A 137,147-nucleotide genomic window follows, 5' to 3' on the forward strand; every position below is an offset into this window, starting at 1 on the left:
TTTTAGTGGTGCTCAGCGTCAGGACAAAAGGCAATGGGCACAAATTGGAACCATCTCAATATCAGGAAACGTTATTCACTGTGTGGGTAACGGAGCACTGGCACACATTGCCCAGAGGCTGTAGACTCTCCTCCTTGGAGGCTTGCCTTCAAATCACTATGCGCAGACAAATGGACACAGGCCTCTCCCTCGGTCTTGCCCAGAGCAGGCGATGCTCTGCAAGGTGCTGCTAGCATCACCACCCAGCAATTGCCACAGTAACCACAATTATACAAAGATTTTGGGGCTCTTTGGGTAACAAACAGCTGCCGTGTGCCTCATTGTGCTCTTGTCCTCACTGCACAGCAGGATAGGATCGTGCAGTTTTCCAAAGGTGAAGAAAGAAACGTTTTCCATAGAGCACCAAAACAAGCTTCCATCCACCCCATCCTCCCATGTGTTTCCATGGCTTCGTTCTTCACAGACTTGTTCTCTGTGGCAACTGTGTGATTTCGTTAGCCACCAAGAAATGAATCTACCCAGGCAGAAAGCCATCACTTATCTCAGTTTCAATAGCAGATGTGATCTCCAAAGACCCCTCAGCACCAGAGGACTTAGCTCAAGGCGAATGGAAATCTGCAGGGCTTAGATGGAGAACTCACCATCCATCAGGGACAGTGGGAAGGCACCTGTTTTCTAATAAGATCTACCCATGCTCACTTTCATGATGCACAGGAGTAATAGTAGCAGAGGGAAGCCAAAGAAAACCAGTCCAGCAGGTCTGATGGATCCCTATGTTGCTGATCTTGGCCTCACTCAGGGCAAGAACAGTCCAGTGGCTAAAGACAGTGCTTGCCTTGGGTGGCTCTCGATTAAGCAAGCAGATCTAGCAAGGCACATTAGATCTTGGGCCTTGCTTTACTTGTGGATACAAGTGTGGATCAGGAGCTTGCCAAGTACCATTCCTCTGGTCGTGTAATTGAAGATGGGAGACACAACAGAGAAACACATACAAAAGGCTCCAATTAAGATGCACGGAAGCTTCAGAGAACTCTTTGGATGTCCTTGTATTTTTTGGAGTTTTTCCTCCCCCCTACGTTATCTGAGGTGAGGAAGAAGGACACCAAGGACAAAGAATTGTCCTAGTAAGTTGCATCTAGTTCTGCTGCATGAGCAGTAATTCACTTATAAGTGAGATCTTCCATACCCTCATCAGATGAGACCTTCAAGGGCTCAGAGATGGCCAAGCCGTTCTCATCTTGATAGGAATGCAGGAGAAGACAGGAGGTCATTTCCAGCCTACGCTCACACTTTATTATATCCAGAAACACGGTGAGTGTAAGAACATCAATATAGGACACAGACAGTAAGGGAGGCCCAAAGAATCTGCCTCCTGTCCCCTTGGTTCAAACAGTAAGCATTATTTATACAAATAATACAATATTTGAACAATAAATAATTTAGTATAATAAATAAATTAAAAAAAAAAAAAACATAGACGAAGCAGCAAGGAATGGTTTTGAGGGCTGCAACATTCACAGCAGTAACAATAGCAACATCATACCCACACCTCAGCAGCCAGAGCACAGACCCCCATCAGCCCTTTTCTCTCACCACACCATGGCAAAATCCACTGAGGAGGGGAAGTAGGGGAGAGTTGTAAAGTTCACTCCTGCTGTGCTTCTGTGGTCTAGGAGCCCTCTCTCACAAGCCCCTTCAGCAGGGGTACTTGAAAACAAGGAACAACCACAGACCGACTGAGTCTGAGTTGTTTGGCACAAAAAAAGGGACAAGGACAGCCTTTTTTCCCTTTCTGCAGTCATTTCTGACAAATACTGGCATAGCTTTTAGGCAAGTCAGGTCAGGGAGTGATAGGGAAACACCTCTAAGGAACAGCAGAGAGAAGACAATAGATGAGATGATGCTCTCATTCGCTTATTCACCTGTGGGAGGCAGAGATGCTCTCATTCACTGCTCCAGAATGCTTCTTCAACACACCCTGGCACCGATGGAGATGGGTGGGTGGCAGTGGGTGATACCCCCAGCCATTCCCCTCCCATGGAGGGGATTACCATAAGGACTGCAGGGCTGCAGCTCAGACACAAAGAGTTTCAGAGCAAAGGGACAGCAGTAAAAGGCCGCCACTGGTTATCTAAGAGAAAACCGTTAAGATAGCTGTTCCCTAAACCCTGCAGCAGGAGAGGCCACACACTAAAACACTGTTCAGACCCCCATGTCAACCTCAAGGCCTCCAGCTCTCTCCCAGAGATGCTCGTACTGGCACATGAGGGAGAAAAGGACTCTGTCTGTCACGGGTGGCTCTCAGCAGAAAGGAAACAACTTTAACCCTGCCCCCCTCTTCTCCTGTCTCCAGAAAAGGGTACCGGAACGTGAAGAAACCAGGAAGTGAGGGAAATGGGTGGTGAGAGAGAAAATGGAACAGATAGAGATCTGGGATGGGGAACCCGACTCCTCTGCTCTCGCACATAAAGACCACTACTCATCCAAGCCTGGTATCAACTCTGCAATGCTGTTTACATAGTAATTGGGCACCATATCCTTGGCAGCAGTGCTGTCGCTGGCCATGTAAGCCAGTGCCTCTTCCAGGCGGGAGACACCCGTCAGTGTGAGGATGGTAGAGAGGCCGCAGTTCTTGCCAAAGAGGATATCTGTCTCCAGACGGTCTCCCACCATGAGGGTACGGGATGGGTCAATACCAAAACGCTCCACGATGCAATCAAACATGTAGGTGTTGGGCTTCCCCACCACCAGTGCCTTGCGGCCTGAAGCTGTTTCCACTGCAGCTGTGAGACTGCCAGTCCCTGGGGGGAAAGGAGAAGAAAAAGATATAGGTGCAGGTAGCTCAAGTCCTGTCATCAAATTACTAAGGCTCCAAAATAGCTCTAAGATCCCCTCGTCCAACCTCCAGCCCATCCCCTCCATGCCCACTGACCACGTCCCTCAGTGCCACATCCACACGGCTCTGGAACACCTCCAGGGACGGTGACCCCACCACCTCCCTGGGCAGCCTGTGCCACCACAGCACTGCTCTTTCGGAGAAGAAATTTTCCCCAGTACCCAATCTGAGCCTCCCTTGGTGCATTTTTCTCGGCCCATCATTGTTACTTTGGAGAAAAAGCTGACCCCCAACTCCAACTTCTTGCAACCTCCTTTCTGGTCTTTGTAGAGGGTGATGAGATCTCCTCTTATCCTCTCTTCAGACTGAACTGAACCCCAGTTCCCCCAGCCACCCTCTATCAGTCTTGTGCTCCAGACCCTTCACCACCTTTGTTGTCCTTCTCTGGACACACTCCAGAGCCTTAGTGTCCTTCTTGTAGTGCGGGGCCCAAAACTGAACACAGCACTCAAGGTGCAGCCTCACAGTGTTGAGTACAGAGTGATGGTCACCTCCCTGTTTCTGCTGGCTGTGCTATTACTGATACAAATCAGGATGCTATTGCTCTTCTTGGCTACCTTCTTGGCACACTGCTGGCTTATGTTCAGTTGGCTGCCAACTAATAAGCCAAGAAAGGCATGACAGCAATTCCAGCAGCCCTGTTGCTTAGGGAATCTTGTGCACCTTTCTGATGGCCAATACAATAGCTAATCCCATCACCATGACATGGCCGTGAGCTGGGGAGCTCAGCCCCAGTCATAGAATCATTTCAGTTGGAAAGGACCACTAGGATCACCTGAACCAACCACCAGCCCATCCCCACCATGCCCACTGACCACGTCCCTCAGTGCCACATCCACACAGTTCTGGAATACCTCCAGGGATGGTGACTGCACCACCTCCCTGGGCAGCCTGTGCCACTGCAGCACCGCTCTTTTGGAGAAGAAATTTTTCCCAAGATCCAACCTGAACCTGCCCCGATACAACTAGATGCCATTCCCTCTTGCTCTATTCTGTTACCTGGGAGATAAGGCCGACCCCCACCTCACCACGACCCCCTTCCAGGTCACTGCAGAGAGCAATAACGTCCCTCCTGAGCTCCTCTTCTCTAGAGCTCACAGCCCCAGCCCCTCACAAGCCCCACACCACACAAGGGCGTTGCGGGGCTCACCGGGGGTGCGCTGCCCATCGCTCAACGGGTGCCATGGATCGGGGTCGGTGGCCACCAGCATGCAGCGCGGGTCTCGCAGGTAGGCGCAGGCCTGGGCCAGCTTGGCGAAGGTGAACTGGTCGTCGTAGCCCACCAGCACGGCGTGCACCTGCTCCGCTTCCTTCTCGCCCTCTCCCACCAGGTGCAGCCCGGCGTTCCGCACCTCGCCCCGCAGCCCCTCGCCGCCCAGCACGAAGACGCGGCTCACCGCGCTGCCGTCGCCCGCCCCTCCGCAGAGGAGGTGCTGACGGAGGAAGAGCGCGGAGCAGAGCGCGGAGCTGAAGACGTGCTCGCCGCGGACGCCGCGAAAGCCCAAGCGGCTGAAGCGCAGCTCCAGCTCGGCCACCGAGCGCCGGCTGTTGTTGCTGACGAAGAGCGCGGCCTTGCCACTGCGCTGCAGCCGCTCCAGCAGCTCGGGAGCGCCGGGCACGGCGGACTCGCCCGCCCACAGCACCCCGTCGCAATCGAAGAGCAACCCCTGCGCCGAGCCCAGCACCTCCCGCAGCGCCGCACCGCTCAGCCGCCGGCAGCTCGCCATGCCGCCGCCAACGGCCGCCGCCGCGCTGCGCCACGCCCCGACGCTGAGCGGCACCGCCCGCCGGCACGGCTCCGCCAATGGGAGACGGGAAGAGAGAAGAGTGACGGCGGCGCCAACCTATCGACTGCAGGGAGAGGGGCGTGGTCGAGCGGAGGGAGAAGCGACAGCCTCGCCGTCCTATCGGCTGCCCAGAAAGGCGGCGGGGAGGCGGGACGGAACTAGGGCGCGCTGGCTGATTGGCCAAGGGCACCCCGCGGCTCGCTGGGGCAGCCGCAGCCGCCGTGACAGAGAGGGTCGGGCTGCCATACTGCTCCGGCCCGTGGCAGCGCTCGCATCCCAGCGTTTATTGAAATCGTGTAGTCGCGATACGTACAGATATATACATGTCCACATGGGTGCGCAGGCATATATATCTTCTTAAAAAATAGAATCTTTTCACAGGCAAACCAACCGTACCTGTTCGTGGGCTCGAGGTGACGCGCTCTGAGGCAACGTGAGGCAAAACGGCGGCTGCGCGCTCACCTGAGCCGCGCCAGGCCCTGGTGCAGGGCTCTGCACGATGAGGCATTTCTCACCCCCAGCCGAAATACCGCAGGGCCTTCCCTTCTCTCTCTGAGGGAGGATGAGGGCCTGTGGGCTGAGGGGGGGGACCAGCAGGGGTCTGGGCCCTGCTGCCCAGCCTGATGGGGCAAGGTGGAAGGCTCATGGCAGCAGATGAAGAAGGGGAGGCTAGTGGGAGCTGATGGCAGCCCCGTGCCTTGCTCAGTCGTTCTCCACTGTTGTTGATCCAGCCAAGGGGCTCTGTCCTTCTGCCGTCCCCTCATCTGTGGTGCAGTTTGGAGTACTGATGGTGGGAAGCCCTGGGGACGTGAGGGATTCACGGCTATGGCGCGGTGCCGGCTGTGGGGGCAGTGGTGGAGGGATAGAGGGAGCACCCAACCGTCGTGGCCGGGCCTTGGGGCTGGCGGTGTTCTCGGGGGTCATGCTTCGGGCTTGGGCTAAAGGCGGTGGCCCTGTGGGTCGAGATGGAGCCGGGCGCTTGGCTGGAAAGAGAGCAGAGGGGGGGGTCATGGTGAGGATCTCAGGTAGGGTGGGAGACAAGATGCTCCTTGCATAGCTAATGTAGCAGAACCCCACGTGGGTCAGACAGAGCACATCCCACTTTTTTGGGTCTTTTCCCACCCTCTTCAGTTCGCAGTGAGACATGAGCTTTGAACGGAGTGATGAGCTTTCCATCCCAGAGGCCCACCTTGGGGATGGAGAGCAGAAAACAAGGGGACAGATTAAGGCCCTTTTCCTCCCATGTGGTAGCCTGTGTACCCCATCTTGCAGGATGTGGTGAAATAAGGAGAAACTGGAGAAGGTGGAGATGTCGGCCCTGTAGGCATCTCCCAAGCACTGTGCCTCTGTTTCCTAACCTTTGCGGGCAGTGTCATTGGCTGGTGTCGGAGCTGGTGGCACTGTGGCTTCAGAGGACGGCTTGGTCACCACTGGGGAAGGAGGCTGGGAGCTCACTTCAGAGTCATTTGTGCTGGAGGAGAAGGGAACAGTTGGGTGTTCAGATGATGGTTGGAGCCAGCACCATGGGGCACAGTGGTCCTGGCCTTGCAGCATGCGAGGAGGGGGTGGAATAGAGGTCAGGAGCCCCCTGCTCTTGCCAGACTTACGCCTCTTCATCCAGGGGAGATGGAGAGCAGGCTGGAGGGGATTTGGATGGCAGCGTGTCTACTGGGGCAGCCTCATTAAGTCTGACATCCGCAGGCAGTGTGAACATCCCTGAGACATTGAAATCTATCTCTGCATGGGGAGAAAGGCCAAGAAGTGCTTACTGCATCCCTGCTAGACACTGAGCATGCCCCATGCCCCAGGAGCAGACTCTACAGCAGGGAACTGCAGCTGCCTGGGATGCCTGGGATCCATTCTGCTATTTGTGGTGATTTTTTTTATGTTCCCTTCACCCTCTGCTATGGTCCCCAAAGATGGAAAGACAGAGCGAAGGCCTACCTCCAGGGAAGAGTATGTCTGCATTCTGGATGAGGGCTTCCACGACTCCCACCACCTGAATGGAGGAGACCGAGGCCAAGTCCAGTTGCACAGGGTCTCTGAGAAGCAGAGGTGGGAGAGCCATCAGGGAAGGAGTTGTGGGAATTAACCCATTTTATGTTAATTCTGGAGGTGTAAAGCCCAAAAAGAAGGACTGCCTCTCTCCAGAAAACCCGTAACCCAGCCAGACCTCACCCTGTGCTCTGCTCTGGCCACAGCAGGTTGGGGCCTAGCACTATGGCGATGTTGCTGGGGGTCATTTTATTCACATGCTGGTGCTCTGCCAGCTTGGCTAAAAACTTGATCAGATACCTACAGGGTAAAAGGAGAACAAGGAAACAGTGAGTGCATGCTCAGGAAGGGAATAGCTGCCCCTGGTGAATGCGTGGGATCAAAGCAGCCCCATCCCACAGAAACACCTCAAATTGTTGTAGCTGTCCTGGGGCAGGTGGCTGCAAGTGTCTCTCAGGCTCTGTACCTGGTTGTCAACGTCCTTTAAGCTGCAGGAGAGAGAAAAAGAGAGCTCAGACCGCTTTGGAGGACAAAGATGGACTTGGTGTACAAGGTAGAAGGACTGATGATGCTGATGATGGGCACTGCTGTAACTTCTTAAGTACTCCTCCCACCCCCAAAGTGAGAGGCCAAACAGCTGCTGGGCTGTTGGGCTTGTGAGCCTTGACCCACCTGGCCACTTTGATCCATTCGTCGTAGAGCTTGAAGGTCATCAGAGGCTCGGGTAGCTCTCGCAGGTAGGATTTTAATGCACCTAGAGGGGGAGTGGGGAGGTGATGGAGGCTGGGGGCCAGCAGTGACCCCCTGCCCCATGTCACAACACCCACCGGCCACAGCATGGGGGTCTGAGTAAAACTCCTCTAGGGCATTAGAGCCACTGGCCAAGCTGCTCTTCAGCTTCCTCAGCACCGAAGCTCCTGCTGCCAGCCGGAAGAGTCCCTGGGGATGGAGCAGAGGGATGCAGAGTGCTGTGGAGTGTTTTTAGGGAGTGTAGGATGGTGAGGGCTGCCTACCTCCTCCTTCATGCCTGAGGCTAGCAGCATCATGACACAGGCCTCGATAGGCAGAGCAATCTCTCGGCCCAAGTTCTTGAGGTGTGTCTGCAGGGGCACGCCGTAGTACCCTAGCACTGGGGTTTCTGTGGTGAAGGAGGGCTCTGGGGGAGACAGGGAAATGTTCTTGGGGATTGGGGTCCTGGTGACAACCAACCGTGATAACCATCCCACTCCAAAGCTGGGGTTAGTTAGCAGTGCCCACTACCCCTTGGTAGGAGGCAGCAGCAGGCATGGGGAAAAAAAGTCACCTTTCCCAGCCTTCCTGGCTGTTCCACAGCCATCCCCATGCTACCTTGCAAGTGATTGGGTACCTTTCTGGCTCTCCTTCAGCTCTGTCAGAGCCGAGTCCAGAGATTCCAGAGACTGCCGGTGGTACTGGGCTTGGATTTCCAGGAGCTGCCAGACAGGAAACAGCCAGTGCTCAGCTTGGCACTGTCCTCTCCAGAGACCCCATCCCCAGGACACTGCACTCATAAGAAGAGAGCCCCAAGGAAAGCAAAGATACTGCAGGAAGAACTGCAAGGGAGATCCCCTGGATCTGTGGGATCATGTCTATAGTGGTAGATAGAAGACAAATTAGAGAGGGGGATGAATTGGGACAACTGCTCTATTTGGAGGCATCTTCTAGTGCATGCGGCACTCTGCTCTGGCTGGAGGGCTTGCTGCAAATGGAGACAAGGTTGGACATACCCCAGGAGACAATTCACATGCTAAGAGGAGAACTTACTCTGATGAAGTAGCTGGCATAGCTGTCTTCTTTGGTTGAGAAGTGGTAGAGGTCAGCCATGTACTCATCCTGGGAAGGGAGACACCAAGAAGAGCATCCTTCCCCCTCCTGCCTGGCACCCGAGGGAGAACAAATGCCTTCAAGAAGCCCCTCATTCAGGGAAGGTGATGGGAGGGCAGGCTGGGGCTGCATGGGGACCCTTCTTCACCCCTGTCACTGGTGTTCAGGTCATAGCAGTGACCAGTCTTACCATAAGGCCCTAGAACTTCACAAGAGGATCTCCCAGCTATGGTAGGTTCTGACAAACAAGGCAAAGAGCTCCCAAAAGGAAACAGCATGGACGTGTGGAAAGATGATGGGAATCAGTCCCCCTGTCATCCATCACAGAACCCAGATCAGCTGGGTCTCAGCCTGGGAGCATGCCATGTTCTCCCTGCTCCAGCCCCTGGAGCCTCCTCTCTGCAACAGCTTATGCTTCAAATCCTTTACTTTTGTTCTTCCCCAGGCTTGGGACATCTCCCTGTTTCCACACTGCTGGAAGGGAGATGGTTGCTTGTGCAGGGTGGACTGCGCTGACTAGCTTGCTCTTGTGTGGGAGTCACCTTGGATGGAGCTGCTGGAGGAAAGCAGATCTCCAGCCCTGGAGCTGCCCCAAGGAGGAGAGCCAGTGATGTTCTCACCTTGCACTGCTCCACCTTTCTCTTCACCTCCTCCTCCTCTTCCTTCAGGATCTCCAGTTTGTTGGCAGCAGAAGATGCCCCTGGCCCAGCTCCAGCTCCTGCACTGTTACTGGAACTCTTGGCAGCTTGGTTCAGCCTTTGAAGTGGGAGAGAAGAAGCAATGCTCACAGCTTCATCAGTGGGGACACAGGGTGAAATATTAGGAAAAAATAGTGAAATTAGGAAGAATTTATTCTTAGAGTGATGATGCACTGGAACAGGCTGCCCAGGGAACTGGTGAAGTCACTTTCCCTGCAAGTATTCAAGAATCATACAGATGTGGATCTTTTCCAACCTTAATGGTTCTATGATTCTGTGATTCTATGAACATGGAGAAGGGGTTTGGGGACAAGTTACTTCCTCTTTGGCTTCATTCCTGTCCCTTGGGAGATTTGCTCCCCATATTGGCAGAGGGCAGTTGTCTACTTCTCTCCTCCAACCCAGTTGGTCTCCCATGACCACACCGTGCTCCATACCGGCTCTTGATGGCATTCCAGTCAGAAATCAGCTTCTGGAGGGTCTTCTTGCGCTTCAGGATGATGGGAAGCTCCTCCTGGAAGAGAGGGACCAGGTTGAATGGCAAAGGTTTGGGGATGGAACACTGGAGCTGGGGGTTGGCCATGACTACCTCGCTGAGCTTGTTGAGTGGCTGCAGGATGTCACGCTCTACAGCAATCTCAAACTCGGCCAAGATCTTGGCCAGCAAACTCTGGATGCAGCAGCCCATCTCCAAGGCTCTCCTGAAAGGGAGAGGGGTGAAACAAGCACTGGCTGGAGCCATGCCAGCCTCCAATCCAACATCCCTTACCATACGTATACCCATGTGGGGACCCAGAGCCAGCCCCTGTCCCCATTCTGTGCTTGGAGGCTGTCCCCTCATCCCCCTTGATGCTGGTGTTTTCCATTTTCTCAGGACGGTTTGACAGCCTGGCTTGGAAGTGGAAGCCCCAGAACCCAGGTAGCAGCTCAGCTACATTTTGGCCATCTTTTCCCACTGGCACTTACCCAAGGCTGGACTCTGTGTCCAGTTCCTTGAAGCTCTCAGCCATCGTTGCAGACAGAGCCATCAAGGGTAGCTTCTTCTGCACAGAGCCATAGGTTTGGGAAAAGAGATGATGAGCTGATGTGTGGCAGCTCACTCGCCCTGATGCATACCACTGTGGGCAAGGGACAGACAGCCTCCTAAACTCACACTGGTTCCCCACATCTCCCTCTGGTCCAGCTTCCTCTTGGCCTTGGGGCCAGAGTAAGAGCCCTTTGGATGTCTCTTTGGCCAAAGCCAGGACACAGTTGGCTAAACAGCTGGTTAGAAATTCACTAGACTTCTCCAAAACAGTGGAGAACTGTGGGACTCATGGAGGACACTATTAGGCTCAGCCCTGCCATGGCTTCAAGTGTATGGTGGAATTTAATGTCGAGAATAATTTAGCCAAGCTAGGAGAAGAAAGGCTCTGCAGTATCATGGGGAGGGCTTGCTTTCCAGACAGGAACTGGTGAGCACCAGCTGGGAAGGAGGTGGCAGGTTCAAACCAAGGAAGAGGAAGCAGTGGTGTACCCATGCCCAGCTGCACCATGCTGCTCCTCGCCACAGGAGTTCAGGAAAGGGCATGGGCTTAGGGCTTTGCAAAGATGCTATCTAGGCCTCAGGGTTTGTGGTGGCTGAGGAGGTGTCCAGGGAACACTCACCACTCTCTTGTCCATTTCGGTGCCGCAGTGCCCCTGCAGACAAGCCTGGAGCCGCTTGGACACGCTGTGAGCTGCTCGCTTGGCTGGCTCGATCCTCTGCTCGATCTGGGGGTGGAAAGGTGGCACCGATGAGCCCTTCTTTGTGTCATGGGGGGCATGTCAGAGCAGTGCTCGCTGACACAGCCGTGCTGGATCTGCCAGTGCTGTGCTGAAGCCGCTGTGTTGGCCCTGGAGCTGCCCTCCAGCAGGCAGGAGTGTTTCAGCCCCATAACAAGGAGGTGCCAGTGGGGAGGATCGCAGGTAGGGATGGGGCATGTCCCCACGTGCAGGTGCAAGCTGGCACTCGCCTCACCTGCAGCAAATCTTCTGTCAGGAACTCAGTTGCTTCTTGGGCTCTGTGGAGGGAGAAGAACAAGAGAAGAAATAGGGGGACTTCCTCCCACATCTCACCCTCCTCTCCTTGAGGTCCTGATAGGAGGGGCTGGCAATGGCTCAGACCATCCTACCCAAGCCTACAAGTAGAGCAAGCCCAGGAGGAGAGCACCAGGACCAAGAGAAGCAGCTCCCCATCAAGCTGGACTTCAGGTGTCTCCCCATCAGGTGTCCCCTCATCAGATTGGGCTTCCAGCTCAGAGCACCTAGCTCGAAATACCCCAGTGGGACAGGGCCACTGTTCTGTTGATAAGTTTGGGGGTAAAACTTTCTCCCAACTGCCTCTTCTCTGAAGGCAAATCCAAGGCAGCTCCTGCTGGAGCCCTGTGGGCATCTGCCTTTGCTGGGCAGATTGCTGGAAGTTGAGGTGCCACCAGGGCTGGAGCAATAGTGACATTGTAGTAAGGCTGGAGAGGTAGACCAACACCAGCCCCCTGCAGGGCATAAAATGAAGGCAGCTTTCTGGTTGCTTTTGCAAGCATGTATGCAGAGTGAATCTTGCAAAGGAAGCTTCTGGTTTGCAGTAAATTCTGATCAAAACCCAATTCAAAACCCAACACCCAAGGCTGCCAAACCTCCATGACTCCTCCCATAGGGGAAACTTTGCTTAGTGGACCCGTGTCCTTTCAGCTCTCTGGGAACCTCCTCTGCTGCTGCTTTATCCCCCTGCCTGGCCACTTCACGTTTCTGTTTTCAGCTCCTGCAAGAACTGACATGGGACAAGCTGCAGGAAACGGGGGTGGTTGGCTTGAAGGCAGCCAAAGTCACGTGAGATCGCAGCCCCGTGGAGGAGAGGCTCTGCGGTGGGTGAATTGCTCTCTTTGGGGCTGCATGAGCTGCGTAGAGCCTTCTGCACACCCAGCCTCAAGCAAAATGGAGGCATGTGGAGATGGAAAAGCTCTCTTCTGGGGTAGAGAGGTGGGAGAAAACAGTTGGTTCCCATTGGGAAATGCAGGAAGGGCAATAGGCGACTGGGTTGCAGCTCTGCAGTGGTGGCTGAAGGCCCCTGGTAGATCTGGGGCTGGTCCCCATCAGCCTCCTAGGGCTCAGGAGTCTGTGTGCCTCTGTGCAGAGGTGGCTGCAGGAAACAGGGAGTGAGGGTGCTGGGGAGGGAAGGCCCAGCCCTGGGTTTTGCAAGGGGAGAGCTCTGGAAAGCCGAAAAGAAAAATAAGGAAGTGGTGGAAGTGAGACTGAGCTGTGGGAATACGTTTGAAGCTGGAAGTCCTCCACAGGTTCTGCTACAGGGTGTCCACACTGCTGGCCAAATGCGGGGCACCAGGCACCCATCTGAATGGAGGGAGCAAGTCCCAGATCCTCTTGGACACCGCACAGCCTAGGGCATGTGGCTGGTGTGACCCTGCCCATTGCCCTCATGTCTGGGGGAGGCCAACCTGTGTGGGCAGCCAGGTTGTGCAGCCCATCGCTGGTGAGTAGCACCAAGCCTCCATCCCACTGCCCTGCAGCACCAGGGAGCTGGTACCCACAGCCCCTCAGCTTATGCTGAAGATGCTTTAAGCCCATCTCCCACATTTTCCCTCTTCCCTGACCACCCGGGTGCCCAATCCAGCCTGGTGCCCACTCCCAGGCCCTATATCCTGCTCCCTCCCAGCTCAATGACCCTAGGAATAGAGAAGTCCTTACCGGCTGGTGGCATTGGGATGGGACAGCTGCTGCCGCATCCGATTGAACTGCCTCTTCATCATCTTGGGAGGTGAAGCTCAGCACCCCTTGGTGACACTTGGCATGGGACGCCCACAGCCCTTCTGCTGTGCAGAGCTGCCGCTCTCCGAGCACCTCTCCCTCCTTGCTCCTTCCTTCTTCCCTGGTTCCCTCTTTTTCTTTTTGCCGGTTTGTCCCCTCCCCAGCCCCTCCCCGGGGACTGCCTGCTTTTTCTTCCCCTCCCTTGGGCTCTCTCTCACAGTCCCTCTCTTTTTCTGAGCTTCCTTCCTGGCTGCGGATCAGGTAAGAGCGGTTCAGAGCTCTGCTCTGCTCTGTGTTCCTGTCACCACCCTACAAAGTATAAATAACTTAAGCCTAGCCTTAAAGGGGAAATATTATTGCAGCAAACACATAACAAGGCAGGACAGGCACACTCTGCTGCTGAGCTCGAGTAGGAGGCCCACGCTTTGTTTTTCACCCGCCTTACCGTGTTTACCACCAGCTGTGGTGTGGGAGGGCACTTGGGGAGGGTAACGCACACCCCACACTACCTGGTCATCCCAGCACCCCTCTGCAATGGCAAAGCCATTCCTTCCCCCTTCCCCTGCTGCCGTTGTAAGGTTGCACGGTGACCACAAGCTTCATGTTTCCATCCTTAGCGTCCCTCACTCTGCAGAGCTGCACTCAGCTCAAGCCACACAGTGCAACTTTTTTTTTTTTTTTTACTATAAGTATTCCCCCGCAGATTTTGCTCCCATTCTGCACGATGCAAAGCTTGCTTTATCTCCGGCTGGGACTTTCCTCCTCCTGCACTAAGAGCAGAGGCTAAGCTATGTGGAACCAGCAGGGTTGGGAAGTGGTCACTCCAGTTGTGCCCCGAAGTCTGGGGCTGCTGGGCTCTGCTCTCCCTTACCGGAGGGTGCAGCAGAAGCGATCCTCTGTTTCCAAGGGATATAGCTTAGTGGGCAGTATCAGCAGGTGGGTGGTTGGACTAGATGATCTAAAAGGTCTTTAATGATTCTAAGGGGAGGACCAAGCAAGGGAATGCTGCCTGAGCATCATTTTGCTCTAAAACCTTTAACCAAGTGGCCACCCACGCCTAACTCTCAGCAACCAACCTCCAGCTCTGCACCAAAACCGCCCTAATAGAGCTGCTTCTGATCAGCTACCTCGGGGAGGAGGAAGTTTTGCTGCAAAGCCACCAGCCCGCAAACAGCCCTGCAGCCTGGGAACAGCTCCCCATGAGCTGGGGGGCTCCTGCCCACTGCTTGCCCCAGAGAAAAGGAAGCAGAGCACAGCTCGTATCGTTGCCGGGGCCTGCCCTCAAACAGGAATTGAGAGCAGCAGGGGACTTCCACCATTCACTCTCCCTGCTCACGAGCCAGTGAGATTGGAGCAGTGAGGCCCAAGAGGAGCTGGCAGCGGCCCCATGCAGGGCCAACAGCTCCTCGGTGCAGTCAGGGGAGAATGCAGTCAGAAGGCACAGCACGAGGAAAGAATTCTTTATTTCCCATAAATACAGCAGATTTGTCGCGCCGGGCGTTTTTTATTTTTGTTTTCTTCCATTTACAGAATTTGCACTGAAAATATATACAAGTCTGTTCAAGAACCAAACAAGATCTGCAAAGAAAAAAAAAAACCCATACAAAACCCTGAAAAGAGACCAGAAAGGGAAGTAAGACACAGCAGAACCTCAGCATAAAGACCTTGCTTCCCCCTCTTCTCCAGCACATGCTGCACCCAGTTTCCACCTTCACTGTTCCAAGCAGAGAATACAAAGCACCTCGCTCATCTCCATCACGTGCAGACTGCCTTCTACCTCTGGCCAGCTAATGCAGAGCTCAATTTGCTCCTAAGAGCCAGCTCAAACTGCTTAGAGGTGGGAAGCAGCTCCTATGGCCACAAGCCCTATCAAGACACGGATTGCTTAAGACATTCCACCCCCTGGTCTCCTCCATGCCTGCAGATCCTCACTCTAGTGTCACAGTGATCAGGGGGCTGGAGCGAGTCCCCCTCTGGGCAAAGGGGCACAAGGCACAGCTGTACCCCAGTCCCTGCAGTGCAGAGCTTGATGGTGCCCCCTGGCAATGCTCAGAGCCCAACTCCCATCCTCTCCCCTCCCCAGCCTCAAGGAGAAAGGATTCAGCCCAGCGAAGGCCCCTTTTGAACTGTGTCAGCCCTGCGAGGGGCAAGGACAAACAGGCGATGTTCCAGCCGCAGTCCCAAATGCTCGCTGCAGTAAAGTGTAGCGAGAAGATGTGCACTTCCGCCCGGCAGGAGTTCAGTGCCCAGAAGCCAGAGCTGAAGCAGCTGGGGAGGCATAGAATGAGCCCTTTCCCGGGCCCACCTCCCACCAACAGCTCTGCCTGCTATTGGAAAGAGGGGGCTGGGGGAAGATTTCTCCCTGGCCCCCAAAAGCAAGGATCACTGCCTGCTCTCTGGAGCTAGGAAGACACCTAAGTCCTTGTTCAGTTCTAAGGTCATCCCATCAGACAGGAAACCACCAGGGCCCAGCTGCAAGGCTAGGGCAAGGGAAGATACCTCACAGCTCAGCATTTGCTAACATGAGAGAACAATGTAGAGCATGAAGCAGCTGAAGGGTTGGGGGAGATGGAGAAGGGAAAGATCTTCCTTTGCTAGGCCCTGCCTCAGGCTGAGGCTGTTAAAAGCTCCCCATCCTTGCTTCCCACTGCACCAAGAGGGGGAAAGCAGGGTTAGAAGAGATGCTGAACAAACTAGAGAGGGAGGGGTGCCTTTGGAAAAGCAGGGAAGGCAACTGTTCAGCCACAAGCAGCTTGACTGCACTCCTGCTCTTGTGGGATGAACATCTCCTGGTGTCTGCTCTCATCCTGGAGGCACACTCCCTCTGGCACTCACCCGGCTGATTGGAGAATTGAGCATGAGCAGCAGCCCCCCACCCGCCCCCCCATGTCCTCAGGCTGCTTCAGCCCCACAGGGCTGGCTTCCAAGTGTAGTGCCTACAACATGCAGCGCTAGAGGTTGCCCCAGGACTCTGGTGGGGGGAACTGGTCCACATCCCCCATTTCATTGTAAGTTTGCTCTCCCATGGTGAAGGTTAGCTTGTATCGTAGCCTCACTTTCTCCTGGAGGCAGGGGAGAAAAGATAAGCAGTCAGAAAGGAAGGAAAACATTAAGAACAAGTCATAAATACTTTAAGATTAAGAATACCCTGCACAGAGCACAGGGAATATGGATAGTTCATTCTGTTTCAGGCAGAGGGGAGCAGGGCTTCGCCTAGGCACCAGGGGATGGTGCTGTTACCTTCTGTGGGTTAGCAAGCAGCAGGACTTGTGTGATGGCACTGGGATGGACAATGGGGTTGAACGCTGGCAGCTCTGTGCCTGAGGGTGGCTGTAGTTTCACCTTCATCACCTAGGGAAAAAGAAAGGCATCCCACAGTGCTGAGGGACATTACAGCTAGAGGCCCTGGTCAGATATATAAGGAGCTTTCACTTTCTAAGAAAAAAGAAATATAGTTTTGGGTCCTGCTCCACAGAGCTTTCCACCCACCCTACCTCTCCTGCAAAGGGAGAATCTCATGGGAACTGTCTGTGGACCCAGGCCCCAGCAGTAGCCTTACCTTGGGGACAGCAGACTGAAAAACAATGTTACGGATGGGCTGCGGGGCCGTGCTAAGCATAGAAATCACCACCACCAGCACGTCGGGCCTCTCAGGAAGGGCATCCTTAGCAAAGTGGAAGAGGATGCGAAAGCCATGCTGATCATACACTGTCACAGGAAGGATGCTGCCTGTGGGAAAGGCAGGAACAGGTGGTAGTCAGCCAAGAAGGGACTGGCAATCCTTCCCATCAGCCATGCTCCACACAAGCAACAGAGATACAACCTCCCTGAGATCTGACAGGCAAGCTTTCTCACATTCTTCAGTTTATGCACTCTCCTCATACCTTGTCCATTCTCCCCTCCCACCCCCTTCAGTTTGTGTGGTGAGCTTCCAGACAGTTCATTTCCCCCCTTCCCAAGCTTTCATCCTAGCTCACTGGGTTTGATTGACTCCAGAGGCACAGTGATGTTGGCGAGTGAGATCTCTGGGGGCAGCGTGGAGGCAGGAGGCTGTGGTGGGACTGAAGTGCTTCCTGGTGGTGTGGTGGCAACTTTTGGAAGCGTAGCAGGCAGCTCTGAGTTCAGGGGCAGCGGGGGGTTAGGAGGAACACCCTGGAGCACAGGCAGAACACTGGAGTTTTGGGCTGTGGCGCCAGAGCTGCTCCGGTTCTGAAGATCCCTCAGAGTGAGCCGGGGAGGTGGCTGCTGCTTCTCCCTGTAGATTTAGAGAGAGAAAGCGAGGAGTGAAGCAGGGCACTGAAATGTCTATATCCATGAAAAAAGGTGGGAAGAGATGCAAGATTGCCCTGTTCCTACTTACCATCGCACTTGTTGGGACTCTGGAGGCAGAGACTGTTGCAGCAATGTCTTGCCCAGGAGGTCCAAGTCATCCAGGCCACTTGTGAACGTAGGTTTGGGGGAGGATGTACCTGCATCTGCTTTGACTGGCGCTGCTATCACAACAGGGGTGATGCTGAGCTCATTGCTATCTGATGACTGCAGAAAGAGTGCACAGAAGCCCCCCCATCAGCAGGGTTCCTTATCAACACCATCAATCATTTCCTTACCTACTCCTTTTGTTCCTTCCACCACCCGCCCCATCAGCTTCTCTGGCTCCCAGCATGTTACCTGGAAGCTGTTCCAGCCACTGCTGTCACCAGCCTGGGCAGGATGTGGTGCTGGATCATTCAGGCCTGCCAGGAATAAAAGCAAAAATGGACCCTATCTGCCATGTGGGTAAGGACACTTAAAGGGGCCTAAATGAGGCATCTGTAACAGATCCCTCTGGTCAGGCAGGACATGGAAGCAGTAGGGCAGAGTCACCAACATGGTCTCCCATCTCAGGCCTCCATCCTTGTATAGGAAGGAGCAGGGAGGGTGGTATTTTCTCTGCCCAAAGATCCCCACTCTAAGTCAAGTTCCCAGTGCAACAGATCCCATTTTCACATGCATCTGGGGGACCATAGTACTACTTCATGCTGTTGTACTTGAAGCACCTATCCTAGGAGAGTACACTTCATTGGGAAAAATAGAACTTTTTAGGAGTGGCACCACACAAGACTTGCAACTTGCATTTGAACAGCTCTAGAAGTCCCTGTGTGTATACTGTTAATATGTTTGCACTTTGCAGCTAATGTCACACGAAGAGCTGGATGTGATCCACCCGTCATGCCATCTGCTGATGGACAATGTATCAGTCTTGATTTGCCTGACAGGTCAGTTTATCCAGAGCAAATTAGAAGGTAAATCCCCTGTAAGTTCTCTGGGTGTCAAAAAAAACACTATGAGATTGAAGTTCAGAATCAAGCCAGAGTCTTTCCTGCCTTTTCCCTTGCTCTAAATGCTGGTGACATCTTGGTTTTTCATGAGTCACCTCTCCCAGAGCTCTCCTGCCACAAGAACCACCATCCACTCAGACTCTCGATGGTGAAGGACGTAACGGGAAGCTTTTGCTCTGGTCTTCTCACCTAAAGACATAAGTTCATCATCCAGCAAGGAAACAGAGCCAGCTTGGTCAGGCACAGGGACTGCTGAACCACCTGAAAGGGTGGGCAAGGCTGGGTAGGAAGGCCCTGTTGCTGGGAGCTCCAGTCCTGACAGATCCAGAAGCGCAGAGGTGCTGCCTGTAAAGAAAACACAAGGTGAGAAGGGTTGGGATAAGGTTTCTGTCTCAGAGTGCCGAGATGCAGTTCCCATCCTTCCTCATAGTTGGGAGAGGGAAATCCTCATCTGTTCTCTCTCACAGTTCCCTCCTTTCATGCAACAGTCATCTCCACAAGCCATTCCCTCATCTCTTTAGCCTATCTCTGACATCCTGCAGGTACCCCCTTCCACTTCTCTCAATCTTCTTATACACCAGAGGAAATCAGCAGTAGGATCTCCGTGCTTCATCTCCCTATTCCCCAGGTCTCCTCACCTCGAAGGGGACCAGCCACCATCTCCCCATTGACCTCTTCTCCCCATACGAGCTGCTTGTAGAGATTGATCACCTGTGTCAGGTTGTCATTGGCTTGCAGGATCTCCGCTGAAATGGAAGAGGTAGAAGATTTTAAAAAGTAGAGAAATGAGACGGTGACTTTTATACCCATCTCAGTCTATTTCTTCAAAGTAAGGCCCAAGGAGCTGATGGTATCCCACCACAGGCAGCACTTCTGCCTCTGCTGCTGCAAACTGCATCAAAATACATTGGCAACTCCAGCTTCAGCAGCATAAGCACAAAATTTTCTTTCTACAACAAAGGGAATGAACACTGCTGACTGGGATCATCTGCTCCCACCTAGCACCAAGCCATAGAATAGCCAGCCTACAGCAAGCAGCCACAACAAAAAGTGGCAGGCTTCTAAAAGAAATGCTATACCATAGACAGCCCAAGCATTGATTCCCTAATAGAAGATAGAGTGAGAAGCAGACAGAACAAGAAAGGTCAGGGTCAGGTCTGCTTACCCAAAGCTTCATCGTTGTCTTCGGTGTCGCTGGCAAGCCGGAAAAGCATGGGTCTCATGCGCTCACAGCGCTGATACAGCTCCTGGGGGAAAGAAGGGGCATTGAGATGAGCAGCAGGATGCTGATAGGGTACAAACTAAGCAGGAGGAACACAGGAGAAACAACTGTCTCTGCTAAACCCAGGGAGGACACTGGGATTGCCTTTCCTCACCTTCATCAGGTCCTCATTGCTCTCTGTTGTCTCCCCCTTGCTGTAGTTTGTCACCATCTCTGTCAGCAGCTTCACATTGTTGTTCACCTCCTCAATGGCATTCACTCTCTTGGAGATCTTTTCCATGCGCTTCTGGTCCTGGAGGGGAAACGCATGGGGAAGGATGTCCCTGCCTGCCAGCAGTGTGAGGAGGAAGAAAGGTTGGGCCAGCCAACACATCAGCTCCCTGACTTTAGTCACAGCAACACTGCCCCCCAGAATAGACTCCACTTCAGTGGGAAAACCCCAGGTTATTTCTGCACCAGCACTTGCCAGACAGGGCTGGAACCACCACAGACCTTGTGCTGCAGTAGCTCCACCTACAGTCATTTCTCCAAGTAGCCAAAGGATGGCACAAGTCATACAAGGACTCTTTGGCGCTGCTGCTGAACAACTGATCCATTGCCCTTTGGTACCAAGCAGTGCCATCCAGGCTGTGGCTCCCTGACCCCTTTTTCCTCAGCCATACCTCCTGAACCATCTCCTTGATGAGCTTGTTGGCTGCCCGAAGGTCCTCAGGATGGGAACTTTTCAGGAGACGTGCCAGTATCTGCAAGAGAGGAGGAATCTCTGAGCCCAGGCTGAGAGGTGGCAGCTGCCATTGCTCTTACAGCACCAGAGCTTGTGGTGATGCCCTGCCCAAAAGAGACCAAGTACAACTTGTCTTCCTTTCCCCATTGTGGTTCTGGTTGTGTAAGAAAGGTCTTTCTGTGAAAGTCTCCTGCATTCAAAGCCTGCCCCTCCCTGCCTGTTACTCACAGTAGAGACCCTGGAGCACAGCAGCACAAATCCTGCAACAGACAGAACTTGTTTTACACAGGGAGATGCCATAGGGTTGCGATGGGCTATTCTCTCTCCACACATGCTCCTTCTGTAGCTGTAATTGGCAAAGAGGGAGACCAACCATTTTCTCTCCTACTTCCTAGTCACTGAAGTCCTTCAAGATATCTACAATTCCCCATTCCCCATTTGTGGAAACAGATTATGTACCCTGCAGCAAATTGACATCACATCTCTACTGATGAAACAGACCCAGAAAAGCCTAACACTTAAACATATCAGAGGTTTGTCTGAATGGTGACCTGACTGACAGAAAGGTAATATAGGATGAATCCAGGAAGATACGAGCAGCTGAGCTATAAGCACACTGCAGTGGTTTGAGCGGGGAAAAGTTAACAACATCTGGGGCTGGGATTTATTTAAACCTTACGGCCAGATAACTTTGGAGCCTGGAGAGAGCAAAACAAACCTCTCAGAATCTGCTGGGCTAATGCCAGCATGTCATCCATTGCACCATCCCGCAGTTAAGAGCTCCAAAGGTCAAACAGACCCACATGCTTTACCTAAGGCTGTTTCCTTTGTCATAATTTTGCAGAAGGCCCTCAACATTCCTTTGATGCATGTCCTGAAGCATTCAGAGCAGGAGCCTTGACTCTTACTGGATCTTCTACTCCGGAGTACAGGAGACCTCAGAACAGAGGTGTTGCCCTCTGCTCTTTACCTGCACAGACCTCTTACCTTTGATTTCTCTTCATCATCAAAAATGATGTTTTTGGGCCTAGGAGGAGGTGGTGGAAAAGGAGCATCATCAGGCAGTTTTGGGTCAGATTTCACAATACCTGCAGTAGAGACCAACAGAGATATCAGGAGGCTTCACCCACTGGGAGGAGGCACACTACCACCTAGGTCAATTATTTCCTAACAGCTCATCAAGCCTAGCTGGAACACAGGGGATTAGGGTCAGCTTCTGCCATTCATAATCTTAAATTGTGTTGTTATGCAAATATTACCCCCCTTTAGCACTGTCCTGTCTTTGAAAAATCCAGCTCTCAGTACTACCAAAGCACTTGTATCCCTTCAGCACCAGTCCATTCCAGTGCGCCACCTCCTGTAGGGAACAAGCAATATTTTCTTCCAACCCATTAAGCACTTCAGACCCCCTGCAACTCTCTCTGCCCATCCAGGAGCTCCAAGGCACCCATTTCTTCAGCAGCCCTTTCTGTGGAACCTGGCAGACCTATAGATGTGCTTTGTCTGGGCAGAGGGTATGGAGAGCCTGTTTTAGATTCTCCCTGGACGAATAAGGAGAAAAACTTTCCAGATCACTGCCTCTTACCTTGTTTCTTTAGCATTTGGTAGGCCTCCAAGATCTTCACCTCATGAGGCAGCCCCAGCGTCCAGCTGTACATCAGCTCCAAGATCTTTGACTTCACTTTTTCTGGTGTCCGGCTGCCAAGATACTACAGAAACAGAGAAGAGGTGACTTGAAGCTCATGTGAGCTGTTGCAAGCCCAGCCTGTTTCCCTCCTCTCCTCCCCCAGAAGTGAGACAGTTCCCAACGGCACAAGGAAAAGAGGAAGCAAGCAGGAAAGCTCATGAGGCCCTTGCAACATGTCCTGTGCCACTACAGGAGGTGGGAGAAATGCTGGGCCAGCAGACCCTTAGTAACACCCATGGATGGGTGGAAATGCTCAGGAGGGTCTTTATCACCTTGTGAAGGAAAGCATGCTGCTATCAGAAGCTGCTGGGAAAGGCAACCCTCCTGACAGCAGGACTGGGAGGTGAGGTGAAGGGCTGTAGGTGACAGTCCCTAGGGCAAGGCCCAGCACACCCTCAGCTGCACCCTGCATCACAAAGTGCCTGACACTCTTTATAGCAAGCTGGCAAGCCACAAACACCTCACTGCTGGATGCAGCTTTCCCACTATTGTGCAGTCTCCCTTCACTCTTATTCCATGGGTCTGCTATGTGCTGGTAGTAAAAACAGCAAATGTGCTGCCAGTGGCTTAAGGCAGATGACATCCTCTAGATCACCCCAGCAAGACGACTGCAGAATGATACTGTTGCAGTCCCTGGATATTCAGATATTCATCCACACAGATCACAAGCTGTGACTGACAGCCTCCAGTTTTCCTTAGTTATATTTAGTCTGTTTTTCCTTAACTCCATCCTTGCTGGCATCATGAGCTGACTGCCCTGGCTGAATGGAACAGCATGCCCAGGATGCGTTGCTGCTGAAACAGCAGCATCAGCAGAGGAGCAGGTAAGGACCTGGTCCTTCAGATGGACTTGCTAGACCACAGCCAACAGGCCTGGGCTTGTCCTCAGTGTCTCAAGCAGATTGGGATACCCTGGAAAGGTAAGAGTCACAGTGTCAAAGCTGAGAGAGGTTCCCGAGCACAAAAAAGGCTTAGAAGAAATGCAGCGAAGGTGACTCCAGGCATGCTGATGGGCTCAGAAGTCTCACAAGTGCTGGCTGCATCAGATCTAGCTGGCCCTCAGCTTCCTGTGCTCCGAAAGACCTCTGGCCCCTCTGCTCTACCACTTCTTCCCAAAGCCCTCTTTCCACCATCATCACCTCCAGGAGGATCCCCAGGGACCCACCTTTGGTGACACCACCTTGATGAGCTCATTAAGGAAGCGGAACTTGCCCACCTCATCGTGGAAGCGCTTGCCGCAGCTCTTCATGCAGGACTCCAACACCTGGGAGAGGATGAGCCCATGAGCTAGGTCAACATTCGGCTTCTCGCCAGGCACAGAACCTGAGGCTTTCCTTACAGCATCTCCAGGGATAGGCCATCCATAGCTTCCTTGGACAACCTGTGCTGTTGCCTCACCACCCTCCGAATAAAGATCTTCCACCTCAGATCAACCTAAATATCTCGTTTTTTTACTTTAAAGCCATTCATTACTGTTCTATCACTATTGAAATCATGTAAAAAGTCAGTCCCCCTCCTGCTTATGAGCTCCCTTCAAGTACTGGAAGGCCACAGTGAGGCCTCCCTGGAACATTCTCTTCTTCAGGCTGAAGAAACCCAGCTCCCTCAGCCTGTCTTCATAGGAGAGGTGCTCCAGCCCTCTGATCATCATGGAAGAGGACACCCTTAGTGCAGCAGAGCCATCCTAAGGCAGAGAGCTCTCAAACCCCACGGTTCACCACGTGATAAGAGGAACAGAAAACTTCCCAATGACTCCCATGCTCCTCCCTAAGCACAAGGTCTCCCCCACCTGTCACCCTCCACTGGGTGCTGCCACTGCCACCTCTCTCCCACCCCACGCATCGGAGTTTTCCCAGAGCACCACAAGCTTTTGGTGGGACACCCCCACTGCCCTCCATCACGTCCTGCCTTACCGTGAGGGCTTGAATGGCCTCCCATTCCTGCGGGGACTGGATCTTGTGAGCAAGGAGCCGGGTGGCGAGCGGAGGGCTGGAGGGAGAGGAAAGCTGCATAGTGATTGAGGAAAGGCCCAGCTAGCCGTGCTGCTATCTGGGGCAGGAGAGCATGTCACAAGCCGAAGGCGCTGACAAGGCACCGGACGGCGAGGCCTGAGGCCCACTCACCCCTCCAGCTCCTTGTTGAGCTGCTCGCAGAACGCATTGATGCCATCCCAGTCCAGCTCCTTGTTCAGCGGGTTGGTGGCCTTGTCTACGGGCGGCAGAAGGGCAGTGCGAGTGAGGCGGGTCCCCTCAACCCCCGCCCTCCCCCCCATCTGCCCCTGCCAGCACTCACTGATGCGCGCCTCCAACGTCTCGGCCTCCATGGCGGGGCCGCCACCGCTCCTCAGCGGGGCCGCCACCGGCCCATCGAGAGAGCCCAGAAACCTCTAGAGCGCCGCCGGCTCCACCATAGAGTGCCGGAAGTCGGAAGTGCAGAGCGCCACTCCGCGCGCCCCCTGCCGTGACACCGCCCAAGTTACCATAGAGTTCATCGCGTGGTGGAGAAAGCGAGACGCGAGAAGAAGGCCTCCAAGAGTAGAGTATAGAGAATGAATAGAGCCGGAAACCAACCGTCGCACGGAGCCCAACCGGAAGAAGCCCTTCTGTTGTCAAGTGAAGCTACTTCTGGTGGGGCCGCAAACGACTTCCGCCTCGTGAGGGAGCTGCGTGTCCTTTAAAAGGACAAGAGCAGGCCAGCGCCAGCGCATGCGCCTTGAGTGCCCGTCCGCTCTGAGGGGAGCGGAGCTCAGGCTTTTAAAATGGCGGCGGCAGCTCTTGGTGTTTTAAAGGCGTTATAATGATATCAAGCCTGCTTCTGCGCTTCTCAAGCAGTTGTTTTTAAATAGTTGTTAATCTTATGCCTTTTTCCTGCTTGGAAAAAGCTTTCTCCAGGAATAGTAAACAGCTCTCTCCTTTCTCTTTGTGGCTCTTAATACAAACGATGGCACTTAATAAGGGCTGTTTTCTCTGCCTTCCTGTGGTCTTGGAGAGAGCACCGTGCCTTCCCTGTGCGTTGCTTTACATCACTTACAGAACAGATCCCACGAGGCTATGCCCCAGTGTCACCCTGATGGCTTTTCCGGATGGGCAGCCATTGTTTTCAGGGGAAACTTGGCCATTAAAAACTACCTTCTGGTGCCTGAATGCAGTTCTTCTTTTAACTCCTACCACCTTGCCTCACAAAGCTTTCTTCAGGGCCTTTCTTAGCAAATTGCCACATCCCTTGCTGTGTTCAGGCACGTTTTACGTGAGTTATTTCGGTCCTATGAGTCACTTCTGCCTATTACTGCTACCCCTTCCATTTTTCTGAGAATCTTGAAGTCATTTGCAGGAGTCCAGGACCTCACTACTGCTACTGTAGGTCACGTGTGATCTGAGCAGAAGGTGCGTGCCTCCACTCCCTGACCCAGAAAGAGACTGCAGCAGTGGTTTTTCAGTCTGCTGTTTCAGTCTTTGGCTCAGGTTTCACTCTTTGAATGTTTATTTTCCTCACTTTGGCATCAAGCAGTTTTAAGCAAGCATAAAGCGAATGGCAGGCTGCGCCTCTTTTCGGCTGGCTGCAAACAATGGCAAATGAACTCATCCATAGCGCTGACGTTAGCTGCAGCATTTCAGGCCTTTCTTTTATTGCTTAGAAACTTGGCAGGCTCCTCCCCCTTTGGTTGCATCTGCTTTCTGTGCAACTCAGATGACAGGCTGGGGGGAAGTTTTTTACTGAGAGGGCAGTGAGGCAGTGGCACAGGCTGCACAGAGAGCTGTGGGTGCCCCATCTCTGGAGGTTCAAGGACAGGTTGGATGGGGCTCTGGGCAGCCTGAGCTGGTGGGTGGCAGCCCTGCCCACAGCACGGGGTGGGACTGGATGATCTCTGAGGTCCCTTTCAATCCAAGCCATTCTGTGGTTCTATGAAAAAGATTTTCAAAATTATGCTCCCCATAACCAAGCTTGATGCATCCTGAGAAAAACCTTCCCCAACTCATTTTTACTGACAGCTGGAATCCCAAACAAGATTTAAAGCTTAATGGAGCGAGACGCTCCGTATTGTAATTAACGCTGATCCAGAAGGAAAATACTGGAACTATAATTAGCGTGTAGCCAGTTGCAGAGGAAAGTGATTACGCACAAGCCGGAGGCCCGGGTAGTTTGCGTGCCAGGGAAACAGCAGCTTGGGCTGGGAGCTGTGCTGTCCCACAGAGGGCAGCAGCAGGCAGGAGCTTGGCTGGTGCTGCTCAGCCGTGGCTTGAAGCCACATTCGTGGTGAATCATGGCACAAACAACGCCGGGGAGGGCTGCAGGAATGTCTGGGTGTGCTGTGCAAGGGTTTTTCCAGGCAGGTAGGCCTCCCCAGCTGGCTGGCTGCATCCAGACCGCTCTGTCACCTTCGCTGCACTCCCACATTTGTTTGGTTTCTCTCCAGTGTGTCTCTGTGAACCGTGCAATGTTTGCAGATGTGCTCGTGTGCAAGAGATAGAGGTATGATGTGTTTCCTGTTGGCTGTGGCCACTGGTGTTCCCTTTCCCCTGCCACATTCCTCTTTCTGTGGCAAAACTTTCTGCCAGAGACCTTTCACTTTCCTGACAATATTGTGGTCTTTTCTTCCCTTTTCTGATTTCCCTACTCCAGCTGATGCAGTGGGCAGTTCCTGTGTTTTTGGCTACTTGCCCTTGAAACAAGGCTCGCAGCTCCTCTGCTAACACCTCCTCAAACCATGAACCTCTTACATGATCCTCTGGATACGTAGCCCTGCTACACCTGACCTTTGCTCATCTTCCTTTTGCAATACTTCCAAACACCTTTCCCAGTGGAGTGTTGCAATTATAGAGCCAAGTAAAGGGCTGCATACTTCTCCAGAGGGAGAGCAGGTTTGTGCTCCTTTCATCTAGTAGGAAGTTTCTTCTTCCCTTGCATATGCAGCATTTTCTTGTGGTATGCAGTCATCACCAGGAGCATTCCCTTTCATTTCTTTCAGCGTTTCCCTTCTTGCTGCAGGAAGGCCTGTCTCCAGTGATCAAAGACAACTGCAGGAGGAGAATGAGGAAATAAAGTGTTGGAGAATGGAATAGAAAACCTGCTTGGAAGATCTCTGCTTGGAGTGAGACTCAAGGAAACACATATCCATGTTTGCTGCCTCTGATTCCCCTGTTGTTAGTGTGGGGGTAGCAGAAGGTAACCTCCTACTGTTGTTAGGAGTAGGGATAGAAGCCGAATTCCTGGCTGCGGCCTGGGGGCTGATGTATTATACATCTGGGTAAGCCAAAACTAACAGAGGGAGAGGAAGATCTGCCAAGTCACAGTCAGAAGAGTCTGGAAGTCCGTGAGGACCACCAGGGGGAGCATTGATGAACTCATTCTCTGCACTGCTTCTACCTGGAAAAGATACTCTACTGATAACACGCACTTGGGATTGAAGTGTTGAGAGAGGCACTCGAGCAGGTGAGCAGTTTAACCTGTTCTCACTCCAGCCCCGACTTGCTGTCTTATCTATAGTGGATTGAAGAGATGTAGTTACAAAACACAAGTATTGGAAAAAAAATGCCTTCAGAGGCTGGATTTTGCAGAAGGACAGTTTGGCTTTAAAGAACAGCAGGAGGGAAAAGAAGAAAAATCCTATTGCTGAGGCATTTTTCACAGGCAGCCAAGCATGGTTTGAGCAGAGACCAGTGACATGATACGAGGAATCCTGGAGTGGATCGGGGAGCCCAGATGCAGCAAATCCCTGAGCCCGACTGACAAACACATCCCTGCATTGCGGTGACGATGAAGTGTGTGACTTAGCAAAGCATTTACTGGGGATGTGTAGTTCTGCAGCAGCCTGGGGAGCTCAGAGATGCAGCCTTGCGCAGTCTCTCCTCCCGACACAGCATGGGGAGGAGGCATTCCCATTGCAGGGTGCCCCAGTGCCTTGTGCACGTGCTCTTAGCTTGTGCTTGGCAGCTGGGTAAGCTGAATAGACACTTTTTGGCCTGGAATTGAAAATCCCATGTTGCCAGCAGTCCTGGTTTGGCTGCAACTCCCTCAGGTTCCCTTGGAAACTTTAGTGCTGGCTCGAATCTGGGCTGCGAAATAGCAGGAGCAGTGGCTCTGCCTCCAGCCTGGCCATTCATCCTTCTCTGCTTGCTGTGGATCCAGTGCCAGGGCACAGCATGCATAGGGCTGGAAATAAAAAGGGAACTGAAACCCAGGTGGAGGTATAGAGTTGTGTGTGTATTTCTCAGGGATCATCCCAGCCTTTTGTGCACTCTAGCATGGTGTGGCAGATTTTGTCCCTAGGGACAACTTCGGGATAGTGTGGGCTGGGTACTGTTCGCAGAAGACTCAAAGAGTCATCGAGTGTTTAACTCTGTGGTTGAGAGCTGTGCCCTGCTCCTCGCTCTCAGTGCCAGGAGCAAAACAGCTCAGTCCTGTAAGCCTGGATCTCACTTTTGAAGTGCAGTCCCCTGCAGCAGCTGCTGGAGGCAGCCAGAGCCTTTGTTTACCTGCTAATCCTCCCATTTCCACTTTTCCTCTCTGAAGAGGGAAAATGTCACAAAACAGGTTGAAGGTGAGTGGGTAGGATGTGAGCGTGTGCTTGGCTGAAACTGGGAAAGGTTCTGTTTGCTGGGCAGGGCTGAGCATGCAGTGTGACTCAGTGTCCCAGGCTTCATGTTGTGGGCTGCTGGCCATGTTTGACCTCCTGCCTTGTGGGGTGGTAGAGGCAGTGTGGTGATGAGGCAGGGACCATAGAACGATGGAATACTCTGAGTTGGAAAGGACCCATAAGGATCATCAAGTCTAATTCCTGGTTCTACACAGGACCACTCAATCAAATCAGACCCTATGTCTGAGAGCCCCATCAAGGTGCTTCTATAGCTCTGGCAAGCTCAAGGCCATGACCACTGCCCTGGGGAGCCTGTTCCAACCCTGTGCTGAAGAACTTTTTCGTGATATCCAGCCTGAAACCCTGGAAAAACAGAAGGGAATCCAGTAAGTAACTGGTTCACAGCAGCCTGCATTTAGGCCATGCCTTGACTTTGGACTCATCTTTGGGCTCAGAGACCTCTTAGCTCCGGTGATCATCACCCATCCATTTGCTGGTGGGCACTGGGCTCTCTCCACCTCTCCCTGAGCTGGTTCCTTGGGGAGCTGTGTCTCCATCAGAGCCATTGAGGAAAGATTCACACCCCTTTCCTAATGAGACATAGTGAGTAATAGAGATGTTCCTCAGGGACAGTGTTGTAAGCGGTGCTACAAGCATGGTCAGGACCAGAGAGCAGGTTTCCACTAGCTTCTCCCTGCTGTTGTGCAGCAGCAGACACTGATGCATGTCCCATCTTGACAGCAGTGATAAGCTGTGTGGTGGTGGGAGCTTATGTCACAGCTGCAGCCACCATTCCTCTCATGGTTCTTATCAAATCTCCTGGCTTGCCAAGTCTGTTGCATGCCGGATGGCAGTGTGTTTGGTTCTCCATGTGATAAGATTTGTCTGGTGTGAGTCGTGTCCCAAGCATTTTGCTTGTAGTCCTCTCCCCCCTCTTGGGAGTGAGTGATCTCTGTCTAGGAATTGGACTGCAATTAGGGCAGTGTCTGCTTCGAGGCAGGATGGGCTACAGAGGGGAGCAGTGCAGAGCAGCCCAGAGAGCAACCAGTGCCTGGCCTGGCTCTGCTAGCAGTAATGGGGAAAACAGCAGCAGCAGAAGGAGACATGGGCTGGAGGGAAGGGAGCCAGAGAGAGCAAATGGCACAGCACGACCACTGAGAACGCAAAATAAACATCCTTTGTGGCCAAGCAAAGGCTTTATAAACTACTGACTGTCTTGGCGGCTGCATGAGAAGGGTCAGAAATGGGAATAAAGGCTCATGGGAGCATCAAGAGAAAGGACAGCATTCCATATGGGACTGATCAGCTGAACAGCATGTCCTCAAGTGCATGACATGTCGCTCCGTGCCTAGTATAGCCCTAGAAAGGGAGGTTCGGTGTCCCAGCTGCTGCTGATCACCCTGTGGTACTGTGCAAGTGCTCCCTGACCCTGCAGGTCAGCTGCTGGCTTTGAGAGCTTTGGGAGCTCCAAGCTAGGCTGTGGCTGTAGTTCTACTCATGCCTGCGTGAGTGGAGCCTCTGCACTGTTCCCTGGAGTTTCTGCAGTGCTTTCAGTCTGTCTCTTCTCCATGTGGCTTGCTCTGGAAGTCCATCTGTGCATTTCTGGTGCCCTTTGCTCTGGTAGCAGGGAGGGCAGGAGCAGGGAGCGTCAGTTCTGTGGGCTTTTCTTAGGTCTCCTTTAGATGCTTGCAGTTCTCTCTTTAGAAGCCCATTTCCCGCACTGAGTCACTCATTTTGGGATTTTGCTTCCCTTTTTTTAGAGCTTTTCTTTTCCATTTCCATCTGGTTTGGTTTTTACTGTTTCATTTTGCAGGACCATCAAAGGGAATGCATTCTAGCTAATTTCAGAGCAGCAGAAGCAGATAGTTTCAACTTGACAGCTCCTTTCCTCTGCAGACCTCAAGCACAGCCTTGGATCCAGAGCCCCTCCAGACCCTCTCAAAGCTGATGGGGTAAGGTGGTTCCTGGCACATATGAGAGGTGTAAGGATTTAGCAATGTGAGCATAGGAGAGAGACTTTTTTCTTTCCTTCTCTCCAGCCCATGAGCTGTTAATTCTTGTGGCTTTTCATAACTTGCTATTGCTCCATTAGCATTTCTTTCTCTCTTTCCTCTTTTTTTTTTTTTTTTTTTTTTTTTCCAGTGGATGAGCCACCCTTGGCATCGCTCCTCATGCGTGTGACTCAGACAGATTCTGCTTGTCTGAAGGATTCCTGCAAATCCTCAGAGTTGTCCAACCCGCCTCGGCGCAGTGCTGGAACCTGTGAGAAAGGCACTGGGAGTGAGCTGTGCAGCACCAGCAGCCTTGTTCCATGGCACTGAGCATGGAGGCTGTGCCTGCATTCTCACTGCATGCCCTGGCTGCGGTGTGGGGCTGGACCCCAGCATTGCTGCTCTGAGCTTGATGGAAGGAGGTCTCCGTGGACATTTTGTGTATAGCGCAATTCTGCTTTTCTCTTCTGCTTGTTCAAGTTCTAGTCAGCTGGCCTCATGCTGTCTCTGCTGTGGGAAGTGCTCTCCTTGAATTCAGGGAAGCTGGGCTTGGGGCGTCTTGGAAGTCCCCTTGTTTCCATTGTTGGAAGGAGACCATTCATTTTTAATGCCTCTGGTTTTTGGATTTAATTGGAACCACCCAATGGCTAATTTTTTTCAGAGGCACTCAATGCCTTAGTAACTTCACTAATAGTAGATGGTGCAATGAGAGATCAGCATCTCCAACATCTGAGCTACATTAGCCAGGTGAGCCCAGCTTCCTTTCAGCTTCTTTGCAAGGACAAGCTTGCAAAGCTGATTTTTAATTTTAGAAAATCTGCCCATGGGAGTGAGAATCCAAACAAGAAGAGTTGTTTCAGGCTGTAAGCTTGTGTGTCTATGCCTCAGTTTTCCCATGTGCAAGATGAGGAGCCTGCTGTCTTCCTTACTCAATGGTGAGAGAAAGCCGTTTGGGATCATAATCTTTTGGCATAAAATGCACGTGGAACACAAGACCTCATGAGGCTGATTCTTTGTAGGAAGCTCTGTGGAAGAGACTTTACCTGTTTAGCTTATATACAACAAAGCAGGGAGATCCCAAAAAATATGAGAGTGAAAAAAGCCATGAGCTTTCTACGCATCTTCTCCTTTGCCATTATTGAAGAAAGTTTTTAACACAGATGCATTTTTATCTCCAGGCGTGTTTTTCAAAGCCTTTCCCACAACCAACATTCCTGACATGCCCCATGAGGGAAAGAATTAGAGAAATGAAGGCTGGAAATGGAAATGGGTGGCAATGTAATCAGTCCTCTGACCTCTTTTCCATACATTCTGCCAGTTCTTCTGCCCCTCGGGCAAGCTGAGGACCCATAGCACATGACTCATCTGGTTGCTTGAGTTGGTGTCTGGTGTTATGAGCCAGCTTCCATGCATGCAAACTTCTTTGCTCCTCTCCCCTTCCATGTCTCATACTCCACAAAAATGCTGCCACAGACTTCATTGCTTCCCAAGGGGGATGTCCCCTTGAAAAGCAGAAGGCTGTAACTTGGTCCTGGGGATTGAAACCATCCATCAGAGCACATTTGAACTCTCCATGGAGATGAGAGATGTCAGTCACTGTGGCATCTTTCTGACACGACACGAGGGGAAGAGATGGAGGGCGAGGCTACAGCCCTTGCCTCTGCTCTTAATCTGCTCCACTGTCTTGGTTCTGGTTCCCCTTTTCCCTCCTATATTAGAATTGTTTAATCTGGAGAGGAAGCAGCTCAGGGGAAGCCTTATCACTCTCTACAACCAACCTGGAAGGAGGCTGTGGCAAGGTAGAGGTCAGTCTCTTTTTCCAAGGAACAGTAATAGAATGAGAGGTGATTGCCTCAGGTTGCTCCAGAGGAGGTTCAGGTTGGATATTGGAGAAAATTTCTTCTTGGAAAGAGCAGTACTGCAGTGGCACAGGCTGCCCAGGGAGGTGGTGCAGTCACCATCCCTGGGGGTGTTCCAGAGCCATATGGATGTGGCACTGAGGACATGGTCAGTGAGCATGGTGGGGGTGGGCTGGCAGTTGGACTGGGTGATCTTAGAGGTCTTTCTGACTATTAATGAATCTATAATTCTGTGATTCTGTGATTTCCTGCTGCCCTAGCTCTGTGGAAAAGTTGTTTCTGTTTTTTTGTTTTTTTGTTTTTTTTTTTGCCAAATTTTAGGTCTTCAGCTAGCTATGTCCCTCCTCCTCTGCATTTCCCACAACCCTAGGAAGAAAAATTGCATTGTACAGCTGAAGGGAGGTGATGCTGGTAGGGCTCCTTCCAAATGTTGGTGTTCTCTAATCCCAAATTTCCAGGTTCTGAGTGTGGATGCTACTTCCATACTGCCCAGAGGGGCTCAAGATGATGCACACCCAGGGAGCTGGGGTATGCGGGGTGGCTGGGCTTTACACCTTGTCTTCCAATCCTTTGTTCTTTCCCATTTTAGTGGAGAATTCGAGTCCTTCTGTAGAGGACCCATCCAGTTAGGAAGCAGGTTAGTACTCAGAAGCACTAGTTTCCTTGTGTTTATCATTGCCTTGGCTTCTGCATCTCCTGGACTATCCACTTCTGTACACACCTTCCAGATCCACAGACCTGCTTATCCAGTCTTCTGCTTACCTCACTGCTTGCTGAGGTAAGTACGTTTTGTTCTTGCTGTCTTCCTCCATTAGGAAGCTGGCTGGCTGACAGAGCCTAGGGATAGGTTGGGTGAAGGTTGTGGATTATCTGATGAGAGGCAAACCAAAGTCTCCCTGGTGCAGGATGGTCCTTTCAAAATTGTTTTTTTGTTTTTTTTTTTTGTGACTGGGGGAGATAGAGGCGAAATCACAGAATCACAGAATCACAAGGTTGGAAACGACCTGCAAGATCATCTAGTCCAACCACCCTCCCATTCCTATCAGTGCCACAAGCTACTAAACCATCTCTCGTAGCTCCTCATCCAGGCGCCTCTTGAACACTGCCAGGGATGGCGACTCCACCACCTCCCTGGGCAGCCATTCCAGTGCCTGACCACCCTCTGAGAGAAAAAGTTTCTCCTAATATCCAACCTAAACCTCCTCTGGTATAACTTCTTGCCATTTCCTCAGATCCTACCATTTGCCTGGGAGAAGAGGCCAGACCCTTTTGCACCACAACCTCCCTTCAGGAAGTTGTAGAGTGCAATGAGGTCTCCCCTGAGCCTCCTCTTCTCCAGACTAAACAATCCCAGCTCCTTCAGCTGCTCCTCATAAGACTTGTGCTCCAGACCCCTCACCAGTTTTGTTGCCCTTCTCTGGACATGCTCCAGGGCCTCTGTCTTTCTTGTAGTGAGGGGCCCAAAACTGAACACAGTACTCGAGGTGCGGCCTCACCAGTGCTGAGTAGTGGGGGATGATCACCTCCCTGCTCCTGCTGGCCACACAATTTCTAATGCAGGCCAGGATGCCGTTGGCCCTCTTGGCCACCTGGGCACACTGTCGGCTCATGTTCAGCCGAGCATCAACCAACACCCCCAGGTCCCTTTCCTCTTCACAGTCATCCAACCACTCATCCCCAAGCCTGTAGCGCTGCATGGGGTTGTTGTGGCCAAAGTGCAGAACCCGACACTTGGCCTTGTTAAACCTCATCCCATTCACCTCAGCCCAGCGATCCAGCTTACCTAGATCCCTCTGCAGGGCCTCCCTGCCCTCAGGCAGATCGACACCACCTCCCAACTTGGTGTCATCTGCAAACTTACTCAGGGTACACTCAATCCCTTCATCTAAGTCGTCAATGAAGATATTAAACAGGATGGGCCCCAGTACCGACCCCTGGGGGACACCACTTGTAACAGGTCTCAGGCTAGACTTCACTCCATTGACCACCACCTGTTGAGCACGGCCCTCCAGCCAGTTCCTTATCCAACGGAGGGTAAAACTGTCCAAGCCATGGGCAGCCAGTTTCCGCAGAAGGATACTGTGAGAGACCATGTCAAAGGCTTTGCTGATGTCTAGGTAGACTACATCAACAGCCTTTCCCTCATCTACCAGTCTGGTCACCCAGTTGTAGAAGGAGATGAGGTTGGTCAAACACGACCTGCCTTTCATGAACCCATGCTGGCTGGGCCTGATCCTGTGGACGTCGCGCACGAGCCGTGTGATCTCTCCCAGGAGGATTTGTTCCATGACCTTCCCTGGCACTGATGTCAGGCTGACAGGCCTGTAGTTCCCCAGATCCTCCTTACGGCCCTTCTTGTAGATGGGCGTCACATCAGCAAGCCTCCAATCCTCTGGAACCTCTCCAGTCAACCAGGAGTGCTGGTAGATAGCCGAGAGCGGATTAGCGATCACCCCCACCAACTCCCTCAGCACCCTAGGATGAAGCCCATCCGGTCCCATGGACTTGTGACTGTCCAGATGGAGGAGGAGCTCTCTAACTGTCTCCACCTCGATCTCCGGGGAGACATTCTGCGTGTCAGCCCAGATATCCAGATCAGGGCACAAAGTGCCCTGAAGATAGCTGGTCTGACTATTAAAGGCAGATGTAAAGAAGGCGTTGAGGACCTCAGCCTTCTCCTTGTCATCTGTGGTCACATTCCCTGCCGCATCAATTAAAGGATAGAGATTATCCTTGGTTTTTCTCTTGCCATTGATATATTTGTAAAAGGATTTCTTATTCTGCTTTACTGCAGCGGCCAATCTAAGTTCAAGATGGGCTTTTGCCTTCCGGACTTCCTCCCTGCATACCTTAGCAACTTCCTTGTAATCTCCCCTAGTAGCCTGTCCCTTCTTCCACAGGACATAGACTCTCTTTTTCTTCCTGAGTCTTGACAGTAATTCCCGGCTCATCCACAGCAGACTTCTCCCCCTACGGCTCGCCTTACAGTATTCAGGGACAGCCTGTTTTGGAGCCTTTAAGATTTCCACCTTGAGGAGCGTCCAGGCTTCCTGGACCCCTTTACCCTTAAGGAGTGACTCCCAAGGGACCTGTGCTACAAGCATCCTCAGCAGGTCAAAGTCCGCCCTCTTGAAGTTCAAGATAGCAGAAATCCTAGGCTTAGCTTCTTGAAATCCACCCCACAGCCCTCTAAGGCAGGAGGCTTCATAAAAAGGGGGAAACTGAGGCAGAAATGAGCCTTGATGAGGACTAGAGGGAGGAAATGTTACTGGAGCCTGAATGAGGTCAGAGTACATGGTTTAAATCAGGTCACTGCTTGATATTTATTGTGTAGGGTTTTTCTTTTTTCCTTACTCTCTCCCTGAAATCCTTCCCCAGAGGCTATTCAAGGAAATAAATAGCCAGTGGAAAGGGACAATAGCTTGCTGTGGAGTACAAATTATATGAAGTAGTAGGAAATAATAGCAGAGTGAGCAGCTGCTGCTCCGAGAAGGAATGCGTGCTCTCTCCAGCTCCTCTTTGCCTTGAACGTGTGCCGATCCTGGTCTGCAGCACAGACTCCTTGGTGCCTCGGACGCAGATCCTGGCAGCCCACTGAGGAGGGAAGTGTTGGTTCTGGCATACAGTGTGGCTGCTGGGTGGTAGTGGTGGTGGCAATAGGTGCTGCTGTCAGAGGTCACCCAAAGGACTCTGAGCCCCCCCGTGGGTGCTCCTGGTGGCCTGAGGCCAGAGGGATAGAGGGAAGGACAGGAAGGAGTGTTAACCCCAAACCCTACCTTTTGGGACCTTTTTTCTCTTCAGGAACATGGCAAAGCCTCTTCCAGCTCCAGCAGTGTCAAAGTGGCCATCCCACATCAGTGTAGGCAGCTGCCCTCCAGCCAGGGTTGGCATGGGATGGACCTTCAGGTCAGGGGGTTGTATCCCTATTGTAGGATGATCTCTTTAGGGGTGAAAGGTTCCTTGGTCCCTTGCACAGGTGACCACCAGCTTCCACACCCATTCTTTATGTTTTCCTCACTGCATAGCACCTTCACCTCCTTTGTAGATGCTCTGTAGCCAGATTTCCTCTCTTTTTGGGGTTTACATTTCCATCACATTGCCATTTCCCTACGCTTGCGATGTCTTTGGGGAAATAACCAACCTGTCTCCTTCCTCCTCCAGTCATCCCAGTCATCACCTCCTGTCGCACCGGAGCATTTCAGCCTTTCTAGGGTTCCCTTCCTACATGGGGAGCACACCCCATTGCATGAGCCAGACCATCTGCACAGAGCTGGCTCCTGACCATGCAGAGGTTACAGACGAAGGAAGTCGCCAGCACTGGCAGAACTGCTGCCGGGTTTCCCACTATTGTTCCCAGTGGCAAATGGCAAAGGGGTGAACGCCCCTGCTGAGCGTTTGCATGAGGGGGGTTACTGTTATCTCGAAGAAATCTCACAGCCCCTCTCCTCTTTCCTGCCTCTCTCCCTGCCTGTGTATATTCTCACATCCGCAGCTCTGCACACAACTCCCTGCGCAAGTGGTTTTCCCCATCCCTGGGACACGTGCTGCTCTCCCTCGTGGGCAGCCTCACCCCCTGCCAGGGGGATCAGTGGGCATGATGAAGGCAGTGTGAACATGTGTGTGTGCGTGGGACGCACCGCAGTGTGATGGCAAACAGACCTAATGCTGGAAACCACTGTCTGTATGCAACCACCCACATCACCTGCTCCTGCAGACCAAAGTTCAGCCCTGGGGAGTTTCACCAGCGACTTCAGTGACCTCAACAGTAAATAAATTGCCAGAGCCTGCTGGTCTTTATGGCCCACTGGTCACAGATAAATAGGAAGTACCTCCAGGGAAGGAGTGATTATCAGCCTTTATCTCTTGTCACATCTGGAGCCTTTGGGGGAGGGCAGGAACTGCCTCCCAGCTGCTCTCTGCAGGGATGGGGCTTGGGAGGGATTGAGGGGCTGCTGCTCTTCTGAGCTTCCCTCTTGCTTTTCTACTGATTTCTGGATTCTGGAAATACATCACCAACAACTTCTACCAAATCTGAGGAACTGTCTACTGACTTGTAGCCCATCTCTGGCAAGGATACCAGTGGAGTAACGTTCCCCATTTCTGTTTCTCAGGGTTATAGAGGATGGAGCTATCAAACCTGCTGTGCTTGGCTCCTGAATCTCAAAGATTTAGGATTCAGTACAACTTGAATGGGAGATTGCAGAAAGCTTCCACATATTGCTGGTGCGATCCATGAGCTGGAGATGAATCTAGAGCCACAAGAAAGAAAGGAGCTGGGAAGCTTTTTATTTGGCTGAGCTGTTACAGCAAGAATAGAAACGAACGCGGTGGTCAGACCTCCATAGCAAGCTAGGGAGCTGCTTGTCCTACATGGTGGCTGCAGTAGCACCACTAAGGGCCACGTGCACTGGTGCCTCCATAGGGAATTCAACAAAGAGGCTGGTCCCTAGGGGAAAGATATGTGCATGACTCAGTCTGCTTAATATGTTAATATATAATCCACAGGGAAGTGAAGGGATGTGAGGTCGTCTATATGAAGCATTTCTGAGCTAAACTGCTGGTGGTTCCCTGCCTGCTGACTGCCCTCCAAGGAAGATGGCTGTAAGGGCTTCTGCTCCTGCCTGCTGTTGCCCAGGGTGTTCAGGCTGGCATGCAGTCAGCAAGGCTGTGTGAGGGATGGGATAAGGCATGAAGACCTCCACTCTCACTCCTTGCATTTCTTGGGCTGTGAGCGGTGCTGTCCACCAAATGGGGGGTTGGACCACTCTGCTTGAATCCTCTTCATACCTCTGTTCTCAAGCTCTATCTTTCCTTGTGCTGAGGGCAAGCCTGTTACCATCTCCTCTCTTTTCTCATTCTTTGTCGTGTGCTGCCTACACTTAGCCCACTCTTCCCCTTATTGAGAAGCCTATGATTTTAGGCCATGAGAGGAACCTCTGCCGAGAACAGTAGATGTTCTACTGGCTGGGACACCTTCTCCAAGCAGTGTGGTGACAGGGGAGGAATGGCGGATGGAAATCCACAGACCCCTTTTTGTCTCTGCCTCAGGGAACGTTTGAAATGTTTAACCTGGATTGGAAGGTTGGAGGCACCATGAAGATCAAAGGCCATATATCTGAGGATGCTGATAGGTGAGTGCAAAGAAACTCACCGACGCTGAAGGTGAGTTCACGAGCAGGAGGTGTCAAACATTTTCACAGCTGATGGAGGCTTTGGGGGCAGAACTGTGTATTGGATCCTAGCTGTTCCAAGACCCTGTCCTGCTCATGCAGCTGACCTTCCTCCTACTCACCCACAGGTTTGCCATCAATCTCGGCTGCAAATCCTCGGATCTGGCACTTCACTTCAACCCCCGTTTCAAAGAGTCTGTCATCGTCTGCAACTCCTTGTGCTCTGACAACTGGCAGCAGGAGCAACGCAGTAAACATTTCTGTTTCCACAAGGGCTCCACTGTCAAGGTGAGGGCTCTGTGCTGGTGTGGGGTTGTGGGATGGTGAGAGAGATTCCTGTACCCCATATCCTCCTACTTGCCTGCCCAATGCTTCCCTTTCTCTTTACTGCTCCTTCATCATCTGGCTTTTTCGTCCTGATTGCTATTTCTTCTCCTTCAAATCAACAGTGGAACTCCGTGTGAGCCTTCTCTGTTTCAGGCTTTACAACTGCTTCCAGCCCAGGGATGTGTGAAAGCAAAGGAGGTTTCCAGGAAGCAGGATCTTGCTGCTCTGTATCTTATTTCTCTAATTGCCTCCTATGCAAACACAGGTTTTAAGCCAGACCTGGGCTGGAAGCAGTGTGGTTCCCTATCTTCTCTGGTCCCCAAATACTCTTCTGTCCTAACTACTTTTGAGTACACTGACAATCTGTCCTACCTCTCCTCCTGCCAGGGATGCTGCCTCACTCTGTCCTATGTCCCAAGATGCTACTAGGGCTGTGTTCAGGAGTAGACCACTTCATATGGCTGTGGAGAAGAGTCTTATTTCCTCAGTCATGGCTGAATGCTGGGGAAACAGTGGAGAAGTGACAGCTTTGAGAAGTCCCTTTTATTTGCAATGATCAGTGATGAGTCCCTGTTCTGTCTGTTTGAGCATGTTTATGGCTAACACTCCTTTTTCCTGGCTGTGATGAGGGCAATAAAACATCAGGTTCATTCTACTCTGTTCAAATCTAAGCCATGTGGTATATTTAGCAAAGGCAGCACTTAGGTTTATCTGCTCCAAGTTTACAACCTGAGTAGCTGAAACAGCCCCAGGAGAGATCCTGTCCCCGGGTCATAGTCCGATTGCCAGCTCAGATCCTCAATACCAATGGCTCATTTTCTGCAGCTCCCCCAGCACAGCCTCCAGACCAGGTCTGACCCTCATGTGTAGCATTATGCCTTTGGAGTGGATGCTTACCTTTCCTTTTCTCTCCAATTCCTGCCATCCCTTCCTCCCTCCCTCCCTTCCTCCTTTCCTCCTCGCAGATCATCATTGAATTCCTGGGAGACAAATTTGTGGTGAAACTACCAGATGGGCATGAAGTGGAGTTCCCCAACCGGCATGGCTATGACAAGATCAGCTACTTGAACATTCATGGAGGATTCAAGGTCACCTCTTTCAAGGTGGAGTGATGAGTTCCGTTTCCTAGTGCTAATAAAAACCCAGCTGGGACTGCTTGCTCCAGCTGCTCTGGCTTCTGTGAGGTCTCTGGCTCTATGGCTCTATGAGAGATGCTGGCAAAGACCGAGCTTTGTCCACTAACAGAAAAGGAAATAGCTGCTAGATAAGGCCAGGTGCTTTTCTGGTTCAGACCAGGATATGGGGTTGAGCAGCGCACAGGGCCAAACACACTGGAGGTGGAGTTCGGGTGAAGAAGAAAAAGGAAAAGGAAGACAGGATATGATTGCTCAGGGAATGCTTGCTGAGCCTTGTCACAATGCACCATTTCTTCTTGCACCCACATTTTTGGGAGAGGAGGGGGGAGGAGAGGGAACAAAAAGACTGATGTGAGAAATGTGGCATTTGGTGCCACAAAAGTACATAATTAAACATTAGGTTTGGGAACCTCAGGGCATGGCTTCACCATTTCCTCTTGGCTACTTGCTCTGATAGGTAGAAGGAAGAGCTGTGTGACCTCCTGCTAGTATAGTGCCAGGCTGTGTGGGGATGGGAACACAGCTGTGCCCCATACTGGCATTCCTACTGTGATAAGGGGTTGTCTCTAGCTTTCCCCATTATCTCACCTCACTTATCTGGTGCATTCCAGATAGGTTACCCATTACTCTGACATTACCACGCTGTAGCCTGCTTGAAGGGAAAGTGAGGCAGGGGAGAGCGGTGAGGAAGGAGTGTTTTTGGGTGGGTTAGGCAGCTCCTACTTGTGTCTCTCACATGGGACTGCAGGCTATTAGTGCTTGATTATCTGATGCCACTGATCTAATTAAGAAGCATCACGCCAGTTGCAGGGACTTGTAGGCAGGCCTGGAGTGTGCTGGGTCAGTCCTGTTCCCAATGTCCCTGGGGGGGGAGAATGAAATATGCAGAAAATGAGGAAGCAGAGAGATTGCAATGCTTCCAACAGCGCTGGGAGGAAGAGCAGGGGAGGGCTGAATGTGAGGACAAGCATCGCCTCCTTGCCCTCATTGGTCAACATGTGATGTTTATGTTGAATTGGAAGGGGCCTTAAAGATCATCCAGTTCCTCCCCACTGCCATGGGCAGGGCTGCCACCTACCACCAGCTCAGGCTGCCTAAGGATCCAACCTGGCCTCAAACCTTCAGGGATGGGGCACCCACAACTTCTCTGAGCATTCTGTGTCAGCAGCTCACCACTCTCTGAGTAATGAATTTTCCTCCTATCATCTAATCTAAATCTTCCCTATTTTAGTTCAATAGCATTCACCCTTGTCTTATCACTATCACACTGCGTACAAAGCCAGTCCTCCTCCTGCTTATAAGCTCCCTTCAATTACTGGAAGGCTACAGTGAGGTTTCCCTGCAGCCTTCTCTTCTCCAGGCTGAACAAGCCCAACTTATAGGAGAGGTGCTGGGAAATCCCACAGGGATCAGAGTGGCTCGACCAAAGTGGTTGAGGGAAGATGATAAGGTTGCTGCAACTGAGGGAGGGATGCACCAAAGAAGTTAGTATCAAAACTGCTTTAATAAGGACAGTAAGTGCACGGGGTACAGAGTGGGGGCAGAAAGGCTGTTTCACAGACGTAGGTCTTTGGTCTGGAGCTTGTGCCACAGTCCAAGAAGCAGAGAACAGGGGGAGCTCATCCTGAGAGCCATCTCCCTGGCACGGGCTGGATGCTGACCCTGCATGGCCCTGCTGAGTGCTGATGGTTGGAGCTGGGAACGTGTTGGCACTGCTCTGGGGGGGGCTGAGGGAGGAGGGCTTGCCCTTAACCTGCCTGCAATGACTGCCTGGCTCCCACGTATAGCACGCGCACGCTGGAGCCTCTTTATTCTGCAAAAGGACTAGGCGGCGGGTGAGCCACGTAGGAGCGCAGCCCAATGGCATCTCCCCCCACTGTACACCCCCGTCTGTCCCGGAGAACAAGGAGGGTGCTGTGAGGGTCCTTCTGGTGACCTCAGCCCCCGAACATCTTGGCTCCACACCACGGCACAAAGGCGCTTCTGTGCTAGGCATCGTGGAGACCGCTTGTCCCAGGGTGGCTGCATCACCCGGGGATGCTCAGAGAGGGGCACTCAGCATCCTCCGTGTGTGTCCTTGGGACAAGGCACTCTGCAAAGAGGGGTGTTTGGGGGGGAATGGGTAGAGGGACAAGGGTGGGGAATAATGGCTGCAGAGAGGGAGTCTCCTTGTTGTGAGGTGGGTTGAAGGGGAAGGGAGTTCTTAAGGCAGTATTTGGTGCCCAGACAGTCTCACCTCTGGCAAACCACAAAGTTTCTCCCCCTCCCTGCTGCAAGGGGACTCCCTGCAAGGACAAAGAGACTTCCTCAGTGATGTTCAGCAGCAGGAGGCAAGGGGAAGGTACCGCAAGAGGAATGCTGGCTGGGTGCCTGGTGCAGCCACTGCCACCTCCATGGCTGCCACTGCCACCTCCATGGTCACCCCTACCTTCTCAGGGCAGGGTTTTGCACCAAGGGATCGAGCTCAGTGTCTGTGGGCTCTCTCTGATCCCTGCTTATCACTACTTCTTCCTTTCCTGAGCAAATCGTTTGCTTGTGGGGGGATGTGGGCTGGGGTGGGAAGGGGCTCGAGGGTTTCTTTGGCACATGGGAATGTTTGTTTGGCATCTAATAGGGAAAGAGAAGGGCTGTAGCTTGGCACAGTGCAGTGCACAGCCCTCACCCCTCCTTGCAGCACCCTGCCAGACCTGGGGGCCCTGTGGGAAATGGGGCCCCCTCCTGCCCGCCTTGCACTCTGCTGCCCTAAGGTGAAGGCCAGGAAGTTGCCTGCTGGGTCTGCCACCAGAGGTGGGGGATAAGAAGGAAGGTGATGACCACCGCACTGATGTCTTTGGAAGTGGGGCTGTGATGATGGGATGGCCATTCACACCTTGACTTCATCGTCCTCCTCCTCGTCGGCATACTCGAAAGAATTGCTGCGGCCCCCCCGGGTGCCAACGTACCCCTCTTGCAGGCTGGGGAGCTCGTCTTCCTCGTCCTCCTCCTCTCCTTGGTCCCAGGTGTCCTCCGGGGACGGTCTGGCTGCTGTTACTTGTGGCTGCCACGATTTGCTGCTGGGGCTCTCCCAGGCAGCCCGTGTCCAGACTTGCCGGGCACCCTCACCCTTCTCTGAGCTGCGTGGGGTGCTTGTCCCCCCATAATGGCGAGCCAGGACCTGGGCTGCCCGCTCGAACTCTCCTGCCTCAATGGAGCAGTCATTCCAGTGCCCCTGCCATAGGGTCCCTCCGGGCACTGCCCCTGGTGCCGAGGCCTGTGCTGGATCCTCTCTGGGCTGCTCAATGCCATGTGCCTGTCCATTGGCACGGATGGACAGTCCCAGAAGTGAGCCGGCCTGCCCGGAGTGGTCCCAGAAGCTGGGTTTTGCCTTCAGCTCTCCATGGGATGTGTCTGGTCCTGGAGGGTCTCCGTCCTTGGTTCCCTCACTATGTGGGAGCACACAGCTGCCAGGTGGGTCTTGGCCATCCTCTGCTACCTGATTCCCATTGGTTTCAGAGAAGCTCATTGCCTGGAGGAGCTCGCTCATGAGAGAGGGCCCCAGGTCCAGGCGGAAAGAGAGCAGGGAGTCTGAGCGATCCAGCTCTTCTTCCCCAGGGAAGGTGCTCTCCTGAGCCTTTTCCAGGCGAGGGACACGAGGGATGGTGCAAAACCCAGACTCTAGCCCTGCAAAGTAGAAGTGATGGTTGGTGAGTACAGCCAGGGTGCCACGGTGGGACAAAGCCTACGTGGCCATGGGACAAGGGATGCCGATGCCAGTAGAGGTTGGTGGCACTGGCCAGATTACCTCCCTTATAGGGCCCAGTGGCATCACACTACTGTAGCCCAGGGGTGCTATCTCCAAAGCCCAGGGCTGTGGTCTCCTGGTGGGCAGCAAGCATGGTAAAAGGCCGGTGGGAATGCAGCAGGGTGGGTGGGACCAGGAGATGGCAGCATTGCCTCAGCTTGCCTTTCCCTCTGAGCCCAACCATGTCCCTTGGTTGCCACAGGCACCCAGACCCTCCTGAAATCTTTGGCCTCAGCCTCTGGAAAAAAGCTGAGTCACAGCCCAGTGCTATGAGGCTAGAGAAGATCCCCTCAGCTGTCCCATCCACCCATCCCACATCCCTTCCAAATGGGGCCTTCCTGAATGCTGGCCAGCGGGATGGGATGAAGGAACAGCAGGAAAGGGAGGGATAAAGACCCTTGAGGGACGCATGGAGATGAAGGGATTGGGATACCTGGGGGCTGCTGGGGGCTTCAGTACGGAGGTGGAGATGGCTGTGCTGTGGCATGGGCATTGCCACAGTGGGACATAAGGGTGTCTGGGCATCAGCTACCACCCCCATCCTTGCACTCACCGTAGGTCTGGTGTGCTTTGGAGAGTCTGTTTGAGGCATTCTTGAAGGAGTACTTGCTGGTCAAACCGCCATCGCTGTCATATGCTGTCTCATTGAGCTGTGGCAGCGACACAGCATTCTTGATGATGGGCGAGATGGCCGGGGGTTCGGGTGATGCTCCTGCCTGGCTCCCGCTGCCCCGTCTCCTCTGTGGTGTCCGTCGGACATGACGCAGTGTGCGGGCAAAAAAGTTGTTGGCCTTGGCTGGCTCAGCCCCGCCATGGTTGCTGAGGAAGGAGGTGTCCCCAAAGACATCCCCGCCACGTCCCACATGCATGGTGTGCCGAAAGTCTCCCAGCGGTGGGCTGATCATGTCTGGTGTCAGCTCCGACTTCAGCCGCCGCTTGCCATGGGAGCCCGACACCCAGCTGAGCACTGGCAGCTTCCCCAGGCTCATCTTGATCCTCCTTGTTCCACACCTTCCAAAGAACCCAAAACCAGTTTCCAGCAACGGGATGGCGTGTCACATCCCCATCACCAGGAGGTGCGAATCGCCTTGCCTTGGTTTTGATCTGGTGGCAATGCTGCCTGCCCCTGCGTCCCTGCTCTACGTTACGTTCATGAAGTCACCCAGCGTGGGGATGTCCCAGCAGTTGGTGGCCTTGGCAGAAGTGAGTTCTTCAGGAAACTTTCTCACCCGGTGATGACGATGGTCATGGCAAGTAGGTGTCCCCAGGAGGGTCTGTGGCCATCCCAGATGCTGCTGGAAGCTGATCTGATGTTGGGAACTGCTGCACAGGTGGGTGCCAGGAGCTGCAGGGTGGCTGGGAGAGCTTCTTGATTTCCTAAAGAAAACGAAGAAAGGTGAAGTCCTTGGAGAGAATTTTCCCAGTCTCACTGGCTTTCCCCTGGGAGCAATGGGGCTGACTGGCCTTGGGGAAGTGTCCCCAAGAATGTGCCCTTCCCTCTGCCCATTGCAATCCTGGCTGAGGATTTCTTCCCCATGCCCTGCCCCATGGGGTGAGAAACCTCTCCCTGCTTCTCACTACTCAGACAAACCCTTCAGGAGAGGGTGAGGCCTGAGGTATGGCACAGTTCTCAGGGAGGAGGAGGAGCAGAGAGGGAAAAATGCAATATTTGTGTATTGGTTTGTTTGTCCTTCCCTGGCTGGATCCCAAGGTGCTTTGCTGGGGCGTGAATGCAGAATGCAGCAGCTGAGCATGGGGGGAGGCAGGCGGTGCTGGAGCCTGCAGTGCTGGGGCAATGACCGTGGGGCTGCATGGCCTCTGGGGGAACAGGATGTCAAGGAGGATGCTGGGATCTGTGTGGCCCCAGCAGTGTGTGGTGGTCAGGATGCCAAAGGCAGATGCACAAACCCTACACAACTCAGCCCCTGCTTGCGAAGACCCCATTGTTGTATCTCCATCAATCTCCCCCTGCAATGCCCTCTGCCTGCTAGCTGCGTCCCCATGTCACCTTTGAGCAAGTGCCAGAGAGCCCTGGGCACTGGGCTGCTCTCCTGTCAGAACATGTGTTTTCGCCTTGCCTTGGCCTTGTTTGCTCACCCGGGGCCCCTCTTATCTGCCAGGGGTTAATGCCTGGGAAGGGAAAACACACCTCCCCCCGGGGAGGCTGCCACCATTGGCTGCCTCCCTTGGTGGCACTGGTGAGGACACTAGGACAGTGGCAGCATTGCTTCCTGCCTATCCTCAGTCCCATGGCTCTTGTGGCTGTGCAAAGCCTCAAGAGTGGGGGACACAAGGAAGGTTTGGAATGGGAGGATGGTGGCGGGACGTGTTCCTCTGGCACAAGGCACAGGAGCTGGGAGGAGGGGAAGAACACCTCTCCCAGGTCTGTGGACCCTCAATGGGGATCCTTGGCTCTCTGTTACGTCTCTGCCCTCCCTCCACCCAAGTGTTGCAGGAACTCATGATTCCCAGGGCAAAGGCTGACCCGTGCTCTCCTTTCCTCCACTGGGCAATGGGAGCCCTGTCCAGCTAACTGGCCTGTCCACCTCCCCCTCCCCAGCTCCCTGCTGCGGGAAGCCCCCTCACTTCGATGGCCGGGAGCTTCCTCCTCCTCCTCCTCCCGCCCTGTGTCCCCTCTGAGCTCGGCTGGTTTCCACTGGTTTTCCACCCGCCAGGAATGGCCGGAGCTGCTCCGCTCGCTGGGAAGAGCGGAAACCAGCAAGGGGGGGAAAATAATCCAGATGTCTTGTTGGCTAGAGCTGCTGAAAACAGCCCTCTTTCCCCTTTCCTCCCCCCTCCTCCTCTCTTAGCATACACCCCAAGGGGACAAGCTCCAGAGAGGGAGAGGAGAAGTCTGGGGTGGTCTCAACAAGGGGGATGAGGTTGGAAATGGCTGTGGGCGGCCGGGAAGCCTTTCCCAGCCTTCCCAAGCGCCGAAAACTCCCTCTTCCCAAAGGAGGAGGAGAAGGAGAGGCAGAGTCTCCTCCAGCTGCTCACTTTGTTCTGGGACAGGGAAAACTGGAAGAAACGGGGTTTTGGGATCCATGCAGGCAGGAAGGGGGCAATGGGCTGGGGCTCTCCCACAGTCCTGGAGCAGCGCCTAGCAGTGGATGAACGATCCCAAGTCCAGCTTCTGTGCTGCCTGCTGTTATGTATATATTTATATCTCTGCCTATAACAAGGGTGTTTTTCCAAGCAGGCGCTCTGGGACGTTTCCAGCCATCCCCTCCCTACTCCCTCTTGCGCTCTCGAACTTCCAAATTAAAGCTTCCTGGGGTGAGAGTGGTAGCAATGGGGTAGCAATGAGGAGGGGGCTCTGCTGCTCTCCCCCATCCCTGGGTCCCCTTCATTTCCCTGCTTCCCTTTCTTTGCTCCCGCTTTCCCTTCCTTCCTCTCCTCCCCGTTTCCAGTCGCATTCCTGCCATCTCCCTTTCTTTTTCCACATCCTCCCCTTCCCCATCGTCCCCATCGCTTTGCCACCCCTCCCGCTTTTCCCACCTCCTCACTCCCCTTCTTACAACCCCCTCCCCTTCTCCTCCGATACAACCCCCCATCTCTCCGCACATCCATACCAAAATTAGTATACTAATACCTCTTTTTTTGGCCACTCTTTTTTTTTTTTTGTCTCTTCCTCCGGCCGAAAAGTTGGGAGACGCTCTCCGTGCGTCCCTCCAAGTTGGCTGTGAGGACAACCGGCGCTGCGTCCCAGCGGGGAAGGGGAGGTGCGCCCCCCTTTTCCCACGCCCGTCCCCCCAAGCTTGGCTCCCCAGGCTGCTCTTTGGGTGCCTGACGCCCCGGTGCCACGGGAGCGAGGGAGCGAAGCTGGCGGGGAGGGGACGCGGGAAGGAGGGGGCGGGCTGCGGCACTACCGAGCCAATCCTCGTCCCGGCACGGAGACCGGAGAAAATGAGATTTATTCCAACTATCCAGGACAGAAAACTTCAGGAACTTCTCTGCCTTCCCCCCCGCTCCCCCCCTCCTCCTTCCCCCGCCGCCCTGCTTCCCCAGTGCCATTTCCTTTCCTTCAGCATTGGCTGCCTCCTGCTTCCCCGGGTGAATTTGGGGGAAGGGGAAAGCCCAGGCCTCTGCTAAACTGCTTGGAGAAGGCTGGCAAAGGAAAGGAGTTTGCTTGAGGTGTGTGAAAACCTCTGTGATAACATGGGGTCGTTCCAGACCATGTTGGATGGGAAGTCCCCAGTACCCACGATACAGAGCTGCCAAATCAAATGGGGAGAGAGACCCCAAGTCTGCAATGTGTGGTCATACCGGGACCTCCAGGCAATATTGGGGTGAGCACTGGCAGATTAAGAGCCTCCCTGCAGGCTGACCCTGGGGGGTCATATAGGCATCACGGTCTCAGGACAAGCATTAAGAGGTCAGGACGAGTATTATGGGGTCAGGACAAGCGTTATGGGATTGGGACAAGCGTTATGGGATTGGGACAAGCATTATATTGGTGCCACCACGTGGAAGTGGCACTAGGTGTACTTGAGGAGGTGGCATGAGTTTCTGCCCACCTATGGGACACTGCGTCCCTCCATGATTCATTGCTTTGTCCCTTGATGGTCACAGGACAGAAGACCCTACCAGTGCCACCAAGGAGTTCAACACTGGTGGACACAGCTTTGCTTGTGTCCTTGGTGACCCCATGGCCTAGCGATGAGGCTCAGTGGCTCTCCTGGAGTGTGTGACCAGACACCAGCACTGCACCCAACCCATGGAGGAGAAGGGAGGTGGCTCTGCTGGTGAAGGCAAGATGGGACTTGTTGGGGTGAAGCTTGAAGAACGACAAAAAGTCTGCAGAGATGTTGAAATGGAGCCTGGCCTCTCACTTGGCTCAAGTGGCCTTGGGCAGGATGGGCAACATGTTGTTGGCCATACAGCTCTGCTTCTGGAGGAAGGAGACCATGGCCTCTCACCTAGGACTACCACTACTTGTGGCTTCTCTGGCTCGAACCTTTTCTGACTTTTGCTTCTCGAGGATTATCCTTCCCAGTGAATAATCCAATGTTTATCTGTAGCGTGTGCTGCTTGTGATAATGAGAGGAAGCTCTTTGCTGGAGATAGGCTTCATGCCACTTCCCAGAGGCTGCGAGCAGAGCAGCTCGCTGCCTCGCTCATTGCTTAGAGGCAGCTGTAGGGTTTTGGCACAGCATCAGCCTCTCAGCCTCAGGCTTCTGCCCTGTGAAATGGAATGGTTGCAATTTCTGCCTTCCATGAAGGCCAGATGTGATGTTGGTTATGAGTACAGGACTTGAAATACCCCTAAAATACCAATTTTTGGGGTATATCTAGAGGGCCTGTAGCTTGGAGGGTGATGGGAGCTCAGGTGTGACAGGGGCTGAGCTATGCCAACAGTGGGGAAAGGAGAAGAACTCATGATACTTCACCCCTACTTGCCAGAGCTGTAGTGGGCACCTTCCACCCAGAGGGAGTCAAACAGGTGATGGAAAAGGCAGGGGAAGGTGCTTTCTTCAGCTCTTCTCCCTCTGCAATCTCCCAGGGCATCTCTGCCCCCAGTCCCATCCCAGTGCCCTGCAGCAGGGGCTGTAGAGGGGAGTGGTAGCTGACTCCGCTGGGGAATGCAGAACAAATCTCTTCCAGATGGGGCAGGGGCCATGCTCAGCTCTTTGTAGCTCGCCCCCTCCTCCTCTTTCTTCTCCTTCTCTTCCTCGCCGGTACTCAGAGCATCTCTGTGCACTGGGCTGTGCTCTGTTTCCAGGAAAGCAGCTGGAACCCCCCCTCTCCTGCTCTACGAACCTTGTGGTTTTGTGTCTGTGCCAGCCAAGCTGTCCCTTTGGGGATGACATTGAAGCATGATGGAGACCTGTAGGATATGTGCTGACTCCAGGACTCAGCCCTCATCCCAACCCTTGGGCACAAAGTGATGTGAATAGCCCCACTATACCCTGGCTTGGGCTGTTTCCTCCTTAATCCCCCTCCTTTTCTATTCAGCTGCCTGGAAAGTGTATCTGTATAAACCTGCTTCCCAGCCTCCCCTTCTGCTGTAAATCTGCCCCTGTTTGTTCTTGCAAGAGATGTGGTGGGTCTGGATGGTCTTGCAGAGCCACTGCAAAACCCATGGGTGCCCATGGCGATAGCTAATGGCTGGACCCCTCCCAGCCCCATTGCCCCAGACACCCAGCTGCCTCATTTACCCTGAGTCACCTCTGCCTTTCATCCCTCTGCAACACCCCAGGCAGTGCTACCAGTCTAGCCATGATGGAGAGAGACTGGCTATCCAGCTTATCATTTGAGCAGATGAGTGGCCCTGCAGCTTCCCGGGGTGCTGGTGATGTTTGCTTTGATTCCTGCAACATCAAAGTTGGGGCTGTGCAAATTGACCCCTCTCCTCCTGATGCTCTCCCCCTGGGGCAGAGCACTGCAGGGCTGAAGTGTTGCTGGTGTGACAGGAAGGGAGTGAGGGATTGGGGGGGACATGGGGTGTCCTGGTGTGGTGGAGAAGGCAGCAAAGGACCTTTCTCAGGACATGAAGATTCTTCTTCCATTTTGCTTTGGGAGAACTTAGTGAGAACACCCCAACCTGGGGATGGGGCATCCAGCCCTGGTTACCTATACCTCTTCCTGAGCCCCATCCCTGGAAATTTCTTGGGGAAGGATTGTGAAGGGGAGGGCAGGCGAGAAGGGGCTCCCGCTCCACACACCAGCAGCCCATATCCTGTTGCTGCCCAGGCTCCCCGGCTCATATTTCCTCATTAACTGGGAGTGCTGCTCGTTTGTGGGCGACTTCCAGATGTTTCCATTCTTCTCACGGCAATCATGAGGATGCATACTGCATGGTCTGAAAGGTGCTGCTGGCAGCCCCTGCTGCAATGGGGGGCCAGGAGGATATGCATCCCACTGTGGGTCCAGGTTCATTCACCGTGATGTTGCGATGAGCAGGCTGGGATGGTAGCACATCCCAAGATGGGTGATGGATGAATTCAGTGAGGTACCCTTTTGCTTGCCCTGCTCTGTGGACACCGCATTGCTATCACCCCATGGTTTCTCCATTGGGATGGCGGTCCCTCAGCCTGGTGATGGTGCTTGGGAGAAGGATCCTTGTGCTGCACCATGGATGGAAAGCAGACAGCAGAATGGCGCTCACAGGAGAAAGGCTGATTTTGACACTGTAAGAGTCCATTTATGCTCTGGGACAGGGGAAACCAAGAGAATAGGATCAACCACATCCTGCTCTTGGGTTTGCAAAGGGACGGGTGCTTCTTCCTGGGGAGCTGGGACAGGAATATTAAGCCTTGGGGATTACCAAAGCCCAGGAGGAGGTAGGGACAAGTTCTCAGGCTTCTGCTTCCCTGCCCTCTGCCTATCTCCTCCTATCCCAAATGTTTTCATCCTCTTCCTCCTTTTGCCCATGGCCTTCTCCTCATGCTTGTGGACTTGGGGGTTTTGTGGATTGAAGATGGAGATGCAAACTCTGGCACAGAAGGGAAGGAAGGGGTGCTTTGCGACACAGCAGGGAGAGGGATGGGGGTTGTTGCATAAAGCAGAAGCAATCCTAGAACAGCTGCCTGTAGCCTGGAAACACCTCTGTGATTCCGTGCACTGGGAAAGGCAATGCAAATATCTGTTTAAATATGGATATTACATCTCCCACCACCTGATTCTCCAGTTCCTTTTCACAAAACCTAAGGAGGTGTAGGAGGGACTTGGGGGTGGGCTCAGCTTTCCTCTCTGCAGTAAGAAGCAGATCTCCGCATAGAGGGGCTTCTGTGGGTCTGTGTGCCCTTTGCTGGCATGGGCCCTTTGCTGGATGAGGAGGGGAGCATTCTGTGGGATTTCAAAGGAATGAAGGAAAAGAGGAGCTGACAGTCCCAAGAGAAGGGAACAGGTCCCCAGGGGTGGCATGTCCATGGAAATGATTGGGAGCAAGGCTTGGGGATGAGGAACGGCATGATGTGTGGAAAGAAGGCAGCACTGTGGGGATATAGGGAAAGAAGAATGGGGATGGAGAGAGAAGTCATCCGTGGATTGAGAGGATTACCATACAAGAGGAACCTGCCTTGCTCCAAGGGAAGATAGGGGAGTGGGTGGAAATGGGGCCTGGACAGCTCTTTAATCCTAATGGTTTTGCCTGTCCATCGAGCTTGCATATTTTTGTCCACGGAAGGAAGGGGGTGGGGTGCAGAGGCAGCTAAAAATAGGGGTGTCCCTGCCCATTCCCCCAAGGCGGGCATCCGTCTGTCTGTCTGCTGCCTGTGGGGCTGCTGCGGGATCTGGAGGAGGGGAGCAGGCCTGTCCTCCTCCCCAAAGAGTCTGGCTCCGCTTTTGTTTGTCTCTGGGCCCTACGGGGACAGGAAGAGGCTGCGAGGCTGGGAAACAATGGCTCATTCTCTTGGCGTCAGCGCCTGGCCAGCAGTGATAGGGGACACGGGCTCCCGGCCAGGAGGAGGCATGGCCTCGTCCGCCCCAAGGAGACAGTTGGGGACAACGCCAGGAGAGCTGGCTGGATGCAGGCTGACTTTCCCAGCATGTCCCTCTGCCCTGCTGCACCCTATGCCTGATATCAGGAGTGGTCTCATGTAAGCACACCCTATGGAGGAGGTGATAAAGGGAGAGGTAGGAGGTGGCAATGGGGCAACACTTCCCTTGTCCTTGGCCCTATGAAACCTGCAGGAATGATACGGGACAAATTTGGCATCCCAGCATGTTGGTGACCAAGGGACACGGATGAGTGTGTGTTGCAGGTTGGAAAACCAACCCTTCCATACCAGACCGTTCTTGTCCTCCTTGTCAGTGTTCGATCCGCCTTGTGCTGGAGCTGCCTCTCCCTGGCCATTGCTTTTCCACATGTGGGGTAAGAGGAAGCGAGGCGAGAACCTGAGGTTCTCTGGGTACTGCAGAAGTTAGGAGATGTTCTATAGGGGTTGAGCAAGAAGGGGAAAGAAGCACTTCTCTATGTCCATACCCCTTCCCAAGGTCTTGGATGCTTGGGGCTGAATGCTTGCCAGGGCTCCTCTTGTTTACTCAGATGGAAGCTGACACATCCAAGGTCTCTGCTGACTCCACTTTCCCACATGCTGCTGCCGGGCGCATTCCAGGGCAGAGTGGAAATCAGTGCTGAGGCATGTGAGAAGATTTGAGCTGGGGATGCCATTCCATGCCTCTGGCCATGCAGTAAGGAGCAGGCACCACTCATTGCCTCTGCTGGGGCTGGCACGGAGCCTGGTGGGAAAGCATGGATGGCGACCTGGGATGGCAAATCTGCCTCTTGTTCAGCAAAGCTGGGTTATTGTTGCCATCCAGAGAGCTGCATCTGCTGAGGGTTAACTGCTCTGGGCTCTGCTTTGCTCTGCTCATGTGTGCACGCCCTCCCAGCCTGGCGTGGATGCCTTTGGTTTTAGGAGGGAAGACCGCAGAGCTTTCAGAAATAAGTGCCAGGAGATAAAGAAGGGTTTGCAGGGATAGGACTGGAGAGCTGTGTTCACCCTGTCATTTCAGCCACACTCTCCTCTGATAGGTCTCAGGGATGCTCCTATCTCTGTCAGGACATCTGGCATCTCTGCATCCTCAGACTGCTGGAGGAGGACCACCATGATCTCTACGTCCCTGGGCTGGCCTGCAGCAGCCCCCTTATGCCCAGCCCCAGCATCTGGAAGAAGGGGCCTCACCTCCCTTCTCAGCTGCTGCAGGAAACGCATAGCCTGGAGGTCAGGGGCCTGTGGCAGCTCCTCCCGTGGGGGCCAGCCACCCAGTGCGGGGTCTTGCATCACGTTGGAGAGGGGGAGGGGGAGAGCCAGGCTTTTCCTGTTTATGTGACTCACAGACCCTCGAGAAAGGGAAAGGGCTTGGAAAGTGCCTTGCTCTTGGGCAGGCTCCAGCGAGAGCTGAGGATTGCATCCCTGCAGGAAGTCTTGGCTAACCCTAACCCTACCCCAGGGTGTGTGGGCATCCAGCTCCTGCACCAGCCAGAGGCTGGGGCTGCTGAGTTTGGGTCAAGGGAGGGCAAGCTGGAGCAGACTCCCAAGGAAGTGAGGCATGGCTCTTACTGCATCCCATATATATGTGTTGGCTTTGGGAATGCCAGGTGTGGAGGAATGCGTAGGGGAAGCGTTCATATAACACAGCATTTAACCAGGATGGCTCCAGCACTCAGCACGCAAAAGGACTGCAGGAACCTCCTGTGTCACCTAGGGCCACATCCTGCAGGTTGTTTTTGGAAGCCCTGGTGGTACATGGAAGGAAATAAGGTTCCAGGTGTGCTCGCTCCTTTACCTCCAGCACTCAGTTAGTCTGGCTTTGGTCAGATCTGCACCACTTTTGTCAGATTGTCAGCTTTGGATCCCCTTGGTAGCCCTTGGTAATGCCAAATGTGGGCTGAGGGGTGAGCTGTGCAGACCCACCTCTAGCTCTCCACCACTGGAGGGCACATCCCAATAGGTAATACCAATGGGAGCAGAGGGGAGTTATGGCACCCTTAAAGGACAGGAGTTGGTGTAGGTCCAGAATTTCCAGGGTGGAGTGTCTTGGGAAGGGCCCCAGCAGAAAGGAGCAAGGAGCCCTAGAAGATCTGATCTGCATGGCAGGAATTGGGCACAGCTCCCCACGTCCTTTGTAAGAGCTCCAAAATGAGGCCATGCTGACCCAAAGCTTTTGGGCTTGGCCCTGGCACTTCCCCAGCCACATACTCCCCCAAGGGCTAGGACGGTGGGGTGGTGCCACCCTATGGCTCTGCAGCAGTGTTACAGGTGTGGGTGGCACTTTGCTGCTCTTTTCCATCTCTAGGGAGACTTGGCTCCTTGGCTCCTTTTAGCTGGAGCACAGCTCTTTTCCTCTCTGCATCCTGGACAGGATTGTTCTTCAGCCATGGAGGAAAAGTCCTGTCCTGGTCCTGCCATACAGAAACCCCAGCAATTAGGTGGTCATTGGGTTGTAATTAGATGAAATTTAAGGTCCCTTCCAACCTAAGCCATCCCATGATTCTGTAATTCTAATATCTCTGCATGCCTGTCTCTTGCACTTGCATTGTTCTGCCTGGGGCAATCAGGTATTCCTGAGGCTGGAAATCAGCAAGCTGGGGTTTGTTACCCAAACCATGAACCACAAGGCCAGGTGCACAGGTGAGCAGGGATCTTACCTCTGGCAGTTTCTGCTGAAGGTGTAGTGAGTTGCAAGGAGAAAAAACAATGTGCTTTCTCATATACATTGGCATCCCATGCACTTAAAGCCCCAGCTACTGTAGCAGCAGAGAGCTTTTGGAGGCTCGACAAACACTGGGCAAAGATTGTTACCCAGAGGAACATATCTGCTGGTGGCCTGGGCAAGCAGCATCTTCCCTCTCTGGCACATGAATCCTGTCCTTTCTCCTGGGATGGCAGTCCCCTCCTGCCTCTACTCCATCAATATCTGGCCAATCTCAGCCCGACAGTTGCTTTTGGGGACTCTGGATGCCAGAGACCCCAAGATGTGCTCATGTCCATGTTTAGGAGAGAATCATAGAATCATCTGAATTGGAAAGGGCCCTTAAAGGCCATCTGATCCATCTCCCCTGCAATGAACAGGGACACCCACAGCTCGATCGGGGTGTTCAGAGCCCCTCCAGGCTGACCTTGGATGTCTCCAGGGATGGGGAATCCACCACCTCTCTGGGTAACATGTTCCAGTGCCTCACTAAAGGAGGAGCCACTTGGGACCTTGACCATCCTGGGGAGGAGGAGGAGATGATCAAAGTGGTATTTGCATGATATTCTCCTTCTTTCTTTCCAAGCTGCACAGGGGACCAGCGGTATTTTTGAAGTGGTCAAAGCAGAGCTCCCAGAGAAGTGTCTGATCTCTTGGAGATATTTTATTTTTCTGAATTCAGATTATTCACAGCCAGTTTGTATGATGGCATCTGAGCTGCTGCTTGTAATTCTCACTGTCTCAGTGCCAGTGACTTCAGCTGCTCTGCCAACACAAGATGGGATTTTTATTCTGGTTTGTCTTCACTCCCATTCTAAACTTGAGCTGACATGAGATGGTAGAAGCACGCTCAGTCTGGGCAGCTAGATCACCTTTTGGGAAATAGGTTGAAAGAGATGGAAAGAGCCTCTCCAGCACTGATTGAGGTCTAGGGGAGGACATAGGTGGAGTGGAGGGAAGATAACTGGTATGTGCAGGAGTGCAGGTGAATGCTACAGAGCTATCTAGACATATTGATTTCTGTTCTGCACAGTGCCATCATCCCTGTCTGACTTCTAATACAGATTGATGACGCTGCCCTTTTGGCCCATTTGCCCTCTGGCTGCGGGTCAGTTACTCATTTAATTCAGTCAGCCTGTATTTGTGGCAGACCTCATTCCCTGTGACAGACCTCGTGCCCCAGGGAGTAGCAGTGATGGTCAGGAAGGACAGACACCCTGTTTCCATCTATTGCTAACAGGGCAGGGTTGAGGTTGGTGTAAAGCATCTGAGTGCCACCAAAACCAGCAGTAGGAGATGTGCCTGGAGTGGCCGAAACATTTGTGGGGTCCTGAAGAACCATGGAGAAGTGGCAGGGTATCAATGCACAGTGTTTGTGGGATGCTAGCTGGGGAGAGCTTCATTCTCTGTTCCCGTTTTTCAGGATAGCACTGGGGCTGTGCATGTTGGCTTATGTAAAAATTTACCCCGGTTATTTCGCCAGAGATGGAAAACAGTATCTGTTTGGTATCCTAGAGTTCAAAGGGCTTGGTGCAGCACCCACCAGCTGGCTGAGGTTGATGTGGTCACATTGACCTCTGGTGGCTGCAGCCTCAGCGTGCAAGGAAAGCACCGAGGGAAACTGGGTGGGTTTGATGAGCTGCGGTGTGCTGCAGCTGAAATGCAGTTGGGATGCAGTCCCAGCCTGCTGACATGGAGGCCCTTAGCCATGGGGCAGCTTTGGAGCAAAGAAGCCCACCTTAGTGACTGAATCCCATAAGCCTGCTCTAATTCAGCTCTCACTTGCCACCCCACACACCTGGATGCCCTGATGAGGACGGAGATGTGTTGCCAACACCTAACCAAGGAGCTCCCACATGCTTCTCCCTCTTTTAGCCCCAGGCAATGGGTGTGTGCGTGAGTGGGAGGAATACTGAAGGAAGCATTCGGTTGTTTTCCTATCTCCACACACATGTGTGCATTTCCTTCCTGCCATGAAGGCCTTGTTCCCCTTTTCTGCAGACATCTGCGCCGCCATGGAGAGAGGAAACCACTGCTGTCCTGTTGTGGCCCAGAGAAGCGTTGGGGAGATGAGCAGCCAGAGCCTTTGCACAGGCTGTTGATGTAAGCACTGAGCTCTGTGAGCGATAGTAGGAAAAATAAAAGTGTTTTTTTATTTTTTGCGTCTGTTAGTTAAGCTGGTGTGAGACAGTGATCAGACCGTGCTGGAGTCGAGAATTCTGTTTCACGACATCTTCTGAGCATTTGTTCCACAGAGGAACAAAACTGTTGAGAGGTTTTGTGACACCGAGTGGTGTTGGGCAGCCAGTATGGGGAGAGATGGTTCAGGGGGGGGTGGTTTCAAGCTCTCTGAAGTCGACCGTGGAGACCAGCTGGAATCTCACAGAATCACAGAATCACAGAATCACCCGGGTTGGAAGGGACCTCAAGGATCATGTAGTTCCAACCCCCCTGCCTAGCAGGGCCACCAAACATACACATTCAGATCAGGTTGCCCAGGACCCCGTCCAACCTGGCCTTAAACATGTCCAAGGACGGGGCATCCACAATCTCAACATAACTCCCTCCTGAAAAATCATTGGAAGGTGTAAATCTTCACAAACCCCATTCTATGATTTTATGATCCCACGAAAACCAGAAGTATTTTATTGAAGGCATTACGATTAGCTCATGTAAAGTAGGAGGATTCTGGGCAGGTTTATAGAACCTCACAGAAGATCCATAGTGTCGTGGGCCATATATGCTAAACCCTTCCTCTCTCGGTGGAAACACTGCATGGCTCACCGTTTGCTGGCCTGTCATAGGTTTCCTGTGTGAGCCGATGGTGTTTGGAAAGTCTTAACCGTGCAACTATTTTGGTCAGGATTTGAAAAAAAAAAAAGAAAACAAAACACGAAACCACCAACCCAGCCAGACAACAGAGTGCACAGCGGCATTCTTGGTATGAAGTCAACCGTATCAGCACAGGAGTTGGTACTACTGATAGAGCCAGTGTGGAAACGTGATACCTGGCTGTGTGTGCCGTGTGGTGACATTGGGACAAACTGGTCTAATTTTTGGGTTATGCTGGGGGACTCGATGATTCGTATGGGTTCCTTCTGATTTGGGATATTCTGATTCTGTGATTGAAAGTGGGCTGTCTGGTACAGCTGTCTTCCAAAGGGTGAGATCCTCACCACTGTGCCTCTGTTCCATGGTCAAAATATGGGGTGGGACATCTCCATCCTCTCTGGAGCTCTCTGTTGGCCTTTGGGGTGGTCTGCAGCTCTCAGAACTCCTGCCCAGCTCTGAGAATAGATGTGACAGATAACACTTGATGTGGGAAGCACTCTGTCTGATTTCTGTCTGATTTCTGTGTGCTCTGAGTCACAAAGCACCGCAGCCATTGCCGGTGGGGTCAGGGCGGGTGGAGGAGAGCCTTCCTTAAGTTTGCTTCTGTCTGGGTGAATGAGAAAAACCAAAGCTGTTTGGGACTTTTATTGTAAGGGGCAAAGATCTTATCTTCTATCACTACATAATATCCTGCTCAGGAAATCTTTTCTCTAGAGAGAGAGAGAGAGAGAGAGAGAGAGAGAGACCTGGGATGTTTGCAAGAGAATAACTAGCAGGCACAAATCGACAGGGCTTGAGTCAGAACCCTTCCCTGCAGGCAGCCTTGCTCCTACTTGTTTTTGATCACTCATTTGCAACTGGATGCCTCTGGCTGGAGGTAAGGGCTGGAGATGAAGCCGTGTCCTGCCTGAGGACCTGGCTGGTGGTCCTGCATCCATAGGAAGGGGGCAGTGCGACGTGGGGGGGGGGGGGGACCCCTAGCAGGGGGAATGGGTGAGTCAGCAGAGAATTAAAACACCCAGGTGTCAGCAGGTGGGACAGATGCCATGTGAGAGGAGGCGGTGTTTGCCAGAAGCCTTGCATGTGCGTGTGCCTGGTGTTTGCTCACTGGGTGTGTAACAGCAAAAGTGGTGAAGCTGTGTGATGTACAGAGGAAAATGTTGGGAGTGAGTCTCTAAACTTGTCTTAGATGGGGTTGTGCTCAACTCTGAAAAGGACACGGTGGGGACCAGAGGAAGTGCCTCCACCAGCCCCTGCAGGAGAAACAGAAAGGTTTGGGTCACGCAGGCGGTGGATGCCCCATCCCTGGAGACATCCAAGTTCAGGCTGCAGAGGCTCTGAGCACCCTGGTAGAGCTGTGGGTGTCCCTGTTCATTGCAGGGGAGTTGGACCAGATGGCCTCTAAGGGTCCCTTCCAACTCAAATGTGTAATTCTGTGATTCTATGATTTTGGGTCCAGGGTGAAACCTACAGCTCTTTTATGGTGGGAGGCTTGATTCATCCCTGGAGCTTGTTCTACACTTTGTTGATTTTCACCTCTCTTGGACCCCTCCTTGTCCTCGTGGCATGGAGCTGGTTTGGGCAAGGAGGAACATGGCAGTGGTGAGAGCAGTCCTTTGTGTGCCCATTGGGGCAATCCAGCCCTGCTCCTGGGGTGGCTGTGCCTGCTGGAGCTGGGCTGGAGGAAGGCTCCCTGCCAAGAAGCCCTGTGCTGGGTCTGGGCTCAGTCACACTTCCCGGGGATGCCTCCACACCCAGCTCCACCTGCACACATTGCTGAGGACCAGGGACCGAAATTAAGGCTGGAGCAATTATTCTTGACCTCCACGGGGCTTTTCCCAACCACTCCCACTTTCTCTTTTTGCTTGAACCCCCTTCCATCCAGAACTGGCCCTACATGTGGAAGGTTCAGGATACAATTTCTGGAAACCCTTCCAACAAAAGAGCACCGCCTTTGTACTCGAGGGAGGCCACACCGTGTACCCCCATTTAACCCCATTCAACTGTAGGGATCTGAAAGAGGTCGTATTTCAGAAGAGAAGTTGCCGGTGAACCACATCCTTCCGGAGATCAGCTTTAGTCCGGAGCAGCAGCTGGAAGAGACAGACGGTCCACGGGCTGAGCAAAACCCTTCCCCGGCTCCCCCAGGTGAGCGGCGGCCGAGGGGAGGCTGCCCCCGCCCCGCCGGTGAGTGTCGGCGAGGGGAGGGCGCGGGGCCGAGCTTCGCATTGCCGGGGGGTGCGGAGGAGGGAGGAAGGGAAGGAGGGAGGAAGGGAGGGGGAAAGGTGCAGCGGGGTGGGGAGAGCGCTGCAGACACACCTGCCGGGGCGGGAGCGGCGGAGCGGGGCGCGGAGATCGGAGCGGGATGGCAGGTAAGGCTGAGCTCCCCGCAGCCCTCGGAGCGCGTCCCTTCCACTTACTGCCTTTGTCCCCCAGTGTGGATTCTGCTTCCGAATGTGGATTTTGCCCCCGAGTACAAATTTTGCTCCCGAGTACAGATTTTGCCTCGGCGACCGCGCTGCTGGAGTTTGTTCCTCTTCCCCTCTTGCCCTCTACGGGTTTCCGACTGCCTTGCGCTCCCCACCCCGATCCCAGGAGGATCCCTGCTCCCGGCCCTGCCTGCCGAGAAACTTCTCGCACAGCTGCCGTGGGTTTTGTGGAGTGAAACTTGGATTTGAAAGCATAAACTTTGACTTAGAGCCCGAGGAGCAGGGCTCAGAACAGCACTTCTGTTGCATCCTCGCACATACTCATCTCCCTGTGGGACTGAGCCCATTTCTGCAAGAAATGCAGATTGTTTTCTTTGTTCAACCTCCTTGTCAGCAGGATGATCCAGATTTGTAGCAGTGACTATGCTAAGCCTTTTGGTGCTGGGAATCAGACAATTGTATATCTTTTGTGGTTTCGAGAGTCCCCTCGTCCTGTTATCCTCCACCCACCAGACCCTGAGCCTTCTGTAGTTCTGTTTGGAGGATTACCTTCAGCACACCTCTCTCAGACACCCTCCTTGCTCTGCTGATTGGCCTTCTGAAATAGTGCGATACCATTCCCAACAATAGAGGAAAAAAAAAAAAGAAAAGAAAAAAAAGAGGGAGATTTTCTTCCTTCTGCCTTCATGCAACATGAACCTCTGCACTGCGCGAGTTGGACTCAATGATCTTTATGTGTCCCTTACAACTTGGGATATTCTATGATTCTATGACTGCTGCTCAGGATGTTGGTGGCTGGGGTAGGAAAGCTGCCCTCGGTGCCAGCACCAGAACAGGAAGTTATGGCACCCTCTGTGAAGGAGTTGGATGTACTTTGCCTGCTATAAAAGGATTTGTGCTGGCTGGTGTCGTGAGTGTTGTTTCTCAACTGAAAATTGATGCTCTGGTTGGGTTGATACCTGAGTGAGAAAAGAGGGCCCTATGGATACCTGCTCCATTGCTTCATCCATGGGGCACATCCGCCAGCTGTAAGAGGCTTTGGCCTGTTGACTTCAGGAGGTCCTTCTTGCTTTGGTAGACGGAATGATTGCCTTGTAGCTTTGCCTTGTTGCTGAGTATTTGCAGTGCTCTGCACACACGTGTGGAAGATGCATGGAAGATACACTTTTGACATCCCCCCTTTGGCTCCACTACCTGCAGTCAAGCTGCTCCACTGCACACTGTTCTTGAGACCTTCAGTTCAGTCACTGTTGCCTGGAGGCGGTGCACAGGACAAATGGATCCCCAGAGAAACCCACCCCTCTTACCCCAGTATGAGAAACATGTCTCAGGCGTAAATACTTTTATGCTCGGGTTTCCAGTTCTCTGGAATAGGGGAAGATGTGTGGTGGTCTGGGGGATTCAGGTTGGATATTAGGAAAAATTTCTTCTTACAAAGAGCAGTGCTGCAGTGGCACAGGCTGCCCAGGGAAATGGTGCACTCACCGTCCCTGGAGGTGCTCAAGAACCGTGTGGATGTGGCACTGAGGGACGTGGTCAGTGGGCATGGTGGGCAGGGCTGATGGTTTGTCTGGGTGATCTTAGAGGTCTTTTCCAACCTTAATGATTCTATGATTCTACGATTTAAGAACACTATGGGGTGAAGATGTTATCTTCCCCAGTCTTCTTATAGTATATGCTCCTAAATTCCTTATGTCCCAATGCCTCCCGCACGTATAAGACAGTAGTTGAGCCTGCTAAGATCCTACTGGACAGAGTTGTTTGGAAAATAACTTTTGACATATCTGAGTCCTGGTTGATGATTGAACCGTTTGCAGAATCATACCTTGACTTGTCCTCCCACGTATTTTATCCTTTGCTTATTCATTTCTCCTCAGATTTTCTCTTTCCTTTTATCTTCCCAGCCCTGGAGAATGCCTCTCTCCAAGCCTGCAGCCTCTCGGAGCAGGAAGAGGAAGAAGATGCCCTCTGGGAGAAGATAGAGAGCGCACGGCACCAGCTGACCCGCTCCCTGAACCCTGCAAAACTCACCCCGTACCTGCGCCAATGCCGTGTGATAGATGAGCAGGATGAAGAGGAGGTGCTCAATTCATGCCGATTCCCTTGCAAAAGCAACCAGACAGGTGGGAGAAAGCACAGACTGGCAGGCAGTGCTCCCCCAGCATTCCTTTCTCCAACCCCTCCATTTCATGGAGGGAAGTAGAATTGGTGGAGATGCTTTTTTGAATTGCCCTAACTCCTTGTCTGTTCTTCCAGGCTACCTGATGGACATCCTTCGGCGCCGGGGGAAGCGAGGCTACGAAGCCTTCCTGGAGTCTTTGGAGTTTTACTACCCAGAGCACTACACACGACTAACAGGGAGGGAACCGGCCCAGCGCTGCTCCATGATCCTGGGTAGGGGCAGTGCTCGTCTTTCCTTCAACTGCTGCATGGGAAGGGCCAGAAATATGTGTATGGGCGCGTGCATGCATAAACCCCTGGTTCATGATCCCTGTGTGCAAGGAACCTTGACAGTCGTGTGCTCTGGATCTGGCAGGGTGCGGACTGAATGCATGCGTGCAATGGACCGAGGGGACCAAATGCGTTTGTGTAATGGTCCGTGGTGCCGCTAACCCAGGCTGCACGCCTCCAGGAGGCTGTGACACCCTGTGATGGGTGCTTTTTGGGAGTTACCCATTTCAGCAGCCATATCTGAGTCTTCTTTGTCTCCTACAGATGAAGAAGGCCCCGAGGGGCTAATGCAGTTCTTGCTGGTGGAGGTGAAGAAGATGAGGGCTCAGAGGAAAGAGCACCTGCTGAAGGAACATCAGCTCCAGGCAAAGAACCAGACCCTGGAGCAAGAGCAAGCCCGGCTGGAGCAGCGACTGCAGGAGCTCCTGAAGGTGCAAGAACGTTGCCAGCGACTGCGGGAGGAGTGGGACTCCAACAGTGTGGAGCTGCTGAGGCTGAAGGATGAGAATTACATGATGGCCATGCGCTATGCACAGCTCTGTGAGGAAAAGAACATGGCTGTGCTGCGGAGCCGTGACCTGCAACTGCTGGTAGGGTGTTGGGAGATGGCTCATCAGTGGGACAGGGGGGTCCCATAGCAGTGGGGTTGAATGGCCCAGGGGGACATTCAGCTTGCCCATGTCTTTGGAGACATTCATGGTCAGGCTGGAGGGGCTCTAGGTTACCTGATCTGGCTGTAGGTGCCCCTGTTCATGGCAGGGGAGTTAGACTTGCTGCCTGTAGCAGCGCTTTGGCCAAGAGTCATCCCCCTCCCTGGCACTCCCCATTGCCTCCTTGTCCTCTGCTGACGTTTCGGAGACTCATGCTGCATACCTGAAAGAATTAATGACACTGCACTCCAGCTGCCAAGCTCTCAGCTCCAGCAAACATGCACCCGTTTCCTGTCTGGGCAAGGACCAAAATACCTGAAACCTCTTAATAACCCAGCTCCAGGAGGTGCCTCCTGGCATTCCCCTCCTGCTTTGGGCTTCTCGCACAGCCTTGCGGTTCTCATTCCCTATCTCATTCTGCTCCTGCCAGAATCCTTCCCTACCTTTTATCTGTTGTTCCTGCCTGCGCTCGTTCTCCCAGGCCTCCTCTGAGCAGAGAACTGAATTGCTTGTGGATGAGGCACTGGCATAGGCTGCCCAGGAAGGTGGTGGATTCACCATCCCTGGAGGTGTTCCAGGACCACGTGGATGTGGCACTGAGGGACATGGTCAGAGGGCATGATGGGGATGGGCTGATGATTGGATTCAATGACCTTAGTGGTATTTTCCAACTTTAATGGTTCTATGATTCTATGATCCTAACAATGGGATGGAGAAACCCTGTGGAAACAGGGGCACTCTGCTGTGGATGTATCTCAGCTGCTCCAGATCTGGGAAGCCCTCGAGGAGACTCCCAGCTACCCACGCTGGCAGCACACCTGGGGGCCCTGGTCCATGCAGTGTCAAGGCCAGTTGCACAGTGGATGCCCTAAGGTAGCAAGAAAGTTGTTGCAGTGAGGAGTCAGAGATCGAAAGTGCTTATGCAAAAATTGGATGTATGTGCACCCTCCTCTCCTCTCCTGCAGGGAAAAGCTTTAGTGTGCAGTGTGCTAACTTTTCCCTAGCTGAAGGATTCTCCCTCATGTGGTTGCCCAGCTTGCTTTCCTCACCTCCAGGCCATTTTTCTGCCCAGCTCCCATTCTCCCATGGCAGCAGAAGTTCCAAGGCACATTTGTCAGGCTATGTGTTCTCCCTGGCTCACAGGTGGATCAGCTGAAGTGCAAAGTCACCAGCCTGGAGGAGGAGTGCAGACTGCTGAGGAAGCAAGCGACTACCATGCCCCAACGGGATGCAGAGGAGCGAAGCCACCCTGACGCTATGTCTGAACTGTGGGCTGAGAATCAGCGGCTGACGGCATCACTGCAGGAGCTGCAGGGCATGCTGCAGGTACCCCATGGGGAAGAATGGTTTGGGTTGACATGGGGCTTTGCATCCATCTGGTCCAAGCAGGGACACCCAGAGTGGGGTGCTCAGGGCCACATCCAGGTGGGTTTTGAAGGTGTCCAAGCTCCAGAGATGATTATGGCAGTTTTTCAAGCCTGCCCTTTGCTCATCTGCTGGGCTGGGCTAAGCTGGAGGTGCTGGCAATGTGGTGAAGGCATCTCCTCATCTCTTAGACTCCAGGCGAGGTCCCAGTGCCGGGCTCTGAGCAGATCTTGCTGGACATCCTGGAGCACGACTGGAAGGAAGCCCAAGATGACCGACAGGACCTCTGCCAGAAACTCAACTCCCTGCAGAGTGAGCTGCAGTGGGCTGAGGAGCTGAGGGATAAGGTAAAGCATCCATCACCACCACCCTTTTCCTGGCATGCAGCCACAGCAGTCGCTTCTGACTAAGTGGCTAATGTTCACTGCTCACTGTTGCCAGTACCTACAGGAGGTGGAAGACCTGCAGCTGAAATATCGAACGCTGCAAAAGGACTGCGATCTCTACAAGCACCGCATGAACACAGTACTGCTGCAGCTGGAGGAGATTGAGAAGGAGCGGGACCAGGTGAAGTGCTCTCTGCCTGCCAGCAGAATCAGGGCTTTTGGCTTTGCTCTGGGTACCTCTCCTTCCCCAGTGAGTCTTCTCTATCAGTGGGAAGTGGGTTTTGTAGTGTGGTCCTTCTCACCCCCAGCGTGGCTCCTTGTAGGCTATCCAGAGCCGAGATGGGGTGCAGCTGCAATACTCACAGAGCCTGATTGAAAAGGATCAGTACCGCAAACGTGTGCGGGCCCTGGAGGAGGAGAGGGACGAGCTCCTGAGCAAGCTGAGCCAGGTGGAAGGGCTAAACAGCACGCTGGAAGCACAGCTGCAGCGGTGCCGGGGGAACCGCAGCCTGGGCAAGGTGAGCAGGGCTGGAGAGAAGAGGGAGCTGAGGACAGGGTTAATCTCAGGGGGAATGCAAGAGAATGATGAGTCCCTTCTCTCTCAGATGTGCAGCTCTTCCTACTCCCTCTGCTCCAACCTCAGCAGCACATGGAGCCTTGTGGACAAGCCTTCTGACCTAACAAGTGGACTCACAGACCCGCTGGATGTTTCTGCCATCACCTTCCCGGGGGACTCCGCCATTCAGAGCATGGTAAGCACTGCACCATGAGGATCTGGCACTGATCAGTGGGGCAGTGGGGACACACTACGGGGCTTTGACTTGGTGGAAGGCTTGGTGTGGGGCAGGGAGCCACACTCAACTGGTGGGAGAGTGGTGCGAGTAAAACTCTTAGAATCATAGAAACATAGAACCATTAAGGCTGGAAAAGTCCACTGAGATTATTTAGTCCAACCATCAACCCATCAGCACCGTTTCCACTAACCATGCCCGTCAGTGCCACAACTGGCAACCTAGAAATCAACATCCCCATATAAGGTTGTTATTCTCCCCAGAAAGCTTTGTAATCACACCCTGGGGGGTGTACATTACAAAAAGATGGGGATACAGTGGCAGGTGTCTCCATTCCTGCTGTCTCCTTGGGAAAGCAAAAGGCCCCTGGGTGTTAGGGTAATTCTGAAGAGAGGTACCCCAGGAGCAACCTAGACCAAAGGAAGGAGAGGTGCTGGTGTAAGCAGGCCTCTCTCTCTTATTCTGCCCAAGGAGGGGACTCCTGACAGCGAGAAGGACATCAACCGCCTCTCTACCTTCCCCTTCCCTCCTTGCATTGGCTCCATCCTTCGGCGGCAGCGCGAAGATAGGTGCATGCCCTACAAAAGGTGACTACTGGAGTTGGGGTCTCATCCAGGGTTTGTGGGGGCTGGAATGTGCAGTTTTGCTATGGGGAACCTGGAGTGGGAGCTGAGGGTGAAAACTTCTGTGTCAGAATTGGTGGAAAGCTGTGGGGATGGAGTTGAGAATGGGATGCAAACAGGCTTTGAAATAGCTGCTACCTCTCATCTCACCATTGTGTTTCCTCTACAGCTTGTCCTGTGGCTCCTTTAGCAACATGGAAGATACAACAGGTACTAGGGTGGGAGCTTTCCCCAAAGAGTTTAGCAAGGGAGAAGTGGTGGGGTTAGGGATAGAACAGCATTCCAAGAGGTGATGTGCCCTCTCTCTTCCTTTTGCTCTCTTTCCTAGGCAGTGGTTTTGTTAGCATCCCACCTGGGGCCTTCTCCTCCTCTTCCAGCAGTACCTACACCAGAGTGAAGTCAGAGACCTGCTTGTCTATGCTTACCAGCCACCAAGAGATCTCCAGGAGGTACTTCCTCCAGAAGGAGGACCATGACCCGCTGCTTGGGGGAATGTATTCTGGTGCTGAGGAGTCATGCCTGGGAAGCTGTTTGTCCTGCAAGTCCTTCCCTGATAGCAAGGGAGAAGATAAACATATTGGGCTTAGTAGGGTAGAGAGGCATGTGGGGATTCACAAACTCTGTGCACCTGCCCTGGTGATGGACCATGAGCCATGGGAATCTAGTCTTTAGAAAGGGCAGCAAGCTTCAGTTGCTGGTGTTTCTCTTTGCCAGGTCACTGGTGGTGCAGCTCACGAGCATGGGTCACCCCAGCAGCCTGTCGCCCCATGAGAAGAGGCTGGGAGCAGACATCTCCATCCTTGGAGGGAACAAGACGGGGATTTATGTCCAGTGGGTCAAGCCAGGCTCAGAAGTTGAGAGCACAGGACTCAGGGAAGGGTGCCGGCTCATTGAGGTGGGTCTGGGAATGGGATCATGCTGGAGATGTGCACTGGACCTGGAATGCATGAGCATGGAGTGAGGCCCAGTGTGAACTGGCTTCTGGTTTGCTTGAAGCCCTCCTCTATCTCTCTTGTTTTCCAGTTCTGCTCTTTGCCTACAGCTTTATGCAGCTTGAACAGGCATAGAGTCCTCTGCACTCAAACCTGCCAGTGTATGTGATGATGCTCAGTCTTGCTGAAATGCTTCCTTCAGGTGTGAAAGGGGAAATCAAAAAAGGAGCCACATGGATTAAGGCAGCGATATGACTGTCTCCCTGGAGCTTCCTGTCCTTGTAGTATTGCAGAGCAGTTTGCGTTCTGCATATGCCTCTTGCAAAACAATCAATTCTGGAGAGACATCTCGCAGGCTTTCATGACCCTCTCAGAGAATAACTGCTGTGAAGAGAGCTCCTGGAAGGAGGGAAGGGCATTTGTTTTGGCAAGAATGACACCACTTTAAATACAGCCACAGTGCTTGAATTGATATCCCACCTGTAGCTGAAAATAACCCAGCTTCCCCGCCTCTGCTCCCACACGTGTTTGTGCACATGTGTTTGCTTTCATATCAGCCCAGCATTCAAACTGGGGGGTGGCTGACAGCAGCAGTTTCAGAGGCAGAGGAGAGAATCAGAGGCTGATGAGGATGCTTGTCCTCAGGCAGAGCTTGCCCTGGGCCTGTACCATCTCTTGGTTAAACCTGATGGGTGAGGAGCAGAGGGGAGCCTGCACTTCCAGATCTAATAGCATCCATTCTGTGCTAGCTGAGGGTCCCATCACTGAAGGAAGAAGTGCTTTCCCTGGAGAACTGTACACGTGAGGTTGCTTACCTGAGCCTGCTGCATTGGGATGACCCCTCCAGCCTTGTCTTCCAGCTAGACCTGCAAGGTAAGGCCCTGGCAGCTGGATTTCCTTCCAGCCTGAGCTCTTTGCTTCCCTTTGCAAGCTTTTCACCCAGCCCTGGAGGTAAGTCTCAGCTATTCTCTGTCTTCTTCTCTTTGGTCCTACGCTACCAGGTGTGATACTGGGCCTGGCCATAGCTCTGCTTATTCTCCTATCTGGTGTCACATGTCCTCCGTTACATAATGGAGGTACAGACCTTCTGTCTGTTTTTCTCTGCATCCCCCTCCGAACCGTAACATCAGAGATGTGCTGGAAGCTTGGCTATCTTGTCGGTTATGGTTGTCTACTGTGTCCCCACCTGTAGTGACCTACATCCCTTACTCCAGGGTACCAGCCTCTGCAGGAAGCCCTGGAAGAAGGGAAGAAGTTTTCTGGAGACTCCTTCTACATCCGTACCAACCTGTCCCTCCTGGAGCCATCAGACCCTTATGCACTATGTGTCAAATGTCGGGAGATCCTCCACGTCACAGACACCATGTACAAGGGGCGGCTGGAGTGGTACTGTTCCCGTGTTGATCCCTTGACCATGCGGGACTTGGACAAGGGGACGGTGCCCAACTACAGCAGGTAACAGAGGAAGGAGGAAAGCAGGGATGTACATGGTGTGCTTGCTCCGTTTCTTTGTGGAGAGCGTTTCTGAGGAGTTCAGAAGTGTGTGGGTTTGCCTTTTCATTGTGTGGGATTTCTAAGCCTTAAACCTTGTGCTGGGGACCAGTGCTGTAATTTTTGGGTGCCCTTGACAGACAGGGAGGTTGAGTGAGGATGTTGATATACCTGTGGGGTTTGGGAAGGAGCATCACAGCCAACTGTGGTCCCTGAGGTCTCTAGAATCGCTTGAGTTAACACCGTTGTCTTTTCAGGGCGCACCAGCTTTTGAAGATCCAGGAGAAGGTCCATATACCTGGGCAGCAGAAGGGCCACAGAAGTAACGTAAGCCAGAGAAGCCAGCAAGGAAAGTTTTTGTAACACACTTTCGTAATGGTCAATGCTCTCAACCTTGTTGCACTCCCTTCCTCCTCAGCTAAAGAAACGGGCCTTGGACCAACTGCGCTTGGTGAAATCCAAACAGCAGAAGAACTCAGAACAGCCCTGTCAGCAGCTGTGGCTGGACCCCTGCTCAGGTGAGCTGTTAGCTGTGTTGTCTAATTGTCTCTGGGGATCCAGCCATCCCCCGTGAGAGGACATCAGCAAATGGGATGCTTTAGTCTCCCTGGCCAGGGCCCTTCTAATGAGATTTTGAGAAGGCAATTCATATTTAAAAACTCCTGCTCTTAGGCTTTCTGGGGCTTTCCAACATTTCTGTAATTCCTGGGATCTTCTAAGGTTTTAAGGAGAGAGAAGAGGTCACTATGGTCATAAGGTCGCTACTGGTGTCCAGCTCCAGTGAAGCCCAGGGAATGGAAAGGGGGTTGTAAAAGCCAAGGCAGTGATGTAACCAGGGAAGGGTCTCTGCTTGAGATGCCTGGTAGGTGTCTCCATGAGTAATGATAGAGGCTGGTGCAGGAAGAACTGAATGTTCTGTGGGATGGTGGCAGACTGCTCTCTCAAATTCTCACCTTTGTCTCTCTCTTTTTTCTTCCTGTCTTTCAGACCCCGACAGGAGACTGAAGCCTTACAGCCTGGTGCACCCTGTGGTGGTCAAGACACCCCGTCCCGTGGTGCTGTCACCCAGCTGCATCGCATCACGGCTCATCAGGAACCTGCTGGACTTGCCCACCTCTCGCCTGAACTTCCATGTGTGCCCAGCAGGTAGGCAGTTAAGAGTGGCAGACACATATGAAGTTGCTTTAGGAGCCCATGGCTAAGTGACATACAGTGTGCAAGTTGCCTGCTTTCTAAGTAAAAGGGGCTGTTTTCACTTTGTTGCCTCCTGTCACTTCCTAGCCATGAGGTAGGAAGAAAACATGCTGCTCAAGGAGGTAATTTCTGTGGAGGCCTTGGAAACTCCAGTTCAAGGAACAAGTCCTGAAGTAAGAGATGTGTACACATGGGATTCTTGGAGAGGACACAAGGTGCATCTTCAGTAGTTAATTGTGGGGGTATTTCAGCCTTCCCAGATGATAACCATTGAGCCAATTTTTGGGCCAATGCTAGGCATTCCCTCCTGTTCTTAATCGGATCCTATCCCTTTGGCCTTCAGGGAGGCTAGTCCTCCATTCTGGTCTTCTGAGACATGGGGATCCTCTTGTTTCCTTGAGTGGGTGATGGTAGCACTGCCTTGCTGCTCTGGTGGCTCTTCCAAGGGCTAAAGCCCTTGCCTGAGATGGGATGTGTAGGTTGACTTCACTCCTGCCTTTCCTCCTTGGGAATGACATTATCCTTCTTTCCACCAGTGACCTGAGACTGTCACACCACTGTAGGAGCTGTAGGAAAAAAGCTTTTCTCCCATACAATGTTTTCACACAGGACAAATTCTACTTCCTGCCTCCTTCATCCTCCTTTTCCCATCTCTCTCCTTTCCCATGTTTAGAGTTCATGCTTTGCCAGCTGCTGGACTGAAAAATGAACTGGCATACTTTTAGGGGGTGGTGAAAAAGCTATTCTGCTGAAAAAGGATGGCTCTGCAAAAATGTGGTGGCTGGGCTTCTTAGCTGAGTGACTTGACCATATATCCTGTCCTACTGAGCCCTCTGCAGGGTCCCCCTAACATTGCACTGGAACGTGCTTCAAAGCCATTTACTGCAGCTGGAGTGCCTGCTTCGGCCATACTAAGATTCAGAGCTTCCTACTACCGTTTGTGGTCTCTGTGTGAGTTGCCTCGTCTTCTGCTGGAATTGCTGGGGGCACGTGGTGTGCACTGATCATGCCAGACTTCACTGTCCCACCAACTCTACTCCCACTTCTCTGTCTCAGCATCATCTTTCTGCTGCTCTGCTGCATGGCATGGTCTGAGGTGCCATCTTTCCACCTCTGAGCAGAGAGAGGTGGTTTGAGTTGACACCAACAGGAGGTTCAGCTTGCTCCCCATCTTCCTCCCAATCTCCTGTGCCAAAATGTGTGCTCTCCCTGCTTCCCCAGTCATCTGTGAGCTCATGCAGCTCACCAGCCTTGCAGATATATTACCTGGCAAAATAAAATAATTCATTTTCTGCTATATTTCATCAAGGAGGGGCTGGAGCAGTGTGGAAGGGGGGTCAGATATGAGAGACAGCTTTGGATGCTGCTGTACCACAACACAAGAGCTGCTCTTGCCCTGCAAGGTCTTCAGCTGTGATATCTTGCTTGTTCTGTAAGCAGAAAGCAGCAGGAAATCCATGCCAACGTGTAATGCTGTGTAATTAGACTAGCTCGCCAGAATCCGTAAACACTGAACTCAGTGAGCATCAGCACCATAGCAAGCATGCAGAATCTGAGGTAGAATGTACAAGAGGGAGATGAGGATGTTGCCTCCCTCTTCATCTCTCCTTTCTCTCTTCCCTTGCAGAGAAGCTGACAGAAGGGAACCCCAGTGCTGCCCATGTGCAGGAGCCCCCTGTGTCTAGAAATGCCCCCCAGGAGCGAAGGGAGAGCAGTCAAGTCTGCATGATCCAGGAAGCAATGGAGAAGGTGCTGAGTGGTTTGGGAAGAGAAGGCTGGGATGGGGTACCATGTTCAGGTGGGAAGAAAGGGTGGGACAAGGGAAGGCAATTGTCTATTTTAGAGCTGTGTGATTTGGAGGGTCGAGGTGCTGTGGGTCTGGGAATTGGTGACTGTGGTCTTTTCCCTGAGTCTCTTTCAAGCCCTGGTGAGAGAAATGGGAACTGGGAACTGGTAGGGGAGAGAGTGGGAAGTGCCATACGCAGAAGCAACCTCTCTGCTTTCATGTTCCTCGTTTTAAAGAAAGTAGCAAGAGCTCTGTTAAGGGAAAATGGAGAAATGTGGGGCTGTTGGTGACAATTATAAGAAAAGGGATGAGAAGATGGGCTGAGGCTGAGTGATACATCTGGTGGGCTCTTGGGCTGGGCTGGCTGTGATGGAGTGGGTGACCCTGCTCTGTAATTCTCTCCTTCCATCTTGGCCTTGTCTGTAAATCCCACATTTAATGGAATTACTATTGGAAAAGCAATGATATTTCACAGTATGGGGTTTGATTTAATGCATCTGTCAGGGGCTGGAGCTATTTCTTCTCCACTTAAATCAGTAAATCTATTCAATTTCCTTCCAGAATAAACACTGCCTGCTGGAGCTGGGAGTTCAGAGTGTGAGGGATCTAATTAAACGTGAGATATACCCCATTGTTATCCATGTTGAGGTCACTGAGAAGAACATCAGGGGGCTCAGGTAAGATAAGACCATGTGGATGGATGGAGGGCATCGCAAGCGGGCGAAGAATCACAGAATCATAGCATTGTTTGAGTTGGAAGTTGTTCCCTTAAAAGTCTCGTAGTCCAACTCCCCTGCAATGAACACGACACCCACAGCTCGATCAGGGTGTTCAGAGCCCCTCCAGCCTGACCTTGGATGTCTTCAGGAATGGGGCATCCACACCACTGGGCAACCTGTTCCAGTTCTTCACTGTTCTTATCATAAAAACTGTTTCCTTATGTGCAATCTGAACGTCCCTTCTTTTAGTTTGAAACCATTTCTGCTTGTCCTATCACAACATACCTCGCTAAAGAATCTGTCCAGTTCTTTCTTATAGCCCCTCTGTTCAGAAGGTTCAGAGAGGGTTGGCAGCAATAGAGGCATGTATATTTCTTGGTTTTGGTTGTTGTGGGGGGAAAAGAAGGGCAAAAAAGCATGTTGTGTGCACATGAGAAGGTTCTTGTTTGGGGCAACGTTGGTGTTTTCCAACTCCATCTGTCTATGTGAAGGTGATGTTTGTTTCTGTGTTCCCCAGGCGCTTGCTGGGGCAGCCAGGCCAACGAGACGCGGAGGTGCTGAAGGCATGCCGTGGTGCTGAGCGGGCTCTCCATGCCCTGCCCTGCTCCTGGGCCCGTGTGGAACCCCATGCCTGGAGCCACGCAGAAGAACTGCCCAAGGTGGTACGGGGCTGCATCTTCCAGGAGCAAAACCGCCCGCTGTGGGTTGAGGATGGTGATGACTGAATCAGGAGGTACAGAGCCTTCCCCAGGAGTTGTCCTTTACGTAGCATGTCCTCTCTCTCCAAGGGGAAGCCAGCAGTAATGGGACCAATTAGCATTTAAGGTCCACTTGAAGCTATGAAGAGTTGGGGACGTAACGAATGCTGACCCACCCGCCTGAGCTTTCCATATTTGATTGGAAAGAAGTCTTCCACCTTCTTGCTGGACATCTCATGGACTGTTCCCCATCACCTTGAGCCTTTGGCTCTGGTACATGGTGAGACCGGGAACATGAGGAAAACATGTGAGATGAGGTTGATGAGGAGCATATCTCATGCGTGCACAGTTTAGTGCACTAAAATCCTTCTCTCATCACCTCTATTTTCCCTTCTCTACCTCATCTCCTGCCCCACGGAGCAGGAAACACAGTTTGTCTGCAGAAACCCTGCTGCAGCCATGACTGACACTAAGTTTGCAACCAACCCTCGTTTTATGGGAGCTGTACTCTTTATTGCTTGTAAATTATTAATGGGCCCTTTTATCGGCAACCCGTGTGCAAAGGAGAATTAAATACCATTCATAATGGGAATGGGAGGCTGGCTGCAGACTTGTGTGTTAATGGGAAGGCTTGGATGATATGTGGGCATGTTTTTCTCCTGAGACTACCCCTGTAGGGGTAGAAGACAGCATTGCTGTTGTAGGGAAGCAAGAGGGACAGGGAGATGATAGGTTGAGCGTGCCACAGGCTGGGCTTCCTCACGTTTCTTCTAATCCCCCATTTTTCAGCTGCTTCCCTCTCCCCAGTGCTGAAGGTGCTCTAGTTCAGCCAAGGAGAAGCATAGAGGACTTTTCCAACCTTGGTGATTCTAAGATAATGTAGTCCAGCTGTCCACCTACCACCAATACTGCCCGCTAAACCATGTCCCAAAGTACCACATCTACATGTTTCTTGAACACCTCCAGAGATAGTGTTTACACCATTTCCCTGTGCACACTGTTCCAGTGTCCATCCATGCCTATGGAGAAGAAATTTTTCCCAATATCCAAATTACATGTTGAGAAGGTTACTTGGTGTCTGGCCGAGGTTCCTAGAGCTTCAAATCCCTGGTTATCCCTATATCCTGGTTATCACAAAGGGAAAAGCCAACCATCTTGTCCTTCTCATGGACAAGGTTAAGTATTTGAAGGATAGATGGTTTCCTGAGCCACACAAAAGGAAAATGGGGGCTGTGGGAATCTCTATGGTGCAGGAGACCGGGCAGTGGGCTGGGGTCAACGGGAAAACCAATGAGCCACCAGCACATACAGACTCTAGATCTCCATATCCTCCTCGCCCCTATGATTAGGGAACTGATACTGCTATGCACTTCTGAAGCTCCAAGTAAAGATTAACTTGCTGATCTTCATGGGTCCCTTGTGAGGTGTTATTTCAGGCTCTAAAACAGTTGTCTCTGTCTTTTATGAGGACAAGAGTGAAAGGGGGGAGGAAAGAAAAAGAATACTTTAACCTGCAGTCACTTAAATGTAGAGCAAAGTCCCAGATCTGCCCTGGAGCCATGCAGCTATGGAGGGGATTGGTGTAAAGGGGCTCCAGCCAGGAGGTCCCCAGTGCTGTCCCCTCCAGGGGACCAGCCCAAGCATCCCAGCACTGTCAGCCCTGGGAGGGCAGATGCCCTGCAGGTGAACAAAGCGGGGCTCTTGTTGAGCAGATGAGAAGACAGTCCCAAAGCACGCTGGGTTTGCAAGGGAAGGAGGTTGGAGCCTGCAGCTTTTCAGGGGAAAAAATGAAGTTTGAGTACCGAGGGAAAATACTGCTTGTGAGGCACTGATTCAAAGCCTGACAACTCCTCCTGCCCTCTGGCATTGGAGCTGTCACCAGCCTCATGGCTGGGTTGATTACAGAGCAATACCCCCAGCTTTGAGGAGCTACTACTCCCCAGCAAAACAGATTTCTCCACACATCTCCCTGAGTCGTCTGTGTTTCACTGGGAGGGAAACTGAGGCAAAGCAAAGTTGCATTGAGAGGCAGGTTGCTTCTCTAAACCCTCCTTTTGTCCATCTTGTCTCCCTGGAGGCTTTCAGAATCCAGCTACAACTAGTCCTGAACATGGTTGAGAAAAGGGGCAGAGGGCTCTGAGACAAACATAATGCTCCCCTGCCCTGCGCACCCCTGCCCACCTCAGTTGTGTCCCCAGGGGTGCAGCTGTGTGCTCAGAGGAATGAGTCACGGGTTAGGTAATGGGCAGAATGCAATTAGCAGCCCTGGGCATCAATTACCAGCTGTGCCAGCCTTGCATAAAACCCTTGTAAAGTCAACGAGAGCAAATTTTCTCCCTCCAGGGAGGGCAGGGGCCAAGTGGTGTGTGTGTCACGGCAGGAGGCCACCAGCCCTTCCCCATGCTGTCCCAAGCAGAGCTGAAGCAGCTTTAGGTCACTTCTAGCTTAGGGCATGTTTGGGTTTGCACTTGGTTGGGTAGAACCTGCTCTACTGCTCAACAACATCCTTTGCACAAGGTGGTTTGGCTCACCCTGGCAGCCCCCAGTGGGCTTTTGTGGGGACCCTCCACCTGTGTCCCCCTTTCTTTCCAGAAGATCTCCTGAGCCAGGAATGGCAAGTACTGCAGGATGCTTGGGAGCCACAGAATCATAGAATGGCTTGAGTTGGAAGGGACGTTAAATCCCACCCAGCCCCAAGCAGCGCTGCCACCCAGCAGGTTAGGCTGCCCATTCAACCATCCAACCTGGCCTTGAGCACCTCCAGGGATGGGACACCCACAGCTTCTCTGAGTAACCTGTGACAGATGCCCCTGTACATCTGCCTGGGCCTACAGATGTAGCCAAAGTACTTAGAGAGGGTCATTTCTGGTTCAGGAGCAGGGATGAGCCATGGGGGCAATCCCACTAGTCTGGTGGCCGTGGATTGGTTATGCCAACTCACATTCCTGCAGTAAAGGCCTGAAAGGAATTGCCCGCCCCCCCCCCCCCCACCTCAAAACAATGTAAAAGAATAGGGATTTAGTCCTGCAGGGAAATCTTCCCTATGTCCCGGCCACACAGTGGGAGTGTGCAACAGAGAGAGCATGATCCTGCCCTAACCTCCTTTTATAACTACCCAGAATCAGACGTGCACGGGAGAAGATCTTAGTCACACAGCACACCCAGGGAACCATGCCGCTCTCACCCTGCTCCCCCCTTTTTCTCCCTTTCGTTATTATTTTTTGCTCAGACTCGATGCCCACAGCTTGCAGCTCCCTAAGGACGTGCTCTGATTTTTATGTGGAGCGCTGTCATCCTGCTGTCCCCATGCTTGCTTCTCCACCGAGTCTGGGGTGGGGGTGGACTCCAGCTCCAACCTGGGCTGGTTACCTCTCCGTACCCCTCAAGTTCTTGCTGGAGTGGCCTAAAGGTGGCTGACCCAGAAACCCTATGGGGCAGTCCATGGTGCTGACCCCAAACGCAGTGGTCCTTGCACTGAGGGGGCAGGGGGCAGTGGGAAAGGGGTTTTCAAGAGCGAGTGTGCTGGCGCTGTGGTTTGGGGAGATGAGTTTCAGACACTAGTGAGCCAGGCACTAGTGAGATCCTGTTGACCTGAACCTGAATCCATTCCCTATGCTCTTGTAGCAGCGAAAGGCTGCACAGGGCTTGTGCCCTCCCATACAGCGGGGGCTGGGCTTTCACGGGGGAAGGGGACAACCACTCAAACAACAGGTTTGCCCTTCCCCATCAGCTGTTTGTCACCTAGGAGTGCTCCCAGCCAGGGGATCTCGAGCAGCAGATGAAGCCAATCCGCTTTCAGCCTGGGGGCTGCCCCCTTTCACCCTCCCCCCTCCATCCTCTTCCTCCCCGGGGGGCTGGCGCTCCGCCCCATACCCGGAGGCGGGACCGGGGGCTGGCAGGGACCCAGCCGCGGAGAGGGAGCAGGTGGACGGCCAGGCAGCCCCTTCCCACAGCCCTGCTCCAGCCCCATAAGCACATGGCTTGGATACACTGGCTGCTGTCTTCTGAGGAGCTGATGTCTTTGTCCGGACACCCCCCTGATGGCTCTGATCTCCTCTCCTGACCCTTCCACATCCATTCCAGGACTCTCATCTTCACAACCAGGAGCAATAATGCTTGCTGTCCCCTTGACAGCCTGTGCCAGCCACCCACCAGTCACTTTGGAGTATTTTCCCATCACGTGTCCGCATCTTGCTGGATGATCGGCGCCCTGGTCTATGGAAATTCCCCTTATTTCATCTGTTGCTTTATCTTGCTGGTCTTCATCTTGGATAAAGTCCTTGGCCACATCCTACTCATACCTTACTCTCAGTTCGTCTCACCCTTCTAAAGGTTTAAAGAAGAGCAGAGAGATTCACATGGAGGTACAGGCTGGCTGAAGCTGTCCTTGCTTGAGCTATCCAGAAGCCATGGGCCGTCGGCTCATACGGGGTCTCTCCGGAGCTGCAGTCTTTCTGGTCAGTGTGGCTCTCCTTTCTGTACGGCACCGTGGAGCTCAGGAAACCTTGGGATACCCAGGGCTCAGGGAGCAGATACTGGAGAATCCAGAGCAACGAACACATGAGAGCCCAGAGGATGCCAAGGGAGGTGGTGGCACTGGGCAGAAGAACCTGCAGGTCCGTTCTCTGGACAAATATAAGACTGAAGGGAACCTGACCCTTGGGGATGTTTTCATAGCTGTGAAGACCACCAGGAGATTTCACCAGAGCAGGATGGAGCTGCTTCTGGACACGTGGATATCCCGGGCAAGAGAGCAGGTGAGCATGTGGTTATGTGGATTTGGGCTACAGAGAGTGTACATGGCAAGGGGAGTCTATGGGGAGGCACAAAGCCAACAAAAGCAGAGATTGGGCACTGTGTTGCTTCCCTTTGCCTCATTTTCCCTAATGCTCATTGCTGTTCACACTGAAAGGTAGATGGTATCATGTGAAATGTTGCATTGATAGCTGGTTCATGGGGAGGGTGGTCAGAGAGGGTCAAGAGCTTCCACTGGTGCTTAGTTATGGTGGTCAGAGGGGCTGAAGTGGGCACTTCCCATGAAGACTGGGACATGAGGTCTGATTTTTGTGTGGTACTGTGCGAATTGAGGAGTTGGACTCGATCCTGAAGGGACCGTTTAAACTCGAGATACTCTATGATTTTATGAGTGCTCTTAGCAAGCATCACCATTGCCTAACCTAACCCCAACTCCTTTGGCTTGAGATGGAAGGGATTTTCTTTCATTATGTCTAACGACTAACGGCACAGACTGCCCGGGACACCCCAGATGAACAGAACAGACCTTCCACAGCCTATCTGAAATAGTGGCTTCCCATCTCCTCACAAGTTTGCAGGGTATGGAACTGTGCTGCTCTGCAGGTTGGCTTTGTGGTGGGCAGAAGTTCTCTTCCTTGCTTCTCCCCCCTCACAAAGCTGCTCCTCAAGAACAAAAAAACCCTGCGGCTGTCCCCAAAGGGTATTTTTTTTCCTCCTTTTGCCTCTGCCTGCATGCAACAAGATGACTTCAGGCCTATGTGCGGAAGGGAGGCGGGGGTGGAGGTTCTGGGTAGGAGAGTGCTTGAAGCAGTGCAGGGTTTTCTGGGTAAGGGTGGTTTTCCACTTTCGGGTGCTGCTGTGGTAGTCGCAGGAAATCATGTCCTATTTCAGACACACTTCCTCTCCTGTCTGTGTGACTGTCCTAAGCATTTGAGAGACCCTGCTTCCTCCTCCACACGCACTTCTCCTCTAAGCCCAACAGTTCTTTGGAGAAACCAAACTGTTCCCTGGGCACACGCTTTCAACAGTTCCAACTGAGCTGTTGGAGTGGACTTGCACACAGCAGCTCAACTTCCCCTTCTTGTTCAATTGACAGACAGACATCTTACTGTCCTGCAGATGATAGGCTGAGAGGTGATATGTTGCACTAGGGGAGGTTCAGGTTGGATTTCAGGAAAAAATTTAATCTCAGAAGGAGTGGTGCTGCAGTGGCAGAGGCTGCCCAGGGAGGTGGTGGGGTCACCGTCCCTGGAGGTGTTCCAGAACTGTGTGGATGTGGCACTGAGGGATGTGGTCGGTGGGCATGGTGGGGATGGGCTGGATGTTGGACTGGGTGATCTTAGAGATCTTTTCCAACCTTCATGATTCTGTGATTCTATGGTTCTGTGGCAGGATTTAGATAGCATCTCCCCACGTTCACCAGACCATCTCTTTTTGGCAGACAAGTGATGTTCCAACGTGGGAAGAGGCAGTGAATTTTCTGTGCTGCTGCCCACCCATAGGAAAACTTCATTTGTAGGAGGATATGAAGGAAGGGGTCAAATGGGAGGGTCAGGCATTTTTTAAACAGTGTTTTTTCATTGTTATCAAATTTTGTTACAAGCTCAGCACTATCCTTCCCCTAGCCCCTCTCAATTTTCCATGTTTTTCTTCTGCTTTTTGTACTAAATGCCCTTGAGGGCAGGGGAGGGATGGGGAGGCAAAGAGAAATACATGAATGTCAATAAATAAATATATATAGCCAGTGTGGAAATTTTGTCAGCTGGCCATGCTTCTGATGCCAAGCCTGGCTTAAGAGCTGGTTCCTGCACAGTGCCCTCCCAGAGGAAGTAACCTGGACCTCAAAGGCCGGGCTTAGGTGACTGCAGCAGGAGGCAGGGCCAGCTGTGATCTTTTATGGTTAGGAGAGATTGTGTGGGAGCCAAATTACCTAGGAAAAGTCTTTTAGTTAGAAAAAGCTTCATCTAAGCACAATTGTTTTGATGACTGTCTAGGCTGAACAGCATCCCAAAGTTGCTGGTACTGTTGGCCTCTTCACATTCTGATGGAGATAGGTCTAGTTTTTCTGGTCTATTTTATTCGGTAATATAAACACATTCCAGCACCCTTCCTTTCAGCAACCCAAACATGCAACTGATGGAAATGAAAACTCGGAGTGACCCACCCTGAAGTGTTTTTTCATGCTTTCAGTGTTGTGAACACACTGTAGACTTTGAATCTCTTCTCTGGGCAGGGGAACAGTTTCCTGCCCAGCTGTACCATTACACGTGTTGATGTGTTTGCATTTTGGAGGCTGTTTTTTCCTGGGGAAGAAATACTCTGGGAGCTTGGTAGATTAATATCCTGGACTGTCAGGTTCCACATATTTATTCCCTTTTTCTCATTTTTCTTGCTTGGGTCACTTTCCAGTTTGGTCTGAGGAAGCCTCAAAATATTGTGTTAATCCATCACGTGTGTACTTAAGTTCATAAAGAGCTGCCTGGTCAACCTATTGGACAGCAGTGGCTCCATATCACTGCTAGCGCCCAGCAAACATCTTTTCCCACTTCTCTGGTCCAGAACTGAAGGATGTCTTCCAGCCTGATCCTGGTGTGATTTCCCTCCATCACTGACAGGAGAAATGGTCTTAGAGAAGGTGAGGTGCAGAAGGCGAGTGGGAAGCTGTGGTAGAATGACAGCTCTGTGGGCCCATTGGTCCACCTGTCAGAGAAGGTGTCCATGGGCCTTGGGTTCCTAAAGGAGTACGCCAGGTGTCTGCAAGTAAGCATTCCCCTTTGCATCTAGGGGAATGTGAGTGGTTCAGAGTATTGCCATTAATAGAAAGGTAGATAGGCAATGAGATATTAAGTTTATTAGACACATGATTTCTGATTGGTTTTGCAACTGTAAGCAAGTCATTTCTAGAAACATTTCTGTTTTTTGAATGCCAGGAGATTTCAGTGGTTTCAGAATTGTTCTCTTAAGATGAAACATTTGTCATAGTGGAAATTTCTGCCTTTGGATGTGCTGGCACGGCGAGTCCCATACTGCTGGGAATTCCTGCTATGTTTGAACATTAAGATACGGTCACCTGACTCAGGACTCCTTCACCTGTGACTTTGCTAATTGCTTCCAGTCCCATGACCGCCTTGAAAGTGGTTTAAACTAAGAGGGCTTATCTTGCTGAGGCACGGTAGGACTGTATGCAGAGTCAGTTTTTGCAATCAGCTGTGAGACAGGAGAGGAATTTGCCGACTCACAGCTTGCATGTTTGAGATTGTCCACCCTGCCATCTCTGCTTGACTGGGTGCTCTCTGAGAGCCCTTCATCGCCTCCCTTGTGTGTTCAGATCATTTCTCTTCCCACACATTGCTGATGCAGGGCACATCGCCCAACCCAAGCACTCGATGATATGGGGCGGTGTCGAAACAAGGACATCTCATCAGAGCAGTGACAGCTCCTAGGAGCTGCTGTCCATCTGCCTCGTCCCTTTTGTCCCTGCCCAGGTGCAGTGTTTAACCAGCCTGTAGGCAGCTGGTAGAGAGACTGTTTAAGGCTTGCACCTCCTTTTTGATTTCATGAAAGCTCATTTTCTGCTTGAGGAAAGCTTTTCTTCCTGAGCTGTGATCCCTGCCCAGACCCAAAGAGGGGGAGATGTGCCACATAATGGCATTAGAGAGCCTGGGGGTGGAGGAAGAGAAGGAGGAGGCAGGGAAGTGGCAGGGGGCTGAGCACACTTAACACACAAACAGATGTTCTCCTTTCAGCCTGAGCGTTCCTTGGCCACAGTGCTTTTCATTTTTCTTCAATGAACACCTAGACCAGGCCTCCTCCACCCTCTCTCTCAGTTTTGCAGGCCCTCTTGTTCCTCTTTCTGAAACTTTAGGAGAAAATAAAGCAGTGCAAACAGGGATGGTGCTGGCTGGGTGTAATGGATGACAAAGGAACGCTGATTCTGCTCGGGGCAGGGATCAACCCCTGTGATTTGCCCCGCAACTGTGCAAGGGCAAAGCAAGCTTCCCAGGCCCTTCCAGGCCAGTGGAAGGAAGCAGCATGAAGCAATGGGAGGGCATGGGGATAACGGTTGTGGTGGGGTCTGCATGCACAGCCTGTGAGGGTTTGGAGAGGCTTTAGTGGGAAAGAAGAGGACTGGGGCAGCCACTGTCCCTCCTCTCTGTTGCCTACTGCCTGGAATGCAGTAGAAGCACCAGCTCCACGCCTGATGGTAACATCCTTTTCTCATCTCCACAGACGTATGTCTTCACAGATGAAGAAGATGATGCCTTGAAGAGAAGAATGGGTAAACACCTTTCCTATATTACCATCTCTGCCTTCACTCTGAGCTAACATGGCCTTTGGAGGGGGCCAGGCAGGATGGCTAGCTCCAGGCTGTAGCCACACAGTGCAAGCAGCATGGGAGAAAACCCTTCCTTGATTCCTGTACCCTTTCTGGCCATGGGCCAGAGTTGTAGTTGCATCTCTTCACTTTTACTGTGAAAAATTTCTTATGTACAATTTAGTTTTCACTCTTTGAGTTTGAAACCCTTGTTTGTTGTCTTACTGTTTGGAGACCAAATGTCTTTCCACTTGGGTACCTGAAAGCAGCCTTTCAATGTCTGAAGGGAGGCTGTAAGAAAGAATGGGACACAGTCTTTGGCAGGGTCTGTTAGGATAGTTTCCTATCCTACAAGCCTTTTGAGAAGGCTTGTAGGAAGGGAATGTCTTGAGGTTGATGAGGGGAAGTGTTGAGCAGGTGGGAGATGAAGCCTACATCACAGCAGGCTTGGACTGAGAGACCGTGGTGAATCTGGCTGTGAGCAAACCTCTTTCATCCTACTCAGAAGTCCTCTCCATGTCTGTATGGGCCAGCAGCAAGCAACAGCCTTCTCCCTGTCCACAGGTGACCGTGTGGTGTTCACCAGCTGCTCTACTGAGCACAGTCACTCAGCCCTCTCCTGCAAGATGGCTGCAGAGTTTGATGCATTCCTGTCCAGTGACAAGAGGTGAGTTGGGGCTGCTGTGAAAGTGAACTTTGTCTTGAGGATGCTGGCACCTCCTTACTGCAAATCTCTTGTATACTCCCTCCTATCTCTCTCCAGCTGGTTCTGCCATTTGGATGATGACAACTATCTGAACCCTGAGGCCCTCCTGAAGCTCCTGTCCTCATACTCTCCAATGAAGGATGTCTACCTAGGGAAACCCAGCTTGAACCGACCCATTCGAGCCTCTGAAACACTGTCTAACAACCAGACGGTACAGCCTATGGCAGGGTGGAGCAGCTGGGGTTTGGTTTTAATGCTCTGACTCATTGGCCATAGCTCTACTCTGGTTGAGAGAAAAGTCGCAAGAGCAAGAGACATCAACTGAAAACTGTGTGGTCTTGTCTGAATGTAGCAGCATGTGTTGACTCATTCCAATCTCACCTGAGGAAGAAAGGTGATGTTCAACAGTTCTGCTGTGCCTTTGGGTACCCATCTGCAGGGAGATCAGCCTGCCTTGGGCAGCCTACTTTCCACTGCAGGAGCTTGGCTGCTCCAAATGGGCCAGCTGGCACTGTTTAGCCTTGGTTTCCAGTTAGCCTTTCTTAGCATGTGTGCTGTAATTTGGCCAGTGGTCTCTTCACCCCTGCTGGCTCTTTTTCCCTTTGGTTGAGAGTGCCATGTTTTCAGTCTTTGCTCATCCTGACTTCCCAGCCATATGAGGAGATCAAAATTGGGACTGTGTTACCAACAGGTGCTTGTACTGGGCAGCAACTGGGGAGTGACAATAGGGCTCTTTATCTCTCTGTCAAAGCTGCGTTTGTAGCATTCCCAGCTCAGGGAGCATGGTGTCATCTGAGCCTCTGCCATTGATTTGCTCTGCTGTTTCTCTCCAGAAATCTGTGCGCTTCTGGTTTGCCACAGGAGGAGCTGGATTTTGCATCAGTCTCAGGCTGGCAAGGAAGATGATGCCTTGGGCCAGGTAAGCTGTACAGTCACAGGGTATGTGAGTCTTTGGGATTAGGAACACAGACACACAATAACTTCTGCCAATGTCAAATCTGGATTTGTGTATGTGATGTTTGCAGGGATGTTTGAAAGGGTGCAGAGAGCCACACGCTTCAATTCTGCAAGCATGTGGGACTGAAGGAAGGATGTAGTGGGTGGATCTCCCACCTGATTAAAGAAAGGCAGGAGAAAGCACATCAGCAAACATTATCACACGATGACACACTCCTCCTCCAACTCCTTCCATCTTTTGGTTATTCCTCAACCTTCCTTCCTTTTTCTTTCAGCTTTTTCTGGCTCTTTTTGTAAATGCCCAGATTGAGCTCTGTCTCCTTCCAACCTCCTCTGCCTCCTTCCTGATCTAATTTCCAAGTCCTTCACCTTAAACTCTATTCAGCTGCTTACAGTGTCCATGGTTATCTCCTAAGCTTGATGCATAGGGAATGGCAGTAGGTCCCGGGGACATGTGTTAGTCCAACCTACATGATGATGTTTTCCAGCATGCCCTAGGTTATCTTACAGACTGTATGTGTAAACGTCAACAGGAATGATCTGTGCCAGCCTTAACCAAGTGTTTGCGTACCCAGAAAGACAGACCTGGTCCACATCAGGTGGCTCATGGTCAGTTTTTACTGATTTAGATGAAGACCCTGCTACATTCTTTGTGCAAAATCCAGAAAAGACAACAATCTGTTATCGAGGGTAAAATTCAAGTGACATGGATAGAATCATAGAATTGTTAGTGTTGGAAAGACCAATGGGATCATCCAGACCAACCATCAACCATGGTTGTGGTGGTGATGATGACATGGGACATGGTTTAGTTAGCATGGTGGTGATGGGTTGACGGTTGGTCTGGATGATCTCATTGATCTTTCCAACATTAATGATTCTGTGATTCTATTTGTCAGGGATAGCATCGAGCAATTGGTGGGACAGCATGTTTGGACATGGTTGAAGAGCAGAAACGCATTCCCACATCTTTGCAGTAGGACTAAGGGATTTTTTTCCTTGTTTCAAGGTTTACTCTGGTTTTCAGTGAACTGGTTTCCTATATTCCTCATACTCCTTTACATAACTCATGTAGCCCTGCTCTCTTCCAGTGGCAAGAACTTCGTGAGCACCTCAGAGCTCATCCGTCTGCCAGACGACTGCACCATAGGTTACATCATTGAGTGCAAAGTTGGTGGGCAGCTGCTGCCCAACATGCTCTTCCACTCCCACCTGGAGAATCTGCAACTCATCCCCAGCTCTCATCTCATGCAGCAGGTGAGCAACAGAAACAAGAGAAATGTTTGAGAGAAAGGGGAGGTGGAAAAAGGCGTGGGGGACGTTGCCTGTTGGTGGCAGTGATGTGAATTGAAACAATTGTCCACACTTCTGAAGATATTTTGCCAACGAGTGCTTCCTTGCAGTAAGGAGCAGATGTTGCCTGCAGCACAGATGCCAATTGCTGTGTATTGGTGGTGGGTAGCATGTCTAGAGGGAGTGAGGGGAGGATGGGGGCAGACCTTGGAGGGATCATAGTATCAGGGCAAGGAGAAACGCTGACTGGTTGGGAAAGATTTTTGCACCATGTCTGCCTTGCATGGGCAGATAACAGATGGTGTAGGTGACTCACATGGTGGACCATAGAATCATAGAATCATAGAATGGTTTGGGTTGGAAGGGACCTTTAAGATCATCCAGTTCCAGCCCCTCCTGCTATAGGCAGGGATACTTCCCTCTAGATCAGGTTGGTCAAAGGCCCATCCAGCCTAGCCTTGAATGCTTCTAGGGCTGGAGGCATTTACAGTATTACATCATGGAAAGGAGGAGAGGAGAATTGGAAAGCAGGGGCCAAGCCACCAGAGATGGAATGAGAGTGGGAGATTTTGTCACTCAAAGCAGATTCCTGAACACATCACCCTCCCTGCTCCTTTCTCCCTTTCTCTCTTTTCAGGTCACACTCAGCTATGGTGTCTTCGAGAACAAGCTCAACGTTATCAAACTCAGCGGTCCCTTCTCACCCCAGGAAGATCCCTCAAGGTAGGGGTGTGAGTGCTCAGTGCACTGCTGAGGTTTGAGCTGTAGGACAGCAGGGTGGCAGGTACAGGCTGCTAAATAGGGGGCAGGAGGTCTAGAGTGAGGGACAAAAGCCTTGCAGTAGCAGGTCTTGTTGAGTGAGGGTCACACCAACATTAAGATGTTTGCAAACACACATTTTGCAAACCACTTTGGATGAAAGGAAAGAAAATAAGTATTATAACATTTTATTTGAACAGCTACTGAGCCAAAAGTTTTGCCATTCATTTCACACACAAAAAAAACAAGCTAACCTTTTACCTCTGGGACAGGAACTGAAATGTTCTTCTAAACACAGGAGAGGAAATTCTGCTTTATTTTACTTTCTTTGTTTTGGTGAGAAAATTGAAGGAAGAAAAGAAAAAGGTTTGCTTCAGGATAACTGCAAACAAAAGTGCTCTTTCATTTACTTGCTCTGCTTTGAGTGAACAAACCTGAAGTTGTTATTTGCAGAACTTGGGTAGGAAGCTTCTGGCTGGAGATAGAAGGGGTGGGAAGTAACCACACAATTAAAAGGGCATCTACAGAGCAGTTTAGCAGGGTCTGGTGCAGTCCCCATCTCACTGAATGCAATCAGGTTGAGCAGTGAGTTGGGCTCCATGGTCCATAGCAGGATTCAGGTGTTGGAGGAAAGCTTGGCTGCTCAGCTTTGCCAAATCAAGACTTTGTAAGATGAGCCGGTCCCAGAGCACTGTAATGTAGGGTGAACATCTGATGTGGGACGTGACACAAGACAGAAGCCTTCCACTCCCCACCTTGTTCTGCAGTAAAAACTGCCACATGCTGTTCCTTCACTCTTTCCCCTGCAGGTTTCGATCTCTCCACTGCCATCTCTATCCTGCTACCCCCTGGTGCCTTCAGGCTGTTGGTTGGTGATGCCCAAGCTACAGTGAGTCCTGGTGTTATCCCTTCAGCTTGTGCATGTAGGGGATGGGGCACTGAAGAAGCTTTGTGCTCCCAGCTTCCCCTTACTTATGGTGGTTGGGGCTTTTTGGTCCTTGCTGAGTACCAGTGATACAGGAGAAGAGAGATCTGTACCAAAGATGGATAACGTGGGCTGGACACGTGGATGGGCTTCCCATCTGTGCTGGGATGCTTATGAAAGATGAGAGAAGCATGCTTTCCTGAGCAGATTAAGGACTGGGTGGTGACTGCTGGGCATGTGGGTAGAGATGGGACCCACTGCTCCTTGTTGTGGTTTCACTGTATTGAATCAGAAGGATGCTGGATCAGGGTACCCAGTGCCTGACTGAGGATCACTGGAAGTGTGCCTTGGCTTCAGTCTCTGAGGCTTCTTTCTCTGTATGTGCCTGGGCTTCCCCCATTTCCCACTGTTCCCAGCTGCAGCCCTTTGGCTGAGTCTCTGCCTCGTTAAACTCTGATTCCACTCTCCCTTCAGAAATGGAAAATGTGATCATTTCTGTGCTGAATGAGTGCTGAAAAAACAAAGCTCTTGGCCATCAGAGGGGAGGTAGGCAAGAAATGTAAGAAATCAAGAATCTCTCCTTGGCTGGGACAAATGGGGAATGTACAAAGTACGAAATGGGGATCATGGAAGGAGAGATGGAGATGAGGATGTTTTCTGCTCTAAACACTGAAGACTTGATCTTGTATGGCCCTGCATTATTCCTCTCTTTTTACCTGCTAGATATGGGGTCAGGATAATCTTTTGCTCTAATTATCAACCTGTCGTCTGAGATTAGACTCCAACTCCTACCTGTGAGAGAGGAGACATAAAGGATTAAAACTGGCTGAAAGAGAGGAGAAAGGAAGAGATGGAGAAGGAGCACACGGGAGCGGATTAGAGGTTACACCTTTAAAATCTTCTCTGTGCCCTGACCAAAAAAAATTAAGTCATGAAGGAATGGAAACTGCAGGGCAAAGAGCTTTTTATCTCTGCATTTCTTTCTTCCAGATGCTAAGAGCAGCTTTCTGCCTTCCTGCTGTCCCTGCTAAAGACAACAGGGAGAAGGAGCCAGCCCAAATAGGTTACAGGCTTTCTGGCATGTTTATGGATAACCCCTTTCTCAGCACAGATCCTGCCATGAAAGCGAGACAATTCCACTCAGTGGGGAATGAACTTTGACACCATTTTGTGCCTGTACACATGAATAAATGGCTGGGGGAGAGCAATGCGGGGAAGGCTGGAAGGCAAAGGGGCTGTTTTACATGGCAGGCAGCACCACAATCAGGTATTTCTCTTTAAAGAGTGCTTCAAAACAGACTGCTGGAATCAGAGAGAGATTCCTGTAATCTCTGGTTAAAAGAACACGTGCCCTTTCTCCAAAGAGCTGCTCAGCTTTGATGCTGCTGATTGGACTAAGCCTGCTGCTGGTGGGCTGGCAGAGCCAAGGGCGGACTATCGCCATGCCTCTACCATGCTGGAAACTGGTCACCCTATTTTCCCATCCCACCTCACCCCTCAGACACCAGCATCTCCCCTACAGCTTGCATGAGGCCTAAAGAAAAGGCATCAGAAGGACCTTCTGTCTCATCAAAGAGGGACCTAGAAATGAATGATCACTGTAATTACTGATGAAGAAGAAAGAGGGGGCCTGCGGAGCTGCTTTCCAGCCTGGTCGTTCTTATGAGCTTTAGGCAGTTTGTGAAGCAGCCAAGAACCCCTCTTTCTGCTCTTGCACAATATGTCTTTGAACTGGAAATTCATGCTGAGCAGTGGCAGGAGCTACGTAATGGCAGTGACCATTCTGGGAGAAGTGCAAAGCGCTCCATCTCACTCAGCCGTGTGAGACATGGAGCTCAAAATAGAGACAACCCAGGTATCAAACAATCAGTGCAGCATAAAATAGTCCTACCCAAAGGGCAAATGGTTTTGTTTGAACTCAACTAGAAGAAGAAAAATGCTTTCACGAGAAGAAATAAAGGAAGCTGATATACAGAAGGTAGACCAAATTTTTACATGATCTGATAGTGATAGGACAAGGGGGAATGATTTTAAGATAAAAGAGGGGAGATTTAGGTTAGATGTTAGGTGGGAATTCATTACTCAGAGGGCGGTAAAGCGCTGGCACAGCTGCTCAGAGAAGCTGTGATGCCCCATCCCTGGAGGTGCTCAAGGGCAGGTTGGATGGGGCCCAGGGCAGCCTGAGCTGGTGGGGGCAGCCCTGCCCACAGCAGGGGTTGGGACTGAGTGGGCTGTGAGGTCCCTTCCAACCCAACCACTCTGTGATTCTATGAATCTACGCTACCCAGATATTATCTTTTATCCTCATTCAACTCACAGCTATGCTGTTAATTGAGTCTTGCAGTGAAAATGCCAGTCCTATCTGTGGATATCCTGGTATCAGCCAAAGCACAATGAGATTCGTGTGCCTGAGAAGAAGAAGCTGGTACAGCAGACTCACTGCCCTTCGAAGAAACTGGAAGGTCTTGTTGGATCCTGACCTCAGCTGTTCTGAATTGGCCCAGTGCTTTCAGTAAGGCTGTTCAATGATTTGGGTCCTTGAGTGGCTGCATGGGAACCATTTCAGATGAGGCTTTTATACAGGAGCAGTGCCACTTCTGTGGAAAATATCCTCTTGCATAAGAAAACAGAGAAGAAATGAGGGGATGTCTGGGCAGGGCATCTCTCGGGCTGTAGAGAAATGAATGACAGAAAGGTCCTGATGTACCTGTGAGAGCAATGCACTGGGAAGAAAATTGCTTTTCAGAGTCAACATAAGAAACCACGGCTTCTCCAAGAACAGAGAAACAGCTTAAGGGGACATTCTCCTCTTGAAATCTGATCAGTGTTAAAACCTGAGTTAAAATTAGTTTCAGGAATGGTTCCTGCCCCTGGGGCTTGCTGTCAGATGTTGTGGTTTTACAGTCTCATTTTCCTAGTTTATTAAAATGTTTAGCTGCTTGGGAAAATGAGTAACAATCTCATGTGAAACTTTCCATGGGCTGATCTTTTTTTTTATTCTCCTTCATGATTTTCTGATGTAACAGATTGTAACAGTCAAGAGTTTTTTTGAAAGAGTTCCACTGGGTCTATTAAAATGTTGTGTTTTTCTTTCCTTTTCCCTCTTTCACATTCCCATTTCTCATTGCAGTTTAAAAAAAAAAAAAAAGAAAAAATTCTATCCCAAGAACTAAAAGGGATGGAGACATGGTCTTTTTATTTTACTGGGAAAAATGGGGTCAAAGCCAAAGGTGTTGGCATGACCCTGCTGTTGTACAACATTATGTGTAGCTCTGGATTTCAAGTACAGAGGCCTCAGCTGCCCAACACCATAGCAACGAACACTATTAATGATGTTTAAGCTGTGTACTGAAGATTCAGAGAAAAGGGAAGGAGGGGAAAAAGCCAGTTACAGTATTTGAAATGTAAGGTATTAAGTGGAGCTTTCATGTTAACAATAACTTTTTTTATGCTTTTCCCTGAACTGCAAAGAATTTTTACAAGAAAAGCCCAATTTGACAGGGCAAAAAATGCTAATGACTATCCTTTCTTCAGGGGGAAAACCGAAGTTAGTTGAAATAGGAGGGAAACTGCAATTGTTGCTAAAGGCTTGAAGGGGAGAGAGAAGAATAGTAATGCTATATAATGCTTTTCTGGTGCCAATTCCTCTTAACAGCTCTGCTGTTGAAGGAAAACAGATTTCAGTGGACCAATGGGATCTACTGAGCTTGTACCAAGGCTGCAGCCACAGCTCCCTCCCCAAGCCTCTTGCTAAAGATGCAGCCTTCCAAAGACTAACAGTGTATTAAACAGAAACCAAAGGGCAAGAAATGGGAAGAAAGAGATTGGAAGGAAACTAACAACCAAGCAGTAGAACTTGGAAGAGGTGAGATTGGCTGGCCCCAACTCTCTTCATTTTGTTCTTTTTATTTGCTTGTTTGCTTATTTGTTTGCTTATGAAAAGCTGATATGCCATTTGTACTAAATTCCTCACAGAAGTTTTATCTTAATTTTGAGTCTTTGCCCATGCTTACGATGCAGGTACCTCTTTAAGTGCCTGTGTGTTCAGCAGCACTTTTCATTTATTTCTTTCTGTTATCTCCAATCCCTGAATAAACCCACAGGACAACAGGCTTGTCCTTTTGCACTACTGGCCACCAGGGCTCTACACACTTCTTTTTGACTCCTAGGCCTTATGCCCTTCTTTGGGTGAGGTAGTTGGGTCTAGGTTTTCAAATAACAAAAATGCTTGATCACCTTTTTCTGTATCCATAGTGACACATTTTCATGTCTCATCTACCACACATTCTTTTTCTAATTTCATCTGTATTTCCCCTGTAAATAGTGGGCTCCATATGCAATTAAATCATAGAACTCAAAGCTGAAGGACCATGTGTCCATCACAGCTTTGAATTAGAGGCAACAAACCACACAGTGAGTTTGGCCCCTGCTCTCAGTCAGTGCCAGACATGGGATCTCACACAAAGAATTTCAATCTGGGCTTATGGCTCCACTGAAAAGGATGTGAATGTTGCCATAGACATAATCAAAACTAAGAGCTGTGACAAATATAAATGCCCATTTGTGTTTTCACCAACTACTGCAGGATTTTTCCTATAGATTTTCTACCCAATTACCTGGGATGTTAAAGGAGTTGAGGTCTGAGCTGTTGTCACTCAGCTGGCATTACCTCTTTAAGGCTATTCCTTGAAAGCATGAGTTTTTTTGTCACTCCTGCTTTATCCAGCTTGGACTCCAAGAAGACTGGGAATTCATCTGTATCTCTGTTTGAAATGTGTGTGCTTAATTACAGACCTCTAGAATGGGCTGCTTGCCTATCAGTCATGCTCAAATTGCCTTCCAGGATTTTGCAAGGCTAAGGAGCCTCTTCAGATGTTGTGTCTGACTGCTCCTTGGTTAAACCTCCTTTGGTTTCACTGGGAGCTGCATCTGATTTGTAGAGAACTTTGAGAACAAATTAAACAGAGCACTTTGTACATGGATTTTATGGCCCTAACCCTCCAGCCACTGCTTGAGAAGAATACTGTTGATTTTGGCAGTGTAAGAAAAAGAATTGGAACTAGACAAGGCAATTGAAGGGGGAGAAATGCTGCTATGCTGAACCTCCATTTTCCCTCTCCCATCTCTATAAATGAGGCAGAGACAGAAACTGCAACTGGTGCCCTTGGCCACAGTGCATCAGGTGGAGAATGTGCCTTAAAACATCTGGTGTTGCATCCAACAGACCCAGTCATGAGTCCAGGCCAGCTTGTGCTTGGTGACGGACAGAGAGAAAAATGGTGCCTGCCCCAAAGCCTTACAAGCAGAAGCAGGGTAGAAAAGGCTTATAAAACCAGTGGGATAGTGCTGCCATACCAGAGTAGGGGGAAAAAAGATGATGTTTGGGACAGGGAAGGACAGGAATCACAGAAAAATCTCTCTCTCCACCCACAAATACCATGAAGGAGCTGAAGGATAGGGATGGAGAGGTGAAGGGATAGATAAGTAGCCTGGATAAAGAACCAGAACAAAATCTATGTCCTCTTCATGGCTGTGTTGGCAGCTGATGAATGCTGGCCTGAGGATTGATCCTTTGAGGGTTGGGTGTTCAACAAAAAGAGGGGAAATCTGGAAAGAAAAAGGCAAGAACTGCATCTCCCTCAGTCCACACAATGACCTGTGGCTTTTCACACATTACTACCCCAGTGGCATATCAGGAAATGTGGGGCTTGGAAAAAAGAATCAGTGTTTGCTCTGTGCTGCATGGCTGCTGCCTGGGGACATCCCGGTGCAATTCAGCTCTCACGGGCACTCAGAGAAGCAGGATGCACAGGGAAGACTCTGGCCCTCCTCACTGCCCCACCATTCCCACGTTACCATCAGCTTTGACTGCAATGAGGCTGACTGTAGAGACTGGACAAGCTCCCTCCACTTGTGATGTTTCTTCAAATGTGGGGCAGAAATCTCCACTTTGAGCTCTTGAAGAGGCCAGTTTCTGAAGTCCTGGTATGATCCTTGCAGATGGTCAGGGAAACAGGACCTCTCCATAACCCCCTCTTTTCTCACGGCATTGAGCTAGAGTTGGACAATGTCTGTTTTTAGAAAAAGTGGCAGATTCAACAGCTGAGCTGGTTTTCCAAAGGGATGTATAAAATCAACAGCCTGCCATCTGCTCTATTGTCCTGGAATAGCAGCTTGAAGGGTGAAGGAAGAAGGAAGGAGGGGGAGTGAAAGGAATGAGAAATAGGGGTGGGGGGAGAGAGTGGGAAGGAGGGGAGGAAAAGGCAGCAGAGAGGTGAGGACGATCTTATGGGAGGGGAGAGTGAAGGTGGAGGCTAGAGAAAGGTAGAGAAGGAGGAGAAGCAAAAAAGAAAGCAGTTTGACAGTGGAAGTGGTGAGGGGAGAGGACAAGCATGGGGACAAACAGAGCTTGCTTCTCATCACCCTGCATAGATCCCTGATGACTTCGTGAGCCAGCAAGGTAGGCACCTGCAGCACCCTTGGCCCTGGCTCATGCTGAGCCAAAGCATGACAGCAAAATAAACAAACTGAACTTACTGACCTGGATAATCACTCCCCTTTCACCCACACAGCCCCTTCTGCTTGCCTGCTGTACCCCCTCACCTCCCGGGTTGGCTTTTATTGAGTGCTGCAGGGAAGGCATTGAACTCCAGGTTTGGCAGCAGAGTAAATAACAGCAATATTGGCCTCTCCAGCTCAAGTGGGAGGAGGGGGGGTTTCAATCAAAGGTAAATAACAGTTGGTATTCTCTGACCTTTAATCCAATTTCCTAGAAATGGAAAATAATATTCCAGCATAGATATGTGGTGCTGGTCTACAAAAGAAGGATAACTACTCAGCCAGCTGTTGGGCAAAGCACAGCCAATGAGGCCTGAACTGGGGGAGATGCCACAAGACAAGTAGTTCATCCTTGCTGGCCTGAGACTGTATTACTCTCATCTGACTCCTCCTGGTGTATTTTCCTTGTTTTAATCATCTCCCTAAGTGGAGCTGGGTTGCTGGTGGGTAGCACATTCTCATGAGATATGGACCCAGATTGATGGAGGCTCCCTGATCTGCTCTGAGGATAGGAGAAAATGGCCCCAGCTGATGCCTTGAATCTGCATCCCCAAAGGACATTTTGCTAGAAATTTAAAGTTGGAAAGAAATATTTATGTAGCTATTAGTCTGGTAACACAGTGGTCTCTGTGGCTGGAGAGCTTGCTCTCTGATTTGGTCACATTTTAGGATCTCAGAGGTTTAAGGAGGTGGTGTTATCAATCTCTCAGGGGGTTATCTGGTCCTGCAGAAGGAGCAGCTACCTCACAACCCTTCCAACCCTTCTGGCAGAAGTTTTTCCAACCAAGTACTAAATCCTGCTCTTCTGGTACAGACTATTAGTGTCTGATTGGAAAACTGCTGATAACTAAACAGTGGTAACAGGCTGATCTTGTAAAAACAGGTTTCTTCTGTGCCAGTATTGATTTCCAGATGAAGCAACTCTGTCAGGCTCTAGGGCACTGCTTTCTCCTCTGTGGGGCAGCTGATTTGCAGTTCTCTGACAAAAAAAAGCCTGATGAGGCCAGGCTGTGTTTGGAAGGAGGCAGAGATACATACAGGACCTGAGGGCAGAGAAGGTCAGATCCTTTCTAGGCCTTCCATCTTGCAGAATGTGATGGTTCATAGGAGGGGTTTCATCCACTGTGGACACAGAGCATCAGTCCATCCTGTGGGTGAACTGTGGTTTCAAAACCACGTTTCAGATGAAAAAATTTGTAACCCATATGGACTCTGAAAAAAAACTCTTCACCAAAAGCTCCCTGGTGACGAATGTAGCTCAGAGCACGGCAGTTGTGTGACAATCAATTCCTGATCATACATTATAGACAGATCACGTGCAGGAGGAACGGCCAAGTCCATCATCCCATTTAATTCTCTGCTCTTCCAGTGTGGATGCTGAGAGCCTGGGAGACAGCAACAGCAGTTTCAAAGTGCACTCAGACATCCAGGGCAACACAGGATAGAAGTACTGAGAGCTTAACCTCTAGACTGAGGAACAGTGAAGTCCACCCTGCACAGAGAGACTCAGATGATGACTGATCTTTGCATTTCACTACCTGTCAGCTAGTCTTGCCTTGAGACAAGTTAGGGAGAGGAAAAATGTTTTTTTTTTTTGCATCCCTTTGATGATGTTTCATTTTCCCTTTGCTCGACTCGCTCTCGGAGCACAGTGCTTTGGTAACTGCTTGAAATCTCTGGAATGGCCCTTGCCCTCTTGTCAGGGAGAGAGCAGGAAGAGGAGAGGGTTTGGGAGGCGGAAGCTCTGGTCAGCACCCTGGAGAGGGACGGGTCCGACATGCCCCTGCTTTCACCTACTTGTCTTGCCTTCCACTGCCTTTTCCTGCATTTTCTTGCCTTCCCCTACCTTACCTTGTCTCTACCCTCATTTATCTTGCCTTCCCTCTTTGTTTGCCTTTCCTTCATTTTGGTGCAGGCTGATGGACAGCATCCTGGCGTGGCACAATCCTACCTTGCCTTGCAACTAACACTAACCCTTTTTTTGCTTTTGTGTAGGAACAAATACAGGGTGCTACAGGTCTGTACACAGCTGCTCTGATACTGTGGCTTAGATCTGGGTTATTTTTTGCAGACAAATCCTCTTTTCTATCAGATTTGACATCAGGCAATCCCTTCATATCCCTCCCCTTCTCTCTGTCAGACTTCCCCCTTCTCTTCCTGCCCTGTGTTCTCTTTCCTGGCATCTGTGCCCTTCCATTCCCTCTGTATCCCTCCATCCCCTTTTCTTTTGTATAGCCAGCTTTCAGTTCTCATATATCAGAAGAATTTCTGGTTTTGTTTCCATCACAGTCTGTTCCCACCAGCATGGAAACAGGGTAGAAGTCCACTGAGACCTGGAGGGAAAGAGGAAGCTTACAGAGAGCTGCAGTCAAAGCTTGTTTCAGTAATCCAGTGCAGATTTTCATCTCTCTGCTCTTACCCTTAAAGTCCTAAGAGGCTTCTACCTGGGAGCTTTGCAAACTGTTATTTCTCTGAGATCTCCCTGATGCAGGTTCTCAGTGCTCTGCTGAAGGGTGCCAGTAGCATACATTGGCTTATTTGGTAGGATCTGGTACCTGATGAGTAATAAGCCTTCTGAAGTCTACTGTGCTACTTGGAAGTGATCCAGTTTGGGAAGGTGGGATATCAGTTTCAGCTGCAGAAAACCATTTTAATTTACAGGAGTTCAGGGAACTCCCAGCCTGACACCACTTTGGATGGGATTTAGGCAGGGTAGCATGGAGGATGGGATTCATGCCAGCACCACAGGCATCTGGATTTGGGTAGTGAAAAAAAAAAAAAAAAAAAAAAAAAAAAAAGGAGTTATTGACTGTCTTTCACTTGTTTTGTAGCTTTTTGAAGCTGGAGCTCCTGTGGCAGTGACAAATCCATCCACTGTTAAATGGACCACAGCAGCTGAGTAGAGGCATCTGGAAGAATAGCACTTGTGTTCCACCCTGTTCTCTAAGCTACACCATGGCCTCCAGAAGAGCTCACAAAGTCTTTGGGAGAGGTGATGGATTTTCTGTTAGGCTGGAGTCGTCCTCTTTAAAGTGACATTTACATTTATATCAGACAAAGCTTTTTCTGACCTGTGATTCTTCCATCATTTTGGGCTAATAGCAGCAGAAGATGGCTCCACATTGTCTGGAGGTCAATATTTAGATGACTATGGGAGGGGGATACAGGGTAGTGCTCTCAGTGGTATTCAGTGGAAAGCTGGGGGAAAGGGCAGCCCAGTTTTTACTCCACATTTGATGCCATGAGTTTAGTTTTTGCTTTACTTTAACTGAGGCCAAGGAAGCCTTGGTTACATATGGTACATCCCAGTGCCTTTCTTAGCAGACAGTGGCCACGCATGGCATTTCAAGACTGCAACAGTCCCAGAAATGATGGCAACACTGTGTGCTAAGGTCATGCTGAAGTTTTCTGTTAGGCTGCACATCTAAGCAATTTCAATGTTCCCTTCCAGGACAGGATAAAGCACAGTTTCAATTTCTGAGGCTGATGAACACCTTTGTTTGATTTCCTAAGAAAAAATAAATAAATTCCTTCCATTGCATGTGTTATTTCTGTTGTTGCTGTATTTTAATATTTACAAAAGGAAGCTTCCAGTGGAAGTGCTCTTCAGGGCTCAGCTCAGCTTTCTCCTCAGGGACTCTCCTCCAGATCTCATCTGGGACTTCCCTTACTTTCTTCAGGTCCTGTGGGACTGGCATGTTCAACACCACACTGCATCTCTCCCTGTTTTGTCCCCCAGATTCTCAACACAGTCTTCTAACTGAGCCAGCTCTCTGGATAATCCAGTTTCTGTTATCTGTTTCCATCTAACAATTTATCAGTAACCAGACCTGGTATTCAGCATTTCTGTAGCGTTTGAACTTGGGAGGAGATTGAAGAGAGCACTGCTAATTAGCTCACAGTTTTTCTTCAGGTCACTGTTATCCTGCTGGAATGACTTAAACACCACAGTACAAAGTGACCAGCTGCACAGAGGGACCTGAACTCCTTGGAATGTAATCTCTCTCCTTCTTTACTGAGAGCAATAGAAGGTCACCTCCATAGCTCTGGAGCTGAGAGATAGTGTACCAGATTTTGAGCTGGTATAAATCAGTATAGATCCAGGGGCACTTTTGACCCCCAGTCTGTGTGCACAGTCTTAAGATTTTTTAGCACAACCTGGGAGTCTCCTGGCAGGTCTGAATGTGACTGTCCTGGCTCCAGGCAGAAGGATTCCAGCCATTCCTGCTGGCTTCGTAGTTCCAGATCGGGGCTGTCAAAGCACAGAAAGATCTCTCTGCGATCTCAGGAGGAAAATTCAGGATGAAGAATGAAGGCATGCACATTGGAGCAGGTCAGCGGCCAGGATGCTTTGCCCCAGCCTTGCGGAGATTCATTTGAAATGGCCAGAACCCCTCTCCCATCACAGGCTCAGCCATCCGAATGGCACCAAGCCTCCAGAGAGAGAGCATACTCCTCCTCAGCCCCATGCACCACGCCTCTGACTGCCTTGCCTCTGGGAGCAAAGGAGCAAGAGAAGCACTTTGCCTCCCACAGAATTGGGAACACAGCCAGAAAGCCCCTGGGAGTCCCTGACGCATCTCCACAGCAACGCTCGGCGAGAGCAATGCATGCACCTCACACCCACCCACCCACATGTGTGGAGCCAAGCTCTCGCTTCTCATCTTCCTGTCCCTCCTTTCTCACCATGCTGGCTCCTTTGTGGGGCTGTGGATGCAGCACTTACCAGATGACACGCTGCTCGTTTCTTGGCTTGTACTGCTGCTGGAGCAGTGCTCAACATGACATGGCTTGGTGGGGGCAAGATGAAATCCAGAGGTGTCTGTTTGTATGGCTGGAGGTGTGCAAGGCTTGGACAGTCCAACCAGTCCAGAAATGGGACCAGCAGAGGGCACTCTGGTACTGCCGCTCACCCACCAGACCCAGACCTTGGCCAGGGAATGGGGTCATCCCAAAGCCCTGTCGGGCTGCATCCCGGGTGTAGGATGAAAAGGGGATCAAGAGAATGCAGGAGAGGGCTGCAGCCCTGCTTTCCTCACTGCAGAAAAGGGAAGGAGGAAGTGGATGAGGAGGCTGCAAAGGAGAGGTGTCCCAGGGACTTCCACATCTGTTCCATCAGTTCACTGCAGTCCCAGCACATGGATGCGGATGGTGGTTGTACAGCCTTGGATTTTTCTCTTTGAGACCTTGGGTACAGCATGACTCTGGTACAGGGCAGCAGAGGGAAGGCAGCATCTTTCACTACCTGGAAGGGCTGCTGAGCCTGAGGCTTAACAGCAGGACAGCTCTGTGCCTGTCAGTCTCTGAGGTCTACTGCTGGTGCTGTCCCCTTCCCCAGCTATCCTGGTGGTATCCATCAGAGGGACTGTCCTGCTCGTTTCTGTGCAAAGTCTAGACGTCTTCCTCATTATAAAGTAGTGTGACAGCTACATGAGAAAATGGTATTCCCTGGAGATCTTGGGGCTGGGGGGTCTCCTGCCTCCTCTGAAGAGGTGACAGGAGCTGAGCACCTTCCTACGTGCTCAGAGAGCCTGAGCGCCTGGTGGCTTTGCTGCAATAAATCTGGAGCAGCTATAAATCTGGAGCAGCTGGCTTAAGTTCCTCCAGGGCTCATAAGAAAAAAAACAAACATCCAGCCTGATGTTTTCTGTTTGCCCACTCACTGTGTTTTTAATTGGAATGTTTGTAGCTTGGAAAATTGCTTCTTAGACTACACTACCCACAGTCCTTCACTGGCAGCTTAGCGTAGCCTGTCAGGGCAAACAAAACCCACACCTCTGGATGGGGTCTCCTTGCCTGACCATGCAGGCAGCTGGAGGTCTTCTTTCATGCCTGACAGATGTACCTCTTTGTCTCAGTGGTCAAAATCTGGTGAGACGAGTGAGAAATGCGGCTGTGATTCCCAGGTCCTAACAAAATCAGCTCTCCTGAGTCTCTCTCTTTCCCATTCCTGCCAAACCCCGTCCAGAACTTTTTCTAAATGAAACTTGAAGTCCAGTTTGGGAGAGATCACAAGGCAGAAACAACAAGCATAATGAACCATATTTAAAATGATATTTTTTCTGCCTTTGGAGTTTGGTTAATTTATAATCTATAAAAGTCTCTGCATAATTGTGTCTTGATTAAAATGGTATAATTAGGCGCTCTGGATCTCTCTCCCCTTTCCCTAAGATTATTTCTGTCTAATTGCTTTAATCTGTGTTTTCATGCACCCACTAGAAAATCAAAGCGTGCTCCCATGAGGACGCGGGTGAGAGTGAATAAAGCTGACGACTCATTAAGTGCAGCAGAGAGAGGAAACTGCATCTAAATCACTGCTACATTAATGAGGTAAAATAAAAAATCGAAACGAATAAATAACAAAGAGAGAGAGGATTTAAAAAAACCACCAACAACAACAACAAAAACCCCAACCTGACATAGATTTTAATATTAATTAAGAATGTATTGAATAGCAAATTGTCTGTCATTAAAGCCAACTTCCTCCATTGTTGATGGAGAGGAAAAGGTCTGGGGACTGGATGGTGCTTTGTGGAGGGGGCAACTTGTGCAGGAGTAGGGACAGAATGAAGGTCATCGAGCGGGGTTTGAAGGATCTGAGTGGGAGAAGTGCCGGCTTAACTTTTCAGTTTAACAGTGATGCCACAATTAGCCTGGATTCGAGTGAGAACGGGATCAGACTCCAGGGAGAGCAGACTGGGACTCCTGCATAAGCTCTGCATATGGGCTGGCTCTCTGCATTGCTGGGGGGGGTGGGAGGGGGGGGGGAAGGGACCATGGCATGGCCCCTTGTCCATCCCAAGTCCATCTGTCCCAGGTCTGGCCCCAAGACCAGAACATCTCTCCCTTCCAGGTGTCTTTCTGTCTTCTTATCAACAACGCTATAAACTCTGCCAGCTAGCCCCAGTAACCTACAAACAGGTCACTCGTTTCTCTCCAAGTGAGCAGTCGAGAAAACAAGGTAATTTTAGAAGGCTTCCGGCTATGTTTGTGTTTTGTTAACTGCTTTAGTCTCCTGAGGACAATACCAAGGTAGTGCTGTCCTCTGGTCCCTTGTTCTTGCTTGCAGGGGAGACTAACTGTGCTGTAAGTTGTTTGCCTAGCTCAAGTGCAAGTGCAAGTGCTCAAACGTTGTGCTGCAGAGGCTGCCTTTTACCCCTGCTATGATAGAACAGCTTTGTGACCCAGGTAGGGCACACTCTGCTTGTGAATTTGGTGTTCTGCACTGTTGTGACACAGACATGATTCATGCTGGGGTTAGTGATCTGACCACTCAGAAATGGGATGACAGGGGGATTTCATCTTAAGTTGCCTGTGACTACATGATTTGCCCTTAACTCAACCACCTCCCCCCCCTACCCCTTCCCCCATCATGAAATGTACTCTCGCATGCAGCTGTATAAAGGTATTCAGACAAAAATTGGTGACTCTGTCTCCTTGTGACCTTCATAATCACTGCTATACTCTAGTTCATATTTTCTCCAGACACAGATGCATTGTTTATGGAAAGTTGTAAGGGAATGTGGCTAAGAAAACCAAAAACATTGCTTGACTTATGAATAGGAGCTGTTGGCTCAGAGGAAGGCTTGTCCCAGCTACTTAACCCCAACTCCAATGGCAGGGCAGGCCTCAAAGCTTTGCAGAGGCCTCAGTGCAGGGGTAAGGGCATGAATTTAAATGCTCTGCCTGACCACAGCGCTCGGTCCCTAAGACTTGCCCTTTCAGCATCCCTTGAAGACCAAGCATGGAGAGAGGGTTGATGGTCATGTCAGAGTGGCAGCTGAGAGGGTAATACTGAAAAAGAAAGCAGGATCAGCTGCTTGTAGTCCTTGAGTTCAATAAGAGCCTAATCTAATTAAATGGAGACCACTATCAAATTACCAGCTCTCTTTTAATGTAGCCATTTTAAGTGGTTCAGTGTATTTATAGTAGGCGAGTTAGGGAGGGCTCTTCTCTCTTGAGGTTATGCTTGTGTATGAGGGAGAGATGTATAACAATGTTAAGACTAAAGCTTTGAATTGTTTCCTGATTCCAGCCTGGAAAATACTATACACAGAATTTAAGACATTGAAATCTGCTCCCAGATAGCCGCTGCCTACGTATGTGAATGTAGTGCTTGTTTGAGTTTGTTTCTTTTCTTGCTCCAAGCCAGCAGCACAGAAGTTTCCTTTCAGAATTAAGCTTCACTTAAAGCAAATGTACCTTGTCCAACAGGCTCACATCAGTCAATAGCTATGAAAGGCAATGAGGAGGTCAAATGCTGTGGTTGAATCTGGGAACTTTGGTGGGAGTGGGATGGAGCTGTCATCAATGGCTAGAGGGCGAACAGAGAGGCTCTCAGCCCCACAGCCTGGCTGATGGAGTGTCCCTGATTTGTCTTCCCTTTAATACTGTCTCTCCTCCAGCCCTTTCTGTTGCTCTCTCCGTAATCCCATCTCTGGGGGAGTTCCTGTGTGGTTGGATCTGTGTCAGACGATCCCTCGGGCTCACAGGGGGAGGAGGTGGGAAATGTTCATTGGGAGCAGTTTCCATGCAGAACGACAGTAATAATCCTTAGCCTTTTATCTGAAGCTTTTGCAAACATTAATTCATTAACCTCTCACAATCACCCTCTGAGGTGAGGATTATTATCCACGGGATTGGACAGATGGGGAAGCTGAGACAAGGATGAGGCAGTTGGTGCCACCGATTCCTCCCTGGTCCTCCTATAATCCATATCTCCTCTGCCTCTGGGGGGTGGGATAGCTTCTTCGGGATATCCTGTCTGGGACAAGGACAGAATTTAGGGGCAGTGTTTGCTGTTAGACTCTGAAGGAGTCACACGTGTGGTACAGGGCTTTGTGCCTCTGTGTCCCATAGGTTGTTACCATGGGTCACCCCCATACCACTAACTGCCCTTTCTGCAGGAGCCCCCGGCATGTTTCTGTGCCTGTCTGGTCACTATTTATATTATCACTGTAAGCAGAGGGGGAAAAGGAAGGGAGGAGAGAGAGAGAGACATAGAGGAAAGTAACAAGACCTAGAAACAAGAGTCCTTTATGTCTCCTTAACCATCCCCATCTCCCTTCCGATTGCTATTTCTTTGTCTTAATGTTGTGTCTCATTCTTGATGAGAGAGATTAAAGCCCAAGAGATTAAAAGCTTACTTAGATGAGATAGACTTTACTGCCTCCCTCCCTCTTGCTGGGACAGACCTCTGGGAAACCTGTCTCTTGCTTTTCCCATCCTCTCTCCCCTCCTCTTCCCCTCCCACCTCTTGATCCTTAGAGATGAAAAGGCCTTTTCCTTCTGTTGGTTTGAGCCAGTCTGGCCATTTACAAGGCCACTCTTTGATTCTCGTTCAGGGTCAAGTGGAGAGAAGAAGGCTCATCCGAGGCTGCAGAAGCCGCTGACATAACGTCTTAGCTGTCCATCTGCAGTGACTCTATCATCCCTCCTCTGAGACACCCTCCTTCCCCAGGCCATTCATCCATCTGAAAAGCTCTATGACAAAGCAGCAAAAAACCACCAATGGGTCTTGCAATCATTGCTGTGAATGATTGTGCCACCCACAGTGATGTGAAGCCCCTCTTGGGACATGAGCATGTGGGAAGAAGGCTGGAGCAGAAGAAAACTGGTGGTGGGCTCCCTTGTCCATTCCACCTTTTGCAGGGCAGATGCCAATGCAGATAGAGGACTACAACAGTTCCCCTTCATTTCTGACAAAGGGGTTTTTCAACAGCAAGTCTGATAAAGCACAGATTTGCTCCCATTCATTCTCAGTGTGTTGGCGTGTATGGAAAGGAACACATTCATTGCACTTTGGGTTGGTCCTGCCTCTTCCATGGAGACCAGTTCTTCCAAACTGGTGCCTACTAAAGGAGCCCTTAAGGACTTCAGCTGCTTGACTGTGGTTCCAGATTAGGGCTGGAAAACCCAATGCCTTTCTGCCCTTTGATTTCATAGAATCACAGAGTCATGAATCTTGGAAAACATCTCTAAGATCACTTAGTCCAAACGTCAGCCCATGCCCACCATGCCCACTGACCATATCCTCTGTGCCACATCCACATGGCTCTCAAACATCTCCAGGGAATAGTGACTCCACCACCTCCCTGGGCAGCCTGTGCCACTGCAGCATCGCTCTTTCTGAGAAGACGTTTTTCCTAAGAATTTCACAGAGGGATTCAGTGCTCCCACCTTGACTGAGTTCAAAGTTGCTCTTCACAGCACAGAAACCAATCGAGTTGGAACTGAACTTGGCTCCACCTGGTCAATTGCAGTGCTTCCACAGCTAGGGCAGAGAAGGCCAATTCTGTGTCTCATCCTGGCAGAGCCTGCTAACTATGGTATGCTTGGAGACCTCTCAGCATGATGGAGACAGTGGTGTGCAGCCCATGTGCCTCCTCTAGCTCCACACATACTAAGGCAGAATCTGGCAGCACTCCCACCTTGGATTCCCTGAGCATGGTAATGACCAAAGCTCACATGGGATATTATTTCCAAATGCTCTGAAAAATGCTCCCTGCTCCATATGGCAAAGGAGGAGACTCCAGTGCAGCAGTGCAGGAATTGTCCATGCGACGTAGTGCTAGCTCTGTGCTCACCATCTCCCACGAATGCTGTGTGCAGCCACCCGTGCAGAAAGAGCCTTCCATCTTCATTGCTGACAGCTGTCAGTCTCCAGGAAAAAATCCCTTCTCTCCCTGCTCCCGCGGTCCCACAAGCAGGGAAGGAAATCTGCCAACACGGTGCTTCTCCCTCTTGCTCTCTCTTTTGCTGCCTGTGAGGGAAGTTGCAGGGAAATAATGAAATAAAAGCCAAGGCCCAAAGAAAGCTGATTCATCCACAGCCCAGGGCCAGCGGCCGGCTCCAAGCAGAGCTGTAAAATCAATCTGTCACTGCTCACCGCAGTATAGATCAGGGCAGAGATTGAGACTGCAGCGAGGGCTGAGCCCAGCCTCCTCCTGAGGACCTCTTTTCCAGCGGTGGGACCCCACAGGGGGCACAGATGGATGGATAGGGAGGAGGCAAAGAGGGAAAAGGGCTCCGTGATCCTTCACTGATGGTGCTTGGCATGCACCCATGCTGCCCAGTTCAAGGACCTGGTGGTGGGGGATGCTGTATGTGAGCTCTGGTAACCCCAGCCTGCAGCAGTGGGTTAAAACTTCAGTTAAACATGTAAAACAAGGTAATTTGTGGGACCATTTCCATCCTTGCTGGGGAGACAGAGAGGCTGGAAGGCAATGGTCTCAGCGACATCAGCACGAAAGAATGAGAAAGGTGATTATTTGTCTGTGGTGCTGGGCATAGAGCAGAACGCGCCTGTAGCTGACTTCCACTACAGTATCCATGACGTACTTACTTTTTTTTTTTTGCTTGGTGAGGTTCTTTTTTTTTTTCTTTCTTTTCTTTCTTGTGAAGTAACAAACAACAGAGTCTTTTCAGGGCTTCTGACAAGGACAGAGCCTCTGCAAAATAAACATGAGGGTGAGCTTCTCTACCTTATATCTGATCATCTGTCATGGAGCAAATAAATACTGAGGGTGTGGCTTGGAATCAGATAGAGAACCCAAGTGCCCCACATCCCTGGGGATATGCTGCCTACTTCTATGTGTCTCTTGGCTCTGTTCAGTCTGTTTGATTGAAGAACTGTTCTTGAGTCTGTGTAAGGTAGGACAATCTGACATCTCACAGATGTCAGATCCACAGAAACACAAGGATCTTGTCCCAGCACCTCCCAGTGGCTGCATCAGCAGCAAAGCTGGAGGGGACCCATTCCCTGAGAGAGTCATGGATGACTCTCAGAAGAGTCAGGAGAAAATCCTGTTTTGAGTTGGTGTTGGAAACCATTTCTTCCAATACAGCACCCTCCAAGATTAGACTGTGTTTCTTAGAGGGTGTAAAAATAATGGAAGCAAGACTTCATTCCTCCATTTTTTACCTTTAAGTGAGCTTGAAAGGAAATCATCCACAATCATAACTCCCCCAAATGATCAAGGCAAGGAAACTGGAGTTTGTAGCCTTTCTCTTCCCAGGTGGAGCAAGTAGGTTTGTCCTTTAACCCAATGGGAGCAGACATCTGATGGATCAGGGAGTGCACAGAAATGTCCTCGAAGCTGCTCAACCCTTGTGTCTCATAGAATGGTTTGGATTCATAGAATCATAGAATATCTCATGCTTGAAGGGACCCATAAGGACCACTGACTCTGTCTCCTGGCTCCACACAGAACTACCCAGAAGGGTTGGAAGGGACCCTTAAAAGCCACCTAATTCCAACCCTCTCTCTTCCTGAGAAGCCTGTGTGTGTTTTCTGACTTGGGCTCATGGATTTTGGGGAAAAGAGAATACGACAAGCTTCCTAACTACCATTTTCCACAAGGATGATGCCCTTATATTTGTGCACCTAGTGGACAGAAGTATTTCTTGGTGCCATCTTAGGTGTGAGGCTGGAGCTGGTTTTGTATGTTTGCTGTTCTGTCCCTGAGGGTGCTGAATGCACATGAGAAGACTTGGGGCAGTTCCATCCCTGTTGGGTTTAGATTTATGTGAGGTTATTTCTCTCCCAACAGTGAGAAAAATGTACAGGGTGTCAAAGGAGCTCACCCTACATAATGGTGTGTGATAGATTTCTTATGTATTTCTTCAATACCTATACTGGTATTGAAGAACAAAGCGTGGGTCCACAGCTATGACTCTTTGGATGCAGCTGGAAATCACAGTATCACATATTTAGTAATTGTGGTGGTTGCAATGGTGTGTGCATGATGGGGTAAACAGAATCAGGTGTCTGTTCTCCCAGATGTTGCAAGCATGTGTGTATTGGTGCTGAGAAGAATGCCTTCACCCAGCTGTTGTGAGTGTGGCTGTGTGAAGAAGGGGTGCAAACAGTGTCTGCTCAGCTGTGTGTGAAGCTTTCAGAGCATTTCCTTTGTTGCTGCTATCTCCAGTATGAGGGACACGCGCAGCTGGCATAAGGAGCACGGGGGTGTGAGTTGGTCATGAGGAAACACAAGTGTTGGGGCAGGATGCTGACATCAGAGCCAGCCCTGAGCAGGGAGCAAAGCGCTTCCCAGCACCAGAGTGGACCTTGAGACATTTCTGAGCAAGGCTGTGACACGTGGCTGCCTGGAATAGCAGGAGACTGGATTGCATAGCTCAGGAAAGCAATTCCCATCCCATCAGCTGCATTCCTTAGTTTCTTTGCAGCTGTTGCATGGCTATGAGTGGCTGGGCAAGACAGAGCATCCCTCCACATCTGACTGTGAGGAATGTGGAACATGGTTTGTGCGTCTGATGACTGGCTGTCATGTATGCTTTCTATGTATGGGGCAGGTGATTCCTCCGGTGGTTTCAAAGCAGGTATCACTGGGTGTTTGGGGGCTCAGCTGTGGCCAGTTCTCCAGCACCTGATGCACACGTGTGCTTATTTCTGTCTGTAGGGGAGATCTCCATCCATGGTGGTAGATGTGCACTTGGATCTTCCAGGAAGCTGGAGCATATATGTGGTATGTCCAAGGAGATGCTCATCTGAGCAGGAATGGGAAAGTCTCCCCATGCATGTGTATGTGTGGGGGTGAGGGCTTTTCCCAAACTCCTGTTGCATCTGTATGTGCTGATGGGCAAAATACCACAGGGGCACACACTGAGGTGCAGTTTCCCACGGCTTTCACATCCGCACATGCCACATACCTGCAGGGCATCCATGCATGTAGTGTGCATCCACCTGCAGGGGTGTTGCATGTAGCTGTTGCTTCAGAGCACGCGTGTGCGTGCCGTTCTTGGAAACCATTGTGTTTTCACATGGGTGACACGATCCAGAGCAGCTGAGGTGCTGCTGCTCGTGTGTGCGTGCGTGTGCGTTCCCTACAGCCGCTGCCGCTGTCACGCGTGGGCCGGCGCCGTGCCTGCCCCATCCCTCCGGGCCCCCCCTCCTTCCCCGTTCCTCCCGCACCGGGCGAGCAGAGCTCGGCGCCGGCTCCATCCATGGCAGAGGCAGCTCCGCCGCTGGCAGCCGGCACGACCACAGCCCCGGCAGCCCGGCCCGCGGCGCAGCCATCGCTCGTCGTTTAAATGCCTTCTTCCCCCGGTGATGCGGATGCGGAGAAGGCAGCAAACCCCCCCCCGGCTGTGCGCTCCCTGCCCTGGCTGCTCCTGTGCGCGGCGGGGAGCGCTTCTTAGGGGACAGAGCAGCCGGGAGGGGTGACACGGGGCGGGGGACAGCGCGGAGGGGCTGCGGGTCGCGCCTCCACGGGGCATGTCACGCGTGGGAGCGGCTCTCCAGGAGCAGGTATGTGTGTGTGTGCGTGTGCGTGTGACACACTCGGTGCGTACGGCTCGGTGTCGCCCGCTCGGAGACGCGGCTGAGCTCGGAGGGGGAGCGGAGAGGGGCAGGATGGAGGGATCGCCTTTTTCCCGCTGCCCACCCACGGGTGGGTGCCTCTGAGCCGGGGTGAGTGCGAGGGAGATGGGGAAGGAGTGGGGAAAATGCCCATATGGGAGACGGGAGGGAGCGAAGCTGGGGGAAAGGTGCTCCCTATCATCGCATCACCCATCAGTGGTGGAAGGGAGAGAGGTGCTCCCCATCACCATTTCCGAGTATGTATGTGTATGTGCCGGGGATCGGGATGCTGAGTAGGTCCAGGGCTCTGCATGCAAGCAGGGTTGTATGTTGTGCTTCAGTCCAGAACCCGCAAGGGGAGAGTATCCATGCATATTTTGTGTGTATATGTGTGTGAGTCTCCGTGTGTGTGTTCATTTCTCTATATTAATGTATACATCTGTACATAAACATGCATCTGTAGGTGTATCTATATATACCTATAGGTATGTACCCCCATATCTATAGGTTTATATCTCCATATCTATAGGTATATACCCTTCTGTATGAATATATGTGTAAATATATCTGTAGTTTTATGCCTATACGACCTTTATATCCATGTAACATGTAGGTACACAGACATATATGTACATTGCTAGCAGTTACCATGGGGAGAAGAAGGCAGACCCATCCCAAACTTTGCCAGGGAGCCTTTGCAGCCCAAGCTGTGTCCATGTCTGTGTGTGTTTGCCTGGTTTGAATGCAGGGGAGTGAGTAAATCTGGGCTGTGCTCTGACACCGTTCTGCTGGGAGGCTGCTGGATGCACGAAAGTCATTGCGTGGTGTCTGGCGAGTGTGAGAGTGTGTGTGTGTGAGTGTGGTGGTGGTGGCATCTGGCTATTTACGTAGGGGCCCAGGACAGCAGGCGGGATGCATGCGGATATGCACCGGCATTGCTTGCAGGGTGTCTGTATGCCCATTTATTCCAGCAGGGAAAGCGTGCCCACATTTTTATGCATCAAGATCCTCCTGCTTTGGGGCATGGGATGGGGGGAGGAGAAGATGAATGAATGAATGGGAACAAGAGGATGGGGAAGAAGGAGGGGTGGGGGTGGAGGAGAAAGGCAAGCAGATGCATCCTAACCTCATCCCAGGACGGGCAGGAGTACACAACTGCTGCTGTTCCCATTCCATAGCTTGGATTTGGTTGGGGAAAGGCAGCGTAAATCTGCTAACGCTGCAGCAGGCAGAGTACTTGGGAGCTGCTCTGCGTAATGCCCTCCTGTACGTGTGCTGGGGTGGCTCCCCCCTGGCCCTATGTGCATGCATGCCAGCGCACATGTGTGCATGTGTGCATGAGGTCGGAGGCGGTGGGGAGCAGGATGTGCACAGGCACTGTGCTTGCAAACATCCTTGTGAGTAGCCAAAGAAGGAGGTGTCTGTAGTGGTGGGGAGCAAAGAGCATTGCTCGTGTGCTGCGGGTGCATGCATCTTGCAGCCGCGGTCAGTTTGCATCCTCACACAGGCTCCTGCTGCTGCTGGGGGTTGGTGCGTGCACGTAGAGTGGGTGCACGTGTGCGGGCCAGGCTCAGGGGTTACCCCCTCCCCCCCTCCTTTTTCTCCTAAAGGCTGGAGAGCACAACCCTTCTGCCCACCCTGGAGGTAGGGAGCTCTAAGGGTAGCTGGGGAGCTGGGAGAGGGCTGCTGAGATTGGAGGAGGGATGAAATGACAATGAGCGTATGTCTATGTATGAGGGGGTCCGTGGCCCCGGAGGGGGCTTGGGGAGAGAGAAGGCTGCATTGCCTGCTGCGAGCCAAGGTATTTGTCATGCATCAGGAGGTGGGAGGACGTGGGAGTGTGTGATGTGGGGGTGCTGGGAGGAGGGGGTGAAGAGGTACTGTGAGGATATGGGAGGATTTGGGGTGACCCCCATCCTCCTGTCCCCTCCCAGTCTCCTTGCACCCCATCACTGCTAGGTCTGGGGAAATGCAGCCCAGCAGCATCACTAATGCAATAATATTCCAAGGAACCTTAATTTGCATAGAGCATGCATTATTAATATATTTAAATACAGCCCCCCCCCCTTTCACTTCCCCCCTCTGTACCAGCAGCGGTGAGGGAACTGCAGGAACTGGAGGGCTTCTGCTGCGGTGCCGGGGGTGAGAAGAAGCCACTATGACCCCACTGATTTCCCCAGCCCTTTCCCCACCCACCACCCTCCTTGTCCTGTTATTTCCCCCTGCAATGGGGCTGCCTTTTAGGGCATCAAACCTAAAGCGGGATGCAGAGAGCTGCCTCCATCTCTCTCTTCCCATCCAAAACCACAACAGGAGCTGCGGATGCGTGGCCTTTCCCTCTCTTCGCCCAGCTCCAGGAGATGTGGGCTTTTGGGATTGCGTTGCCTGAGCCACTGCAAAGCAATGCCGTGCAGTGGAAGCTGTTTGTAGGGCGCATAAAGCAGAGGGCTGTTAGAAGGGGTTGTTTAGGCGATGGGGCAGCCTGCGGTTAAAATCAGAGAGATAGAACCGCAGGCAGGGAGGAGGGAGGGCGATGTGGTTGTGCTGGTTATTCCTACCTGGGTCGTGTCAGAAGGCAGATGCAGCTCCAGGCAGGGTGCAGCTGCCTCGTCTGACCCTACTCGCAAGTGGCGGAGAGCGCTGCCCACCTGGGAAAAAAACCTTGTGGTCACATCAGGGCCTGCTGCAACCTTCCAATGCTGTCAGCAGCTGTGTCACAAAATATCAGCACAACTGCTGGGAAAGAGAGACCTGCTTGTTCTCTCCCTTAGCCCAAACATCGTGGGTTTTTTCCCCCTCTGTCCTCTGTAAGCGTGGGCTTGGACAAAGCTGTTCCTTATATTAGCACAGGAGATACGGGAACATCTCTGTCCTCACACTTTTAAAAGCAGAGGAGATGTGCCCAGCTCTGGGGAAGGGATGTGACATCCCTCAGGCACACCTGCAGCCCCCACTCATACCTGGGGACCAGGGCAGGACAGCAGCAACTCAGCACAGGAAAACTGGAAGCTTCTCTCCTCCAGGGAGAAGCAGAGCTCTAATGAGCAGTGATGGCTGTGGGTGGGTATGGGGAGACCTGCAGAACACCATGCGTTCTGCCTATAGGACTGTCCAGCTTGGCTTTTTGGAGGTGGCAGGACTGCTGTTGTGAGTCTGCTGTAGTTGCTTAAGTCTCATGATGATGATGGGCTGACAGTTGGACTGGATGATCTTAGCAGTCTTTTCCAACATTAATGATTCTATAATTCTATGGTCTGACAGTAGTTACTGCCTCATGTTATTAGAGCTGTGTCCTGGCTTTCCTATGTTCTCCATCCAGTGGGGCAGCTTTGTGTCTCACTTTGCCATCCCATGAGCTCCACTTTAAGAGAACAGGGGTGACAACAGACTCTGTGTCCCCTGGGAACATGGAGGTACTCGGCCATTGCCTGAGATGAACTGCTTGCTCGTAAATAGGACCGACCAAATAATTTTGTGTTGCTGAGGAGAAATGACCTCATTTGCTCAATACTTCCAAGCCAAGAGGAAACCCAGTTCCAGCTGACCAGCTGAGGTCCAGAAGGAGGGGAGGGTGGTTGTTGCTTTCAATGGCATTATAAGGGGCTGGAAACGAGCCATTAGGAGCCAGGTGGAGGTGAATGGTCCTAAGGATTTGTGAGAAAGCTGTTGCTGATTGCAGGGAGATTTTGAGGTTCCCAGGCAGACCAGGTTTGGGTAAACACAATGGCAATATAGTGCTGTACAGCATGACATCACATGTCACAGAGACAGGCACAGGATCAAAACCCTGGAGCAGAATCTGACCTACTGTGGAAGGTGAGGCCCATCCATTGTTCTGCATGGACACAATGGGTGTTCTGGGGCCTTGTCTTCCCAAGTGCCCTCAGTCCAGGAGAGCATCTCCAGTTTTTCATCATTTTTGTCTTAGAGTTTAGTTCCAGGCTGTGCTTTACGGAGCTGATGGTGCCATGTGAGTTTCTCAGAGGTGAGATGAAGTGTCTGCGGTCAGGAATCCATGTTTTTCTCTATGCAGGAACATCCGCAGACAAAGATAACACCTATCTGGTCTTGGTAAGCTGTAGGGGAAGTGCTATTTACATGAAGCCATGGCTGGTTTTGATTCCTGCGGGTGTCAGTTATTCTGATAGCAGAGAGGTGGAGCTGATACTTATGTGAGGAAGGGTCATCTGTAGCACGATGTGGGGAGAGGGTCACGGCATTGTAACTCTGCCACAACTGGCTTGTGGGGAAATCCCTTCCCCTTTGCTTCCCAGCACCCACATCAGTTCTGAACAGTTTTGGCGACAAACTGTTCACCGTTGGAGGCACAATAGACATGTAGACTGTGTCCTGGGATGATGTACAGGCTACTGGTTGCCTTAAGGCAAGGTGTTTGTCTTCACTTTTGCTGTGGATCACAATCTCAGACTGTAGATCAGATGGATCAGAGCTCCCTGTGCGTTTTTAGGTTCCTACGGGCATTCGGTGAGCTATCTTTCCTCTGGGAACATTGATGTATGCATGAGAACATGTGTGTTTGTGAATATGGAGAGAAGCATTTCTCTCTGCTAGAGAACAAGCATCAAGAAAAGGAAAAGATTATTAGAGGTGGCAAAGGATGGGCAGAGATAAGGGATGAGGGTGAGTGAAGGGGCAAATGCCTGGAGGACAGGTGCAAGCTTCCTGGTGAGAGTGCTTCAGTCAACTATGAGATAATCTGGCAGATTTAGGGTGATGCAGCTGCTTACAGCAAGGAATTACATGATGGTGAAAAGGGATACAGGGGAGCAAGACAGACCTGGCCAGTGATGAAAGTGAAATGACCTGCAAGGCCTCTTTTGCATATGTAAGATTGCCAGGAAAAAAATTGAGAGATGTTTGGTTGTCGTTCACTTTATATTGATTCCCTGTCTCACTGCTGGGGAGAAATTGCAGACGCTGTTGTTGAGGAAGCAGAGAGGTGGTACGGGAGGAGTGAGTAAATAGAGTCTGATGGAGGTGGAGGACACTGCTGGCTTCTTCCTATCCTTTCTGATTGGAGAGGTTGCCTAGGAAGCAATCCTGTAGGAATTGCCTGGGGTGCTTTCTAGGAGAGTACAAGCTAAACTTTTCACAGTGGGTGAATGCCTCTTTCTGGACAAAGATGATTTGGCATGGGGACAGCGGGGTTGGGAGGATCATTCTTCTCCCTTCTGACTCCCTAGTCACAGATGGCCCAAAATTGGGACAACAAGGTCAGAAGGATTAACACCCCTCCTCTTTTTTCCCCATTACAGTCACAGGCCAGGAAAATTGAGTCAGATCATAATAAAAGGATTACTGTGGAGAGGCTGCCGTGAATTGTGTGATAGACAGGTCAGGAAAATGGAAGGGAATTCAAGGGGGAGGGTTGGCCCTGTTACAGATGGTCTGCTGAAAGGGCTCTGTGTTTACCAACAGGGAAAGGGAATTTGGTCTTATGAAGTTTGAAACAATTCATTGAGGGGACTAGCATCCAAGAACAAATTTTATCTCTGACAAGGATCTGTACTAGGAGCACTGGGATGACTGGTCCTCAGTTCTGCTTCCAGCTTCTACAGCAAAGAGGAAAAAACTCTTATTGGAATAAGGTCTGTTGTTTGCTCTCTTGTACATCCATTTCCAATGAGATTTAATGTCCCAAAATGATACTCATAGCTCCTATTTGCTCAAGACACCTGAAAGCCAAAGTGATATAGAAAGGACCATGCTGAGCCAGGCCAAAGATCATTTCAGTCCAATATTTCTGTTGGAGATACTGGACTGGCTAAGAGAGGATTCCCAGAAGTAAGACTATAAGGACAGGACAACTGCACAGGACCACTTTTTCTGAACTCCCCTTTAGCCTCCAGTGATGTATGGCTGAGGGATCTTGTCTTAGAAGACTGCACACCTCTGAGACCTGTATGGGTGCTTTTTCTCTGTGGATTTGTTCAACTACTTTTTGAAGTAGAGTTTTAGGATCCAAAAAACCTCACAGCAGGAAGTTTGGAAGTTTAAAAAAGGCATCATGCTATGAAACATCTCCTTTTGTTTGTCTTGAATCTGTTGAATTCTGGCTTAATTTCATGACCCTTGTTTCTTGGATGGGAAGAGACAGTTGGCGCATGTTTCCTTCACCCTTCTCATGTGGGTTTTATAGACTTCTGTTGTATTGCAGTCTCTATCATCTCTTTTCCAGTACTCCTTTGCCTTTCTTTTTTCTGCTTCTCCCTTGGCCACAGCAGATCACAGTGGCAGAAGGCTATGGGGCATTGCTAGCAGAGTTTTGATATGATGTCACAGGGATGAGCAGTCCCAGGTTCCACACGAATGAAAGCTTTTGTGTCAGCTGAAGGTGACAAAAAAAACAAAACAAAGTGATGAAGTATGAGAAGTGGAGAAGAAGCTGGAGAAGGAATTTGAACCATCTGAAGCCCTGGACCATTAAAACGAGACAGAGCAGGGCCCTAAGGAGGCTTGGGAAAAAAAAAAAAAAAAAAAAAAAAAGGGAAAGAAAAGTTGAAGTGGACCTCAGGATATAGAAATAGCTTCTCTGGGAATAGTCTGTAGTGTTCAGTACAGGCAGGAGTTGGGATTGGTCAAAGTATAGCAGGTGAGGAAACTGAGGCCAGAGGTGATGGAGATCTGGTTGGGACTGTGTTCAGATCAGCAGAGAGGAAAGGAATGATTGATGATGGTTAGTCTGTAGACTCAAGTTTCTTGGGAAAATATGGGTTGGACATGCTGGTGTGATGTGCAGTGCAGCAGAGTTGGAGGAGAGAATAAAAGGGCATGGATTATATATGAGAAGGATCTTAGACCCAAGCACAGCACATGGAGAAGTTGATCCATTTGAAAGATTTTTCTCAAGCAGACTGAGAAACATAGAGGCAAAATCCTTGCTGATATTAAGATCTTATTGTATTTACTGGTTGAGCAAGACCCTCAGCCAGCTAATGCGGAGAAGATGAATGAAAATGAAACACCAGCCATTTTGTGAGCATTCTTCAAACAAAATAAGTTCAGCGGGAGGAAATGGGCTCATGATAGGAAAAAAGAAGTCCCTATAGGATCTGTGATTCTGTGAAAGGTGAAATAACCTAATGAATTTGCAGGGTGCAGAGAGAGGAGATTTAGGTTAGATTCCAGGGGGAAATTCTTTACAGAGAGAGTGGTGGATGCCCCGTCCCTGGAGGTGTTCAAGGCCAGGTTGGATGGGCCCTGGGCAGCCTGGTCTAGTATTGAATGGGGAGGTTGGTGGCCCTGCATGTGGCGGGGGGTTGGAGATTCATGATCCTTAAGGTCCCTTCCAACCCTGGCCATGTTGTGATTCTGTGATTTCCACAGCATTTAGTTATCTTCTATAGAGGAAAACTACTATGCTGAGTAAATGAGGGAAAGTAGAGAGACGTTGCAACACACTAGGTGTATGTAAGGCTCTTATGTCAGTAATTAGTAGTCGAGATGATGAGGGAGAAGGTATTTTTCTGTCTACTTTCTTAATTTTCCATCCTTTCCTTTCTTCTGCCTGCTCTCCCACGCTGAGGTAACCTTTCTTTTCTTCTGTGTCTCTTCACTTAACACCAGCTGCACCTTGTGCCTCTGTTTGCCTTCCTTTAATCCACGGGATGGATAAATGACAGACCCCCACCGTAATTTTTTAAATCAAAGCCCTTTATCTTGAATTGAGCAAGGTCGGGGGAAGCATCTTAAGGCATCAACTGCATTTTTTATCTCTGCCTGAGAGCAACTTAAAGGATGGCTCAACAGGATTAGTAGAAAGCACAAGATTGGACAAATGGATTTGGCAGGGGCTGGCTGGTGGGCCTGAGGGATCCAGAGCTTGCTGTGCTGGGAACTCGGAGAGCTAGGCTCTGCTCAGGGCCTCTCTTGTTGCCTGCTGCCTGCTGTGCCTCTGGGTGGGTGGAGGCAGCTAGATGGATGCTGAGCATGGACCTGAGCAGCCTGAGACTGCAGCACCATTCTTTGCTGCTCGGTGAGCGCTGTAGGGTCATGGCATGCAGACACTGAATCATGCTCAATGGGTGGCTGCCCTGTGGGCATTCAACTTCTGCAAGCCGTGGCCAAGGAGGATGTTATTCTTTGGCTTGGCTTCTTCTCCCCTTTTATTTTACGTTTTTGTGAGTGCAAGCTCTAGCAGGGAGCATCATGGTGGTAGGTTTGTGAAAGGGCAGATATACTATGTGTAACCTCTCCTTGCACAGCTCCATGCTGCACCGTGCAGCCCCAACATGCTTGTGACCCTTGCTGTTCTCTCATGCCAGGTGGGGCATCTCCTCTTTGGGAAACAGATGGCTCTGCCTGGGGTGAGAGAGGGTGTGGACTTCCCCATCTACAGCCAGCTACTGCTGTCCCATCAGCTACGCTCTAGTAGCTACTACTAGGCAGACACTCTTCTTGCATGTTCCATTCAAGGGTGATGCCCTTCACATTATCCTATGTGCATATATACAGCAACGTGAATCAAGCATTCCCCTTGCCATTCTTCTCTCCAGCAGCTGATGGGTCCCTCTGGGAGAGAAGACCCCATTTTCTCTCCACTGTCCTCTGCCATCCTGGCTGTGTGTCCTTGGGCTCTTTGTTGGTTGAGAACACCCCAGCCCATGTGCACTGCCCATGGGGATACTCATGCAGTTTCTGCACAGAAGAGAATTTGCATGCATGGTGGGGGAGAGCCAGCCTGGCCTGTTTATTCTTAACGCTCAGCATTATCTCCATTAATAATGCCACCTCTGCCTCACATGCTAATTAAGACTCAGGATTGTTAATGCAGTCGGGAATTTGGGCAGAGACCACACAAGACTGGCTGGATTAAGTTAACCTTACCGACTGTTAATGGATCTCCTGGAGGGGCATTTCTGCCTAATGAGTATCCAGCTTGAATGGTAATCAGGGGCTTGCTCTGCATGCTCAGCAGGGACCTTCTGGCAGGGATGCCGCAGGGCAGGAGCTGCTCATGGGGAAAGAGAGAAGACAAGGAGGAAGGAGAAAGAGGCAGGGCTGGGAATAGCGACCCTGGGGTGATGGAGGAGCTTCAGGCTGAGAGAGGAGCAGATATGCTGATGTTGTTGCACATGGGGAGCCCTGGCTGGCTGCTGGGTCTGGTTTTGATGGGCACTTGGTTATTAAGACAAAGTGTTCCTTTTTTTTTTTTTTTTTTGTACTAGTGATTTCCAGCAGTGAAAAGGTTGCCCAAACTGCCTTAGCTGCATGTAGAGATCTTCTCTTGGGAAAAAAAAAAATCAAAACCCCAAATAATTAGAAGATCCTGGCCTGACTCCCAGAGGACTGCACTATAAGTCTGAAGGATCAGAGAGATGGACTTTCCCAGCCTGTAGGGTGTGGGGTAAATGTTGGGGAAGGGATTTGCCATGGAGAAGTTTATTGCCTTGCTGGTGAACAACAAGGTGGAAGGCTGGGTCCCTTTTCAGAGAAAGCTGGGAACAGGTTAAAGGAGATGATAATGAGTTTAGAGGCTGTCAGCATATAGGGTTGGGTAAATTTTGGGATTATCACGGATTGTGGATTTCAGTGAAGGGAAAAGAAATGGATTTTAAGTGTTAGATTCCATTTTTAGGGCTAATGTGAGATCCTAGGCCTGGATGGAACTGCAGCTTGCTGGGAAACTGCCGGGGAAGATAGTTAGTTTTTCACGTCTGGCTCTTGTGTGCTAGTTTATTTTTCCAGAGGGAACAGGAGCAGACTGGGACACAAGGCAAAGTCAAAGCCAAAAATGGAGGCTGACTGCTTGCAGTTCAATTTGGGGAGTAATTTAGATCAGCTCTGGGAGAAATATACAGAGCTCAGGGTAAGGTACTTGGTAGGAAGGTAGTGATTTGAGGAACCGGTTAAGGGAACAAAGAAATGGCTTTGGGGCTTCTTGTTAAAGGGCCATTGACCCAAGAGATCCTTCAATGAGCAGGTTCCATGCTTTGGATCCCAGCCAGGAGGTTACTTGGTACATATCAAACCCAGTTGTGGGTGATGCTGGCTGGGGAATTGTAAGCCAGTCAGGATTCTGTTTTATACTCTTGGATACAACATCTGCTGTCTATTAACTCTGTTATCTTCAGCTGTCCTACTGGGGCTATATCAGCTCTGCATGGCCCAGGGACTGGATGTAAACCTCAAGTCTGGTTTGTGGTGGAAGTTCAGAGTTTGGGTGGAGGTTTGTGATGCAGATCCTGAGGACTAACAAGGGGCAACAGGAACACTGAAGGGAATAGGTACAGTTCAGGTTGCTGAGCAAGGTTTTCTTTTCCTTCTGGCTCTTGATACGGGAAGATACCAGGGAACTACAAGGAAGGGGATTCCCTGGCTGTGTGTTGCTGCATGGGAGTCAGTTTCCAGGGCAGACTGCTGCAGTGAGGGGAGGGGAACTGAGGGAAGGCAAGGAAAGAGAAGCAGGAGACCCAGAGGAGAGACTGTGCAGGAGGCAGATGGGCTCTTCCACCCAGAGAGGGATGCCTTCTCAGGAACATGAACATGCCCAGGGGGAACACAGCACACGCAGTTAGCATAGCTTTGTGTGTACTCATAGCATTGCATCCACTGGAATGTTCAGGCTGTGGATGTACAGAAACACATTGGTGAGTGCATAGGTGCTGCCCATAGGAAACAGTCCCACACACACGTGGGCACAAACATTCAGAGGACATGTTGCTCCCCGTGTTTCCCGCACACCCTTGTACACACGTGGCAGCATGTTGTACCCATTGTCCCCTTTCAGCATTGTCCTGTGTGTATAGAGTCACTCATGGCCACAATGACAGACACACATTTTTGCATCTTCCCGGTCTCCTTGCTTGCCAGCACAAATTAGGCATATGAAAGTCACAGAATCATGGAACATCCTGAGTTGGAAGGGACCCATAAGGATCACTGAGCCCAACTCCTGGCTCCACACAGAACCACCCCACCCAAAATCAGACCGTAGCAAAACATGCTCAGAGATAAATGAGATGAAAGCCATGCGAGCATACACATGCAAACACACATACACATACCTCTTGCTCCTGTTCACCTTGCTCTCTCTCTCTGCTGTTTGTTTAGCCAGTCGTGTTGCTTCTTCCATGCCCCAGAAGCACAGGAGCAGATGGTTTGGAGGTCAGTTTAGGATGCTGGTTTCCCTTTCAACTGACAGCTCTTTGGCTGCTTAGCTCAATGCTAAGTATCTCCGCAATGAAGATCCTCCTTGCCTACCAACACATGATGCCTTTGTGTCACCTCTCAGCTCATATTAGAAACCCTGAGTCCAGAGTCCTCTTTAAATTGCCCTCATGACAGCGCTTTAACCCAAGTAGCACTTAAGGCTGTGGCTTTTCGAGGTTCAGCAGTGTCTGTTAGCTTTGATAAAATGAAGCAACCTCCTCTCTGCTCCACTCTGTACATGTGCTCTGCTGAGGCCCAACAGACTCTCACTTGTCCCCTTTCAGCCTGCATTATTCATTTCCTGTAATGCACAATTGATGTTTGTGGGCAGAGGCGTGCAGGTATAGCCGAGCATAACAGAGAGGAAACGTCGTTGCTAGCAGGCTGAAATTGCCTGGGAGCAATGGACCAAGTTAGGATGATGGAGAGAAAATTGTGCTCCTTTGCAAGCACTTCTGAAAAGAGAATGGTGGCAGTGGTAGAATCATGGAATCATAGAATCCTTAAGGTTGGAAAAGACCTCTATGATGGTCTAGTCCGACCAGCAGCCCATCTCCACCATGCCCACTCACCATGTCCCTCAGTGCCACATCCACACAGTTTTGGAAGACCTCCAGTCACCACCTCCCTGGGCAGACTGTGCCACTGCAGCACCACTCTTTCATAGAAGAAATTCTTCCTCCTACCATCCAAACTGAGAGAGCAAAAGGGAGCAGTTGGATGGGTTGAGGTGGTGCTGGGGACTTCCCTGTTGTTTCTTAAATGATGCTGCATGATAGTGTGTGTGATGCATGTGCAGGAAGGTGGGAAGGCTCTGGAAGGAGGTGTGAAGTAGGTGACTTTGAGCAGTGGAGACACCGAGTAATGGTGGGGAAGATGCATTTGTATGTGGTGGCAAGGAAGCTGGGGGACACTTTGTGAAGGGCTTTGGAAGCTGGAGGTTGTGTGTGAGTAGGTAGATCCCTGGAATGACTTGCTCCTGGTTGCAGGAGGTCCTGGGGGAGCTGGTCAGGTCTCTCCATCCCATAGGGGTTCATGTACACTTTCACCACACTGAGATTTTGCACTTCTGACCCCTAATGGCACTATCACCCAATTTCAGTGCATTCTTCCTTGCACGCGATTTATGCACATGAGTAGCAAGGAGAAAGAGAGGAGGAATGAGCATGGATGGTGTTACAAGGCTTCTGCTCCACTGACTTTGTCCCCAGGAGCTGCAGCCCATGTCAGTGGACAGCTATGGGGGCTTTGCTGAGAGGTGATGAAATGAATGGGGAATGAATGGGTAGAACAAGAGAAAGTGCAAAAGAAATGAAGAACTGGGAGATAAGGACAGTTGATGTGCCATTGGTGTGCATGTGCTCAGGTGCAGAGAACGCTGAAGTGGTCTCCAGGGTGATTTGTATCTTCCTAACTTTCGACGACGTTGTATTTATTTGGTTTCTGGGGTGAGTAATGCTGTCTGTCTGTGTTTCATGTGTAGTTTGTGTTTGCCTGCCTGTGCTGGATGTTGACGAGTATTTGTGTTTTCCATGTGACAGAATATGGCTGGTGTTTGATGATGCTGGGGCTAGCGGTTAGGATCCAGAAGGATGGTATGCCACTGTGTGGGCTGAGTTAGGTAGGTAACAGTGTCTGATGCTATCGGTTTGTGCGCTGCAGGCAATTTGTAAGCGTAGTATATTTGTGTGTGAGATGCAGCCAGTGGTGCTTGCTTGACTTATATTCCTAAATGTGTCAGGGTGTTTTATGGGCTTTTGTTTTCTTATTGATGTATGCATGGTGATATACTGGTGTACTGCTTTTGCTGATATAAATATGTGCGTGTGTGTGTATTTGGCACTGTTCCTGCTGATAGAAACAGAGGTGGGTCTATCAAATGATGTGTTCATGTGTGCTGAAAATCATGAGTAAGCAGTCAGGTGTCTGTGCAGGGTAGATATGTGCAGGTATTCAGCATGCGTTTGTGCAAGGGTCAGTGTTCACCGGGCCGTACAGAAACGCCTTTGCTGTGTGCTCGTGAGCGGTGGTACAGGCTGAGTGTAGCTGATGTGGCTGAGCGATGGTTGTCTGAAACATTGCATAGGCGTGCAACGTGGCTGTACAGCACAGGAGGGAAAGCCAGCACTTTTCCCTCCAGAGAGGCTGAGTTCTTGGGGGTCTGTGCAAGGTGATGCAGCAAGGTGTGAGAAATGTGACACGAGTGTGTGTGCAGCAGACTAAGTGTGGTGGGGGCACACAGAGTGAGATGCTATGTGTCTGTCTGATCATCATCCAGGTGCTTTGCCCTGCACCCAGATGCTGTCTCCTTTTTGTACCCCATGGGACTTCTTGGCTCTTGAGGATGCAGGCTGCCCTCTCTCCATCCTTCAAATCCCTTTCCATCTGTCTGTCTGCTCGGCTGCCCATGTCCAGCTGCCTATTTCAGCGATGCTGATCCGCCCCGGCTCGCTCGCACCCCACGCTGCCTGTGGACTCAGCAGCTGTGCATCACTCCGTCCCTCCCACACACGCACATTCGCGCGCGCACACACACACACACTCACTGGATCTTCATCTGTGGTATATTCAGTTGCCATTGGAAACCTAAGAAAGCAGTGAATCTAGCCTCCAAGTCTTAAGCTGGTGTTTTTGTTTTTTTTTTTTTTTTTCCTCCCTTTTCTCCTCGCAGAAAGCAAAGTCTCTCGCAATGAATCCACGGCAGCTTCGATTGAGCGGTGAGCTGGAGCACCTACCCACAGGCCACTCCTCGATGTGACTGCAGAGAGGCCCTTGCCAGTGCTGGGAGAGCAGAGCTGTGGATTTACCCCCCCATGCAACCGCGTCCCCCCCGGCACCACGAGGTAAGTGAGCCCTGGCACGGCCGCCCACATCTCCCTCCTGCTTCTTCCCCAGAGGTGCGAGGGAGGGGAGAGGGAGAGGGAGGGGAGAGGTTTCCATTCTGAAACCCCAGCAGTGCAGGGCTTCTCCCTTCCAGCCTTTCTGTGGGGTGGTCAGGCTTGCAGGCTTGCGCATGGTAGGTGGAAATGCAGCGGGGTCATTCTGCACAGTCCCCTCCTTTGCCATTCTGCCTTTGCACACACCTACCTGCTCCTCTCCCTGTGGCATTTTTCCTCCCAGTTCCTGGTATTTGGGGAGAAAGGGCAGCCAGGATGATGCTGCAGAGAGATGGAGGAGGAGGCAGCTGCTCCGACCCAGCAAAGCTTGGGTCCCCTCAGGGCTGCATCCTGCAGCAGAGGAGGAGCGGGCATCGCAATGCCGGCTGTGGGGCAGGCAAGGTTTACCTCTCCTGCTTCACCTCACTGATATTTTGCGCATTTCCATTAACTGAGGAGTGTGCTGGCCTCCAATTTCCAGCTCGATCCCTTCCCTGGTACCTGGCCCAGATTGGTGCTGTTTTTGGATGCTTGTTGTCCCTGCTTATCTGCTATCCCCTAGTGCTTCAGTCCAGCAGCAAGGGGGGTTTTCCTGCAGGAGCCCATCTGTTTCATAAGCCAGGAATGCCACTTGCCATGCACAGGAAGCAGAGGGGCCCTGTGCCCAACCTGACCCAATTTGGGGTGCAAAGCCCAGGCCCCCACTGCCTGCAGTGCCTTCAGTGCCCTTTCCCACTGGAGAAGACAGGACGATCAGCTGTGCTACTTCCATGCTCTATTTTTGTGCTGTAGTGTGAGGAACGGAATGGAGTGAGGAGCAGCTGTTTCTCCCTGTGCCTGGCCAGGCCCCATGAGTGACTTTGGGAGGGAAGGTTTGGGGGTTCATACCTGACAGTCTGCGATTTAAGGTTCTGCACAGTTGATCCTCATTTTTTTGGAGTCAGGGGCTGCACCATTTCTCTCAGAAGCCCTTTGCTGGCATCCCCTTTATGTCCACCCCATCCCATCTACAACCATTTCTCTCCAGCTGTTCCTCTTTTGGGGTACCTCTCTGCTGCCTGTCCCTTCTTCAGCAGCATCCTTCCTTCCCTTGGAGCACACCATACAAGAGCTCTGCTGGGCTGACACTCCTGGATGTTGTTGCCAGCTGGCAACACCGCCAAGCGATCTTTTCCCCCGTGATTCATGCCAGCCAGGCTGAGCACACGCATGAGTGCCCATGTGTTGCAGGTGACGGAGGGACCATGGTGCTACTGATGTGTCACTCATGGCTGGGGTCTAGCAGGGAGCGTTATCTCACGGTCACATTTGATGTTGTTATTGGGGAGTTTACAGAAAGCAAGCTCCTCCCAGTTGGAGCCTTTTTGGCATTGGTTAAATTCCTCACCCCTCTCAGGACTTGACTTTGGCATGGACTCAGGGTGGACAAGACAATAAATCCAGCTCTAGGGAGCTTGGTGTCAGGTCAAAACTGCTGCGGCTACATGGTGGAAAATGCTGATCCAGTATGAACTCACTCCACCGGTTCAGATTTGTTTAGAAAACAATGTTGGCTTAACTCTCTGCTGGCAAGGTTTATGTTGCAGTGGGTGTTATCTGTCTGCACCACTTTAGTTTGATGCTGGCTCCAATGTTGTTTGTCCTTCCACATCTTGCACATGTTCAGGACTGTGTGTGTGCTGACAAATCTGACAGATGCAATTGCATGCTGCAGCCAGCCTGGTTCAGTCCCTCTTGTCCAGTAAGCTGATTTGAGAGGGAGTTGAACTGCAGTTTAAGCAGGGAGCAGTCTTCATCTCACCCCAGGAACTTCTACTCCTTTCAGGAGTGTCAACATCCCTTGTCTCCCTGGTGCCTGGAGGAGTGCTGAGCAGCAGGGCAGAAGACCAGCTCTCTATTTCCACCTCTCCTAGCCCCACAGGGGGTTCAGGAAGACCCTAGAGAGACAAGCATGTCCTCTGCTGATGGCCTGGCTCTCCTGAAGGGCTGTTGAGTGGTGCCTTGCTGCCCAGTGAGGTCACCATGCTGTGTGTCAGTTTCCTCTACCATTAAGTGGAGTGGTCTGCTTTGGACTGCAGAGAGGGATGCTATAGGGACAGAGATGTGCAGCCTGTGGGCTCCTTGCTGGCCTGGCTATGTGCTGATCATCGTGTGGAGATGGACACTGGAGGAGAATTTATAATGACCGGGCGCCCGTGCCAGGGCCGAGGTGGTGATGCACTCAAGCCTCCGTTTGTTTGGGAGGAGAAAGGGAGCTTGTGGCTCGTCACTGTGGAAACAGAGTGGGGATTCATCAGCAGAGGTTGGGCCTCTTGGCTGGGCCTCCCCGAGCTGCAGTGGCTTGAGCATCACAGGAGTCAAGGGGACCCTGGTACAGGCTATGACAGGCGGGGAGACAGACCAGGCACCCCTGGGTCCATCACCCTGTTGCTCAGACATGCAGAGTGGATGGGGACAGCCCCATGGTGCACACGTGTGACAGAGGAACTCAGCCTTGCAAGGTGGAGCAGCTGGGTGGGATACGTGCTGCCTCCATGCCTCCTCCTGCAGGAAGGCTTGGTGTGTGGGGAGGGCTGTGGGCCCAGACCTTGTGTGGAGTGGTGGGAGGTGGCCTCTTGCTCCCCTTCCTTGTCCCTGGGGGGACTGATGGGAATGGCCCTGCTCTGAACTGGAGTTAGTGGAGCTTCGGAGGGGTTCACAGGCTCCGGAAGATACATGCAAACGTGTGATTTGCCTTCAGGCTGCTTCTGAGAAATATTTATGGCCACATTACCTCACATAGGCAGTGGCTGCAAGGAATGAATTCAGCCAGCTGCAGGAGGCTGACTTTGCTCTGCAATTGCCCCATTAATATCTTTCTTGAGAACTGAACAGCAGCAAATAAATGAGGGAGGTTTTATGTGAGCTTCTCTTCCTCTTTTGCAAAATACATCTGAGTATGCCCCATCCCTGGAGATGTTCAAGATGGATCCCTGGGCAGCCTGACCTGCTGGGTGGCAGCCCTGCTCATGGCAGAGGCTTGGGGCTCAGTGATCCCTAAGGTATTTTTCAATTCAATCTGTTCTATGTGTCCATGTGTCCATCAGTTAAGATGGGTACACCAGGCTTGACAGAGGGTGTAGACTGATTTCCTATTGCTATTTGCAGTGAGAGAATGTGGCAGTTTGCAGAAGGTCTTCAGAAGTTTCACTGCTGGTGCTGGTTTGCAGATGGTGTTGCAGGTGAATGTGTGAACATGTGCCTGCAGCTGGGCACATGCTCATTGTGATGTATCTGGGACACAACCATGTAGCTATTTTTTGCTTATTATGAGCTTCCTCCCTGTTTGTGTGTTGTGGGACCAATGGGTGGCACAGCTTGAAGTTAGTGGTGCATCAGGGCCATCAGGCTGTGCCCTGAGCTGAACTCTCTTGTTCTAAGGCCAGCTAGCATGGAGAAAGTTATTGAGAACCAGCCTGGCACAAAGGGAGAAACACACATATAATGGAGCTACTTATTTGAGTTCCCCAGCATTTCCCATTGCATTTCATGTCTTGGGGCTGAATCACAGTTGAAAGGCAATCAATGGAGCTAACAGCTCTGCATTGTTCTGCTTACCTTCTGATTTACTTCTTTTCATCCTCGCTAGGTTTCATCTCCTCCCAGGTTCGTGCATCCCCCAGCACTGAGGTCGCTTTCTTTTTGTTGCACCATGGGCTGTATATAATAAAGCTAGCTCTGCTTGTGCCCTGAATCTTCTGGGGTCAAGGTGGAAATCACTATTTAGCGAGAGACCCAAACAAATGAGCAAAACTAGCCTGGTCGGTCAGAATAAGGTGGAAGTTATCCAAGAAAACTCACACTGATCAATTCCAGTCACCTCCTGTGTTTAAAGTGACTCAGTATCTCCATTTTTAGGATGTTGCTGGGTAGCTGAATTCTCTTATGATTTCTCTTATATCAGTCGTCCCTACCAACAGTGTTTGTGAGATTCTTCCGTATCTGCTTAGATAAGGAACTGTTGGAAACTATGCTGGCAGAATAATGGGTGCTGGGACAAAGCCAATCCTAAAAAAATAACAACAAAAAAGCCTCCCACAAAACCTTCCCCCCTTCCCTGAACAATAAGTTATCAAGTCCAGATGGTTAAATCTGAGAGTTTGGAAGGAGCTTAAGTGATTGGGCTGCTAACAAAAATATGCAATCTCTTGTGGAAAAAAAAAAAGCAACTGATTCGGGGAATTGCAGAAGACCAAATGTTGTACCTATATTTAAAAAAAGGCTCCAGCGATGATCTGGGGAATTAAAGATCAGTAAGCTTTGCATCTGTATCTGGGAAACTGGTGGGAATTATAATTAAAAAGCAACACTGAAGACATCTGGAACACTGCAGCCTGATAGGGCCTAACCAGTGTGGGTTCAGCAGAGGAAAACTGCATCCTGCTAATCTCCTACAACTCTTTGAATGTGTCAATAAAGCAGTGGATAAAGGAGAACCAATTGATATAATGTATTTAGATTTCCAAAAGGGCTTTTGAAAGATCCTACACAAGAGCTACTAAAGAAGCTAAGCACTCAGTGAGAGACAAAATATTGACATAGATCAAAAAAAGTGAGTAAGAGACTAGAAGAATGAGGGGATTAAACAGCCGAGTTTCACCATGGCAAGAGGTTAATGTGGCCTCCAGGTTTTCTTCCAAATCCCATGTGATTTAATGTATTGCTTAATGATGTGGAAAGGTGGGAGGAGAGAGGCACTGTACAAGAATTTGCACGCAAGACAAAATCACTAAGTTAGATGAGGCCAGAAAGGGTTGTGGGTAACTCTGTGGAAAGAGAACTCTGTTAAATCAAATGTGCTGCTCTCTGGTGATCAAAACACAGTGCTGATACATTCAAAGCAATAGGCATTGCAGGGCAGCCTTGCACTCCTTTAGACACGCTGCAAGGTCCTGAATGAAGTGTACCAGCATGGGTAGATATCAGGGAGCTCACTGCAGAGCTCTGCTCCGTGTTCTCTTATCCTTAAACAGACAAGGTAGCTGTTGGCTGTGGAGATGGTGGGTAGGCACTGCTCTGGAAGACTCTCGGTACCTCTGTGGTGCTCTGAGCTGGCATCAGCCTGCTTCCAAGGAGACTCTGAAGAGTTCAAATTGTTCAGGATTTCTCATGGAAGACCTATGGACATTCCTAAGTGAAGAGATAGAGAAGGCAAAGATTTAGGCAGCAGAGTGGAAGTCTTTGTTGGCAAAATAGAATTGAGAATTGTGAGTACACTGATCACACGGGAGTGAGGGAATGCACAGTGAAATCAAAATGCATAGTGTTGAGATTCATATAGTTGGTCTTTGGAGTGCTATGTCATGAGGTAATGTCAGAAACAGGAATTTAGCAAGGTTCATAGCGGGTTTTTTTGCATATTTTTGAAGTGAGCAAGAGTACACGAATGGGCTTTAATAATGGACAAGCCCAATTCTGCAGCCTGAACCTTCAGGTTTAGTCTTCAGAGCCTGTAACTCCTAGAAGCCAAAGGGAAAATGAAGATAAGAGCATGCTGTCTTTCTGGTGTCTGCTTTGAGTTTTTCCACCTTTTCCATCAAAATATCTAGTGATGACATCCATGAGACATAGTATATATATCTCTGTTCTGGTATGGTTGCTCCCCAGTGTACACTTTACCTTAATAATGTCCTTAGAATGAGAGCAGGGGCCTTCTTCTCATGTCTTGACTCTTCTAAGCATCGCTTGTGTTTGGGAGCATTCACAAGGTCAGGGAAGAATGGAGTCACCTTATTTCCTCACCTAAACTGATATAATCCTGTCAAAGTCAATAGGAAAGCAGAGTTTTCATCCTGTGAACTTAAACTCAGTTGAAAACCAAGCAACATGCACACACAGAATTCAGCAACTGCATCAATCCTTGAAAATGCCTGAGGTCACAGACCTCAGCTGGAAAGTTCCCAGACATTACTGGGAGACTGCCCATGATTTCACATCCCGCCTGAGCTGAGCGCCAGGGGAGGTTCAGGTTAGATATTAAGAAAAAGTTATTATCCAAGAGAGAACAGCTTCCCAGGGAGGTGGTGCGGTCACCGTCCCTGGAGGTGTTCCAGAACCATGGGGATGTGGCATTAAGGATGTGGTCAGTGGGCATGGTGGGGATGGGCTGACGGTTGGACTGGGTGATCTTAGAGATTTTTTCCAACCTTAATGATTCTGTGATTCTAAGTGCAGAGCCAGGATAAACAGGCATTGCATCCTTTCCATGAACTAGGCCAACCTGGAGCCCAGCAGCCAGATTCTGTTGGGCGCGAAGGGAGAAGGAGGAGAGAAATCCCTGAGCCTATAGAAACTTTGAAACTTTACCTGATTATCTGCTCTCCTCTTTGGTGCAAAGAGCTGAGTAATTTCCTCTTCCCTGTTCTACAGAGTTCCCTAGCCAGGAGCGTGGTCTCATTTCTTGAGAATATTTTTTTTTAATGAACACATGATACCGGATGCTGAAGCCACTCACTTCTTGGCTAGCTTAGGTCTATACAGAGTTTGATTTCTAGCTCTATGTGTGTAGCAGTCTCCTCATTAGTATGTTTCCTTCCTGGGCAGCCCACAACGTGTGAGTGGAGTGACTCCTTGCACAGGGAAGTGTTTTTAAGCCAGGAAAACAAACACTGAGGATCATCTTTGCGTGCCGCTCTTGGCTGGATCCCTGAGCGCTCTTGTATTCTTAGAGCTGTGAATTTTTTTTTGGTGGATAGCTCAGAGCTACACCCACTGCAGCTGATGCGGATAGAGTGAGGGCAGCCAGGCACACATCCCAGTAACTGAGAAATCTGGGGTCACTGTCACACCTTTCCATGGGGATAAAATCTTCTGCGCTGCCAGAGGGAACTTTGGCAGCGTTTAAATGCTGACATCATCCCAGTCCCTGTGAACTTCTGGGGTTGAAGCGACATCTCCAGCACTTCTGGAATCCAGGAGCTCAGGGCTGCGGGGGCTGAGAGACGCTGATGTCACCTCTGCTGCGTGCCAGCAACCCCAAGGCTTGAGAGACTGCTTGATCACCACGACCCTATTACAGCACCTAAAAAGACCTCTGGGATCGGGAGATGATTGCATCTCTCTGCTCCGTTACTTCAACCGATGAACCTCCAGGGCGAAGCAATAAATGCACCATTTCCGTAGTATTATAGCACTTGGAAACCCCACTCACTGACTCACAGCTTTCTGCCCCACTCCACCACCTTCCACTCATCCTGGCACCCAGCCACATTCTCTGCTGAGGTGTAGCTGGATAATCCTTGCGCTTTTACAGTACCGAGCTGTGTGCAGCTCTGAGATGAAACCCCATTACCTCCTCACTTGTTACAGCACTGGTGAACATCAGTGCCATGACGCATTTGCTGTCCTTTTGCTCTGTGAGTGCAGCGAGGGACCACTGCAGGAGACATCTCCGCTCTTAATACAACATCTGTGAAACTCTGGTGCTGCTCTGCTATGGCAAATAATCTCCTCTTTACTCTTACAAGGCGGGAGCTCATCTCACACTGTTACTGATGCTTCAGAAGACAGCTGAGCACCTGGGAATGGCCATGTCAGATCAGCAACTGGAGCTTACCAATGGGAAAGGGAATGCGTTGAATGTCTGGTCAGCGATCCTGGCATTTAGAAAGAACAAATTAATTTCTCAGACGCCCTAGAGAGGTGGAGTTCCGTCATGTTACAAACCTGACTTGTAGATTCTGGGGAAAATCCTAAAAGCTTTTGGTAATAGAGGTTTTAGAGAGTTTAATGCCGATGGAATTAAAAGTCTCTAGGCACTCATTGTGAATGGATTTACATCAGGGAGATTAGAAAAGGGAAAACATTATTGGTGTCCAGGAAACCCAGGAGAGCAGCTGTCAGCTGGTTTGGATGGAAGGCTCCCCAGTGGACAGTCCCTCTGGCCATCATACAGCACATGGTGTACAACCTGTGGGGTCGGCTCACATGCTCACAGCCTGGGACATGTCCTATGAGTCACTTCTCACATAAACTCTCACAGTAGGATGTTTGTACCAGCTGTCTTGTACAGACACACTGAATGCGAGTGAGTGCAGTGATGGACTCCCCATTTTGGTTGCACCCATATGTCCAATCCAAGCACTACTGCCTTTCCTAGTGTGTTCATCACCTTTCATTTGTGCAGAGGAGTGTGGATGGGGACCACACAGCCTCCTCCCTGCATTCACAGACTCACCACATGTCAAGGACTGGGGTCTTTCTCTATCCCATTTCTTTCCATCAGAAATGCACCTGAGTATGAAGCTATGGTGCACAACTTATAACGCAGTGCAGTTAAAGTAGAAGTTAAATGAGAATGCTGAAAAAAATTTTTTTGAGTCTTAGTAAATTCAGACCACATCCAGCTCACAAAATCCTCAGGCTTCAACTTGTCACAGGCTGGGAGAGTAACATGGGAAGGCATCACCATATGTTTTTCAGGTTCTCCTCTTTTTTCCAAGACTTCGATTTAAGTGGTGGAGAGGGACTCCTGGGGCCAGATGGCTCTTGTCTGTGCTCATAGGTAAAAAAGGTGGGATCCTCAAGGGCCTGGCCTTTCTTGGGCTTCCTTCTGGAGCTAGTTTTCCATGGCTGTGCTTTTTGCTGAGGGACTGTAGAGGCAATAGAAGAAAAGATGCAAAAGGATCAACAGAGAGAGCGAGAAGGGTTTTGGCCTTAAGAACATGAGCTTGTTGTGCTCTTCTCAGGGCAGCTCTGAGAGCTGATTTGTCTGCTGCCCCTCTTGTTATTTCTCTCCAAAGTCCTCATCACTTGAGAGCAGAGATCAGCGTTAATTTACACTGACTTTCTCCTTAAGTGAGACATCTTCAAGCTGAGGAGTCAATTCAAATCCTGATTCAAGGATCTTTATCTCCTCAAGCCCAGGAGAGCTGGGAGTTGAGGATTTGCTAAAGCAGAGAGTTCTTTGCCCTTCTGGGGATAGGCAGAAGAAAGAGCATGTGCCTCACCAGGGCAGGGAGCTGAGCAGGGACAGATGGAAAGGAAGGACACAAGCCTGACAGTGAGATATCCCTTGACACTGCAGACAGCAGGATGTCCTCTCTCTTCTGGACTTCATCACCTAAATGCTTGCAAGCACCACCTTTCCCAGCACGCCAAAGGCAGAATTACCCTGGCTAAGCAAGGTGAAGATGACATACTGTCCACAGCACACAGCACGGAGCTAAGGTTCATGCCATCCTTCCTCTTCCTATGCAGCATGGGTGGCTGCTGGATGGCTTCAGGGCTCCGGGGGAGGGAAGGCAGGACTGTTGGAGTGGTTGACATGCCCTCAAAACATTGGTGCCACGCACTGTGTGCCAGTGACAGTGCAGGCTGGATGTCATTGGTGTCCCTCTCAGTGTGTGAGTAGATGCCTTCAGGGAGTCCTCATAGGAGGAGGAAGTGGGAGAAAGGAAGGAGGGAAAGAAGAAGGGTGAGCAGTCTTGGTGCCTCCCCAGGGGTCCCTGCTGTTCTGGCAGCATGTGGTGTAAGCACAGGAGTCAGAGGGGGAAGGCAGGAAGGGGGATGCTCAGCTGACAGGCTGGCACCCTGCAAGGAAGCAGCAAGAGAGTGGGCATTGTGGCAGGCAGCTCTTTTGCTGGGCACGGGAGCTCCCATTTGTCAGCTGGGGGGTGAAGTGTGGAAAGAATAAGATTCTTTGAAATGCAGTGCAGGATTTGTGTCCAAGAAACATGTAGACATGGTACTTAGGGACATGGTTTAGTGGACGATATTGGTGGTATGTGAACGGTTGGACTGGATGACTTTTAGAGGCCTTTTCCAAACTTAATGTTTCTATGATTCTATTATTTAGAAGGAAAGATGTTAATATAGTGATTAGAGACATAGCAGTGAGCAGTGATAGGTCATCAGTGATGTCAGGGCAAGAACTAGAGCTATCTCTGGAATTCCTGGCGTCTTCTTTAGTGGGGAAGCAAGTAAGTCTGTTAGCCAGTCCCGGAAGGTACTTGATCTGGCCCTGCCAAGGTTGTGTTTGTCCTGTAGACACACTGCATCTGAGCTGCTGGGCTTGCAGGCTCCTGCCTTTGGATGGCTACACAGCCTGCTTGGGACACACTTCTGTGCAGCATGCATTGGCAGTGACAGAAGCTGTGTGTCTCAGTAAAGGGAGATACTCCAGAAATGACTCTGCAACCAGCACTACAAAACCCTTTTGTCCTTCCTGCACCTGGGGTAAGAGAGTTTCCATACCATCACTGTCCTTCTTGAGGCACCTCACTTTCTGTCTGTCTTCCACCAGCACAAGGAGAGTGTGAGTGAAGGTGCCTTCACTCCTGGCTGTTGTAACAGGCAGGCAGGCTTTGTCCTCCCCCCTCCCTGCCCCATAAACAGCAGGCACTGTATATTCCCAGGCAGAACACTGCTTCTGGAGGACATCTAGCACAACTAACTCATCATGACAACCAGCAGCAACTTCAGGCTGCATTCACAGAGCTGTTTGTAGAATCACCCCAGCCCTTCAGCACAAGATGTACAAGTGCAGTAAGCCCTGCCACCATAGCAAAAGCTACCTGAGGGCTTTCAATTGAATAGACCTCATCTATGGCTCTCATCTTCCTATTGAGACTGACTAGCAGAGATTCAAAGTCCTCTCACTCACATGATTAGCAGTGTTCATAGTTATCATTCTTCCACGGTCTGTCCTGTGCATGGAACTGTATCTTCAGTTGAAGAGAGTTGAGTGGAGACTGGAGCCCAAGTGCACCTTTAATAAAAGAGGGGAGATTTAAACTGGTTAAAAGGAAGGAATTTTTTATTACAGGGGTGGTGAGGCATCAGAACAGGTCACCCAGAGAGGTGGTGGCTGCTCCATCCTGGAGACATCTAAGGTCAGGCTGGAGGGGCTCTGAGCACCCTAATCTAGCTCTGGGGGTGTGCTGTTTATTGCAAGGAAGTTGGACCAGACATTTTAGGGTCCCTTCCAATTCAAATGATTCTATGTTTCTATGGTTATGATGCCTGCAAATCCATGTGGATGCCAGCATAATTTGTATTACCTGCACCATGGTGGCCTGTTATATTCTAATAACACATGAAAGGATGAGCAGGGGCAGATTTTTCATGGGGAGCTGCCTTTGGACACCACTATTTTTGCTTCGTCTTTGGAGTTGGTGAACCTGGTTGTGTTGCAGAGTGACATGCATGAGGAAAACAGCCACTGAGCTGGAGGACCCATGAGGCTGTATCATGATGTAGTCAACAAAGTGAGCTGCTTGTTGTTGCTTTGAAGTAATCATATGACAGTTCGATGCTTTATTTAAAGCACTGGGTACAACTTCCTTAGTCTTCTTTCCCAAGCACTTCGAGGCCAACCAATGTATTAATAAATTAGAGGGATTAAAATAAACAGTGCTTTGAAAATCATTAGGCATCCCAAATGCCTGGAAACAAACAGCAGTTGAAATAAAAATATAAAATGCAAATAGGCTAAGAATTGGGCCATAAAATGTTGTAGCCTAGACCTGGGGTAGCTTTGGGAATGAAAAATGTGCTTATTGCCTGGATTCTCTGGGTTGGGACAGAAGTAACACTGTGGTACAGTGAACAGGGAACGGTGCCTGCCCCTGTTCCAACAGTGGTATAGAGCCAGCCCCACCAGTGCCTTTACTGGCTTCAGAATACGGTTGTGGGGAGATGAGACCATGAGCACCAGCCACAGGGCTGGAGCTGAGGCAAGATCTGAAGGCTGCAGACTGGAGACCATCTGGGTGAGCAGCTGTCCTAGGCAGATCCTTCTGCTACTCTTGGTCCTGACCCTCACCCTCCAGGCACTGCATACCCAATTCTCTCCTCCTCACAGCTCACTGCTTTTCCCACTCCAAGTCCTGCTCCTCCTTCCCTCTCTGGAGATCCAGGGGCTGACACAGCCAATTTGCACAGCATCCATTTCATTTTCTCTCAGTGCTACCAAACTGGTCTCCCAAGTGCTCAGTGGCCACATCAGCAAAGATGCTGCCAGGGCCATGAGAGAACATGTTCCCTAGTCAACTTTCTTCTTTCTGAATCCTTCATTGCTGTGACCTACCTTTTGTTGTCAGCCAGTTCAGAGGCACACCATAATGGCACTGTCCCAGAGACATTTTGTGGAGTATGATCAGTAGATGAGAGTGTGGCTGGTGACCTGATGGTTTGGGTGGTGCTTATAGCGGGGCTACCTGAAGCAGAGATGTTTGGGAACTGCATTAGGGTAACACACACCTTCAGCGTGTTTAAAAACTGGTGAAGTCCTGCTTAAGAAGTGAAAGCAATCAATCTTCATCATGAGGCATTGGCACAGGCTGCCCAGGGAGGTGGTGGAGTCACTGCCCTTGGAGGTGTTCCAGAACTGCATAGATGTGGCACTGAGGGCCATGGTTACTGGGCAGCATTGGTGGTAGGTGGATGGTCAGACTGGATGATCTTGGTGGTCTTTTCCAACTTTAACAATTCTATGATTCCATGTGGCTGTAGGATGATTTTAGACCAGAGAAGCACAAAAGAATCACAACTGGCCAGTGCTCCCAGCCCAGCAGGGAAGGCGGATATCCTGTTTTCCAGGCAGTTGTTAGAGATCCTGTGTTCATGCAGGAGGTATTCACCACCTGCTGACTGAGCATCCTGTCGGCACTTGGAGAAGATCGTGTACTGCTGAGGAGAAGGAGGAGGGGGGCATCCATGAGAAGCCTGCCTGATTCAGGAATTGCCCGGACCATCTTGAGTTCCTCTTGCGTGACAGACTTATCAAGCATCACTGGCCAGAGAAAAAGCCATCAGACAAAAGGAGAAAGCTGGCCTAGGAAAAGGTAGAGCATGGCTGATAATTGAATATCTTTCCTGCCTGGCCAGCATGCTGTGAGTGGAAGGCATTGTGAGGCCAAGTGCCTGCCACTGCCAAGGGACTTTTCCCCTCTATGCAGCCACTGGGATTTCTAATCCAGGCTGGGTAGGACAATGCTGTCATGTTAGTAATGGTATAACTCTCTTAGCAGTCTACCGGTGTGACAGAGCCACAAAGAGAACAGTGTAGGCTGAATATGCACTCATGCTTGCTAAGCCTGTAATCCCAGCTTTGATTCTCTTTCCCTCCCTTTTGATTTTTTTTTTTTCTTTATAATAATCAGTTCAAACTTATTAAGAGTGATTCACTAGTTGTCTGTTTATCTTTCCTCAGTGTGGCATCCAATTTGGATTGTACAGAGGAGGAAGGTGGGGGAGAAGGAAGAAATGAGAGAGGAAAGGGGAGCCTGGAGGGTGTCCTTGTTTCCGCTCTCCATGGAAACTGAGGCTGCTATATTTCTGTGAACCTGAAAATTCTTGCTGTTATTTCAACCCATGGTCAGAAGAGATTGGTGATCAGCCCCGTCCCCCTGTTTGATTTAGAATTTCTGTGGCTTTCTTACTGAAGGTTCAGCAGTTGTTGGCATCTGATGGGAAGCGTTTGGTGGTCTGTGGGATGGAAGGAGGCCAGGCACATGAGTTCCCATGACCTTTCTAGACTATGCTGTGACTGATGCATTCACATGAGACAAGGCAGTGATGGGGCTAAGCCCCTCCAAAGCTGTATCTGGTAATTTCACCTGAGACTATATCTGCACTTCCAGAAAACTCATTCCTTAGCAGATCCCAGCAGACCCCAGGATGTTCTCCAACCCAGGCAGCTGCAAAGACCTGTTCTTGGCCCAATTCCAGTACATCTTTCTCTGCATCCAAACCCTTTCGACTTTGTATGCTTAGAAATCTGAGAATCTCTTCTCAGAAGTCGCTTGGGCAGGGCAGTAGGACTCACAGCTGGGCCACGCGAGGCAAGTAGAGAGAATTGCTGGATATTCACGTGAAGTCTTCTGCTGTCTTTGCCATGGGCATTCGCTGGCCAGAGTCACATCTCTGCCAGCCACAACACAGGTGCTTCTCTGGAGCCTCCTCCCTTCTTGTCTCCAGGGGTTGGCACAGCTCTGCCCTTTTGCTCTGTGCTGCTGGCAGCTGTGCTTTTGGCCGGGTGACACTGAACACTGTAGACATGGAGCAGGTCACTTGGAATAAGCATTTAAGTGTTGGTTGGTGCATGGGAGGATAGTGAACAGGAGAAGGCAGAAAGGTCAGATAAACTACAGGCCTACAGGACAAACAACAGGACAATTGTGGAGGAGCACTGAAGGACTAGCCTCTTCCTTAATCTCATCTAAATATCATGTACCTATGGCTCACTGGGGCAAAACTGTCCTGAGCCCCAGACAGCTGTGTCCAGGTGACACAGCCCCATACGTGCTGAGGCAGCTCAGTATGGAGGAGGCAGCTCCCAATGGATCTGTGGGTCAAGGCATCCCTCTCTAAAGGGATGAGTGATGGTCAAAGCATGATGCAGTGCAAGACCAATGAAGTACTGCTCATCTTTCAAGCTGTGTTCTTCTGCTGTTCTCTGTGTGCCTCTTCTCAGTTCTTACTCTTCCTCATGTGCTCATATCACCTCTCTTTCCCTCACATTTGTGCTTCATGCACGGTTCAGTGAAAATAATCCATACATAACCCTCCATTCTCTTTTCTCTTTCTCACTCATTCTTTCTTCCCGTCTCTCACCAGCTCTCTGTTGCTCTATCTGCCAATTTATTCTTCTTTTTCCTCCCACACTCTGTCCTCGTTTAATCAATCTTAGCATAGGCCTGTTTTCCACCAGAGTTGCTGTTTCATGCTTACTCTCATGAAGGGAGGGTGGGCAGGCATGTGGTTAAGGTTCCACGTAGGGGATGGAGAGCTAGGCCACGACTTCTTGGTGATGGGCATGGCTGAGTCATGTCTCTCAGTCCATGGTTTGTCTCCCTCTTTCCAACACAGCAATATAGAAGCTATAATTGAGTCTACTGCACCTAGAGGTTGTAGGACAGAGGTCTGTGAAGCTTCTGAAAGTGAGCTAGAGCTCTTTGGATAGAAAGCTGGTTTGCCTTTGGTGTCCAACTAAGCCCAGAGACCTGTGCCCAGACTGACACATTGAAAGCCCATTTTCTGCCCTTCCCATTGTCCTATTTAAAAATTTTGCACCACCCTGCTTGTGATGAGAAGTTACTCCAGGGGAAATGACTGACACGAGTCAGCCAAGGTGTATTCTGTGGTGATCCAGGTCTTTATTCCCTGAGCAACCCTGGAGAATAAAGAAAACTCTTGTTCCTATGGATGCTACCATTGCCAACCAATGACACCAACTCTATTCCCTTCCAACTCCTTT

The 137,147-nt window shown here is 51.0% G+C and overlaps 7 protein-coding genes across 15 annotated transcripts; 3 read left to right on the forward strand and 4 right to left on the reverse strand.

Annotated features, from left to right (window-relative positions):
- Window positions 1–1,270: 1,270 nt before the first annotated feature.
- On the reverse strand, window positions 1,271–4,623 carry LOC122190205 (pyridoxal phosphatase). The gene is made up of 2 exons (XM_042890019.1): window positions 4,047–4,623; window positions 1,271–2,801 (listed from the first exon to the last, which is right to left on the reverse strand). The coding sequence occupies exons 1-2, from the start codon at window positions 4,621–4,623 to the stop codon at window positions 2,476–2,478; spliced, it is 903 nt and encodes a 300-aa protein (XP_042745953.1). The 3' UTR covers window positions 1,271–2,475.
- Window positions 4,624–4,950: 327 nt separating this feature from the next.
- SH3BP1 (SH3 domain binding protein 1) lies at window positions 4,951–13,147 on the reverse strand. 2 transcript variants are annotated; one of them, XM_042889955.1, is made up of 18 exons: window positions 12,939–13,147; window positions 11,218–11,260; window positions 10,866–10,970; window positions 10,185–10,261; window positions 9,808–9,919; window positions 9,656–9,732; window positions 9,141–9,276; window positions 8,461–8,529; window positions 8,045–8,129; window positions 7,692–7,834; window positions 7,506–7,617; window positions 7,351–7,432; window positions 7,086–7,166; window positions 6,862–6,978; window positions 6,628–6,725; window positions 6,291–6,420; window positions 6,042–6,154; window positions 4,951–5,666 (listed from the first exon to the last, which is right to left on the reverse strand). In XM_042889955.1, exons 1-18 carry the CDS (start codon window positions 12,998–13,000, stop codon window positions 5,386–5,388), a joined length of 1,923 nt encoding a protein of 640 aa, XP_042745889.1. In that variant the 5' UTR covers window positions 13,001–13,147; the 3' UTR covers window positions 4,951–5,385. The 2 variants fall into 2 exon arrangements, with proteins under 2 accessions (XP_042745889.1, XP_042745890.1); XM_042889956.1 differs by lacking the exons at window positions 9,808–9,919; window positions 10,185–10,261.
- Window positions 13,148–14,443: 1,296 nt separating this feature from the next.
- GGA1 (golgi associated, gamma adaptin ear containing, ARF binding protein 1) lies at window positions 14,444–24,598 on the reverse strand. 3 transcript variants are annotated; one of them, XM_042890132.1, is made up of 18 exons: window positions 24,520–24,591; window positions 24,242–24,404; window positions 24,073–24,157; window positions 23,863–23,938; window positions 23,115–23,213; window positions 21,848–21,971; window positions 21,250–21,350; window positions 20,201–20,281; window positions 19,693–19,830; window positions 19,482–19,563; window positions 18,955–19,062; window positions 18,506–18,661; window positions 17,667–17,731; window positions 17,359–17,534; window positions 16,976–17,253; window positions 16,558–16,727; window positions 16,239–16,349; window positions 14,444–16,060 (listed from the first exon to the last, which is right to left on the reverse strand). In XM_042890132.1, the coding sequence occupies exons 2-18, from the start codon at window positions 24,270–24,272 to the stop codon at window positions 15,950–15,952; spliced, it is 1,992 nt and encodes a 663-aa protein (XP_042746066.1). In that variant the 5' UTR covers window positions 24,273–24,404; window positions 24,520–24,591; the 3' UTR covers window positions 14,444–15,949. The 3 variants fall into 3 exon arrangements, with proteins under 3 accessions (XP_042746066.1, XP_042746067.1, XP_042746065.1); XM_042890133.1 differs by having other exon boundaries at window positions 23,166–23,213; window positions 24,242–24,598; XM_042890131.1 differs by having other exon boundaries at window positions 24,242–24,597.
- A 1,542-nt stretch (window positions 24,599–26,140) lies between these two features.
- Window positions 26,141–40,048, forward strand: LGALS2 (galectin 2). 3 transcript variants are annotated; one of them, XM_042890034.1, is made up of 4 exons: window positions 26,141–26,280; window positions 38,422–38,504; window positions 38,672–38,831; window positions 39,836–40,048. In XM_042890034.1, exons 2-4 carry the CDS (start codon window positions 38,434–38,436, stop codon window positions 39,980–39,982), a joined length of 378 nt encoding a protein of 125 aa, XP_042745968.1. In that variant the 5' UTR covers window positions 26,141–26,280; window positions 38,422–38,433; the 3' UTR covers window positions 39,983–40,048. The 3 variants fall into 3 exon arrangements, with proteins under 3 accessions (XP_042745968.1, XP_042745969.1, XP_042745967.1); XM_042890035.1 differs by lacking the exon at window positions 26,141–26,280 and adding an exon at window positions 30,355–30,475; XM_042890033.1 differs by lacking the exon at window positions 26,141–26,280 and adding an exon at window positions 37,904–37,974.
- A 1,443-nt stretch (window positions 40,049–41,491) lies between these two features.
- CDC42EP1 (CDC42 effector protein 1) lies at window positions 41,492–47,668 on the reverse strand. The gene is made up of 3 exons (XM_042890456.1): window positions 47,380–47,668; window positions 44,341–45,164; window positions 41,492–43,666 (listed from the first exon to the last, which is right to left on the reverse strand). The coding sequence occupies exons 2-3, from the start codon at window positions 44,774–44,776 to the stop codon at window positions 42,870–42,872; spliced, it is 1,233 nt and encodes a 410-aa protein (XP_042746390.1). The 5' UTR covers window positions 44,777–45,164; window positions 47,380–47,668; the 3' UTR covers window positions 41,492–42,869.
- Window positions 47,669–60,090: 12,422 nt separating this feature from the next.
- On the forward strand, window positions 60,091–74,164 carry CARD10 (caspase recruitment domain family member 10). 2 transcript variants are annotated; one of them, XM_042890510.1, is made up of 21 exons: window positions 60,091–60,130; window positions 62,092–62,310; window positions 62,444–62,581; window positions 62,903–63,228; window positions 64,432–64,614; window positions 64,845–65,000; window positions 65,095–65,220; window positions 65,363–65,557; window positions 65,645–65,791; window positions 66,302–66,417; window positions 66,623–66,663; window positions 66,782–66,902; window positions 67,168–67,348; window positions 68,135–68,258; window positions 68,600–68,840; window positions 69,134–69,203; window positions 69,295–69,394; window positions 69,864–70,022; window positions 71,698–71,819; window positions 72,418–72,533; window positions 73,093–74,164. In XM_042890510.1, exons 1-21 carry the CDS (start codon window positions 60,124–60,126, stop codon window positions 73,298–73,300), a joined length of 3,096 nt encoding a protein of 1,031 aa, XP_042746444.1. In that variant the 5' UTR covers window positions 60,091–60,123; the 3' UTR covers window positions 73,301–74,164. The 2 variants fall into 2 exon arrangements, with proteins under 2 accessions (XP_042746444.1, XP_042746443.1); XM_042890509.1 differs by lacking the exon at window positions 60,091–60,130 and adding an exon at window positions 61,308–61,498.
- A 3,025-nt stretch (window positions 74,165–77,189) lies between these two features.
- Window positions 77,190–97,083, forward strand: MFNG (MFNG O-fucosylpeptide 3-beta-N-acetylglucosaminyltransferase). Of its 3 annotated transcripts, none has more exons than XR_006182121.1 (9): window positions 77,190–78,030; window positions 82,259–82,307; window positions 82,908–83,010; window positions 83,107–83,260; window positions 83,883–83,968; window positions 85,098–85,263; window positions 85,937–86,022; window positions 86,868–87,865; window positions 87,974–89,142. XR_006182121.1 is itself a non-coding variant. In XM_042890404.1 (9 exons), the coding sequence occupies exons 1-8, from the start codon at window positions 77,683–77,685 to the stop codon at window positions 86,932–86,934; spliced, it is 1,059 nt and encodes a 352-aa protein (XP_042746338.1). In that variant the 5' UTR covers window positions 77,190–77,682; the 3' UTR covers window positions 86,935–86,947; window positions 96,373–97,083. The 3 variants fall into 3 exon arrangements, 2 of the variants coding, with proteins under 2 accessions (XP_042746338.1, XP_042746337.1); XM_042890404.1 differs by lacking the exon at window positions 87,974–89,142 and adding an exon at window positions 96,373–97,083 and having other exon boundaries at window positions 86,868–86,947; XM_042890403.1 differs by having other exon boundaries at window positions 86,868–89,142.
- Window positions 97,084–137,147: the final 40,064 nt, after the last annotated feature.

This window comes from Lagopus leucura, unplaced genomic scaffold, assembly GCF_019238085.1.
Source record: "Lagopus leucura isolate 7727_CA_CO unplaced genomic scaffold, USGS_WTPT01 Super-Scaffold_100159, whole genome shotgun sequence".
NCBI classification, from domain to species: Eukaryota; Metazoa; Chordata; class Aves; order Galliformes; family Phasianidae; genus Lagopus; species Lagopus leucura.

Coding starts and splice junctions, on each gene's coding strand:
- LOC122190205 (XM_042890019.1), bottom strand. CDS start 4,623: ATGGCGAGCTGCCGGCGGCTGAGCGGTGCGGCGCTGCGGGAGGTGCTG. Junction 2,802..4,046: donor CGATGGGCAGCGCACCCCCG/GTGAGCCCCGCA, acceptor CTTTCCCCCCAG/GGACTGGCAGTCTCACAGCT.
- SH3BP1 (XM_042889955.1), bottom strand. CDS start 13,000: ATGATGAAGAGGCAGTTCAATCGGATGCGGCAGCAGCTGTCCCATCCC. Junction 11,261..12,938: donor CATCCCAATGCCACCAGCCG/GTAAGGACTTCT, acceptor CTCCCTCCACAG/AGCCCAAGAAGCAACTGAGT. Junction 6,421..6,627: donor AGACATACTCTTCCCTGGAG/GTAGGCCTTCGC, acceptor CTCCCCATGCAG/AGATAGATTTCAATGTCTCA.
- GGA1 (XM_042890131.1), bottom strand. CDS start 24,272: ATGGAGGCCGAGACGTTGGAGGCGCGCATCA. Junction 23,214..23,862: donor AGGCCATTCAAGCCCTCACG/GTAAGGCAGGAC, acceptor ATCCTCTCCCAG/GTGTTGGAGTCCTGCATGAA. Junction 16,350..16,557: donor TTCAGTCTGCTGTCCCCAAG/GTAAGGCTACTG, acceptor CTTTTTCCCTAG/GTGATGAAGGTGAAACTACA.
- LGALS2 (XM_042890033.1), top strand. Junction 38,505..38,671: donor ATATCTGAGGATGCTGATAG/GTGAGTGCAAAG, acceptor ACTCACCCACAG/GTTTGCCATCAATCTCGGCT. Junction 38,832..39,835: donor ACAAGGGCTCCACTGTCAAG/GTGAGGGCTCTG, acceptor TCCTCCTCGCAG/ATCATCATTGAATTCCTGGG.
- CDC42EP1 (XM_042890456.1), bottom strand. CDS start 44,776: ATGAGCCTGGGGAAGCTGCCAGTGCTCAGCTGGGTGTCGGGCTCCCAT. Junction 43,667..44,340: donor CAAAGCACACCAGACCTACG/GTGAGTGCAAGG, acceptor TCTACTTTGCAG/GGCTAGAGTCTGGGTTTTGC.
- CARD10 (XM_042890509.1), top strand. CDS start 61,336: ATGCATGGAAGATACACTTTTGACATCCCCCCTTTGGCTCCACTACCT. Junction 64,615..64,844: donor AGCTGCAGGGCATGCTGCAG/GTACCCCATGGG, acceptor CTCATCTCTTAG/ACTCCAGGCGAGGTCCCAGT. Junction 65,558..65,644: donor GGAACCGCAGCCTGGGCAAG/GTGAGCAGGGCT, acceptor CTTCTCTCTCAG/ATGTGCAGCTCTTCCTACTC.
- MFNG (XM_042890404.1), top strand. CDS start 77,683: ATGGGCCGTCGGCTCATACGGGGTCTCTCCGGAGCTGCAGTCTTTCTG. Junction 78,031..82,258: donor TATCCCGGGCAAGAGAGCAG/GTGAGCATGTGG, acceptor TCATCTCCACAG/ACGTATGTCTTCACAGATGA. Junction 83,261..83,882: donor CACTGTCTAACAACCAGACG/GTACAGCCTATG, acceptor GTTTCTCTCCAG/AAATCTGTGCGCTTCTGGTT.